The sequence below is a fragment of the Vanellus vanellus genome (genome assembly GCF_965231255.1).
Source record: "Vanellus vanellus genome assembly, chromosome: 2".
NCBI classification, from domain to species: Eukaryota; Metazoa; Chordata; class Aves; order Charadriiformes; family Charadriidae; genus Vanellus; species Vanellus vanellus.
Window position 1 is genome coordinate 154387432 of NC_138906.1, and position 138119 is coordinate 154525550.

The 138119-nt window shown below is 40.2% G+C and overlaps 2 protein-coding genes across 2 annotated transcripts; one reads left to right on the forward strand and one right to left on the reverse strand.

Moving 5' to 3' along the window:
• Positions 1–5206: 5206 nt before the first annotated feature.
• Positions 5207–95898, reverse strand: EIF3H (eukaryotic translation initiation factor 3 subunit H). The gene is made up of 8 exons (XM_082499602.1): positions 95771–95898; positions 72835–72991; positions 21923–22090; positions 20316–20415; positions 18760–18909; positions 10393–10513; positions 7786–7918; positions 5207–5459 (listed from the first exon to the last, which is right to left on the reverse strand). The coding sequence occupies exons 1-8, from the start codon at positions 95888–95890 to the stop codon at positions 5362–5364; spliced, it is 1047 nt and encodes a 348-aa protein (XP_082355728.1). The 5' UTR covers positions 95891–95898; the 3' UTR covers positions 5207–5361.
• A 12023-nt stretch (positions 95899–107921) lies between these two features.
• Positions 107922–112145, forward strand: UTP23 (UTP23 small subunit processome component). Its single transcript, XM_082479372.1, has 3 exons — positions 107922–108177; positions 110565–110739; positions 111646–112145. Exons 1-3 carry the CDS (start codon positions 107990–107992, stop codon positions 112030–112032), a joined length of 750 nt encoding a protein of 249 aa, XP_082335498.1. The 5' UTR covers positions 107922–107989; the 3' UTR covers positions 112033–112145.
• The last annotated feature ends 25974 nt before the right edge of the window (positions 112146–138119 follow it).

A 138119-nucleotide genomic window follows, 5' to 3' on the forward strand; every position in this document is an offset into this window, starting at 1 on the left:
GCAGAAACTGCCCAAATGTTACAACCTTTTGTGAGACAGACTAGCCTTGATCATCATATTGTTTACTACTTCTCCTAAAATAAATAAATTGGTCATTATTAGACTTCACTTCCAGGCATATTTATTACCACAGCTTAAAGGAAGCAAGCCTGCTGCCACTGGTGCATTCCACTTGTATGTTTTCCTGCCTTAGACACAATCTGCAAGCTAATAATTAAATTGCTACTGTTAAAGAAGCCAAGTGAAAGATTTGGGACCAAAAATATTAAACAATTCTGTGACTGACAAAGCGTACTTTAAATCCTTCAGTAATTTGTTTTCGAATGTCAGGATAGGCAAGCAAGGGAACATTGCACGTGGGATGAGACCCCTGAACCTTTTAATCAGCTTTCAGCTTTCTAACCTGTTGAATATGATCCTTCATCAATTTTACTGAGACATAAAAGATTAAATCACACACTGAATGATGAAAACAGGACACTTTTGCATATAAGACTAAATTTGTATTGCTCAAAACCAGCAGAAGAAAAAAAAAGATCCAAAGTTTGATGTGTTGTATGATATTTAAGGAACACCACCCTCAATAATGGTGACAGATTAATAAATTGATCATTTAAACCAGAATGGAAATCCTCGTTGCACACATTCTCTTCATCTTATAAAGCTTTTGAAGTCTTTAGCTGTGTTTCTGCTGGATAAATACATTGATATCCTTCCTTGTTTATTTTACTGACACCCTAACGCCTTTTAATATCATTGTAAAATGGATCTGGCCATCTTTCCCCCCATATAAATGTTTGCTTTAATTGAAATAAGACATTAACTTTTCTCTCACTACGGAGCCTTTTGCCAAAGCTGTTGTTTTTAAAGACATCCTCTACAGCTCTGCGCCACTCGCTACCGCTCAGCATACCACGAGCTGTGTCAACAGCGATCTGGTCTGTCAATTGAAAGATCAAAAAATAAAACACAGGCCCAACTTTGTGTAAACATCTTTCCAGCTGTAAAGTTGGTACGAAGAGCTTCTGAATCACTCCCCCTGGACCAGCCCCGAGGAGCAGCACTGCCGTCCCCCAAGCGGTGCCCATGCCTTCTGTCCCCCGCAGCTGAAGACCCGGGCCATGAGAAAGTCAAACTCGGGGCCATACCTGACACCTGAGCAACCGAAACTGCCACCATGAGGGTGATGTTCAGCTCGTAAAATTTAAAGCATCTTTCCAACTGCAGATAAAGCTTTCCAGAAGAATTCATGGAAAAGTGAAGCACAAAATGACAGAAGGCAGATTTAGAGCAGCATGCTCCTTTTGCTTAAAAATCAACAAGCTGTGGGCAAAATCTGAAGAAAATTAAAAAGAAGTATAAAATCCAGGGTAAGAAAATGCACAGGCATGGAAAATCGTGAGGGACATATCTTTCACCCCAGGGCTGGCAAACTGGATGAGAAGCAGTTCTACAGAGAGCAATTCGATTCCTCTTACTGCACACATTGCACATATTTCGGCTGGCGATATTATTTGCATCACCAGCTCCTAACGACTTCTTAACAGAGCACCAGGAGTCCTTTGACTACCAAGTGAGAACCATTAAATAGCGCTTGCTTCTTAAAGATGTCTCAGATTGTCACCAGTGCTTTGTCATACCAGAGATTTATCCAAAGGCAAAAAATCAGGCAAGACCGACCAACACGAAGAGCGATGAATGACTGTGCTCAGGAATTTGCAAAGCACGAAGAGCACAAATGCAAAGACGTCAGATGCTCTTCACAAGTGTTATTGGTTGCCATGGCCAATCCCATCCAACGTCTTTGTTAGCACCAAAAAGGACATCTGCAACCTCACCCAGACCTTCTGTACTCTGTGCAGCTGTTTACATCTGCACAAACACTACCCTTTCCTACCTGGCAGTACCAGGTTCAGCTCTGCACAGAAATCCAAGCACTGGCAGGACACAGAGGAATAGAAATTCAGGTTCTAAAAGGTTTAAGTATTTGGGGGAATAGCACATGGAGCTGAGAAGAAAAAGAACATATCAACCTTATGTAGAATAACTAGGGAAAGCACCCCAGGTTTCCTCCATGTGGGCAGTCAGCAGCAGCATGCTGACTGTTCAGAGGGAGCTTGGCCCAACTTTGAAAACTCCAAAAGGTGAAAGGAATACCGGTATGCATCTTGATGTCAAGATAAGGGCCTCTCAAGTATTTTTGGATTACAGAAAGGCTCTCCCCTATTTGGTCTGATTTGCCTTAAATATTAATACAAAGGATTAGTTTCTGATAAAGACTGTAGCAGTTAATCATATCTGAGGAAGTACACATTTTCTTGAATAACCAAGCAGAGTGTCCAAAATTTAGCAGCCTTTCCTATTTCCCGTCCTGAAGATAACTTCAGGGCTGTCAGTCTAACCAGGCACATTTCAGACTGTTAGAAAGACTCAGAGATGAAACTACTCCACTTTGCGATGGGACCGAGTAGGATCACACACCATCCATTACTGTGACTCCTCAGTGACAGTGTTACCTCCAACTACAGCAGCACAAACTTTCTAACTATTTATGCAAGTTGCATCCACCCCACCTCACACCAGCAAAGCCCTTATGTTTTGTCTGCACATGAAAAGGGAGTTGGGACAGAGGACCCACCGCCCCATAAGTAGGCAGCCAGGGTAGTATGACCAAGCTAGAGCTAAGATTAAGGGAGACAGCACATCACACCCCACATAGGCTCAAATTATCAGTACAATTAGAGCATTTTACAAGTAGCAGTGGAACAGAGGCAGTAAATGTCACAGCAAAACTGGGGCCGTAATGCTGAAGATCCTGAGTATCAACCAAGTAGAAGAAATACTGGTTTTCTTCAGCATCAAAACTAAAATAATCCTCCCCTTTTTTCTCCTTTCAGACCTCACTTTTGAAAGACTTGCCCAACATCTAGTGTAGAAGACTTGCCTGTAAGACTCGTGGCCATTAGATCTGGATTCCAAAGTAACATTTTCTTTTACAAGGGTTATAGTTCTGCACAAATAAAAAACAGTTGCAACACAGTTATTTCAACACAAACCTGCATGGTTAGGAGCGTGACAGGAGAGACGATGGCTGGATGTGGACTACGTGTATAACTAAAGACTGCAGGGAAGGTTTTCCCTTACTTGCACATTCCGTCTCCTGTGTGCAGATGTGTTACCCAGGGACACATGATGCAGGTGGAACCACAGGGCAGACGCCTTGTTTGCCTCCACAATGACAACAGGCTTGCTCACCGAAAAGAAGTTCTAACTTCTTTAGAGGTGATTTTTAACGACTCTCATGTCATTAAATTTTTTTTTTTTGTATACAGAAAAGCCTTTCACAGCCAAGGAAGGAGAAAAAATAGGTAGTGCTATGATAATTATAAATGTAAAGGACACGTCTTACGGTGAACGAGCTGCCAGCTCACTCACATTAGGAAGAGAACATGTAAAAGTGAAGTTCAAGGAATATAGAGATAGTAAGGAAAGCTCACGCTGGATCCAGAACAGAAACACAGCCCCATCCCTGTTAATTCCTAATCTCCACAGCTGTTGATTCTCATTTATAGACAAACAGCTTCAACTTACTCCAACTCCCTCATCCAGCGAGGCTTCCTCTAATGATATTTGCCATGACAGAAGATGTGTGATTCAGAACAGAATAGTCAAAATCATTGCCAAAGTCTACTTACACCTCACCTACTTTTATATCTCATTTCCCTGTCTGACTCAAACCACAAATCTTTACTGAAGTCTTCCATATTTCTTCATAGGCTTTAACTGACATTTACCACATTTGATTTAGCTACGTAAAATTCACTGATCTTGTTAAACTCCAGCACAGTAGAATATTACTGCCCTCTCTCACATTTACATCCTCAATCTTAAAGAACTAATTCAAAACACACAGCTTGTTTTTAACCTATTCCAAGTATTTATTTTTGCTAACACCTCCTCTGCAGACCTTCTAGTATGTATAATGTTACTGCTGTTTCCTTCTACACACAGTCACTACAGAGCCAGTCTTCTGTTCCCAGTCATCCAGATGATCGTTTTTTCTATCTCAAATGTCTCATCTTAGCCTTATCTGCTCCCACTTCTGTTCCCTAGTGGTTATTTTGGTGCTTCAGAAAACTAGAAGATTAACACAGTTTGAATATTATTTGTATAGGAAGTGAAACTCAATCATGTGACACTGTAGCAGGATACTTAACTAATCTTTGATTTCAGAGTTCACTGTATGAAAGCTAACACAAAGGTTCCCAAAGTTTCCAAGGCAAAAGAGCAGACTGGCAATTTGCCAGATATGTGAGGGCTGAACAAAATCTGCATCCATATTTACATAAATCCTGCAATCACTATAGTTCAGAGTGGAACTAACCCTCAGTTTTCACACACTTTCCAAAACATTCACCTTGGAGGTTGAAACATTCCATGCTATGTCCATACTTAGAGGATGTTTTTTTATTTTAAAAGACCAAACCACACTCCTTCAGCCATTTTAGGCTCTCAGAACTCATCACACAATGACATGCAAGGAAGAACTCAAGAAAAAAAAAAAAAAAAATCAATGACAGTAACATGTGTGAGTTGCCACATATTAAATCTTTAAATTAACATTCTTGATAAAAAGATAAGTAGCCTGAGTTCAGGAATAAAGGCACATCCAGATGGTAAAGTTAATGCAGAGTAGGAATGGTGTCCATTTACACCACACTAGCTGCTCCAGGTCAGCCACCTTCTACAGTTTCTGTCATAAGATTGGATTTCAATCCAGTTAATGGTGGCAACAGAACATGGGGCGACAGCTTAGCGTGATATGGTGGGGATCCATCTCCACATAACACTACTTCTGTATGTTCCAAATGTGAAGCCTATGAAATATTTGTGATATGGAACATCCATCGCACCAGTCTGTTCAAACACATTAAAATAGAAATGAGCAACTGCTCCAACTGACTAGTACACTCTGGTTGTAGGTTCTCAACCAAAACTGGGAAATCTTACATTTCTTCTGTGCAGTCAGCTATACTGAACATTTGTCATAATTTGTTTTTATTCCCGATTCCAAGTTCAATAAAACCTGTATTATTTGCTATGACTAAACATGAATAACTGCCAAACATTTAGAAAACCTGAGTGACCACAGAAAATTCCAGTCTAATACAGCCAACAAATAAGGAAATACTGAAATATTGTTAAAATTTGCCTTTATTTTTCTTACAGGAGAATTCTACACAAACCAACGTGACTCTGTTTTACACAACTCTTTTCCCGATATAATAAATTTTCAAGAGGATCATGAACAGTATAAAACTGTAAATAACTTCTCCTGTTGAGGGCTACAGCAAAGTTGCTTCAGTTGTTGTAATCTTGGAGAGCCTGAGCCATGAAAAGCTTGCCCAGGTTCTGTGCATTGAACTCCTTAATATTCTGGCAGTAGGTATTAATTTGACCTGTCAATAGGAAAGAAGAGTAACCCATCATCAGTTTTGAAATTCAGAAAGACATCCTAAAACATCATTTTCAAAAAGCCAAATGTGCATGAATCATTCAGGATTTACACAGAGAAGCAATCAAAACAGTTCAACCACTCTACACTTAGGAATTTTACATTTTCAGTATTCCCAAATAGGTTTCAGAAGAAGAAGAAGAAGAAACTGAATTAGCAGAATAGGTAAACTGGTATGCTCAAAAAAACCTTAATTTTCCCACAATTCTATTACGTACTATTTCTGAAAAGACAAGACAATAAAAAGAATAAACAATTCTTGTTGCTGTATTGGAAGCTTAATCACATTGAATGTTCAATTTAGTTGCTCTAAAAATACTACAAGACTGAATTTCAGTTCTGTTCTTATGCATCTGCTGTCTCTATTAAAACATTTGTAACATACTTTTCAGTAGCAGATTGAAAATTGTGGTACGCCTGTTTGACATTTTGCTAGCCTTTTTTTCTACCTAATATTTCACTTTATTAGCTATTTCAAAAATCACCAGGGTATGAAGACTTGTCAGTGCTTTACAAATCAAACATGCCCATCAAAACACTTTTATGCATGTACTTCTCAAGTTATTTCCCTTGTTAGCTAGGAATAGCAAAACATGAAGCCAGTTTAATCAAAATTAAGACTGTTTAGAAGGCCAATAAACTCTCAATTTAATGCTCTATTTGAAAAGTTTTTAAATGCCTCAGAGACAAAAGAGCTAAGTTTTATTCTTTATCCACAAACTTTATTTCATCTAAGTTAAAGTGGATGCTTTCAATTCTTCCCCTGCCTATGGTAAAAGAACAAATGAAGAGAGTGCTTTGGCTAAAAACAGTTTTTTCCTTGAAGTATAATAGTTTTCAATTCTTCCTCTTATACGAGATGATTCATCCTAAGCGATCACTTTCATAAAAACACACGTGTACATACAGACACACTTTTTAGCTATGCTAAAGCTGAATGTTCAAATACATTAATGCTGCTAGGATTCATTAACTGGTAAAAACTCTCAAAACAACTTTTGTTTTTTTAAAGACTCTAGAAGGAATAATAAATAAGGAACACTACTTCTTCTAAAAGGAGCGCTTATTAGCAGTGTGAAACAGTACTGATATTAAAATAATAATCTCTTGGTCACTTCAAAATTTAAGAGTGGTAGTTCAAATTCCCTTTTTTTTTTTTTTTTTTTTAAATGTCAAAGCACTCTTTTCTGTACACTAAATTACCAGGACTTTGGTTTAATTTTCAAACAAGGCGATAGCTAACTGATCCCAAATGCCTACTACAGTAAGGAATTTCTCATGACATTTTCCAAATCCAGATTACTTAACAGGGCATCTAGGTTTTCTGCTCTGTGTTGTCGTTGTGAGGTCCCAGATATTTTCACCCTTCCAGAATGCACAGGACAGGCACTGACTTTTGTACCGAACTGTGGCTACATATTGCAGCATTCTTCAGTAAACTGAAGAAATTGGGGGATGGGACCCCATAGTTCAACACCTAGGGATGTTATCAGTAACTCTGGGCAGCAGACAACTGCTCTGAATCAGAAGTTCCAGCCCAAACAGCTTATTCCTGCCTCCTGTCTGCACAGCCCCCTGACTTGTGGAGTTGAGGGAAGAGCTGGGGCATGAGTGCAGGGAGCAGCTTATGGACTGCAGTAGTCGCTACACCCATTTGTGGAGAGAGAGGGCCTGCTCTGTGGGGTATTTCTCCAGCTCTCCTTTAAAATCCCATTTCACCCTCTCAGCCTCAGGAAGAGGCTCTGGCTGCTGCTCCTGCCCTTTCCCATCAGCCCCAGAGGCACAGATGGTCAAGCAGGAAGTAGGTACCATGGCAAAATAAGAAATAAAGGGATAAAGTCTCCATACGTCAAGTCTAAAACTTTATGCGGCCATGCTGGTTAAACACAGTGGTTTTCTTTCAAAAAATTATGTACGTTCATATCTGCATGAGTAACACGCCTCTGCTACTTACCTACACAGTTTAAACTTCTATCTGTGAAAGCGTAATTTCTAACAGAGACACGGACTGCCTACTAGCAATAAGGTTGTTTTTCTTAGCTACTTTATTTTTCAATACTTCAGACACTAGGGCTGTAGATCACAGGCTGAAACCACTGAGTTTGACCAAATGAAGGACAGTATTTGGAATACTATCAATGCCAAGACATCACCTCATAATGCCAAAGGTAATGAAAAATTAAGATGCTTTCTAAGGTAACAACTGCACTTTTTCCCAAGCTAACATTCATATGTGAAAAGATGAGTTGAAGAGGCTGCTAGAATGTTACCTGCAATAAGGAGTGAATCCATTCTTGCAGGCGGCTGCAGCGGCTTAAAAAGTTTATTGATGTCCTCCTCAGGAAGAGGGGCTTCTCCTCGGCTTTGACGCTGTATATTTTCTTGCTGACGTCTCTGCTGGTACTGAAAATAAAGCAACAGAAACAGAATGTAACAGGACTTCCAAAGCAGTTGAAAGTTTTTCTTTTCAGATGCTCTTTACCGAACTAGCAAGTATGTTTTAAAAATTATAGTTATTCAATGAAATTCAGCTTATTTCAAACAATGCAAATGCAATTCATAGTTTCTTTCAATTCACTGTTAACAAGCATTTCCCCCTCCCAAGTTGGCACCTTAAATAAGTGAGGCACTGGAAAAGTATGTGCTACTGAGGTGGTGAGGTTAATTTTAATTTTTTTTCATAAATACTCTATCTGATGGAAAGAATACAGCATTTCCCCACGCAAAAAAGGAAAACAAGGTTGGAAAAGTAAGTATGAGAAGCTGTTACCTCAAATAGTTATACAAACTAGAAATAACTTTATGCAAGTTAAAGGTGAAATGGGAAGAGAACTTGATTAAAGAAGGTATTTTAAGCCAAAAAATACTAACTCTAAACTGGGAACAAAGTGGTGGCTGGAACAAAACATAATGGTTCATATTTCCATTCCAGTTATTTAGATATTCTGCCACTTTGATGCTCTTTCTTTGTGGGTACCAGAGGACATACTAGAGTAGCAGCTTGTAGAAATTATTCTGCTATAGAAAAAGAAAAAAATCAGATTTGTCTTCAGGGCTTCCCTTTGCCGTGTAGATTACTGAAACTTCATTAAAAAAAAAGCCAGACCACTTCTTCAGCTATTGGATAAATGTTTGTTCTTGGAGAAGTACATACATTCAAAATCACGTACGTGTCATACATACTGTATGTCACAGCCAGGAATTAGTTGTAAGGTTTGTCTATCGAAGCCCTCATATTCAACATAAAAATCTTCAATATAAATAGGCCAAAGAGTACAGGGTGTTTTCTCTCCCTCACTTAAATATATCTGTGCATAAGAAGTCTGAAAACAGTTCATACTTGGTGGCATACTCAAATGAAGTAATTTTTTTTCCAGTAGTAGTGACAAATACATGTTTTTGGACAATGTTAAAAATAAAATCTTAAATGCCCATATTTGTATGTGAATTGCATGTAGTTTCTTCTTTCTTTGCATTACCCCATTCACTTCTCAGCAGTCTGCCTATTATTCTCTATTGAAACGGCTTGCTCTTAATCACAATTGCTCCATTTTAAAAATGAAGCTAAGACCACTAACTATGCTGCAATGAGCCACTACTAAAGCAGCTATAGTTAGTAAAGAAATGAAGTGAGACACCATGGAACCTACTTTGCTCTGCTTTTCAAAATAAATAGATCTCCTTGTTATTAACAAAAACCTTTGAAGTGGATGCCATCTTTCTATTCAAATTAGGCAGCAAAGGAAAATAAATTTTCTGAAGATAACATGCATGAAGCTTCTATGTCCTCAGGAATTACAAAGCCAGGAGAGACCACTGATCATGTGCTGCTTCCCTACAGTATTCCCTGTTCAAGCGACACTTTGCTTAAATGAAAAAAGCCAATTTTGATTTTAAAATAGTCAGTGATGAAGCATTTCACATGAACCACAGGTGCTCTTTTTAATAATTAGTTACTTTGTGAAGCCACACCTGTAATATTTTATCTTTAAAGTGGCCTGGCGCATTTTCAGTTGGCCAATATTGAATCTGGTCATATCTCTGCTAGATTAAAGAGTTCAAATGTATTTTTCATGCAGGTACTTCTTGAGTAAGGAAGTCAATCGTTAACTTAATTTATCACAAGTGAATTGCATTCACCAAGATCTGCTTTGCAGGCTTTTAAATCATTCTCATAGTGCTTTTTTCCAATTTACCAGCATTATTCTATAATTAGACACAGTATTGCGTTATCAAATGCAGCAACAGCAAATAAAGTAATACCATCTCCAAGTCACAGAACAGTTGAGGTTGGAAGTGACCTCTGGAGGACACCTTATCCAACCCCTCTGCTCAAGCAGGGCCACTTAGAGCAAAGAGTCCCTTTGGCATCAGGAATTAAAAGTCAGCACTACCTGATCAGTATGACTATCTACTGATACAAGACATGACTAAAGTGTCATTTCCGATCAGAGAACAACCGCTGTCTTTTCAATATGGACTAGGTTTCTTTATTTCTAGATGCATGACTACATGTGATGGTATTAAAACACAGTTTGTTTTGGAACAATTCACTTTTAGTTTCAGCTTTCATTTCACTTCTTAAACATCTAATTCCTGTGTCCACAGCGTATTTATCAATGATTTTGGTTTATCATAAATCGCTAACAAACATGTAAAATAGCAAATAAAGACCAATCCACACTACACGTCAGCAGAAGTGAATCCATTGAATAGTTCCCCACTGACTAGTACATTTCATAAATCTCCTTAATGGATGTGTTTCTGCAAGAATTTTATCTTGCTTAGATCCAGATTCATCTGTCTTAGATAACACCACCCCAACCTTATTTTGTGGAAAAAAAGATATTCTCATTCAGATTTTCCATGTTACTGACCTGATGCTTCTGCTGCTGCTGTTTGCTTACGTTCCTCAGGTAGGTATTGTATTTAACAATGTCTTGGCTCATCTCATCCACTCTGTCCATCAGCAGCTGCAGACTCTTCCCTAGGTGATTACTGAAATAGAAGGAACACCCATGAAAGATTCAATTTATTTTAAAAAATAAAAAAATAAAAAAAATTTAAAATTCATTCCAAGTCAGTTGACCAGCATTTCTGCACTAATGGCACAGTTTGTAAATTTTTAAGGTCCTGGTTATCTTTGTTCATATATTTATTTGATGATACTTTACACAGCATCTTCTACTCTAGCATCTTTGCCACATTGCAAATACCATACTTAAGTGTTTTGGTCTTTGCAGGGAACCCCATAGTTATGAAAAAACAATGCCTTGAGTGAATTTACTGCCATTGCAGATGCAGGTCAAACATTTAAAAGAAGAAGTCTGATACTTTCGTGACACGCAAACGATGTTCCAAAGAGATGTGTTCAAAGAGTTTGGTTTCAAGTTACTGCTAGCTTTTTCACAAATATTTAACTATCCCTCTGCAGGGATAGTTACATATTCTTCAGAACTCCATCTGATTAACTAGTCTATCAAACAACGCCTGGAAGTCCAGCAGACATCGCTTGATCTTAGCTGTTGAGAGGGAGTGTGGCGTCCAGTCCAGCCAGCTCCACATTCCATACCATAGGCAACATGGAAGCAGCTAGGCTGGGCGCGTCCAGTTCCAGTTATGCGATCTACTGCCTTGGCCAGACAAATGCAGTCTGTTAAACAACTTTTATTGTAACCATTTTTAGCAATGGATTTAGTATTTTGCAGGAATGTTCAACTTAAGGTATAGCTTCCAAGTTAAAGTTTTGGAAGTTTTCAGGTTGGTGCCCATGGAGACAGTATTCATCCTAAATTGTGTTTACAGGGTAGTGCAGTAAAAGGATACTTACTGCTCTCTATTGATCCCTTTGATCAGAAGCTAGTTTGTTGGCTCTGATCTAAGCCTCACCCAGTCCTACTTGGCTGAAGACCAGTGACTCAAAAAGGTAAACTCCATCCTTCTCCTCCTCAACTGAAATCCACTACTATTCACAAGAGTTTCTTTCAAATAAAAATCATATGCTTCAGTCACGGCTTCTCAATGTTATCTGAGATTCTTTCTACCTTTTACAATGCATTCCCACCACCCTACAGCCTATGGACTGGGGAAAATCTAACTGGAAGAGGAAGGCATAAAGTGAAAAGGGAATCGCATATGTAATACTATGTGCATCCCTTTTTAAGTGTAAATTATTCCCCAAATCCATAGAACTCAGCTGGAGACAGAAGCTGGTAACATACCAAGGCACTAGAGGATACCTGCTGAGAACGTGGCTAAAGACACCCTTATCTCCGAGACTAGGACAGCTATTTCACTAGCTGAGCTGCCTGCTCACTGAACAAAAGGCTGTATCAGTAACTTCAGACCACAATTTATTTACAAGCCAGAGTTTTAAATCCCAGTTGTGTACAGAGGCAGATGATGAGGAGGACCTCAGCTACAGAGCAGCAAGAAAGGCGCCACTATAATAATTATTTTTAAACTTCTTGAGAGTTTTTGGTTGAACATTTCAAGTACATGATGTTTAGAACCGTGGAATATTGCCATGGCTAGGGGTGTGCATATTTTCATTTTTTTATAGAGTTTATATTATACAGAGTTACTGTTAGAACTGGATATTATCAGAAATGCCTATGTGGGTACACACTAATAGCCTTGTAGGGTATGTGGACATCAGGAATACATAATTATTTTACAGATAGTGTCCATATGAAATATAGCTGGTTACAAAGAATGATTTTATGTGAATCTCTTTGGGACCAGCTTAGTACAGCAGAATACAGAAACAGAGAGTTATTGTTAGAAGTTGCAGTAATATAGTGTTTGCTCTCATTGCCAGGGAAACAAAAAGCTAAAATCAGATAACTTAAACAGATGTGAACTGAGACATGAAGTGATAAGTATGCTGCAAATAAAGGACCAGCTTTTTTGTCAGTTCTCATGTTGTTGATACCTTTTTTTGCTCCATCTCTTAAAAAAAAATAGAAAAACCAATAGGAAGTCATCTGTAAAAATGTATAAATACAAAGTTTAAGCAAGTTTTATTCAGATGAAGTTTATTCTGGTGAGATTTAGGAAGTCAAATCGCATTGCTCCAGCCCATAAGACTCATCACACGCCTACTTAGCCCAAAGGCTCTTTTAGGCACCAACTTACCTTGTGCAGATCTCAAAGATCACACTGCTAGGAACCCAAACACCCGCTACGTATCAATGCAACTAAAAAAATTCAAAACAAAAATATTTTTTTTAAAAAAAAAAGGGGGTGCCAGTAAATGCTGCTCACAACCCCATCAAGACTCACTTTCCTACAAGGCTCTGTGATAGTCAAATGTAGACAGTGTGGAGCTCAGCACTTGCATTTGTTGCTGTTCTAAGGACACCAGTAATAAAGAAACGCATTTTCAATGGATGCATTTCTGTCAGCTGATTCAGCAAATGAGTCAACTAAATTGAGTTTACATTTAGATTAGCGAGTAGCATAGACCAACAGGAACAGATCTATAAAGCAAAATAGCCGGTGCTAAGATATCAATGGCCACACTACATGTGTTTCAGGGGGGTTTCTTATCACTAATTCTGACATGGTCCAGTGACCTGAAAGCCCATGAGTGGCTGAAGTACAGTAGGTATCCCCCTAAGGTCTATTTTCAGTTTAGTTTCATCTGAAGCAAGTCATGTCTGAGATCACCCATCAGTGATGATCTGAGCTTGAGTTGAGCTAAAAGATATAGCACCAGGAGACCACCACACCTCGGCTATCAGCTGCGGAATTGCTATCATACTAAGCATCAGCAAGTCCACACGCGGGGACCGTGTTCTTTTTGAGGGAGAAATATAGATAATAAAAAGGGAAAAAACAGAATGGAGCTTCTCCTGCAGTTAGGACAGTCAAAAAATATCTGTCATGTAGATTCTTACACATCTAATGAAGAAATAATGTAATGTGAGATCACTCCTTCACCAAAATTGTTATTAGTGAGTGACCTGTAAAACTTTCAGAAATTTATCACTTATCTGCGTAGCTTGGATGACACAATCAAAAATGCCAAAAAAGGACAAACATACAAACTGTCATAGGGAAACTGTTAAAGTCTGTTTAGAAAAAAAAAAAAAAAAACCAGACTAGAAGGTATAGCCTGCAAAGCAATTTCTCGTGCTGTGCATTTTTGCTGTAACAGCCTTACACTTGATGGGGTATAATCCTTCACCCAAAAGGGCAGATATGAAATCAAGTCCTTGACACATGGATTAATTCTGATTCCTTGTTTAACAATTATCAAATATAAAGGTCAAATAATTCTCAGGGTGAGAAGCAGAAACCTGTGAACAGAGTAGCCTAATCTGCAGATAACGGACAGGGTCCTTTCTGTCTTGTTCTTCTCGCTGGTGAGCCTTGCATTTGCAGTGTTATGGTCTAGCACCCACAGAAGAAGAAAGCAACAACTATACATTAACCAAACTCATGGATCACTCACTACATGGGGGCATCCTGTTAGGATAAGGCTAAGAGACCTGAATGCAAGGCTCCCTCTTCCTGAGGGAATGCTCGTACCACCAGAGCCTCCCTGTGCAGATACACTTTCAGGAGAGCAAAGATGCAGTTTGCTGTTGCCAGCAAAGCCCGTTTAAGAGGTTCCAGCATCAGCATCTTCCTGCCTCTCCCCCCTCCTTTGCCCAAGGATCACAGCACTCTCAGCTGTATGGATTCAGCTGTTTGCGTGGGCACACTTCAAACTCTTTCAGTGAAATAGTCTACTGTAAATGCAAAAACACTCTCTGTTGGGGTTTTTTTTTTTTTTAAGAAGGCTGAGGGAAAGGCTGGAAGGGAAGAGTGGGAGCCTGACTTTTTCCACCAGACTATTCCACAAAGCTATTTGTACTGCCATATTCTGAAACAGATGAGGGAATAAAAATCTTTGAGGGTGGGAGGGGTGAAGAGATGAAATGGGGGTAGTGGGGAGGAATGATGCAAGCAGCTGGGGCTGGAACCTCAAACTGGCTCCGCTTCTGTAGGATTCATAATGGGGAACTACACATGAAGCCCACATTTACTTCAGCATCTTTAATCAGGAAAGGACTCCAGACACACACTCGCCAAAGGTCTGAAATACCCAAAATGCAGCCTCAAGTCAGACTCCAAAGCTTCACGGCGAGGCAGTAATTCACATCATTCTCAGCTTCCCATGTCCTGCTCATTAGTTTTAACTGTCTCTACCCACAGCTCGTGGGCATCAGCTTGCACTTTTGGAGAAGCCAACCTACCTCTGCTTGCCCAGGAGGGAGGCAGAGGCACCCAGCCTCTGAGATCTGAATCCCTGTGCTGTATTTAGGCACCAAATTTTGGGGGGTAACAATTCTGAAGCTGGAAGTGTCCAAAAAAGATGGTCCCCTAAACTTGCCTACCATCACCATAAATGGATCCCCTCATTTACTTCATTTCTATCAGCTCTACTGAGGCCCCTCTCAGAGTCACTGTGTTTTGGGAAAGGTGCCACCCTGTGCAACATTTCTCCTCCTGGTGGGAACAGCTTTGGGTGGATTAGAGAGGTACTGCTGGGCAAAGCACATCTTTTTGATTAAATATTTCTAAGGAACGTTCCCACCGCTTAGCAGAACTTGTTTACATCTCAGCATTTCAGCCTGAGTTCAACCTGTGCTCTTTTTAAGAGGATTTTGTTTGAATGAGATATGTAAGTCAGGAGTCTTGAGCTCCATTCCCTTTTCTACTCCGACTTTGATGTGTGCCTTTGGGCAACACATTTACCCTCTCTGTGTCAGCTTCCCCCATCTGCAAATTAGAGATTTTCATAATTGTCTTAATAATCCGTTAAGCACATTGAGATTTCTGAATAAGCAGTACAATGTATAAAGGTTAATATTGTTTTCAAAAGCCAAAGTAACTCTCCTCGTGTCACTTTTGCAAAAATACTGCATCTGATGTTTGAAAAATATATCTGCCAAGTAGATGTTACTGCAGTAAATGTTCAGCACATGTTTGCTTCTACTGACGCACACTATTAGAAAAATTGCTTGAGACAAATTGAGATATTATAGAACAACCCTATTATGAAGCTAGACCACAAAAAAGCTTTTTTTAATTTAAACTAGATCATCAATAGAATAGGGAAGAGATGGATGAGAATGGGAAAGTTGGTTGTAATTATTTCTCTGAAGATCTGGAACATTATCTGACAGGATTTTAATTCTTGAGTCTCTATCAAGAGACTGGCAGTACTCCAAGGTCTTCAAGACATTTTGGTCCTTGAGGGTAGCAGGATAACAGTTTGAGTAAAAGGCCTTTACTTGCTATTACTTGCTAGCCTTGTGCTATTCTGCCTTCAACTTCTTTCCCTAGAATATTCCAGTCAATTCAGATTTCACAAGAGAAACATAAATTTATGCCCCCAAAAGTAAACTACTCTATACAATTATCAAAAATGTACTTCAAAAGGAGGAAGATATTAAGGCGCAGACAAAGTATCTCAAATAGGTACAGCTTCAAACTCAGACAAGGTGGGTGGCTGAACATGTAAGAATCTGGATGAAACAAACTCTCCAGAGGAGAATTATGGGTAAATAATTTCATTGCCAAACCTTTGCTTCAGAAGATTAAAAAAGGTTCAGAGGTGCTCCCAAAGGACCCAAATAAAACCCCCAAAAGCCAAACCAATGCCCCCCCCCCCAAAGTAGCCTTAAAGTTACTCCCAACTAATTCTACAACAAAGTTAAGTGAGGAGGACACACAATAAAATTAAAAGCTGATATCTGAAATGTTTTACCCACAACTATTCATAGACAAAAATAAGGAAATGCAAAGTGAAAATAAAATTCCAGAATAGCGGGGGTTTGAACTCCTCTACTTCAGGCAATATATTCCCTGACAGAGAAATCTTCGTAGTTGCATTCAAGTAAAAACTAGTTAAATACTTCAGCAGGCAGTATAAGTCACCCTACCTTGAATAAATGAGCATTAAAACGTTTTAATTTGCTAGCTGAGTTATACCAATGTAAGATATCACTGAATGTAACCTACCCGGTAACTAAAAGCAGCTATCAAATATTAAAAGATGACACATACAAAAACCTCCAGAATAAACCTAATCGGGGTAATTTCCAAAACTTTACTCTCCCTTCAAAGCAAACTAAGCACCTTCAGTTTCTCAAACAGACTGGGTGAGCCAGAAGAATGCTGCCAGAAAAGTCACATCAAGAGACATAATTCAGAAATACCTCTGAAAACTGATGAATCCGTTGAATTAATTCCCCATTAGTGGGAAATTTAACACTTCAATAAGCTCAAGAAATTTCTGCCAGTATATAGGATAGTAACTGTGTAAGGTCAAAGAAACACACTTAATTGAAAAGGCACTTGTAATCAGGTTTATCAAGAATCCAGTTCCACCTGTGTCATGATCAAGAACAGCACCACACTGCTTCAAGAAAACACCCGTTGAAAAGAACCCTTGATTCTCTAAGAAAAAAGTCCTCCCTTTTTTCTTGTTGTGAAGGATTCCTAAACACAAATGACGGAGTTTCCTTTTTCGTTTACTGATGCGAGAACCAACACAAAACCCTGTCCTGCACCAGGCTATTAACACCATCATTCCAGAAAGGAAATTAATTTGTACAGTTCTTATCTTTTATCTTGAGTCAGGGCAATGGTACGGAACAGTCACTATGTAAGACATAAAGCTGATGAAAAACTTCAACTGTGGTTTGCGACCTGTTCAAATTAATTTCGATTTGCAGAATGGTACTGCGTGACTAGCAGCAGCCCGTGCTAGCATCCAGGGTGCTGGGTAATCCCAACCCTTTTTACAGGAGCAAACCCATAGAAACAACCAACGGCAGCACTGTCAGTTCACCTGAAAACCTGCTGTATACTCAGCGTGGTCCTCCTTTTCACAGTGAAGCGGAAGAGCTCATGAGGAAACACTGTCATCTCCCACATTCAGTGCCCACTCTCTCCTCAGATGGTAAAAGCTTTGTGATCTTTGACCAAGGAAAGAGCCTGACAGAAAGCCTGCAAAGTCAATCAGACTGAACATCTCGGCAAAAAATTCTTCACTTCATTAATTCCAAGGTGCAAAGTCATAACTTTACTGGACAAAATTATTGACTAAGTATCCCTTGCGACATTTGTAAATCCCCTGGCAGAGTTCAATCCTTACCTGTTCTTCTCTTGACCAATTTCTCTAAAAACTATCAGATCCCTCAATACATCCACATAAGCTCAAGTAAAAAAAAAATAGCGTGGAAAATTTCTGCTAACTCAGGCAACATATGGACCACTAGCAATACGGATCCACTAACAGCAGCCTTACATGATGGGGGGGACAGGGGTATTGGGGGGGGTGTGAAGAAAAGAGGCAACTAGTATTCAGCTAACTTGGTTGTCAGAGTCAGAAGGGATGAAAATCTTGGCAGACAATACCTTGAAGTTCAAACAAAGTGTTCCACCCCAAAAAACTATTAACGAATATGTCCCAGTTTCTCCATGCAACCAGATACTGCATGATTTTGTGCATCTGGTTATTTTGGTCAGCCCAATAATAATTCAATTACTGTACTGTGTTGTGTAAGATTTAAGCACCACCAAATTTTCTGATCATACTGCTAGAGGTCATGCCTACTTTATTATCACAAATATATTTTCAGGGCAAAATGCTACAAGAACAAAAAGTTATTCTTAGATAAAGTTATGAGAATATCATTCTAGAAACCCTTAAACAATTTCTGGCATCATGAATGCTGGCTGTCATGGCAATCAGTCTGAGCACTTTTGCCAGTTTCTCAGATAGAGGCTTTATTATTTTATTTTAATTTTATTTTATTTTATCCTCAAATGCATTCTGCTACCAAAGTACAACAAACATGATTTACTTTTTATTAAAATAATCTATAGAATTACTTAAGGAATATTTAACAAAACCAATTTTTATTTCCAGATCTATTTGTCTGAATGTACTGAATGCCAGTACTTTCTTGAAGAAATATACACTACTGAAAAGATTATACAGTTCAAACAGTACAGGTATATATGCGGATTACAGACTGAATTTAGTCCTTGAATCTAATGCTATAGTTTTACCATGCAGTTTTTCCTTCAGCAAAAGAACACGAAGGGTAAAGTCTTAACCCCATTAAAAGTCAAGGCAAAGCTTCCATGGGCTGTAATGAGACTGGGATTTCACCCAAGGTGTTAAACTGTGGTTTGGGAAAGCGAATAAAAATACATCCATTATTGTAACAAGTACTTACCTGCTAGCCAGACTGAGCAATTCATGTCTATCGGCTACTGCAGATTTCTTTTCCAGTTCCCACAACATCACATTGATCAGGTATGAATTCTTAATTACAATGGGCACTTCTTCAAACATGTTTTCATAAGCAATATTTGCTTTTTTCAAGCTGTGAAAAAAAATTTTAAAAAATATTTATTAATATAACCAGTAACTCTCGTTCATTTTGTTGAACTGTTGCTCCAACAATTGCCAATTTTGTAAAAACTCTCGATTTTCATAGTTCTACAATCAAATAAGAGTCAAGTTTTGGTAAGAGACCATTTGCATGGCAAAACCTCACGTTTACAAAGACCAGGAAAAGCTGCTCTAGGAAAAACTCTCAGAAGTCAAGCAGCCGCTTTGCTTGCTAATACATTACTTACATGAAAAAGCCTCCAGCAAAAGACTGTACTGACAGGATTAACTCTGCCCCTTCCAAAATATTTCACTGATTTCCCTGCCATCAGGGTTTCTTAAATAGAAGTGAACAGTTAGTTACCACACGACACTGAAATACCCTTAAAATCTTAACTATTACAATGAAAAACAATCTCCCCAATAGCTGAATAATTAAGATTTTACTGACCAAAAATTAGATTCACAAAACAGTGTGTTTTGGAATAATTAAATTCCATGGTGGATATTAAAATATAGATTTCCAGTGTATTTTTTTTTTTTACAATATACCTATAAAAACTATTGTTATTTCTTTATTATAAAAGTAGACAGTAATACCTTTCATAAAATCTGGAAATAAAGGCATGACCTGTAAGTTTCTAAGGAAATATATCCTTAACTTCTTTGTATACATATTGGATTTTGGAAGAAAAACTTTTGCTTTTTTGCCTTCTGCCCCCTACCCCTTCCTTTTTTTTTTTTTTTTTTTTTGACTAAGCACAGATTCATTTGTTCATCGTGGAAAAGTTATGTTTAGACACCAAGCAATGAAATGATTCCATTTTTCCTCAATGAAGAAAGTTTAACAAGTGCTTGTGCTGTTGCCATTGAACACCGAGCTGTTAAGAGGAAAAAGATGACAGTGAAGGTCTACACCTATTACAAGTGGCTAATCTTTTGAAACAGAGTAATTATCCTACTTTACTCCAGAAGATTATGTGGAATCAATACATAAAAACAGCTATTCCAGAATACCTGTTCAATTTTCCTTCTGGAAAAAAAGAGCTTAAAGACAGACCAGCTATTTCCCCTTCTCCGTTTCTTTTTATATGTTTTTGACTCTGTTCCTGGATACAGCTATCTTCCCAACGGTTCTTACAGGCAGCCCCCTGACCACCTCCAAAATCAGTTCAAGTTCCACCACTTCAGCCCTTATTTAGATGCCCAAAGACAGACTTTCATGCCTTCTCAGCCCACTGTATCAGTGCATGTCTATCGCTAACCATATATATCCAGTTTCCCCAGCACACACTGTTACATGAAATTTTAAAATAGTCATTCATCATCCCGTGTACCCTTCTGCCTCCCAAATAATCCAGAAAAACCTATATGAAAACATTCTTTTAAGTTACTTACGCTTCTGGAGAGAAGTCTTTTTCTTTGCAAACTTCCATCAGTTTGGGAGTCAGCCTATATGCCTTTAGTGATAAAGACCCTTGGGCAGTTTTAATGGGATCTATAATTAAAAATGGAGGAAGTGTATTCTTACTAAGTCCACTTTGCCGCCTTTTTTTTTTTTTTTTAAATATCTGAATGACATAAACAGGAGTAAAATAAGCAGCCCTATTAAAAAAAGTTAAGACAACCAACACAGAAAAGACACTATAGTGGAAGTAAACCTATTATACTGAAATGTAAAATACATCCAACTAGATACAGTGAAACTAATTAATAAAATTAACTTGGAGAACATGGGGGGACCTAGACCCATTCTACTCACACCATTATTTCCCCATTACAGGTCTAATTCACATTTTTATTTTCTTTCATATGAATTATCCACAGAACTTATGTAAGAGCTACCTCATTTAAATAAAGATTTTTCCCTCCAGTCATTATGCAGTAAATTAAAATATTCATTAAACTACATTTTATACAAAAAACCTGTAATTTTAGAGTAGCAATAAGCTAATTCAGATCAAGTTGCCCTGCTGCTTCGTGCATAACAATGTAACTGGTATATAAAAAGATTAGCTTTGCCTTGACATACTCTACCGAATTTAGGGGGAAATTTTCTAAACAAACTGTTACATTCCTAGGACAAAGAAGCTTAACACTTGCAGCATGATAACGGCTGAAGCATGCCAACATGAGAATAAAAGCTGTGTTAACATTCATGTTGTCTGAAACTTAACACAGTAAAACTTTTAGCAATCGGTGATAAAATGAAAACCAAAATAGACTGAAACAAGTGGAAAATTCATCAAGGTCTGATGATGCAATGTTTCCAGCCAATATAAGTATACTTTAACAACTTGTTCTTTACTGTAATCCAATTGTTAACATACTGAAACAATTTTGGGGCAGCTCATAAGATTGATCGTATTCATTAGTATTTTTTCTGACAGATACTCAGGACGTTACATTTACTTCTCAGCTGGAAACTATATGCGAGTCTGCCAGATATGGCAAACTGTGAGTGTTTGGGGAGGGGGAGGCTATAAAGCTGTTAAATTGCCTACGGTTCTGATACAGCACAGAACATCTGGTCTGGAGAGCTTGAGGAAACACCATTAAATAGGCAGAAAAGAAAAAAATCTTTGTGCTAAGAAACAGTCCAGGTTTTGTATGCTTCTGTCAGAGGTATAAAAAACCCTTGGCAATTCGTGCGATGATTGGTCAGTCACGTACAGAGCCAGACACGCCAGCAAGCGGGGTTTGTTAGACATCTGGTCGGGTTCCACCAGCCCCTTCCACGAGGGAGGGGAGATGAAGGAATAAAAATGAAGCAGCTACTCCAGCATTCCAAAACGTACACATCAGGGCTCTGATAGCAAGAAAAATAAACAGAAAGAAGGAAACCCTGTCTAGACTTAGCTGCTGCTGAGGCTGCCGTAGACACAGGGTTGGTATTTACTCGAAAAGGCCTGCCAGGCTACTCTTACAGGCAAAAGACAGAATACAAAAATAGTAGTAATAATATTAAGAGGGGAAAAGAATAATAAAGGAAACCTCATACTAACCGTAAATGAGAACTACAGACTCCTCAATTGCGTGCTGGTAACTGAACTGGGAGTCCAGGAGGGCACGAGTGACAAAAGAGCCATAGTATGTGGACTGGTACCAGCCAACGTGAAGATGATCAATGTTTACGTGGCGCAGGCTTCGCATCATTTCCATCTGGTACTGAACTAGATTAAATAAAAAGCATGTTTAAAAAGCAAACTTACACAATCTGTACTATTTCGAGAGAGAGCTTGGTATTAAATGAATAAATTGTCTTTTATTTTATGTTCATTTTTGCAACTGCGCAGAAGTTTGTTTATTCACTGCTGGACTGTCTTCATTAAAATCCAGTTTCCTCAGAGAATGAGAGTAAGACTAGCCTGAGTAAGCAGACTTTTTCAGTTAATTACTAAAATGATCGACAAACTGTTACACGTCATTTACAGTGTGTATTACCTTGCTCATTCATAAAAAAAATAATTCGGTTACTGGGTCTCATTAAGCAGTAACATTTCACCATTTAGTTACAAAAAAATAGTGCAATTTAAGTTGTAATACTGCCCAGAATTAGATAACTTTTGGAATCAAAAGGAGAATTATTTAATGAGTGTATGAAACAGAAGATAAACTATTTATGCCTTTTTCACAACATACAACTACATTTTAGGTATTAGAGTTTGGGGAACCAGCTATAGGTGTCAGATAGTTTTGATTGCATTTATCTGCAATTTTTCAACACTGTTTCTTCTCTTCAGATGTATATAATGCCTAAGTATGCAGGTATGTATAATAATATACATAATACGCACACATATTTATATACAGTAAGTTACCTTAGACAGTAGAGAACATTTTTTGTCAGTCTCTTTACACCAACAGCTGTAATGTTTCATTGTACCAACACATAAATTCTGCTTCTACTAAATGCTTCATTCAAACAGATTGCCTTGATGGAACAGAATTCTATTCAGGAATGTTTACCATAATCCCATCGAGCAGATCAACACACTTTATCACTTATCAGACTTTTTAAACAGACAGACACTGTGCCTGCTGATTAAATTTAAGGAAACAGATTTCAGTGTGATTATCAGATGAACCAACACTCACAGCCAACTGATAGGAAATCAAATGCAACAATACTACACAACCCTTAAGTTTTGTTTGCAGCTGAAAAATTTACAAAGATGAAAAATAACCCTCTCATATACATTCATTCTTGGTATTTTTTTTCAAGGCTTCTCTTTGTGCACATGAAAATATGATATTCATTATAAAAGAAAGCAACACAAATTAATTAAGAAGACAGAACACGCTATGTTTTCAGATCCCACTTCATATGCTTCCAAGAGGAAAAAGAAAAAGTAACTATATTCTTTAAAGATACGAGGAGACATTTTTCAAGATTGGACAAATATTTTTCCAGCTTATCACCCTTACAGCACAAACTACATTCTGCAGTCTGCTGGCCCTTTTCATTAAATTGCCCTATCTTACTGACTGTATTTTTAAAGGAATCTACTTTAACCTACAAGGGATTATATAAACCCTTGCAGACTTTTTCCATCCGCATGTGTTGGTGCTTGCATTCTATTTCATAATATCTTAATAGAAATGACTTGCCACTGGTGTTTCACCCAGGACACCATGATCATACAGCATCCCAAAACGAACACAGCAAACCCACCCAGGCTAGACTCTGACACACACACATACACCCCCCCCACACACACACCCCCCACCAGCAGCGCAGGCGAAGACAGGGCTGGCACCACCTGGCTGTCTCTAAACCAAGGCAAACCTAAAGATGCCACTACGCTCTTCAGGACAGCCAGCCAGTAGAACTGATCAAACAGCTACCTGGAACTCAGTATGAAAACCTTCCCCCTTACCAGATCGAAAAAAAATTTTAATCCTGCTTTCATTGCACAACTTCCAGAAATAGTGGCCAGTTTCAAGCATACCCCTTCCACAGCAGCCCCCGCGCTGTAGCAGGTAGCATCTCCACCTTCTCACAAAAGCAAAGCTAAGACCTACCTTGTCAAAGCAGCTCAGTCCTTAAACTTACAAGGTTTTGTTGGGTTTTTTTGGGGGGGAAGATGTTAAGTTTCTAAATTTTACAACACAGACTTCCCCTGGAACAAACTAAAAGATTCCTGCTGTGACCACGACTTTGAATTGAAAAAGCATATGATCCGTTTATTAAATGTAGCTAGAATAAACTATTTTGCTTAAAAGAAGCTTTTCAAAGATATATCTGTGTGGAAAGCAAGACTTGCTTTTGACATGACGAGCTACAACATGCTAAAACATGAAATTACAGTTAGATCCTTCCTAGCCAAATGAAGTCACGAAAAGGAAAAACTAGAAAGGGATTTACAAAAGCAGCTGAAAGAGATAAAACATTTTTTGAGAATGAAGTTAAATGTGGATTTTTAGATAGCTGAGCCAGACTGCTCCTTGCAGTGGCAACTCTCTTGTAATTGAGTACACTGTCAAAGTAGAGGTGGTCATGTAATGACTGGAAAAAGATACTTATATATAGTATCCTATGAAATCATATTGTTGACCCATTCAGATAATTTCTCCTTTAAGAGGTGTAATGATAAAGAGAGGGAATACCCTAAGAAAACATCCAGATCTTTTACAAACTTGAACAGAGCTTTATCATGCCCTTAAAAGTGTTCATCTGAGACGTTAACTGTTAACCAAGTTCCAGGACAACTTATTTTCTTAAACACAGTATAACCAACAATATGTAACTGAACATGTGTGTAAGCGATATCATCTAGAAGAAAAAGGACTTGCTGAAAACCATCCAGATTTCAAGTCAGCAATTCCTCCTCTCATGACTGTTAGCAGTTAGATGATAATGAAGGCAATAATGGAAAAATCTCAAAGAACCAATAAAGCATCAATAGCTAACATCTCTGCCTTGGGAAAACAACTGCAGAAATTAAAACATGATGCCGTCCCCACCAGGGAGAAATGGAAACTCTTTTAACCAAACATATATATTTTATAACGTGTATTAGTAGCTAGATAGCTCCAACAAGCTGCCAACTTGCGCAAATGGGTAACAGCCCCCAAGTTGCTTTTGTTGATATCATTACCACTGTTTCTTTACATCTTTTGCCCAATTTACAGAACATCATCTTTTTACCTGGAAGTTTAGCACAGACTAGGCAAGAGCTCTCCCTCCTTCTACCCAGTCCTCAATCTGCTAGGACTCGGGACGGTCACACACATCTTCTAACGAGGAGTTCACTGTTTCAAGTCACAGTCCTTCCCAAGCCATGCCACAAAGGTGCCACTAAAACGTGCCACTAAGTCTGAGAGCGCCCAGAACTGAGGTGAGCAAGGAAAAGGGCAAGGGAACAGCCAGAGCAGGATGCTTCCCCCGCTCTGCCCCACACTTAAACAGTGTACCTATATTTTTAAGCAAATTACAATTCTACATTGTCCTTATGATGAGGAAAGCCAGCAGTCAGGTTTGCACTTCTCAGTGTGCTTCCTGCATTGAGAACACACAGCGTCTGTCTCCTGAGCCATCACGTATCTCCTCAGCACCTCTCTGGGAAGGATTTTTTTCTTTTCCTTTTTCTTTTTTTTTTTTTTTTTTTTAAGAAGATTCTCTCTTTTGCTATTATTAAAATAAACCTCCTTCCTCTAAAAGGGCAATTTTTTAGCTAGTTTGCAAACAAATGAGGTGGGGGGATTACTGCAGCTAGAAAGTGTTACTATGACTTGTCTAAATCAGAAAAAGTGCAAAACTCTACAGTATGGGTGTTTTGCTTGAATATGACTGACTCACATGAATTTGTACTAACAAAATCCCTTGACTAAAACCAGTAAACCCTATTACAGTACTTTGGTGCGTATTTTTTCCCCCTGAATTATAAGATGTTTTAACAAACTTGTTGTAAAATATTTAATACTAAAATAACGTAAACACTTTCTCCTTTTCTGAAAAGTACCGGCAACATTAGAAACTTTATCTGGGCTATATAGGAGGTATATACCCTACCTTACCAATAAGAAAATAACATACATAAAATTATATAATAAATCAGAGACAAGGCCAAGAACTGAACACTAATGTGATGACCCATTCAACACCGGGACAACTCAGCCACATTCTCTAAATACCTTAAAATATCCTCATTCAATAACTCCAATATTTGAAACACTAATTTAAGAAAAGGTCAAATCAACTCAGGCACTGAAAAAAGGAAAAAAAAGGTCCACGTGATGATTTTAAAATGCAAACAAATCTAAGACACCAGAGTTTACAAACAACTGGCAAGTTCACATCCATCTTGAAATAACAGCTTATTTCTAAAACGCTTCCGAAACAAGTGTTCTTGCCACAACCTGATACATAATGCAAGTTTATTTATCACTAAAACTGTATTATTTTTATTTCTTTATAAACCACTTACTAAAATCCAACTCTTAGGAGGTCATATATCAATATACACGTTTCCGAAATGTAGTCCTTAAATAGTTATCGCTACCATCAGATGAGATACATTTCAGCCTGGCCACATTCAGACCGCTGGTAAATATTACAACATGTGAAGCCCTGCTGAAAGATGGGCTGGAGGCAATACATTTGATGGCACTTCAGATGCTCAAGGCCTTAATTTCCAAAACATATTTTAAATTGATATGCCTTAAGAAATCTGGTTTTAAGAGAAGCAACCAACACATCTGCTAAAAAGCCAAGCCCCACCAAAGTGGAAGAACTTCGTACCCAGTATCACACGCCGTAGACTGGTTTTAGGTTGCTGCTCACCCAGCCGGCTGCAGCATCCATCCGCTGGACGCGGGCAGCACTACCAAAGAGGTAACAACCAACGCTGTGCTACAAACCACTAACATCTGCGTAGCCTTCAGTCTGGATTTCACAATTAAGTGTTCATCTTGACTCCCGTTTCACAAATATGTTTTAAACTATGAACTCAAACAGCAGAAGTTACACGTCTTCATGAGGGCAGGTCACTGATTCGTGGACAAGGTAGACCTTTACCGCTCCCTCACCCACAACAGCCTCCTCAAAAAGACTCTCTGGAGTATCTCGGGTTGAATATTGTTTCGTCACAGAATCTTGGGCACCCAGAAGACAGATGAACTAAATCTTAGGGTTGTCACTAACTAAAATTTACTCAAGACTGGGCATACTTTCCATGGGACACAGAAGTCCATCAGAAGAAATTAGCCTCTGCGCTAACACTTCCCTGGATTTAACTGGCAACACGAACATGACAAATTTCAGTTATTCTGGTCAAACTATATTGAAAAACAGATAAAATATTCCTTTTATAGCACCGCTACTAATGTGGGTAGTATTTTTAAGGCAATAAGTTGTCTCTTTTGAAGTGCTACCATGTGGTAGCATGCATACTGAACAAGTGCTATACACTACATGGTACTCTTTAGCAGCACAAAAAATTCTGTTTTTTCTATACATATTAAGCTTTGCCAAACCACATGTATGCTTCAGACAGTATCTTCAATGACTAAAACAAGTTAGCAGATGCTAGTTCAAGGAACCAGCGTATGCATCTGAAAAGAAGGAAAATTGATTTATTTAATTTAATTAAGCACAGAGAATTATGGAGGCAACAGATTAATTCGTTTCCATCCACACACACAATCTCAATTAATTGCCTAAAAAACTATGAATCATAATGACTGCATCTATTGATAACAATTCCAATTGTGAAGATAGAAATATAATTAGTACCACAACCAACTTATTCTGGTTAAAAAATACAAATAAAAAAGATGAGCAAAGAGAAATACGAATTCACAGTTAATTCCGGCAAAGGCAATGTTTTATCTGAAAAAGCCTTTACATACTGCTGAAATATATTTCTTAAGCTTAAGTGTGCAACACATATGCATGTACATATTTGCAGATTTTTATCTATGTTCAACCCACACACACTTCTCCCAAGACAAATGCACAAGCCGAGTAACTCAACAATTCTCCTATTCAGGGAGGAAAAAAATAAAAGTAAATATTGCCTTCCTCAATAATATTCATTTCCTCCTCTGAAATATCAAGTCAGGGTTACAAAACAGTACTCTATTTTATGCACTTTTGCTATACTGGGCTGAAAGCACCTGATCTCCTCTAAACTTGGAAGCTAAGCAGACCAGCGCCTGTGAGTAGCTGGATGGGAAAAAAAATCACCTGAAAACAGGCAAAAGTCCAAGAGTCATAGTCAATCATAAGACCACAAAAACAAAAGTGAGTCAAAAGACTTAATTCAACTCCATTTTAATTGCTAAATTCAAGGATGAAAAAAAAAGGGCAGAACATATTTGTCTGAAGTGGATTAAGTTTTTCTTAAGGAATTCTTATATTTTAATGAGTTAGAAACTGTGGTAGAAAAACTGCACACCATCTGAAAAGCACTCTTTACAAATCTGCATGTTCTTTAAGGACTATGGCATAAATTGAAAGCAAATCTGTAGAAGCCACCTCCATTTATGCCACTGATCCTACTGCTCTAGTAAGAGCAAGCCAAACCATCTTCCGTGAGTAGATGCTCGTTTATAGCAACTGAGGCTTTGCTAGTGTCTTAATGCTTTCTAAAGCAAAAAGTCCTTCATTTTATGAGAAAGAAGGGGAGAAAGAGAAGAGGAAAAACTCTAAAGTAACTAGTCATTGTGTACGCTCAGTGAACTTATTCATTTTTAACCTGGATCACAACTCAATGTTAGTTTTACTACAGCACTCTGTGGTGTTATTGAACTCTACAAAAAAACCATGGGACACCCAGAGGAGGTATCACAATCAGTAGGTGAACAGTGAAAAGTAACAGGAACATAATAAAAATAAAACAACACGTTTGGAGTGCTTCTGTCTGGAGATACTTACCCATGATGTAAGCTTGTCTCTCCAGACTGTTATTTATTACCAGTTTAGACAGCAGTTGCCCATGCATGGTCTCTACCAGAGCTGATGACTAGAGTATGGCAGTGTGGAGTGTCCTGGAGTTTGGGACACCCCACCAATGCAGGCAGTAACTGCCCATCGCTACCTTCTGGCTTTACAGAGGTGGCTCCAAGACATGGGCCAGCCCAAGGACGTGCCTCTTACCAAAGCAGGGCAAGGTAGGAAAGGGTAGCTCTGTCGCTTGTGGGAATAAAGAAGGATGAGGACAAGTTTTCAGAGAATAGGAGTAAAACAAGGGAATGGGGAGCATGGGGACGTGCGTGACGGGACAACGGGAAAGCAGCAAATGGAAGCACGCCACTTCTGCACATGTGCTGGCGCTCGCCCAGTGTTTTCTGACAGCAAGCTTCGGGCTCTGGTCTAAGCACAAAACTACTGAATTAGGAAGCAATCAAACCAATCAAGCTATCACATCATTTTATTAACACGAGTAAACATTCAGATGAGCCTTTGGACAAACTAAATCAATCTCACTGACCACACAATTCCCTATGCAACTCAAGATAATGGAAAGTTGTACTGTTTTTCAGTAAACACACAGGAGCCTCAAGAAGAGTCTAAAGAAGATAGGCAGGACTGTCAAGGTAACTTGCAAAATTGTCTTCCAAGGTATGCAACATCATTCCAAAGGATAAAAGCACTACAACGCTATCTTCCAGAACCATTAAAACGCTTGAGCCTTCTAAAAGCATTTTTTAATTCAGAAATTAATTTTAAACTAGCTTCTTGAAATTAAAGTTGAAATCAAGCAATATTATTTCACTATTTTGTTGATGATGATCTTTAAGAATCAACTGCCAGAAGAAACTGCAACATATTTTGAAGGTTTTCTGCCATATATTTGGAGTACTTTTCTTGGCCTTTATACAGAAAACTCCATCTTCACAGGATCTTACAAACACTCACCACTTAATCCTCAATCTCCTCCTATTCGGCAGGTAGACATTATCCGTACCTAAGCATTCATTTGGCTTACTACACTGCTATTTTTATGTTTATTGAAAATGGATTTGATACAAGATTAAAATCATTAATGTCATACAGTATGCATCACAAGAAAGTCAGTCTCATTTTGTTAATAATTTTTCAATAAGTTAGGAAAAACAATAATGACTTCATATAAGGGGCTTGGGGGCTTTTAAATCCCCCACCTCCTCTTGAAAAGCAGAAAAAGATTTTTCTTTTTTGTAAAGCTTCAAAGTTTGGGTATTTTGTATCACTCAGTGTTTGCATAGCAAAAATTCAAAGGGCAGGTGGAAGAGGAGGGACATACTTCAAGGGTTTACTTAAAGCTAAAATGCCCATCTTCTTGTACCAGACACAATGAAGCAAGTAGTTTTCCGATGCCTTGGTACGAAATATTCACACATCTGTTTTGAAGAACCTCTCACACTGTTCTTAAGTTTCAAACTCACAAAATGTGGTCTGAACACTGAAGCAGACACAGCCCCCCATACAACAATCTTCCTGAGTTGTCCTTATAGTAAATCAGGATTCATTAAATGAAAAATCGCTGTTTCTTCAGTTGAAAGTTACACAAGCTATTTGTTTCCTGTGACCTCCATCAGCCCATCATGTAGGGATAACACTGTTAAACATTTGGCAGGGAGAACGAGTGAGTCTAGAAAAGTTCTAGTTTTTGGCAAAGCAGAAGAACATGGTAGCTAGCCCCATAAATACATGTCTTTTGAATCAAATTTACACAAGTATCTAGCTTCCAAATCTGTTAAGTGCACTTGGGAAAAAAAGACCAGCGTGTTTTCAGCTGCAGGTTTACAGCTTCTTCCATTGGGGGCCTATTTGTGCAGACCAAGATCTCCCCATGCTCCACAAAGGCTTGAAGCAGTTAACATCTACTGCTACTTTAAGGAAGAAAGGAGGATCCCACACAACTCCCCAAATTCACTTTAGTTTTACAAAATCTACCAGTTTTATCTAGCCCAGGTGCTGTAAAATGCTGTATTAACTTCTTTCTTTTCAGTGAGAATAGCACTTAACTCTCACCCCTCATTTAAAGCAATAACTAGGAGGTTTGTATAATACCTAGATGAACACAGTATCTCAAGGACATTTCAGTATACCTCTTACAATACTCTTAAGACACCATCTGACATCTCTGTAACACATCCCACTGAGTAGTCATTTAACTGTCCATGACACCAAGAAAGAGCGAGACATCCCACCTGACCAGCTTAGAGAGCAATGACTAAACACTATGAAAGCTCCAACCAAGAGTAGTTTCATTTGGATCTCTGCTGAACTACCATATACATGCACTCCTCATCGCTGTCAGCCACGTCCTCAAGCCATAAGCAATGTAACTTTAATTCACACAAGGTACGAGTAAGTCAAAATCCAGTAGATTTTGATAGTAGGATAGTAGACCTATCCTACCCAGTAGACAGGTGAGAAATCATCTCTCCACTACGAGATCTGGGGTCAGCCATTCCCTTTGCCAAGCATTGACTTTCAGATCAAATGAATCAAGTCCTCTTGCTTGGAATCCCTGCCATAATAAAAATCTTAACCTCTCTTTAGCTGCAGACAGAAAGATCTGAGAGTGACAGGTTCCCTGCTGGCATAGTTCTCGAGCTCCAGATCCAACCACTACACAGGAGACAGACATATTCAACATCACTTATTATCACTGGAGGGCTCTTTAAAGAGGGAAAAATCAACTTTTACTATCTTAGTGCTAACACAAAAAATTCTTACCATGTAGGTTTCTGAGCGTGTGACTAAGCAACCCCTCCACCTAAACATTTCTATAGATGAAGTGGAAGGCTTGCGTTGCACATGTGGAGGCTGTGGATCCATACTTGGCTGATGCCTAATGAGAGCCAGAACTGAGTATCTAAAATAATTGTCTTTTTTTTTTAATATATTAAAATATTTATAAGGGATACACGTTACACTAGTATTTTATTGTAGCACGTTGGTTACCAAGAGCTGTTCTCAATTTTCCCTGAGGATAGTTTAGAGTTTGCAAAATAATATGAAGGAAACCGATTGTAGGTGGGCTCAAGAATAGAAGATCCTGATTGACATTTTCTAGGGAGCTTGAAGAAAAATATTAAATTTTGGAAGAAGAGTAGGACTAGTAGTTCAAACCTTGTGAAAGAATTTGCCCGAAAGACTCAAATTATTGCAATTAGATGACAAGACATTTTTATTAAGTCCTTCCTGCCAATAGTGTGGCATAATAATTTTGGAAGCTGCTGGCTGCACCAAGAAACAACAGGTTAAATCAAATTTTGATAGAGGCAGTCCTTTCCTGCACGTGAAAACCAGCCTCCTTCAATTCCTTAATATTATGTAAATGTCAACATGACAGGCGATCGCATTAGCAGGGTACTGGAGATGCAAAAAGTTATTTAGTGGCCATAATTGCTAGCAGGCAGCAAGAGCTTACAGTGATGAGAGACATGACATTCTGACCAGAAAATCATCATCCAGAACTGATGGCATCCAAATTTTCAACACATCTCATCCCATACAACTAAGCACTGACGTTAAAAGAAAACCAATGTGTTAAGAATTTTGGAGCTAATCAACTGAGGAAGTATGTTATGGTTCATTAGGTGAAACCTTGTTTTTATGGCAGTTCCAACACAAAGATGTTGAAGAACATCACTACTACATGGTTGTACTGTTTCCTTACACGACCGCTGCCACAACAGCTATCGACTAAGTAGCACGTGCAATATTTAATTACTGGAAGAGTATTAAGGTACTTAACATTTCAAAAGTGTACAGTTTCAGGCATAACAGCACAGATTTCTAAATAACTCCAATACGATGGAGGTGCCATGGAAAGCCAGCAGGTAGAGTTTTGAAAGGCTCACTGGCAGTAACTACACCATTTCGACACAAAACCCACAAAAGTCATTTTTTCCAGTTCTCACTACTTTTCTACCAGAATGCTCACTCCTTAATCTGGGGAAGAAAAATACAATTTAGCATGCCACACATGGGGGTGGAGATTGGGGGGGGGGAGCAGGATGGGACATGCCAGTCCTTGTATTAACACGCAAGAATCTACTTAAGTATTTAAACAAGCATTGTTTAGTCTTCAGAGGCTTTCCACATGGATATGAAGAAAGTGAAACCTGGTACAACAAAATGACATATCAACTGGCCAAGACAGATCCAACCCAACTGTGCCAATGCATTAACATTGTCTAAATCCCAAAACTATTTCTAGAATCATAGAATCACTGAGGTTGGAAGGGACCTTTAAGATCATCAAGTCCAACCATTAACCCACCCTGACAAAAAACACTTCTAAACCATGGCCCTAAGTACCACATATACCCTTTTTTTAAACATCTCCAGGGATGGTGAATCCACCACCTCCCTGGGCAGCCTATTCCAATGTTTAATAACTCTTTCAGTGAAAAAACATTTCCTAATATCCAATCTAAACCTCCCCTGACATAACTTGAACCCATTTCATCTCATCCTATCACTTGTCAGCAGGGAGAAGAGGTCAGCCCCCACCTCTCTACAATCTCCTTTCAGGTAGTTGTAGAGAGTGATAAGGTCTCCCCTCAGCCTCCTCTTCTCCAGGCTAAACAACCCCAGTTCCCTCAGTTGTTCCTCATAAGATTTATCCTCCAGACCCCTCACCAGCTTTGTACCCCTTCTCTGGACACGCTCCAACACTTCAATGTCCTTCTTGTAGTGAGGGGCCCAAAACTGGACACAGTACTTGAGGTGGGGTCTCACCAGTGCCAAGTACAGGGGGATGATCACTTCCCTAGTCCTGCTCACCACACTCTTCCTGATACAGGCCAGGATGCCATTGGCCTTCTTGGCCACCTGGGCACACTGCTGGCTCACGTTCAGCCGGCCGTCCACCAACACCCCGGGTCCTTTTCTGCCGGGCAGCTTTTGAGCCACTCGACCCCAATCCTGTAGCGCTGCATGGGATTGTTGTGACCCAAGTGCGGGACACAGCACTTGGCCTTGCTGAACCTCATACCATTGGCCTCGGCCCATCGGTCCAGCCTGTCCAGATCCCTCTGCAGAGCCATCCTACCCTCAAGCAGATCAACACTCCTGCCCAACTTGGTGGCGTCTGCAAACTTACTGAGGGTGCACTCCATCCCCTTGTCCAGGTCATTGATAAGATATTAAAGAGAACCGGCCCCAGCACCGAGCCCCGGGAGACACGGGGCTACATCAGACTTCCAACCTTGTCTTGAACAACCTGAATAGTTAGCTACTACAGGTCCCATTTGCTTCCCAAGGAAAGCAGATTTCTCTGCATCACTTACTGCTTCCTTTTTTTCACTTGTGTGTGTATGTATATGTGCACATACACACACAATTACAGCAGGGCAGGGGGAGGAAGAGGGAGAGAGAAAATATATACAACCCCCCCTGGATTTAAATATGCATTTAACCAAGAATCAAGGTGGATACCATGGTAAATGTTAACGCACATGGCCATACTTTTATATACATGGAAAACGGGTGTTGTAAAGCAAGTTCAACAATAAGTAATGGAAAGGTAGCTTCTCAGCAACAAAGAAGACACAGAAGCCTGACAGCATGTTTCTTCACACTGTTCCAAGGTTCATCTCTACATCCTATCATCTGTCTGTGTTGTCATCCCCCCTTCCTCCCCGCCCCCCCAAAAAAAATCCAGCTTATGATTTCACATCACTGCCCAGATAATAACCTGATAGCTAGGGAATTCAGACCAAGGTAACTCAAAACAGAAATCCCCATTTCATTACGTGTTAGCGCTGCAGTCAGCAGCTATAACACTGCAAGGTATCTATGGCATGGCATCACCAGTGTATTGCTCAGTCGAGTCTCTAAAGCCCAGGCTAACACTAGCAAGCCTGTTGTTAGCATAACTTCTTCAATGTGTCTTCAAAGACACAATGAATTCAGGCCAGCTTCAAAAAGTCTTTTCCATAGCACAGCAAGAGGAACAATAAAAACAGGAGTGGCTAGATATTTGAGGTGAAAGACAGCCATGCCTTCTCAGAAGCAGCCTCTGGCATCTAACAACTTGAGATCATGCACTATGTTCAAATGCAAAAGATGGCAAGTAATTTAAACAAAACTAAACCCCTCAACTGTTTAATAATATTAAATTTAGAAAATAAAGCTTGTGGCTTTTAGATCAAGCTACACAAGACAGAGTTAGGGTGAATTTCTCCCCTTTTGAGGGCTTGTAACATCATATGGCAGGATTCTGCAAGCCAAAGCTAATATTTCAGCAACACAGCACTTGCAACTTTTGTATCTAAGTGTGGCTTGTTCTTTTAAAGTAGCCAAGAACTAAACTCACACCCTGTTTAAACAGGCAGAAAAAGTGCTCTGTGCCAAGGAGGAAGTTATAAACTTCAACTAGGTTTTGTACATGGGAAACAAGCTGGGAAGCAGGGGGACAGATCCACCGCAATCGATTCTCTAACGAGGAAGAGAATGCGCACAGTGCCATGCGCAGTACATGGGAGCTGGAGCCAGGGGGCTGCGGTTCCACTGCTCGCTCAGCTGAAGGACCCCCTGATGTGGGCTGGACAAGTCAATTCTTTCCGTTCCTGCTTCTTCTCTGAAGATTATAAACCCTTGGGACAGCATTCCCTATTCACTCTCAACACAGCCCCAAAGCAAAACAGCCCCGTTTGAGGAAAAGATGAATCACTGAATCACTTGGTGGTACCTATATTTCACTGACTGCCAAAACGCCTTCATAACTAGATTATATTTACAAACCTAAATTATAGCTGGAGAAAAAAAAAAAAAAAAAAGAGCTCATCAAGATTAATACTACCCAAACAGACTTAAGTGTCACAGTGGTGATGAGGCATACAGGATCAGCAGCACAAAGTCCATCCGCCAGTCAGTGTGTAGTGGTGTGCCCCAGGGGTCAATACTGGGTCCAATACTCTTCTGTCATTTTCATTAATGACCTGGATGGTGGGACAGAGTGCACCCGCAGCAAGTTTGCAATGATACAAAACCAGGAGGAGTGGCTGATACACCAGAGATTTGTGCTGACATCCAGAGGGACTCCAACCAGCTGGAGAAATGGGCTGACAGGAATCTCAAAGTTCAGCAAAGGGAAATGCAAAGTCCTGCCCCTGGGGAGGAATAACCCCAGGCACCAGCACATGCTGGGGCTGACTGGCTGGAAAGAAACTCTGCAGAAAAGACCCTGGGGGTCCTGGTGGACATCAAGTAGAACGTGAGCCGGCATGTACCCTTGCAGCAAAGAAGGTCAACAGCCTCCTGGGCTGCATTAGACAGAGCGTTACCAGCAGGTTGAGATGCGCTGGTGGGACACATCTGAGGTGCTGTGTAGAGTGGCACGCTCCCCAGTACAAGAGAGATATGGACTTACTGGAGAGAGAGGATTCAGGGACAGGCCACAAAGATGACTGGGGACTGGAGGCAGAGAGAGCTGGGGCTCTTCAGACAGAGAAGAGAAAGCTCAGGGGGATCTTATCCACATGCATGAATACTTACGCAGGGAAGGGCAGGGATACCAAGAAGGAAGAGAACTTGATTCTTCTCGTTGGTGCCCAATGGCAGGATTAGAGGTAACGGGCACAGGAAATTCAACTTAAACATAAGGCAAAATACCTTTTTGGTTTTTGGGGGGGTTGGTGTTCGTTGTAAAAGCTGTGAGGATGGACAAACTCTTGATCAAGCTGTCCAGAGAAGCTGTGGAGCCTCCACGCGTGCAGATGATCAAAACCCAAATGTACAAAGCCCTAAGCAACTTGTTCTGGTTGACCTTGCTTTGAGCAGGGGGATTGGACCACAGACCTCTAGACATCCCTTCCAACCTCAGCTATTCAGTGATTCTATGACTGGAAAAGATGGCTTCACAAGTTAGAACATGGTAAAGGAAAAAAAAAAAAAAAAAAAACCAACCAAAAAAAAAACAACCAAACCTTAATTTGAGTAACACAAAATATTATTGTTTGATTTTTTTTTTTATATTTTTTTTTAAAGGGGCCAAGATCCAAAAAGTTCTGCTACATACTAAAGAAAAATTATGGTGATCCAAGTAATGCAAGTTTGGTTTGAATGAAATAGAGGCTTTTAGAAACAAACAACCATAGTGTGAAATTTCATCAAAGGAGACTTTTTGTGTTTCAAAAGCAGTTATTTTCATTCTGCATTCATCTTTTTGTTAGTTATTGAAAACGTTAAAAGCAATTATGCAGAACACTATATAATTCTCAAAGGATTCAGCCTAAATACTTTTTCAAATGCAAACAAGACACTAGTCACAATAGGTAGAAAATCTTTGGTTAACAGCCACAGACTATATTTATTTTAGCCACTCTCATTGAATGTCAAAAATGCAACAAAATGGTTTCAAAACATTAACATGGGTAAGCCAGTCTGAAAATATTTTGTTTCACAAACTGTGCTTAGATTTGCGACTGCAGTTCAATATGCTAAGCAAACACGAAAATACAGAACTGTCAAAGGACAGAAAGGAAACAAAGCCAAGGACTGAATAACACTGAACTGCAATGTCAAGAGGACTTGAAAAGAGAGGCCTAGACAATTCATTTTGTTCAACAGATGGGGAAACATGGCAGAAAGAAATATAAATTCAAAAGCATCTTAGTACACTGCCCATGATCTCCTCTGTTTAAAATTGCATTTATGTCAGGAATATTGAGGACTACTGTTGCAGCCATCAACGGCAAAGTCAGTAAATTCTCTTGAAGAATAATAATAATATAACCAGAATAAAACCTAGATGAGCTGCTGAAGACCCTTCCTCTGCAAGATATTGCAAAGAATGCTATTTTCTGAAGTATTTCACTGAAAAACAAAAATTTACATGTGCCAGAGATATATATATATACACACATATCAGAAAATAGTTCAGAATAATAAAAGTTTAATGAGCTGAACAGTGGCAACTTTGAGGGATCTGGAAAGGTGATGATCCACTAGAAGTAAGCTCAATTTCTGTTTACTTAAAATAATAACTTTAAACTTCCAATTAACTTTATTAACATGTATCACAATCATAGTATCAGGTCCCAGCAGGAAATACTGCAAACTCTGTCAAAAGTTTTCTCTGCCTCAGAAGAAAGATGTTTATACTGTTTGCAGAGTCTCCACAAAACTACTTAAAAACTGCAATTTGTGTTTCCAACACCTCCTCTGTATCGTAAGAATATACTCAAGGGGACTGAAAAGAAAAATTTAAAAATCCTTCTTTCTGTAGGAAGACTGTGAGCCACAGCGCTGCCTATTAGAGAGCATTAATGTATCCACATAGACGCAGAGCTTGTGGTGTTCGTGCGCAGAGTCCTAAGCCATGAAACACCAACGAGATGATGGTGGTTGGTCGGTAGCATAAAAAAAAAGATTTTTTTTCTGCATGGTAAATCATTTCAGTTACTGTTCAGCTTAAGAGTCTAACACACTTTTTCTACAAATAACCTTTCTTGATTTTTTTATACTTAGAGTTGAGGGGTCTCGGAAACCATGTCCCACTCCTTCGTTGGGAAGATTCTCCATGAAAAATGGCCTCATCAGAGTCCTGTGAGCTAGAAACACTTGACAAACTGACAATTGCACTACCAAAACCTCAGTGTGGGAGAGCTGAATCCGCAATGATTTCACAAAGCCAGACTTCCACTAGGGAGGGACTCAGCGTAACCCAGTCCACAGTAAACTATACCATTTCTGCAACAGAAAACCCTTCAGTGAGATTTTTAGGCAACTGGCTGAATTAGCTATATGATCACTCCAACACAATTGCAACTTTGCCCATTCCGCTGTTGTCTTTTAAAGGAGAAGCGGAGCCCAGGCTGTTCTCTCTTCTCTACTCCTCTATCCTCACAAGGCCACCTGGCAATGAAAGCCAATCCTCAAGGCCTCCTTTCTTAGGCATTACTTTGGAAGCACGAGGAGGAACAGAAATACTACCCCAGACTACAAGATATGCCAATTAGCTTTTAAAATAGACTTCCAAATTCTGTTTTGGAGAGCAATTGCTGATCACATCACGCTGGCTCTGGTAACCAGCTGTTGTTTTAAAAGATAGCTATAAATATATGAAATACTCTCCCGATATTACTTTTCTATGTAAGCAATTGTAGCTGTTAGAAGGAGGCTATGTAATTAAGTCCCAAAGGGGAGAGACGTTTACACAGCCACAAAAGAGAGATCCACAAACAGAAAAGTATGTACGCAGAATAGTCTTTGTTAAGACCTGCTCCATGTTACAAAAGAGTTCACAAACTTTTGATCCAAAGTGTTTTTAAAATGACTATCTCTTCAACTCCTCCTTTCAAGGACAAGAGCAAAAACAAGGAAAACTTGTTTTCCAGTGCTGCATTTCAAGTGCAAGAATTGTATTCGATCTTTGCTTGAATTTGCAAAGTCTGAGAATTTTTCTCTAGAACTCAAGTGTAATATTCAGATCTACAAAACCGAGTTAGATTTAAGTGTTCACTTGGTTCCTACTTACCTTCTAGCTGATGTCAACTAACAATTCACTCTGGTTTTTTGGAAAGTTTCTTTTTCATGGAGCCAATACAGTGATAAAAGAAAAGACAGAAGGCAGAGACAGTGCCTGATGAGCAACACCCTTAAATGTGCTTGATGAACAAAAATCACTAAACAGACTTCATAGACATTTCGCTTGCTGTCCCCTACAATTTTCATTGGCAAAACTTTCCAAAATGTGGTTTTGTTATACTCCTGAACCGCGAGTCACAAGTATTAAAATTTTCATTAACAGAAAGCAGACACACGTGAGCTTTAGGACAATCTTGTAACTCAAGCATGGCAAGGACAGCGCATGGTTTTAAGCACGTGAGCGGGTGCAGGAACACAGAAGCTGAATTTCTGACCTCCTATGCTGCACAGAGGCAACGGCGGCTGTGCAAAGACAAAGACAGCGAGCCACAGAAGTGTCCCAAAGATCAACTCCAACTGAATCACCCTCTCTGAGGGATGTCTTCTTAAGATTCACAATTATTACTGAAAATGCTGAGGCTTCTTCAACCAAAAGATTATTTTAAGCTGTAAACAAAGATATTAAATCGCATGAACTATTAATAAAGAAATAACAAAGACAATGAGCTTACATAAACAAACAAAACCTGCTCAGTTTAGGGTTAGATTATCTTTACAAGCAAGCTTACTGTAAATTAAGTTGGATCAATACATGAAATAAGGTATCTTCTTGAAATATAGTTTAAAATAAAAATACATCTAATATGAGGCATTACAATGCTTCTTCAGGTTATAAAAGGGTTCCTTTATCTCCAAATACCCGCAACACATTTAAAATACATTCTGAATTTTGATTTCTCACAGTGTTTGATATAAAAAACAAACCAGAAGGTTGCCCTAAAGATAAATGAAACATCTGGTGAAACATGTAATAAGCTTCAGGCTCACATCTGCTACTGAAGTTAGTATTCCCGCACCATAGCTACAAGCTCCATGCAAAGCTCTATAAGAATAACTGAGAACAGGGAGGATTATAGGGAACACATTCCTCAATCTAAATTGATATTTCCTCTTCCATCTGAATCAACATTGTGCTTCCATATGTATGCATTAACGTCCAGCGCTAAGCCTCAGTGGAAAAGAATTTCTAAAAGCAAAGTTATCTCATTTAAAACCTATCCTATTATTTTATATCATAGGGGGGGGTTAGGCAGCTTTATGCATATGCAACCATTTACCTAGGCATATTTATAGACACATATATATGTATGTATATCTAGATAAAACTAAATATACATACATATATATTTATATGTAGTTTTCACTAGTCGTAGATCACAAGCAAACTTACAATTCATCCATACGTCATTACATTTGACAAAACTTATTTGTAAAAAAAACAAGAGGAGACAGTAAAAGACACAGTTACTGTAATTATATAAAAGTAAAGCCTCAAGTATTTTCAATCAGTAACTGATAAAACTGAATTTAAGATATTTCCTAAGGAATAAACTATGTAACTCACATTCCTGTTTCTATAAGGTTGCTCAATATTTATCTTTTTTTACCCATTCACTCCTACACTTCCAATTTCTTCCATAAACAATGACAGCAAAATGTTTACATTTAATGCCAACATAAATTGCTTTGTATTTGTGACATTTTAAAAAGGCCCTTTTGTGCCACGGAGAGTTTAGAAAAAGGCAGATATCTGTACAGCAGGGAAAAAACCCACTTACATTTTGCAACAGCTGTGAAAGATCAGTCCTCCAGAGTAACCGAAATCAACGGCAAACTGAGAAGTGTTTAGGAAATAAAATGTTTCCATCACCTCATACTATCATTCACTTCCATTAGTACTGATGAAAGAGAGACTGGATTTTACACAGTGTTATAAATGGTAGGAACATTACTGACAGTGGAAACAGAGCTTGGTCACTAAACAAATCTAACATCAAACCTGGGACAAGAATCAGAAGAATAAATACCCTAGTGGGCATTTGGTTAGTCAAACTTAGAAGATGAAGAAGTGATATCCAGACCCAAACTTATTTTTCCTGGATAAAAATTTCATAGTAGAACTGAAAGCGATTAAAATGTTTAATGCCATCACAGGAACACTGAAACTTTTCCACTGAATAGACCACACGTTAACACAAACTGCATTGCAAAGAACTTTCTCAGTACAGGGCCTTTTTCTCCCATTTACCTTTACATAATAGCCTTTATAAGCAAAAAGGTTTTACGTGTGCTTAATGCAAGACATGAGACAAAAACAGGGAACAGATGAATGTAATGTGGTCAACTAGGGAAAACGGAGATTAAGAACTGGCCATGGAAAACGTGGTTAAGCGAGTAGTGTCACGATATAAATCATGCACGATACCAAGAATCTATCACGCAGAAACAGAATTGCGATACCAAGCATACCAAATTATTAGGTGTTGATATTAGGCTTGCGTCCTGTTCTTGGACACCCTGCAGAAAAGTGATGAAAGGTTTCAGGAGAAGAACGGGTAAGGAAAGGGACCACCTCTGACACAATGAAAACCAGCACTTGTGTTTGTTCGGTTTTAAAAGCACACAAGTTTCAACTTCTGTTCCAAATAACCGTTGCCAATAGTCCACCTTGCAATGTAACTTTGAAATACTTTGAAGACAAGTGTGATGCAAAAGCTTTTCATAACTCAAATCAGCTGGGAGAAAAGGGGGGATGGAACAGTCCAAAAAAACCCCAAACTAACAAACAAAAAGCCAAAGAGCAAAAAAACCCCAAACCAGTACAAATGACCAAAATGTTATTCTGACATGGATGGCCCTAGGAAATTTGCATGTTAGGGTCTACAAATCATTACCTGTTTACAACAGCTCATCCACGTACAGCAGTTTGGAGGAAGCTCAAGCAAAGTATCATTTAAAGATAAATAGACAGCAAACCTGCCTTTGTGAGCTCATATGCAGTTCTTCCCTTAATGACAAACACAACAGTTGCTCAGCTTTTCTACATGATTTGACAAATAAGTCTACAGCTGTGATACTGATAATATTTTGCTCAGGCTTACTTCAGAATTACTGTAGCTGACACGTTATCGTGATATTCAGCTGAGTAAAACAAGTAACCCAAATAATGTTTACAGCTCTTGATCGTTTTATGATAAACTCTCCACTGTGTTAACAGACAATAAAGTAAGAAAGATAGGAACAAGAATGATACTGTTTCTTGTTGCATTCAATCCTTTGGCCTGAATTACTGCTGAAATGGGTGGTCCCTACTCATTCCTCCTCTTCCTCCAGCTACATGTGCTGCATCAACTTGTTGGATTCACTCTCCAACGGATCAACAAACTAATCTGACTCACTCTGCGGTCATGCAATCGCTAGATCCTACGCAAGGGAGGAGGCAGGAACACGTAGCCAAGCGCACCGCGGAGCAGTCGGGACCCCTCCCATCCCTTGGCTGTGAGATTAGATTACGTGTATTATGAAAGTTCACCTGCAGACAACAAATCACTCAGAATGAACAGTATCATAACTAGAAACACCCAATCATTTTTTTGTTGTTGTTATACATCATTCAAAAAACCTGTCCTACTAAAATAAAAGGGGTAAATTACATGTTACGGTTAATTTCCCGTTCTTGAAACCATCCAACTTAATCAATACAGTGCTGCTTCCAGGCCACAATATAAATGGTTCTGTTACCTATGATTTGCTTTGCCAGGGAGTGAGCTCTGAATGACAGATGCTTGAATTACAAAATTTAACAGCCAAGAGACTGCTGTAAGAACATATTTAAATTAAACACTGCCTACAAAGGTCTCCCTGTAACAATGATCATTTGCTTCAGAACTGGCAGCGCAGTGAAATGGTCTACTCCTAGTAATGCACGTCCTAACAAGAGCTGTAACTGATTAGGAGAATCATAAGAAACTTAAATAGCATTATAACGATGTAAAGTCACCCAAAACTTACAGAATTTATCACATAATATATATGTACAGCCTTACTTTGCTTTTCACATATGATAAACCAAAAAAAAAAAATAATTGAAAACGCAAAGCAAGAGCCCTGTGACATTAACTTGAAACTAATTCACTAAAGTTTAGAATGTGAAGGAGGACAAATCCATACTCAGAGTGCCCTATACGGGATTTACGCAGCAAATTATTAAAATGGAGTGTCAGAATTCCAAATAATAAATCTTCTCTTAAAAAAGAAAAAAAAAGTCTTATGTGTAGAAAGCAGTGTAAAGGTTAGGCGTTTGCTTTGTCAACTAAAACAGATATTTTGGGGATAGAGTGTATCAATAAAGTTCTCTAATGATAAAGGAAAGCTCCAAAACAGTTTGAAATAGAAAGACATGCAATAGAAGGCTGTGTTAATACTCAAGGTCTCCTGGCTGCTTGCAGTTAGAATAACTGATTTGAGTACTTTTATATAAAATTAAATTATTAAGAAAGAGTTCCTCTGAAAAATTATACAGCCAAGTAGAGTTACAGGGCTTGGAAATGTTGACATATCTTGCTTTAAGTCATTCTGCATTCTTCTCCCCATCCCACAGTGCATGCAAACCACCCACCCCCCCATACACAGCTTTGTGGTGCTGTCGGCAGGTCGAGTAGGATCAAATTATGCAGAGGAAATAATGGTACACGTTGTATTTCACTCTATGACCAATTAACATCTACATGAAATAAGTCAAGACCAGAATCATCAAAGCAAATGTCTTCCCCTCTGCAGAACTCTATATGGACAAGATGAATCATGCAGAATATTATTGAAACTCCAACTATGAATTGCATTTCTGGTGAGAAAGAGAGAGAATAGATATTTCCATTCTTAGGAGACTGGTAAAATAGCAGAACAATTAAAAGGACTGAAGCATACCTTTAATTTTGCAGCAAATGCAGGATCAAGTCCCCAAATTGAGTTTGATCCTTAGATTAGATCACAACAGCATGAGTTTTCCCGTAGCAGCAGCTAACACCTCCATGACCTTTTTAAAGAAGTGACATCTTTGAGCATCTTCGGTACTTCACCAGCTCAGGTTTTATACCATCAGTCTGAATCACCTTTTCCCCATTTCTCAAAACCTCTCAATTTCCTCTCTAAATAGGACAGTTGATGAAAACTAGCCAGGATATTTTCTTCATCTCAGTTGGCCTTCCTCCTTAGTTTGACATTCCCTATGGCTCATTTTCTTGTCAATCCAAGCAAGCTTTACCTTCCATGAAAAATCTCACCTTTGAACACATCTGCTTTTATTGATACATAAAGCTCACTAAATCTACTGCTTACAGTCCGTATGTGGGGATCCTCTCAAGTTTTATCCTAGGCACGTCCTTTAGAGAAGTCATTCACAACTTAAAACACCACCATTCCTATGGACAGGAACACCAATTGGACAATGAAATGATCCAGTCTCTTGATATTTTCTTGATTATAAATCTGACATTTGCTTTCATTTGGCTTTGACTAGTATACTGATACAGTATACGACTGGGGTGGAAGAGGTGTTATAATTACAAAAATGTAAGCTGATCTCTCCACTTTTAAGACCTTTGTCTGCCTTTCCATCTTCTGCATGTAAATTCTCACTCGTGACCGACAGAAAGCCTCGTTTCCTTTTTACTATTCCCACACCCCCTACACCCATCCTTATTACCTTTTTGTGGTATTTCAACTAAACTTAGGAAGAAAAGCTTATGAAGAGTTGTCCAAAACTAGCTACAAATCCTTCTCGTTATTCTTTGAGAAACCACTCCTCTGTCAGGATGCTTAAGAAAGCTCGATAAAAGTCTATTAATTTATCAGGTCTATTTTTGCACCCATGCTCAAGTTGCCAACACTTCCAAACAGGCAACCAAAGCAGTCGGGGCATCGCACAAAAGCAACTTGACCACATTTTGGTTTGACAAGTATCTTAACACAAATAAACAAACCCATAGCAACCCCTTTGAGCTCACCTTTCCAATACAGGTTTTATCTGCTACACCACTGAACAGACCTTGCAGGGAGGAGGAGGACACTTTCCTATACATTTAGGAACTGAAGGACCCATTTACAAATTCTGAGTCACTTCAATGCAATTTACAGGCAAAAAAGACCGCATTCCATGAAAAATTAGTGAGCAGTTTATGAATGACTCTCAAAATCATCTGGGACACCCAGCTTTTAGACACGTAAGAAACAGCAGAGAAAACATTCTTGTGTTTGAACAAAGACAGTTCATTAAACTGGATACTAGGAAGGCTGAGGTACCATAATAGTAGAATATTTTTTAAAAACTGCTTCAGTGTATAATTTAAAAAAAATAAAAAAACACAAACCCCACAGATAAAGTACCCTCCATCTCACCAGAACATTAAGTGTGATTACAGTTTAAAACATGCTTGAACAAATAACTCATGAGGGGGTTTGCAAAAACTCAAAATGTATCAGCTAAAGCACAGGAAAAACTTGATTCAAGGCTATTACCTTATTTTAAAACAAATGGTGTTACACTGAAAGTTTGTTATACCAAGAAAAATAATTCCTGTCTTTAGTAAAATACAAGATATCTCACCTTATCTTCTCTTCACTTGCATGTTTCTGTGAGGGTGTAACATAGTACTACCTTATAAAGTTGGTATGAAAAATTACCATCTCCTTCAGTAAATACTTTCAACATTTAGCAGGTTAGTTATGCACTGCTTTAAATACTTATTTTTACCCTTTGTTGCTTAATGCCATTCAGTGATATGCCTTTATTATGGCCAGATCACAGAAACCTCCTTATTCTGGGGTGAAACATCAGTCAAGATTTTCCCTGCCACCAAATTAGCCACTCTCTTTGAGCTTCTCCCTCTCATAAATGAAAGCAAGCCTTGGGAGATCTGTCTCGATAGAATACATTTAGCCTCTGAGATACTGTCGAGGGACATTCACAAGCTACTACCCCATCCTTTCTCCACTTTTGTAAACTGCTCCCTTCGTCTGCAATAGCCCACCGCTTCCACAGCAGCTACAGCTACCGAGACACCCAAAAGACCAGAAAAACCTACATGTAACTTTAACGCCATTTTTAAAAGTCAAAAAAGGAGATCAAAACCCAGCAGTATTTCTTCTGTCCACAGAGTTAAGTGTTGAGTGCGACTACAGTAGGGTCAACTCAATTTGTCAGTGCCCTTTACCTCAATTACCTGAGAACAGTGAAATTTTCAGAACTAAGTAGGTAGCGGTCTTATCCTAAAGAAATGCTTTAAAATCCTGCTTCAATCTGTCCACTGCAAGGAACAGTGCAGTTACCAGACTGCGTTCATCATCTTTTGTGGAATTTTATATAAAATAACTGAAAATCTGTTCTATTTTAATTTTTTTTCCATTAGTCATAATTGACGTATACAAATTACATAGAAAAAAATACCCTTAGAGACATTAATTAATTACACTTAGAAAAACAGCATGTTAAAATATTTCTAAAGATTTTATTCCCCTCCCCCTACCCCTTCAGTATCACAGTAAGAACCACAAGCTTTATTTATTTTGGAATGACTTACAACCCATTTTCCTCTAGCTGGTTATAATATCATCCACTGTCTTTTAGTAACTGTGAAGTACCCTTTTTTCAGTAACAAATTATACAATCTATTAGCAGGTCAGCTGTTTTTCTTTCTTTTTCAACTTCCATGAAGGCCATCCAGCTATAGTAACTTACTGCAATTTATTTTCTTCTTACTTGTAAAGAAAATAAAATATTCCTACAAAAAACAGTGGACAGAGCAAACTTCAAATACTGTGACTCTCCTATCTGTTCAGGCCTTGTTCTCCAGTTGGTTTTACAGCAACATAGTTAAACATCTCGGACAAAATTTTCAAAAAGCGTGTTTCTGTTGCAGGGGAGGGAGAGCACTATTTACATGCCCAGTTTTCAGATAAATTATGTTTAAAATAAAATCTGGCCTGAAACATCAGAATACTAGTAAGCGTGGCGTGCCAAAAACGCATACCACCATCTGATGGCACCTCAAACAGATTCATCTAGTCATTAACTTCATATGTATCCTGAAGTGACAATATTTTGTATAAACAGCTCTCTTGCTTAGAAAATAATCTGGTTTTGTTGAATAGAAGCAAACATCTTTCCTGTATGTTGACAGATTACCTTCCGTAACATCTATACAGTACACTGAGTTTTTGCAATCTGTACCTTATATGTGCTTATCATGAAATACAGTCTACCACGATGGAGTACACAATGATAACGTATTTTTAGTAATTTTTAAGAAGCGTACAAAGCATGTTCCTCTGAAAAAAAGGGAGGGAGGTGGTATACTTTAGCTCTTCACATGAACAACTACTTAATGCTCAAGAAATTAGATATTTCCTTCATTTTTAGACAAGGAAAGCCATGGTTTAATATGAAGGGAGAGGATTAGTCCATAAAAGCCTGAGGAAAAAAAAATTTAAAATCTTTTTTAACAGAAGACACAAACTGAAATTACTATTACAAAAGATATCACCTAATGTTCTAGAACAGATGCCCACATTTTTATTTTGTGGTGTTTATGTAACTGAAAACTTGAAAATCAGATTAGGTGACACAACGCTAAAGATTATGATCTTCTCATCCAAAGCACAGACTATTACCAATTTATGGTGAAAAACATTCATTGCTGTCAGATGTTCAGCAATTGTGTTACTGGGAGCCACAGAAAAGCCTACATGAAACACCATGTTTGCATTTCTGGCATGACTAAGTGAACACACATATTAGGTTTTCATACGAAAGTTCTCTCTTTACTTAGTTTAGCAGCAGGAGTTGTTTTAAAGAATTACACATTTCCCTCTGTGTCAAAAACCTGCAGTTCCTCGGGGTCTCTCGTGGAGGTAAAATAATCACTTAGCACACAGTTCATCAAATTTCTCAAATGCTGTTTTTATGCATTGATTCAAATCCTTCAATTTTTACAATGCAGGAAATAAAACTTACCCATTTTACCTTATCTTTACAAAAAGAGAGACTGCTCAAAAAGAAACACCAATACTTTGCCTTGTAACTTCTACTTCCCATCGCCACTTCACTCCCAGTAACACCAAATTACAACTCACATCCCAGTAAATACATTATTTCAAGTATAAATTCTCCTCTTCTCTCTCTCTCCACTTCTTACTGCTGTGATCTCTCTCTCGGCCAATTTAATGCCCACATTTCTTCCCACTGTCCCTGCTGCTTCAGTTTTGCCTGTTTACTTATGCAATTCTCACTGACCAAACACTAAAGTAGTAAATTATCATCTTGTAAACATAAAAGTAGTAAGCTATCATCTTCTGCATTCTCTTAAGCATTACTCTTCGGTATGTTTCGCCTTTCTATTTACCACTGGGGATGGGGGCTAATCCATCTACAATTTTCTCCAAAAAACTATTAAATACATTCTTTTTCCCAGTATAAATTGTAGGTAAACATTACCTAGCAGCCCATTTACTACTTAAAATCAATAACCTACTTGGCCTGTTCAAGTCCCAGTATGAAACTGTTTGGCATTCTCTACTCCTCAGCAGAATGGACTTGTAATACTGTTTGACTGCTATGATACCAATTAATTACCACATAAAGTCTTCATGATATAGAATCGTATATAGTCCGTTGTTATAAAAAAAGCTATTTATTATCAATAAAAATAAGAACATCTAACAGCAATGTTTCTTAAATAATGAAAATGTACTTATTTTTAAAGTATAAGTTAATAAAATGTAATCTTCAAATCAATATTGAGCCGCAGTGAGACTACTACAGTCTTACTCTGCTTGGGAGTAAAATCTAATTAACTTGTGCTAAAACTAGCCAGTTCAGTTAAAAAATAAAAATAAAACCCTCTCCTTCAGGGCTGAATCATTAAATACTAAAAACTTCATTTCCACCCACTGTGAAGGGGAACAGCAAATATGTGTTTAAATAGGTCAGCTGGATTATTTTCTGTAAAGACAATAAAACTACCTGTAAAGAGGTACGTTTTCTGGGGCATTATTTTGTGAACTCTTCTGTAGAAGAGACAAAGAAAACAAATCTGTCCTTCAAAAGAGCCTTTAAAAGAAGTCTCTTCATATTTCTGGGGTTTTCTGCAGCTTTTAAAAATAATTGTGTAAAGCATTTGGGAGGCCCTACTACTTAGCATGATACCAATATAAAAGAAGGAAACAACACATTCTTTTGCCAGATTCCAAATCAAGTTGATGTCCAGGCCAGGAACAAAGAACCACCATGCTCTCAGATAACAATTTCATAAAATTTGTGGCATCTGAAGTAGCAATCTTTACCTCAGCATGATACTCACAGGCATCAAATTTAATAAAATGACCCCAATAAAAGTTAATCAGAAGTGTTTAAATGTATTGGCAATAAAACAAATTTTATGGCCAGCAGAGTCAGTTATCTTCTGTGTGACAAATTAACTGAGCACTGAAAATGGGCGATGCATCAGTACCATTTCAACAACGAAAAACGCATGCCAGTCAGTCAGGAGAGAAACACCACACAGAAGGAGCACAGAAATGAATAAAAACCCCACACCACCATAACATTTTGTACTACACAGAAGAGAAAAACAACCAAAGTTGTTTGTTTTTCTTCAGGACAACCATAACTTCACTGAGGCTACAGCAACAGGTACACCAGTAATGCCTATTTTTTCATTACATCCCAAATGCAGAACAAGTACCACTAAACACTAGAAGAACACAGCCATCCCTGATGAGAAGGTGTGCAGACATACTTACAAGACAAGGGACTAATTCTGCCTAGCTATCTACCATGCACGTTTGAACACTTACCAGTATGAACCTCTGAAATGTCTAACATACCTAATGTGACCCTAATTAACTTCCTTGGAGTTAGGATGGTAAACTAGAATGAGCTGGTTAATATCACACGTACTCAACGCATTACAGGAGTAAAAGCATCATTTTTAAAAACAGCATCAGCAGATGCACCTAGCTGAAAACCACTCAACTTTTTGGGTTTCTTTGAACTTAAAGCTGTTTTCTCCCTGGAAACAATCCATTACCTTTCCCATCACAACAGTCATCCTTGTGCCATCTAAAAAGTTTCTAAAATTGTCTCCTGTAACAAAGACAAGCTTTGTACATCTGTTTCAAAAGACCTCTCTTTAAGAAACTAGTTAAATTATGTTCAGCTCTAGTTGCTCTTATTTTAAGGAAGAAGTATTGTGTGCCTTTGCTAAAGGAGATGCAGATCAGAAGAGTAGAACAATTAAACAGTACATTTGGGTTAAAAAAAAAACATGTCAAGAACAAAAATTTTGTCTATCTTGAATACTTGACCTTATGATTTTGCCTTGCAGCATGCGATGCATTATTGCATATGAAGAAGCAGAAGAAAAAATACATTATCTAGAGAGGCAACAGCAGCTGAAATGAAAGATTAGAATCAATTCTCAGTCTTGTCAAGTCTGCAGTATCTTAAGGGAAAGTCCTGTTTACTTTTTTCTTTTTCTTCTCCAAAGCCGAGGTCAAAAAATGTGTTTTGCTTATTGAACACATGGCTAATACCAGCCTTCTTTCACCACCTCTCACTGTCCAGTGTCTTAAAACTATTAGAAAGTCACTACAAATAAGAACTGGTACACGTAATACAGAAATCACGTTTCACGAAATTGGGGGTACGGGCAGCGTCTAGGCAGTGCCCAGTTTTATCTATGTGTACTTCAAACCAGCATATAAATTGTCAGAGTTCCAAAAATATTTGAAGTACTTTTCTATCTTAAGAATTACTACTCTCAGTCGCCTTTCTAAAAATAGCTTTTTATATATACTGCTATGAAAGATGCAGCCTGTAGCACTGTTTCCCTAAAAGAGAAATTTAATTTTCATATTCCAACACCTTTTCAACCAAATACCTGATGTATCCTTTCCCAGCATATAGACAAACCCATATAGACAAACAGGACTTTCATACAATAATTAAATTGGTTAAAACAATTAAAGAGATAACTGTGATTATTTTATTCCTAACGTTAAAAAGGCCAATTAGGAATTGTGTGAAAACTGTGAAAGTTTTCCTTGGGCCACAGAGAGGTGCGTTCATACACTAAAACAGAAATACAATTTTATTTGATGCTTGTAAATTCTAACAGAGACAAAGCCGTACCTTAACCTGAGCATCACTAGTTAGCAATGTCTAGCTCCTCTAGCATTGCTAGACCGTCACAGGCAATACACGCATTTAGCAAACAAGGGTAACACACGTTTAGGTAACTCAGGCACCACCGGATTACTGGTTTATGATTTCTCTAAGTGACAAGAAAAATAGGGAACATAGGCAGAAGCTTTAAGAGAGCTGTAGGTTGAAGAGAATGGGAAGAAAATCAAAAGACTTCAATTCTTTTCATGGTGAAACTCTGCTCTTAGCATCTAAAAAAGACAGACAAGTTGCAGTGCTTATAACTCACAGTTGAAAGAGCACTTCGTTTCCCTTTCCAACAGTTCCCTACAGCTGCCACCTGTAAGACCACTGTTCAAAGGACCACAGGGGAAAAAAAAAAACACAGAAAAGGAACCCAGACAGCTGAAGAGCTGGAGGAGCAAGAAAGAGCGGGAATCAGTTATTGCCTTTTGTTTAGGGAAATTAAGTGATGTGATGTTAGACATTCCAAAATTAGCACGAGACAAACTTCACAGGTTTCTCCCACAACTACCCAGGCATCCCAAAGAAGTTACTTAAATTCTTCTATGCATCAGTTTCTTTAACTGTAAACTAGTGATAGTTTACCTCACAGAGAGGTTATGAGGCAATTAACTGATCATAAAGCGCGCCAAGATCCTCAAATGAAAGGTGCTATGCAAGTGCAGGGTATTAATCTCACACTCCAGGTACAAATCATTCTCTTATCCCACCTTCTACCTAGTGTTGGCAGCTTTACAACCATTTAAACTCTCTACTACACACGCTGGCTAGGTTCCCTGCAGCAGACATCTCAGACACAGTGCACTTTTGTGGTTCAGCTACCTACACTTTCCTGCATAAAACAGGGCATTTGGTTCAAGACATCTGCAGCTTCAGGTAGACTGCCCAAATACACAGCCTGCGAGCTGCATACAGACCTCGCGATTTTGGCCGCAGCACGACCAGAGCCACGAAACTCCTGTCAGCTGCATGTAACAGATACGTTGCCAGATACCATCTAACTCGCATAAAAGCCGTAGCGTAGGAGGAGCAAAAGGATCACTGGCCATCTTTGTAAGTTTAACTTTTAATTGCATACTTTTCAAAACGTGCATTGGGTCTATAACAGTTTTAACGCTCACACTTCATTCATCGTAATGTTATTTAAATAATATATTAGATGAAGATTTCCCTCTAAATTAATAAAACAATCTTAACTTTGGAACGGGCAGTAACACAAACACTGGAAAATCTGCAGTCGTGATTCATCGGTGATACGGACCCAGCAGAAAGGAGGGAGCAGACCGGACAGCGTGGCAAAGAGATGGCGCTTTATCAGCCTGGTCTGAGGGTCAGAGGATCAAGTAGAGGAAAGGCTTCAAAGCAGAAGTGCGGGGGAAAGAGCAGCGGTGCAAGCAAGGGCAGGTCTGCTCTGTGTTAACAGGACGAGCTGGGGGAAGGCAAGAGAAAGATCAAGGAGAGAGATGAAAACAGCTGTAAATCAACTGTTACCCTAATGCCATAATCCGGATGGGAGATGGGAGAGACTTCAGAAAAGAGGTGACTAAAAATTAATTCACCATAAAGTGATATTCCATACGAAAGATGAAGGGGAAGTGGGGGGATGGAGGGGTGGAAAAACCCTTTAGAAAGTTAAAGAAAATACAGCATTTGCAAGGTTCCAGATAGGATGGAAGAACAGCAGTTTCGGAGTCTGCACGTGTGGATGACATGACGACAACAAAGCGGATCCAAAGGCAGCCTGGTGGGACACTACGGGGGAAATGCAAAAAAACCCATAATGATGATCAAAGTTACACAACACTGGCTATACCCACTGCAGTTCTGCATTCACTATAGCTCCCAGTTATGATTTACTAGTATAAACAAAGCCTTTTCTTTTTTTTTTTTTCTCTTCCAGCAGCTCAGAAGTGCTTTGCAGTTCCCCAGGCCTGAAACCGAGGTCCCTTTCCATTCTTTTCTTCCAAGTCTCTTTTGAATATTTTTCCCTTTCCACAGAGCCAACAGCAATAGTGTTTTATAGATGTTCAGTGCGCTATACACCTTTCTGCTACACAGAGACAAAACGAAGCGTGCATATACATTTACAGAAGTCCTGACTGGAGAAGAAAAGTATTCTGGGAAGAAAAACACCAACGGCACTTCTAAATATTTAATACTTTCTAAATTAAAAGACTGCTGAAGTGTTTAAAAACACCTGATCAATTACGTTGCTCATGTCACGATATATTAATTCTCTTCCTACATAACAAAAACGGGGCTTTTTGTTAACTTGTAAGAGTTTGAATGGATTTACAGAAAAAATGCAGTTAGTATTAGTAAGTAACTTTAGTGAAAGCTTTAGTTATTCAACCACTACTACAATTCTCTTGACGCTTTTAGCCATTTCTTGATAAAACCAGAACAGTGACCTCATTTTTATCAAGATACAACATGGATCTCTCACAAGAGTGGAAGTTGTTTTACTTTATTCCCGTAACAGTTTCCTGTAATTTTCAAAAAATGGGGATGGGCTTTATCTGAGCCAAAGATCTGCAAGACCTTACCAGGGAACAAAACCAAAAAAGTCTACCTGAGCTGAAGGCGCAGAATTCAGCGGTAGGCTTCCCAACAACAGCTTATACAAAAGTGCTCTGTGACTACCACAATTTTTATACAAATTTACAATAAACAAACCATTTGATCAACTACTTTCCATACTTAAACACACACATTTGGCAGAAAGACTTAAGAGTATCGTGGAATTGTTTCACTGTTTCAGCTAACTTTAAAAAACGAGTTAGTGGGGATTGGGAGTGCATGTTAATATTATGCTTTGACATTTGAATATAAAAATTGACCGCTATCGTTTGCTTTATTTGGCCAATATCCTTTTAATATTAAGCACAGTACCATGTTTGAGAACTGATTCAGATAGAAACAGACTCATTGTGTAAGATATTTGGAAGTCTCTTAAACACATGGGCTAGGTCCAGATAACCACAGGCGGTCACAGATCTATCCCCATTTATATGGCACTTTCCAGTTCACGCCTTGCAGAAACAAAGGGCTCGGCTCCAGATCTCGCTGGAACAACAGCTCACGCCAACCGTGGGAGCAGGACCCCTGCCCGCTCGGGCCCACACAGCAGCACCAGCTCCAAACCAGCCACAGCCCTTGCTAATGACTGAAGCACAACTGGCAGGAGTTACGGGACTTAGGTCCAGACGAGACAGCCCAGCATCTCCTGCGGACTCACGTTTGAAGAGGTTTGCTTAAGCTTTGAAGCCAGTTGTAAGGCAGTGACACAATGGTGAGAACTTCTGAAGGATGGAGATGCGAAATAAGCAAGGAGGGTACACATACACTGTATGCGTATGACCTGAAAATACAGACCTGTTGCTAGTTTAACTAATTTCACATGGAAATTCCTAAAAAAAAAAAAAAAAAAAAAAATCAATGAAAAAATAGATTTTACAGAAAAAAAAATATATCACAAGGCTTTAACTTTTGAATGTAATTTGGAAACAATCAAAAAAAAAATAAGAAGGGGGGAGCATTTGCCCTATTTCCCACCCACTCCCCATCCTCCCCAAATGAGGTGTTATCATTTTATCACATACCAGATTTCAATGACATTGGACATTACACTGTGCTTAACATGTTCATATCAACTACCTGCCGCTGTGACAACAGCGTAAAAACTGCAAAACATACAACTGAGCAAAACACCAAATAATGAAAAGTGAAACATTATTTCTCCTTTATACTATTCTGATACTTGAACTACAGCTTTTGAGAGGTTTTCATACAAAGTCCAGTCTTCCATTTCATAACTCCAAATATTTTCAGTGAAATCAAACCACCTTCACATCAATCCCTTCACAAATGAAAACTTCCACATATGGGGGGTGGGGGGGGTGTGCATGGAAAAATATTACCACACAAGTTGATCACGTTACAGATGTTGAAATGCATAGATTTCGGTAATTTAGAAGTCTCTTTTGAATTCAGGATAAATAGGATAACAAAATCATAGGGACAGAGCTAGAAGTCATTTGATAGCTGTTTCCGCCCGTTACATACTGTTTGTAGCGAGTGTTTGGCTAACGCATCCTTTGAGACCTCCCCAGACTTCCCCTGGACCTGCCATAGCCTACCACCACCCTTACAGTGTTTCTCCTTGTGACTCACCTAACTCTCCCTTGACAAAAATTAAACCCACTGCTGATTCTTGCAGCCATCTTAGACCATGAAGAAAAAAAAAAAAAAAAAAAGTGGTGGTGTTCTTTTGCAGAAACCTTTTACTTAAAGGAGACTTAATCAAATGCCCCTTTGCACTGTCTACCTGAAGAACTCCAAAACACACAAGAGAAACAAAAAAAAGAAAACCCCAAATGAGAACTATTGTCATCCCTATTAGTGAACATTAGCTGTTTTCTTGTTATATGCTAAAAAAAAAAAAATAGCAGCAGTGCTGAGTACCTGATAAATTCAGCAAGAAAAGTAGTACCCTTAGAGGCTGAAAAATATGCTTAAGTATCCACGACAAAACCAAATGCACAGACACTATCAAACACGCGGTTCTCTTAGCTCTGCCAATCAGAAAAGCCTGAAAAAGTTACAACCTAGGCATTTTGCATACAGTAGTGGTTTTATTTCAGAGGGAGCTGCACAGGCTCGAGAAGTGGGCCCATGTAAACCTCATGAGGTTCAACAAGGCAGAGTGCAAGGTCCTGCACCTGGGTCAGGGTAACCCCCAGTATCAGTACCAGCTGGGGGATAAAGGGATTGAGAGCAGCACTGCCGAGAAGGATTTGGGGATACTGGTGGATGAAAAGCTGGATATAAACCAGGAAATGTGCGCTCACGGCCCAGAAAGCCAACCACATCCTGGGCTGCATCAAAAGAAGCGTGGCCAGCAGGTCAAGGGAGGTGATTCTGCCCCTCTACTCTGCTCTTGTGAGACACCACCCATTTTTGTTCCACAGAAGAACACCTCTCCTATGAGAAGAGGCTGAGAGAGTTAGGGCTGTTCAGCCTGGAGAAGAGAAGGCTCCAGGGAGACCTTATTGTGGCCTTTCAGTACTTAAAGGAGGCCTACAGGAAAGATGGGGACAAACATTTTAGCAGGGCCTGTTGTGATACGACAAGGAGCAATGGTTTTAAACTAAGAGAGGGGAGATTCAGACTAGATATAAAGAAGAATTTTACCATGAGGGTGATGAGACACTGGCACAGGTTGCCCACAGAGGTGGTAGATGCCCCATCCCTGGAAACATTCAAGGTCAGGTTGGACAGGGCTCTGAGCAACTAGGAAGACGTCCCTGCTTGTTGCAGGGTGTTGGACTAGATGACCTTTAAAGGTCCCTTCCAACCCAAACTGTTCTATGATTCTATGATTTCATCTCTGCAAAACTGCATCATAGAATCTTTTAGGTTGGAAAAGATTTAAGATCATCAAGTCCAACCATCAACCTAACACTGCCAAATCCACCACAAAATCATGTCCCCAAGTCTACATCTACATGTCTTAAATACCTCCAGGGATGGTGACTCAACCACTTCCCCAGGCAGCCTGTTCTAATGCTTGACAAACCTTTCAATGAAGAATTTTTTCCTAATATCCAATCTAAACCTCCCCTGGCACAACTTGAGGCCATTTCTTCTCATCCTACCACTTGTTACTTGGGAGAAGAGACCAACACCAACCTTACTACAACCTCCTTTCAGGTAGTTGTAGAAGGCGATCAGGTCTCCCCTCAGTCTCCTCTTCTCCCAGCTAAACAACCCCAGTTCCCTCAGTCACTCCTCATAAGACTTGTGCTCTAGGCTCTTCGACGGCTTCGCTGCTCTTCTTTGACACATCAAAATTTTATTAAGAATAAAGACAGATACTTCCCACATTCACGTTATGAAGATGGATCAGATTTTATTAATTAGCAAGAATGAGTAAGATCAGAGGACGGACCTAAGTGTTCCTTCTTTTGAGGTGTTGGAGCATGTCCAGAGAAGGGCTACAAAGCTGGTGAGGGGTCTGGAGGATAAATCTTATGAGGAACGACTGAGGAAACTAGGGTTGTTTAGCCTGAAGAAGAGGAGGCTGAGGGGGAGATCTTATCACCCTCTACAACTACCTGAAAGGAGGTTTTAGAGAGATGGGAGCTGACCTCTTCTCCCTGGTGACAAGTGATAGGATGAGATGAAATGGGTTCAAGTTATGTCAGGGGAGGTTTAGATTGGATATTAGGAAACGTTTTTTCACTGAAAGAGTTATTAAACATTGGAATAGGCTGCCCGGGGAGGTGGATTCGCCACCCCTGGAGGTCTTTAAAAAAGGGGTAGATGTGGTACTTGGGGACATGGTTTAGAAGTGTTTTTTTGTCAAGGTAGGTTAATGATTGGACTTGATGATCTTAAAGGTCCCTTCCAACCTCAGCAATTCTGTGATTCTATTCTAGGATTCTTTCATGTTAAGGTACAACTTAAATGTGTGAAGAAAAAGGAAAGGAAAACCATAAGGAGCATGTCTGCATCGTACAGAAGGCAGCGCTGGGAACCCGAAGCTGGACCAGAAGCTATTTCACAGTGCAACGCAGAGCCGTGCACATGGCACTGCAATCATGCTTACTCGTGACACCAGCTCCTAAGGGACACGGCTGCAACATGCCAACATACACACATCTTTACCGATGGCCATCCTGATCCCTCCACCCAAGAGGGCAGCGCACGGCTCCACGTGAACTCCTCTGTCTGCTCCCAGCAAACCCGAGTTATTACCATTGCTCCCCATGGCATGGATGCAGATGTGTCCCACCTCAGCTGAAAATCATCTACTGGTCTTGTTTTAGATTATAGGTCTTGTTTAACAGGTGCTTTTGTTCCAAGGTTGACAAGTTGAACTAGCATCTCTCCCACACCCATTTCTGATTTGAGTACTGCCTTGGTTTTTGCAATCCCTGTTCATATTGTGTCAGATTAAAATCTAAATCACAGCGATGACAAGGAACATTGACACTATAAACAGACAACTCTTTAAATAAAGTTGTGATCAAAGCATCAAGTAGCCTAATAAAACCCAGGTGGCTCTAGCTTATCATATGCCATACTCATTAGTTCAAGTGGCCCATTTAATAGATTTCCAGGTAACAACAAAAGAAGGTTTGTTGCCAGTTGTTCACTTCTGGCTCTGCTTATGTATATGTGGTGCCTTTTGATAAGAAGGTCTAATTTATAAAAAAAAAAGTTAAAAAATATTTATTTTAAGTCAGGCTTTTTGCCACAGTTGGCAAAACCACAGAAACCAACATGGCTTTGTATTATTCACTATCTACATAAAGCCTAGCTAATTACAAAGGAGATATCAAATGACTCATGTTTGCCATAGTTTTCTGTGGGGCAATGTGTTTGTCCTGGAAAGTCCAAAAAATTTAATGTCAACTTTAACAGACTTAACCTGCAAGTTTCAATTAAAAATACAGTCAATATTTTTAACTACTTCTGAAAGTCTTTACCTTTAAAGGGAGTATAAGCTCTGACAGCAAGCAGACAAAAAAAAAATGATTTAACATTTATTCTTCATTTTAACTTTGTGCTTTATGCAACCAAATACATCAATTAATTTTTCATTTGAAACATCACTACAAGAAAAGCGGCTTGGAAGATTCAGTCAAACGCCACAGAATGGAGCACTGTGAATAACAGGAACCCGTTTTCAAATGTCATTTTAAAAAGTAAAACCAAGAGCTCAAATTTCTACATTTGAGGATGGAAGGACTTTTTGTTTTTAATTCTGCACCATTGCATCAAATTAGAATTTTACAAGGAACTCTGTCATCCCTCACCCTGCCATTCATTATTTCAAGTAGTGTCTTGCTTCCACCCCCCCCCCAGCACATTTTAATTTCTGACCCACTATTTCAATTCCTTTTCAAACAAAAGAGCGGATAAAATTTTTGCATGGAAATCAGGCTTAGAAGTCTAACATTTTAAAAATTCTATGGCATTTAGCCTTCCAAACCTCCATTTGCCTTTCAGTTATAAGTGAAATTTCGGTTTCCAAATTAGCCAGGTAGAGATGCCAATATTCCACTGAAAGCCATTAAGACCTGGACACCTAAATTCCTGTGCCGTTTCTAAAATGTTTGAGCAAGTATGTGTTTGTACAATGTTTAGGACACCCAGAGCCAGCTGACACCTCCGGGCATAAGCACAGTAAAGCATAAATCACATTACGCTTCCTAGTTTGAGAGCTACACAGCTTTCAGGATGGGAGCACTAACCTTGTTCCAATTTACAGCTGAACACTTCTGACTCCCACTCCTCACTCCGTCTCCTCGGCATTCTTCTTATCTTCAGCACTTGGTGCCTATTGGAAACCATCACTATACGCCTCCAATTCTAGTTTCTGTAAATTGGTCAATCCCAAACCATTTCTCAACTGTCTTTTCATCTAGTCTTCCATCAGTAACACCACTCAATGATTTTTGACACTGTACTATACTAACAAGAACACGACCAAAAGACACGCGCACAAAAAAACCCAAAACAAAACAACAACAAAAAAAACACCACTAAAAACTTCCAAGGAGACATTTCATTCTTTTCTTTTTGTTTTATTTGTTTGGAAATTATTCTTCCTATTCCTCAGGAGAACTGCCATGTTTGGTCTAGTTCCTGAATACCTGGTGCTGCGACCTTGTCTTTCTTGTACATGATGAGAGCTATGTAACTAGAGAGCAACACATCAAGTCTAGAAAATCGTCCTCAGTAGAATAATTAAAAAAAATAATCCTGCCCTTGTAGCCTTAGTTACTCCTTGTACCACTCAGGAATATATTTTTCAACTAGAAGAGCCACTTGGCTCAGGGGACAGAGACCTTCAGAATTTCCCGAGTAACAAAGACCTCCATTTTTAAGAGTGCTTGTTGTTCCACTGCGTGAGAAAGGCTTTCCAGCCTCAGTGTGTACCAGGAGTGGCACCCAGTGTCCAAACTGCATCCTTACAACAGCGTCTTCAATTCCCTTCTCAAACGGTCTTCCCTCAGTCCTTTCTCCCAGGCTGCAGCCACAGAAAATCAGCAGCTCTGCTCTTACGCTGTACATTTCATAACATATACTTTAAGTAAAGCAGTTTACATAAAGCTTTTGCCAAACTGTTTTAATCAACAGTGCATAGATGAATCAAATTTTCAACCATTTAATGTGGAGAACAACTATGAAGTCTGATCAAATTCTTCAATTAAGCCATACACAGCTACAGATTTAAACTCTGAATGAAATCAACATTTGCACAGACTATGGTCTTTCAACTGTACTCAAGAGCTGACTTAATAGCCACAAGCTGATTTATTCCTGACCAGTGGTATTGCTTTAATAGCCCAAGCCAATTCTCCTAAACACGCTTTGTTAGAGCAGAACTAAAAATCACTTAAAGAATTAGGGGGGAAAAAAAAAAAAAGTATTTTCATGTTTTGCAGCTACACGGGATTTTAAAGATCATCTGTTATGCTTGGCTAAAACAACTGAGTAAAAATGAGAGTAACAAACCTAGCAAATAAATTCCTTTTGTTTCCTCCCAAAACGGATCAGAAGGATATGACTTCAGTTTAAATAAGATGCAACACCTGGAGTAAGCTATAAAGAAAGCTTCCCCCAACCTGCCAGAAAAGCTACAATTTCTACTTGTTTTTCTTTCACTATCACAAACAGTTCAAAGTTGCACAAACTGGATTACGGTAAAACAATGATTAGAACAGTTATCTGAAAGCATTAAACAGCTATTACTCTATTTGTAGGCAAGAACACAGTATGGAGCAATACAAACTGAAAAAAACAAACAAACACACACAAACATAAACACACCAAAAAAAATGAACATGCTAGGAAAAAAAAAAAGCACACCACACCAAACAGCCATATCATCTCCATGTGGACGTCAAATTGCAAATACCCCTTTCAGTAGTTTTGCAGACTTCAGCTGGTCAGTTTTCCTGTTTCACTAATATCAAAACCTAAACCCCACCACAACCTCTCTCGCCTCAAACAGTGAAGCCTGGTGTTGCCCAGCCTACTCTCTGCCTCGCACGTGCTAGTCCGAGGAACCTTACATCCACCTCCTCAGGAGTCGAACGCCTGACAGCTAAGTGACATTCTGAGTTCATGAGAACATAAAAAGATTAGATCTCAGTTATACTGCAAATATCTCTGAGCCAGCTTTTCTTTCCAAACCAAAGGCACAAAACTGGCACGATGTAACAGTTTATCAAGAACTCTGAAATCCTGATGTTCAGTGTCTGTAGTGCCTCCCTAACTTACCCCTCTAGTTTCTCTGCTGCATAAATGCACACTATAAAAGCTCCAAGACCTATCACACATATTAGCATTTGAGATATGTACATAAATATATATACACATGTATAAATATTTTTTTAAAATATATATTCAAACACACATATCGAATAGCATGTTCAAAGCTTGTTGAATTATTTCCCCGTTAAGATTTATTTTGGTTCAACGAGACTTCCACTTGCAAAAACATGCGCGTATTGCACAGCAAATACATCTCTGTTAGGTGCCTAATATGGCCAGGGAAACCATTTTGATTATTCTGTGCCTGCTTATGCATTGTCCTACAAAACAATAAGATAGAACAGCAAGAAACTAGCAATTAAGAGAGTTTGAATGCACATCGGGAATCACTAAAATCCACACTAGCCAAGTCAGGAACAATATGACTGATGAATAGGCTATATTATATTAGGATTGTTAGCAAGTGTTAAAAAATTATCCTTAGCAGATGTCCCTTATGACCTAAATATATCGCACAAAGAACATGCCCGTCTTGTTTTCTAAAAAAGTTTTAAGAAATCTTTCCATTTCTATTATTGACTAAAACTCCACACTGCTGCATGTTGGCTATAAATATGTGCATCAAGGATTTATCCCACTAAACCTACAAAAACATACGAGTATTTTACTGAAGAGTAAACAATCTATTTTAATGTGTACTTTTCTACTGCATGAATTTACGCTGAACTGAAGCATGTAATCCAATAAAAGAAATCAAACTGTGTATTCAGCAAACAGTGAAACAAAAGACAAGCTGCATACTACAGCAACTTCTCGACCAACACACCACAAACCAAAATATAGTAAATGTCTTGAAGTTAGATAGGACAGAACAACCTTATCTGCAATAAATACATTTTGCAGATATAGTCGATAAGGAATTACATAAATTTAACCTACTATACACTATTACATGTGCAGCTGTGCACACCCAGTAGAGCTTTAAAGAAGTTTTTATTTCCTTAAATTTTGCTGTTATTAAGATTCTATACTCTGGCTCACCACACTACAGCAAAATGTAAGATTTGCTCAGTTTGAGTTTTTTCAGTTTCTCCATGCAATTTTGACTGCATCACTGGATTTAACAACATATATTAATTATAAATAAAAAATGCCACAATACAGATCTAATCTTAAACTCTACTAAGGTTTTTTCTCTTTTCTATCACAGACTAGTATTTCTCTAGAAAGTCTTTTAAGTTTAGTAATCTTTGCAAATCAATTTCTTATCCCTTCTTATCCTCCACTGCTGCAGTAGGTTTCCTGTTAGCAAAACGGATTTCAAGTCTGTTCCTCAAATATTCAATTCAATATTCTGTACTGAACCTTGGGCCAGTACCACATCTCTGTCTTTCTATCAATATAATAAATATAAACACTTCAAAGAAAAAAAGGTGCAACTTAGGTTTAATGTGTTCTATACCTCAAGTACATGTAATTTTCTTCTAAAGAGAACAACGCTACATAATTTTTCCAGATTATGCAGTCAAGAAATCTGTAAGACATTATGGAGCTAGAAATAAGAACCAAAGAGATTTTTCGTAATTTACGACTACTTCTAATTTCACTCAGTCCCTATTATTTTTCACCCGGATGTATTGATTTGAATTCTTGTTCAATCGAATTATAGACATTTCCTTCATTTTGGCACTCGGAATAAAATATTAGGACGTGGATTTTGTTCATTTTGCCATGCTTTTCTTCAGCTCCCTCAAGTTTATTGCAGCATTCTTCAGGGAAGGAAATGGCTACATACTTGCATGAGCAAAAAAGGAAAGGAGGAGGAATGGAAAGAGGTAATAAGAAGGTGTTAAAAGAGCACTCTTTTCCTCTTGGTCCAGTCACAATCGGAGAAGTGTTACCAAAAGAACAAACGAGCTTAGAGTCTAAATATCTGGCCAAAGCTACGGGGGAACACAGGGACCACAAGCAACCAGTCTCTTAAGAAAGGACATGTTACGGACCAAAACAAAACACGCAAAAAAGCACAGAGATAGTGATCCAGGCAGCCCAACGGAAGCATCCATGCCTGTAGCATGTTGTCTAAGCCTGAAGAGCCATCATCAAGAATGAAGAAGCAGAAAGTTTTTACCAGAATTGACAACACCATCTTTACACAGTCTGGGTTTCCTTCTGGATGAAGGTTCAGTTCCTCCAAACCGAGGTAGACTAAAGCTTCTACTTTTCTAACTTTTAGACACCCAAAACGACACCTACCTCAGTTGGGTAAGATGAATACAGGATCTACCAGGACGTTTGTTACATGTTCTATCAATTGCCTGATAAAAACCTCTGTTTCCTTAAAATACAAATGGTTATATCCAGACTTTTTTCCTGAACTGCAGTACAGCAAAATTCAAATGCTTAGTAAATGATGGAGTACATTGGGGAAAAAAAGCCAGCAAGTTTCACCTTTGCCATATGTTCACAGCAATATCATTTCATAAACTCATCTGTAGTAGCACAGCTAAAAGAATTACTTGGAGTCTCTGCTTTTAATAGGAACTAGCACATTATATATTGTTTACCACAATATTTCCGCAAGTAATGATAAATATAAACACAAGGTCATTTGCATGCGTGTGATTTAAAGTGTGGAGGAATATAAAAGATTTTCATATTTCAGAGTTCTTGCATATTCCCAAAACTGAACAAATAATACATTAAATGCATTTGTCAAAGTCAAACAACCTTCAGATTCTTTGTGACTCATCAAAAATTATTTTAATAACTTTTGAGCATTCCAGGTAAATAACCTGTACATCATCTCTCCTCTAAAAACAGTAAGCATAAGGCTTAATGTTTTCAAATCACTATCACAACCTATAAGCATAAAATTCAGAGACTGATATCTGAAATCAAAGAACAGATATTAAACATTCGAATATACATTTATTATTTAGTTATCCTCTGTGCACTTTAATGTCTTTAGTCAGAGTTGAGCTGATTACATTAGCAAGAAAAATCAAATTCTGAACAGCTAATTTGTAATATTTTACCTAAATTGCAGAAAATATAAAAAGAAATCAGACTTTCATATTGCTGATTACATAAAAATTAATGAGTTTCTTTAAGTGTTACAAAACTATATGAAATATCCATATAGCAAACTAAATGATCATAGATCATGATTATAAGTAAAGAACACATTTAAGATGGAACACAAACTATGAAGTAAAAATCTCCTAGCTTCAAGTTCAAAACTTGCAGATAGTGAAATGGCTGAATGCAAAACTGAGCTGCATATAATCTTCCAGCTCGTTCTAACACTGCTACAAAATAGTTATATACAGCAAACTACTTATCACTTAAAATAGATGCTTCTCTAACTTTGTTTTTAGGATTACTAAATGATTATTATTAAGCATAATTTTCAATGAAGTTCAGCATGAAAGTTTATTAGATATGTTAGTATCCATTGCAATCATGGATTATTAAAAGAAAAAAATCAAACAAACTATGATTGAATTTTTCAGAATTTAGGCAACCACGAGGTTTTTATGTTTAAAATCATTCAAGGAAAAAGGTCATGACTAAGTGTCCTTAAAAAAAAGAAAAGATAAAAGACAGTACAGCATTTTTGTGTTTAAAAGCAAATTACACTAACTTCTTTTGCAGCAAAATCTTAAAGGAACTGGATTTAAATAAGACTTTAATATGCCTGGTGCTTTAAAGAGCAAAATGATTTCTCTTTTTTGATTCAAAATTAGATGTTGAACAAAAGGATTTAACTACCACTTTAAAGCATTGCCTCTACAGTAAAAATCAAACTTGAAAACCCAGAAATGCAATAAACAAAGCATTTCAGGCATTTCATGCAATACTATCAGAAAAGGAATAGTTTATATGCAGTTTTTAAGTCTAGCAGTATAAACCTGCTGAAATAAGCTGCCTAAGAAGATTATCACACGAGCTATCTCCTCTTTCTTAGTTACGTGTGGTAGAATTGGGAAGCGAAGAAAAAAACCTGCAAAACAAGAAAGCTCCTGTTCTGCTTTTAGGATACATACACACACAAAGTCTCCAAATTAAATTCTACCAATCCATATATTTCCTTCGAACACGCAGCACATTTCGGCTGATTTAAGAAGCACAAAAAAAAAAAAAAAAAAAAAAAGAAAAAACCCACAACATTGAGTCGGGAGAGCTGTATTTAATTCAACGCACTTCGTAACATATTCTCGGAATACGTCTGCATCAAAGCCTATATGAACCTTATCAGCTGAAAATCGCGCTTATCCCCCCTCTGCCTGCAGGCCCCGGGTTGGCGCTGGCGGGAGCCGCTGCGCTGGGCAGCACTGCCCTCTAACGGGGGCTCCGCCGAGACCGCCGGCGGCTCCCGCCCGCTGGCCGCAGCCTCACGGAAAGGGCCTTGAAAATTGAGATGAGGATACCTACACGCCTACTCTCCACGTTCCTCTGTTGTAGTTAAAATAATTAAAAGCGCTTTTTCTTCGGACTTCACATTACGAAAATGTACTTTGTGGTGCGTTGCTGTATGTGATACAGACGTACCCGCCCATACGGGGCACTTCAGACTGCGCCGTGAAAAGTAGCCTTTTATCTGAATTCCTACTTCTTTACCCAACAAAGACAAAAACCTCCAGTAGAGATAAGTCTGCACAGTATGAAAACTTACGCAAAACGTTTAACCTGCTGCATTCCTGCTACTCCAATGAACTATTACAATTATGCGAACAGCGTCAATATTGGTTTCCTTTTAGGAAACAGATCAAGAACTCACACCCGTGACAGGTAAAGTACAAAATAACTCCAGTGTGATTAGCGGCTTTATTAAAGAACCTTGATTATGTGATACATCTTATTACATGACAACTAAGCACAGCTAATAACCAACCTCTCTGTCAATCAGTATATTCCAGTATCAGTTCTGGCAACCCACAAAAAAAAACCCAAAACATGTAAGACCAGATAAGACTGTTTTGCTTATTTAACAAGTGACCATCCACCCTTTAATTTATAAAAGAAATTCAGGTGATTTTGGTAATGCTTACCAAGTCTATGGACTATTTTATGAATTTTTTACAACCAAATGATAAAGAAAAAAAAAAAAATCCAACTTACAATTCAATATTCTTTTTACATAAAGCACAAAGTGAAACTTCATAAATGCATGCACAAACCTGATGGGCTTTTGCCAGCATTTAGTAATTGAAAAGTCAACATTTACATAGTATAGCTTTCTTCCTAAATTACTATAGGAACTCATGGAAAACATGGTTGAGGAATTCAGATAAATGGACTATAACTGGAGCCAGAATCAAGGCTGCAATTTAGGAGCTTTTAGGTCATCTGTCCTCACCCTTAGTGAAATAAAACTTAAATCTCATATAACTGGATTTCTGCATTTCATAAACATTCCATTTTCTTACAATAGAAGACAATACACATGACCTTCTCTATTTTTCCCAACCTTTATACCTAAAGAGAATAAACATAAACAAAAAAAAAAAACACAGAAAAAAAAATTGTCAGCTAAAATTGCGTCTGCCTATTCAGAACCCAGTTACAGCATGCTCAAGTTCTGTCCTGCAACAATACAAGATTAATAAAAGATACACCCACAATGACAACCCTTTGACCTACAATACCAGCAGATCTAAAATGGGAATGACTGGAAGTTGTTTTCACAAGAAAAACTGACAAAGTTTAGCCTTGACAGAAGTCTTTGCAGAAAGGAGATGAATCAACACAGCTCGGGGGCTGTGATGTAATGACATCAGGACTTCTACAGCACTACTAGCAAAAGAAATCAATAGTCACATAGTCCATTTGGCCCATATAAGTATATATGTACTGTCTGGGAGATTCTGGTTTGAGTATACAGAGTTTTCAGGCACCTTAGGGGTTCATACTACCTCTCCAGTTGTACTCACAAGGCTGTTTGTGAAGCTACGCTATTAGCTTAATAAAATAAAAAAAAAAAAAAAAACATAACTCCAGAAGACAGTAGCCTTTTTTATTAAGACGCTTTTTAAAACGCCAAAACGATCCACTGAACACCACCACACCAATGCACAGAGACACCTTATGCTGGAAAGAGTAAGAACTCATGTGACTTTGGTCTTGAAGCCCCGATAATGTCAAAGCAGTGCAGCAGACCGCGGGCTTCACTTCAAGAAACACACCCTCAAGAACGAGTCCTCCAACCAAACAGGAAGGGCCTTAACACAGCCAACACTCACTTCATTCTCACTGCAGCAGGCAACGGTTCCAAAATCACACACTCCGTTCATTGCCTTATCTTAAGTTAACTTTTCTAAGCATGTTCTTTCTAGCTACCTGAAGCCTCTGCTTCTGCAAGGATGACATATTGCAGGTCACTGGAGTGGCGACATTGGAGATCAGGCTCAGCAGTATGAACTGCTGCCACCTCTGGACGATTAAAACCCAGAAAAAGTACTACATAGGAGCTATGACATGTTTGTACATATGCAAGTGCATTCATTCAAGGCTAAATCAAAGCCACAAACAAAGAAAATGGTGCTTTTGTGGAAATGTTGCACTATATCATTTCTAGTTGTTACCGAGTGATGATACAACTAAATAACAAGCTACAGCACAGAAAAATACAGGTATTAGAATCTTTAATCATCTAGATACTTCTAACCTGAAAATTGAAAAACAAAAATTAACCTTCTCAGGTGAGAAAGTAAAAATCATGTTGGGGAGCGGGGGGCCTGGGAAGGAGAAGGCGGCATCACCTTTTCATCGAAGCATTTCAGAGGGAATCTAATGAAAACTCTGCACAGTTGTAAAAGAAGAAAAAGTTATGACCTTCTAGAACTTATTTTGATGTATAATTATATAACTGTCTCGAAATTTCTATTGGCATAATTACCACAGCACTTAATTTATTATCTCACCTTTGTAAGTAAGGCACTAAAATATATCAGATTGAAATAATATGTTTCGAAATACCTTATCAAAATAATGTCTCACAAGACCTATACTATATTTTTAACTGTTGCGTTCCATGAAAGGAATATAAATTTCCTTTAAACAGGGAGAAGAGCTACTCAATGAATAGCATTAAAGATAAAAACAATGAAGTGCAAAGGCCTGAACTTAAAGTGTCGCTTAGAGACACTATTTATAGTCAAGAATAATACATTTACTTCTTAGGAAGAAAATACACTTCATGCATTACACCTTTCTTGTAAACTTTAACGGAAAGAAAGCAAAACCATGCTCAGATAAAAGCTTGGAAGTGCCCTAAAGTGAAAGGAATTCTCAGAAAACTACCCTCTCAAAGACAAGTTGGGGTACTGCACCATTTCACAGAACTGCCTAAGCCAAAAATCCTTACAGCAAAAATCTGATTTTCCCTAAACAAGAGCTGAATCCATTGGGTGGAAGATGGGAGGGGCGGGGGCACAGGAATAGTGGTTCTACTATGGTTCAGTTAGCTGAAAGTATCTTCTTTAATTTTAAGATCTGTGTTTTGAGAAATAAAATTCAATACCTCTGGGGATTTAAGTGCACTAGTAACAAGGAAAACAGTTATCTGAAAAGCAAAATGCCTGCCCAGAAGTCCAGAGAGTAGCCCCAAAACATCAAACATTCGTGTTGAAGCATCTTTTGCTAAAGACTCAACAACACGCCCGTGTTCTGCAATTTTCCTCCATTAGCTCACACATCATCAACTAAACATCATCTACAGATTTCTAACACAACCCTCCCACCCCCTCCAAAAATCTTGCACTGCAGCAGGCCAACCTAGGTGTTTAAGACTTCCCTGACAGGAAAGTCTTAGCAAAAAATTACACTTTGTCAAAAAAAAAAAAGCATAGGAAGACGACACTGCAGGAGAAACTTTCCAAGATGAAAAACACCTGTGGATTTGTAAATGGTAGACAGTCCTCCCAGATTTATAATAAGAATTACTTGAAGCTAAAAAAACCTCTCATGTTTTCTGTAGTTTCTAGAAATAATCTAATTCAAACTGCACTAAAAAAATGTTCCTGCACTAAAAGATCAAGTTTGGGTATGTTTTTTTCAAAATCAAAAATTTCATTTTTGAAAGAATTCTGCTCCAGCAAATAGTCAAAACCTACTATTATCTCAGGCATCAGCAGCAAGAGACAAAATGGCACCATAACAAAAGCGTATCTGAAGAAATGGTTGCTGCTAACAAGTCAGAAATACATCTTTATCAAACCAATCCTTAAATGTTATGCATACCTATTTCGAGTTCAAATTAAGGATATTTTCTTAGCACCCTCAAAAACGTGTTTTATGTTAGATTTGCTCAGTTTAAAAAAGGAAAACATCAGCTTAAATGTCTTTTGCCAATTATCCAACAGTTTTTTTGTTCAAATATCACGCTCCTGTACATAAGCTCGATTCTCTTAACGATCACCTCAAGACCACAAGGCAAATGAGTATTTTTCAAATGACCTGTTCCTCGAGCTCCGGCAAAATGATACAGAAGAAATTATTTTTTGGGGGTGCATTCATTCAATTCTCAGCACAGCAGATTAGGAGTTTGCCAACAGATAACTGCACCACGGTTGGTCCCCGTTTCGTCCCCTCAGGAGAAGGGTACCTGGGATAGTGTGGCCCTTCAGCCAGTGCAACAGTCCCTGCAGTAACATAAGGTCAAGTATGATCAAAGTCCGCGAAGACATGCTTTCTGCAGGCCCAGAAACTTGGAATCTCAGTAGGATTGTTCCTATGCCAGAATCTTAGACAAGGAGGGGGAAAACAATTATATATACACACGCACACACTAAGCAAGAAGAAGAGACAATACAATGTTATTCTGACCAAAGAGAACACCCATTCTGGGTGATGGAGGCACTGAAGTGCCATGACCCTTATTCTTTTCTTCCATATCTCTGGGCCTGAATTTGTGCAAATACATAAAGCCACCTGTGATACTAATGTAACATACAACTCTTAAGGGGAGGGAGGTGCCTTGTTTGGCTTGGGTTTTAGCACCCTGAATTTTAAGGTTCTGGCATATAACAAGAGATTTTTCTGCTGGAGTATCTGTATCTTAAAGAAAGAAGAATCATCTGAAAATCTGGCCAGATGCTTGCACAGGCGGGGGGGGGCGTCAGTCTCTTCTCCCAAGTAACAAGCGATAGGACAAAAGGAGACCGCCTCAGGTTGCACCTGGGGAGGTTTAGATTGGATATTAGGAAAAATTTCTTCATTGAAAGGGTTGTCAAGCACTGGTACAGGCTGCCTAGGGAAATGGTGGAGTCACCATCCCTGGAGATGTGTATATGTGGCTCTGAGGGACACAGTTTAGGGGTGGACTTGGCAGTGTTAGGTTTACAGTTGGACTCGATCATCTTAAAAGTCTTTTCCAACCTAAATGATTCTATGATTCAGCACAGGCAAACTCCAAATTCCCTGTCACTGCTAGAGGCATGCGCTAGTGTCACTGTGATAGGTTCACTTTCCACTCTGGCTAGAGTTTGTTCTTTCTGTGCCTGGAGCACATGAACAGAAGGTCAACAAGCCGAGGGAAGATCCACAAGCACTACCTTTTGCACCTTACTTAATGCCAGGATTATTGCCTACTTGCTAAAAAGGGAAAAAGAAAGACTGGTAACAAGAGTCACTTTCTTGGAATAAAGTTTCTTCCAAGCAGAAACAGTTTAACCTTGCATACAAGATCACAGGCTTACAGCTTCAGCATGGTAGTCATCTACAGTGAGATGAATCCATCTCGGAAACTATGACACTCATTTGACTCTTTGCTTGCCTATCAGCTACACGGAAACAATTTGACTATTTTCTACAGGAAAAGAAAATGAAGTATGAGCTCCAATTAAAAATTTGATTACTCCAATCCTTTGAAGAGCTCCAGAAGAGAAGGAACCTTTAAAACATCTTTTAGGCTTTAATAAAATATAGTCCTGACTCAAGCATCATATTAAAACAGGACAATTAAGATTCCCTTGTGTTTTGCACTTCTGTTTTTCCATATAGCAAATTGTATAATCCCACAACAGAAGTAATAAACAGCCAAGAACCTTACCAGCTTGCAAAGAATTCTTAAAATGACCTCTGTTTCAAAGGCAGAGTCAAGGATTCTCTTATAATAAGATAAAATATTAATTTAATAGTAACTAACCTCATTATAAGCAAGAAAAAGCAGTTTATACTTTAAGTAATCTTGCTTATACTGAATTATCAAAATTTGATAGACTCAAGCTTCCAAACACAACTACTTTGACTACATTGCACCTTTAGTTACTCTTGAAGTTAAACTGTCTCTCTTTAAGCCCTAACAAAGAAGCGTTTCTACTAGTATCATTAAACACACACACATATATATCACCAGGATTAGAATTCTAAGCCTTTCGGGTTGACTGTATAAGTTTTATACCATTCTATATCAAGCCAATTATACTGACTTACAGTGGCAATAACAAAACATTACTAGGACCAGCAAGGAAACGCCAAGACAGATAGAAACCACTGATGCTACTTCTAGCTCACTTGGAGAAGCAAAAATATCACCCAGATTTCAAGTTAACCAGTGCCTCTTAACGTTACAAAGCTCTGCTCGCCAGGCTTTCATTGAGTACTTAACACATACAAATAAATCTACAGAGAGGCAATCTATATGCCTGACTACATGTATGTATATATACATGCACATATGTATAATACACATTTAGCCATCTTCATAACAAGCTTTAAAGTCTGTATGAATTACAGACTGGAAACTTATGTAAATTCCTGTGTGGACAGTCTTACTCTAAAATAAGTCTGTCCATATAATACAGTATTTATCCCTATAACTTTCCTTACATAGACAAGATTTCAGTTAGATATGCAGAATGGCATTGTGAGGAACCCATCAACAACCTCAAGTCAAATAAAAAGACTCTCTGATCACATACAAGCTTCTGGTCACTGTGGAAAAATAAATAAAAATCCTTTTTTGTGCACATGTTTGTTTTGTTTTTAACCCTAAAGTTTTACAAAACTGTAACCATTACCTTCATCGAAGTCTGCATCATCTTCTGTATGCTGAGGGAAAGGGAAGCAGTTTGTGATTTCAAGTCTGTCATCCACCACAAGACCCAGCAGCACTCCTTGGACCACTTCATTCCCCTGTCCTTCTTCTTGGTAATGTTTAATGATCTTTAACACAACCTAGAACACAAAGACAAGAAAATCATATTATGCAATGGGGTTTTTTTTGTCCTCAAACTATATATTTGGAATTTTTCAATTGTTGAAGTGTTGCACAAATTAGACCTGCAAACCAAGTGAGCTACTGGCTTATACACCAGCAATCTTAATACAGGTTGAAGAACTGGAAGCCATCCTAGTATTACAGAAGAATTAAAAAAGATCATTAAATTAACAGTCAAAATGCAGTTCTAAACCAATTTTCTGCAACATCCTTCTAAAATGAAATATTGATCTTTTTTACTTTACCTTGTTGCTGTAACTGTTAAAAGCTATCTTGTAGGGGCAAGAAGCTCCCTCCTGAGGGAAACATTGCACAAGAAACTATCAAAACACCTTGAAAGTAACTATGCAGAAACTGGTAGGAAACCTTTAAAAGCCACAAAATGCATCAAATTAACCTTCAAAATTACATCTCATTGCAGTTTTATTTGAGATGATAATGTAATTTATATTTTGTAAACTATGTGTCACAGGATATTTAAGAATAATGAATGACAGAAGAAAGAAAAAAAGGAGCACAAATTACTCAGCATATTTTTAATAATGGAATTCTCACTTCCTTCCCTAAATCTGAACTCCACAATGAATAATTCCCAGGAGACAATACTGTAAATTGGAACAGTATGAACAAAACCACTCAAAATATCCAACCATTTGCCAGAAACACTTTACACTTAAGTAAAATTTTATGCTTAACAACAAGAACCAGAACAAGATAAGACACTAACCACAATCACAGACTTGAAAGAACTTATACTTTGTCCAGCACAAGCGGGTTTTATTTCACTAAATCCTAATCCATCCAAGCAAAATGCACCAGAAAATGTCTGATGAATATGTTGTCATTAAAGCAATAGTACTTTAATGTCTGCTGGCAAACAGACTCATGTAATGGATTTCAGCTCAACCACCCCGAGAATGGATTTTGTACAAATACTGGTATTTAGTGAACATTCTACAGGGGGAAAAAAAAACAAGAAGTTAAGCCCATATTTACACATCAAGAACATCTATTTGTCCCTAGCTTTTCCCTTGGCTGTTTAGCAGAACTTTATGTCACAGTTTTAAAAATACCACTAAACAAATTAAAGTGCCACAATATAGGTTAAATGGAAGAAAAATGTGACTAGAAAATAAATTCTTTATAAACACATTGGCTACTTGGGGTAAAATGGGAAAACAAGAGCTTCATATATAGCCTGCTCGTGAGGTGGAAGGCCAATGGAAAATAAATACCTTTTTCCAACTAAGTTGGATACAAGTATGGAACAGGACTAACACACACTGATTCTTTGTTTATGCACAATACCATTTCTGCTTTCTCTTGCATCCAGGTACACTCGCACTGAAGCCTCTCAAGTCACTGTTTCACCCCAATACACATTCACATGTCCCTCGAGTCCCTTGAGGCCATACCTTTTTATCCAATTTGTTAAAAAGAAGCCTACAGAGCAGAGAGGCAATGAGATACTTTGGCTATATAAAACTCATTTCACAGGAAAACAGTAAGGAAATTATGATTAGAGGGCAGTGAAGTAGAATTTAACAACGCTGAAAGCAGTACAGCAAACACCAGTTCGAGATCACCTAGACGTAGAGGATGGATGCCAGCCAGCATATAAATAATATTCAGCTTGCATCTAGTGTGAAGTTAAGTTTTATCAAGCATTTGCCATAAGCACTGTTTTCTACAATCAAAGAATCCATAACTAACTGGACAGATTACAGCACAGCACGCTCCCTGCTTATTGAGCAACTATTCTCAACATCTTCACTGTCTTGTAAGCTTCACCTTTTTCCAGTATTTTTCTCCTCATTTGCTCTTAAGTTTTCTATACACATTGACTGTCCCTGTTACTGTGAATCCTGGTTGCCTATTGACTCTGTTCCAGGAGCATTTGAGATACGATGCCAATTTTAATCGCAGCATTTCTGACGACAACTGCTCACAGAAAACAGCCACAAATGAGAAGAGCATGGGCTGTCATTGAGTACCAATGATTTTTCAGGGAGATAAAACTAGGGAGTTCAAAACTCTTAAATGCTAACCAAACACCCAATGAAGTAATAACATACATTAGTTAAGCCTGCAGTTTTCAATCTCCATCCTGAAGACCACAGCAGATATTATCCTGGGAGGCAGAGAGCCCAGTTTAGGCCTACCTGCAGTCTTGTTTTCTAACGGAGCCTGAGAAAGGTAGCAGAGAAGGTCATGAACTCACTACTCTCAGTTTCACACCCGTTAGCAAGCTGCAGAACTTCAGGTTTATGACTGCACTGGAAAATACATTAGCTACTGAATCATTTGTAAAACATAAATGAACAAGTCTGAGAAATGCATCCAATGACACATGATTCTTGTTTTCCTTTTGTTCTTTGTTCTGGAGAGTTTTACTTACTGCATAAGACATAAGTCTTTAGTATAGCAGGATCCTAAACTTGGATTGAAAAACTTGCCATCAAAATACTCCCATATGACCAAGAGGAAAACATGCACTGGACCTTGTGTTTCAGTACTAAAAACAGACCTTCAAGTGTAAAGTAGAACTACTTTTCTAGAGATAACAAGACCAGTTTCAAACATTTAAAATATCGTTTCCATCTGTTTGCTAGTCTACATACAGCAGGAAGAGCTGATCACTACACAAACAACAATGCCATGACATTTTCTGATTTGACTGAATAAAACAATACTTTGTATTGAATAATACCCACACACTCCCCCAAAAATTGAACACTAACTTGTATCTAGACATTTCCCAAAAAAGATGTTATGTTTATGAAGCATCAGAACAGAATCAGAATAGTTTTATTGGTCTGAAAATAAACATAAGTAGTGTTAACATAAATAATGCAAGTAACAGCACATTAAGAAATACAAATCATTTTTTCCAAATGACACAGGAAAAAAAAATCCCGGCGAAATCTAAATGAACACCTGAATATCCCATCTTTCATCCAATGCTGATTCACTTTCCAAACACTAATTGTCAATCCCCATCTACCTATTAATCTAATAAGAGATACTGCCTCTTTGTACAAACTGTCATTGTTTTTAAATACCCTTAGACCCTTCACTGCTACATCATTCCTACGTGAAATTAACAGTAACGAAACCACACTTCAACTGTTATTGTTATTTAAGTAATGCAGCTGGCCAACCAGGAGAGTCTATGTACTCAAGTAGAAAACCCATCAAGTAATTTGACTTGCTGTTAAAAAAAAAAAAAAAAAACACCACACCAAAACACACACACAGATTTCTAAATTCTAATACCTCTGAACACACAAGTCAACGATCATATACAGCTTGATTTAGTATGTAAGAAATATTTAGGTACCCAAAGACTCTTTATAAAAGGATAACTACTAAATAAAACTCAAGAGTCCCTCGGCCTTCCAAATTTAGTGTTCAAAATACCAAAGCAATTTAATCACTTGGAGTAGCCATTTGTCAGACTTTAATGGCCATTAATCCTCAATTAACAAAAAACAAGACAAAAATAAAGCTTGCAGTTCAGCAGCGTTTCTAATCTTTAAGTCTTCAAAGCACTGCTCAAACATTAAGAATGAAGTCATACTACAAAAAAGAACCATTCTGAAACTATTAAAAACTTCAAAGATACAGAATTTAGTTGTAGGAGTATAAAGCCAAATTTTAATTTTGGCTACATCCTGACAACACAGCTGTTAATTTCAGAAGTTTGTATCTCATTACAGACATACCTATAACACGTACCATCAGCTGAAGTATCGTAAGCCTTTGGGGGGTCCTGGGAATATTCCACTGTAAGGACACAAATATGCCAAGATGCACATTTCTGTATTTCTCTAGAGTGACAACAGCAAATCAAAGCACTGAAGACTCACTTATGAACATGTTCCAGAGAGCTGAAAGCCACCACACTGAAACCAGATTTCCAGTACCTGTGCTGTGTCTTACGGACGCAGTATCAAACAAGAGAGAGCTTCTGTTGGTCCACTGGATACATGATGTCACAAGCTGATTTACAGTCTTAAATCAAGTATTTAAATCTTTTTGAATGCTTAACATTTTTTCCCCACCAAAGAAAGCTTTGTCGGCACAACCACTAGCACCAGTTGCCAGCATCTGGGGAGAGGATGGGGAGAGAGTGTAAATAACACTGTGTTATGTAGCTGTTTTCAAACCAACCATAACCGACATGGGCATCAAATGCGGAAGATGCCACGACACCACATCCTCTCGATCTTTAACACGAGTGAAACTGATCGGTATTAGGCTTGGCGAGAGTCTTGAAAGCTATTACTGCTAATAGTGTCTGATATATTTTGAATATATCCGTGTCACATATGGAGCCTTCTCCATATGAATTCTTAAAACTCAAACCATGAACTTTTTCATTTAAGCATTACAGCATGAGCAATTTTACTTAAACTCCTAGCACAGACAAAGTTCAAGAGAGAACTGTTAATGTAGTTTTACAAATGGATAGATCTCAACCACGATTGCTAACTACTCATGCAATTGAGTTTGAATTATGCTAAATTCAAGGATGCCTAGAATCAAGACATCTACCTGATATACATAAAATGTATATATGGCACCTCTGGAATAAAGGAGAGTTAGTTAATTTATTTAATACTATCCAAAAAGAAAAACATACCAAACTTTACACATCAAATTTTATACTAATTTAGTGCCCTGCCTGCTTCCCCAGGTCACACTACACGAAAAGCTAATCTAAAAGCTGCATTGTGATGAAACATAACCAGTTATCTACACAAAAATGGAATTTAATTAAACTGTTCGGCAATCCTCAGGTAAGCATGGAATGGTTTTGTTTTTAAACAAAGACTTGGAAAAAAAAAAAAACAGAGAAAACTAGAGCAAGATACAGTGAAACATGGGCAATGTTAACATTTTTTTAATAGTTCCAGATGAGGTGGGGTGAGGATTGAGGGGGGGCCTAGGGATTTTTGGGTTTTTGTTGGTGTGGGGGATTTTTTGGTGGGGTTCGGCATGGGGGTTTTTTTGGGGGGGTGCTTCTTTCTGTTTAGGTTTTGGGGATTGGGGTTTTTATTTTGGGTTTGTTTGTTTTGATTTTGGTTTTGGTTTTTTTTGTTATACATACACTGCAAATAAATGCTTATCCTACACTTACAAAAGACAAGTTCTGGAAGCTGACCAAGCAAAAAGTTGCCTTAAGCTGATTTGTCTCCTGGCCATAGCACTACTTGATAAGACAGTAACAGTGTCTCTCAACTTTCCTGCCAGGAGAAAAGGAACTCTGAAGTAAATTAAAGATACCACTGCAACGGTTAAGAGTAAGAAAACATATGTCTAATACACATAACGCTCTCTTCTGGATGATTAAGGAGACAGATGTTTACATACTCACATAAATTCCAACTTAATCAGTATAGTCCACAGAAACGTTCTAGAAAGCACTGACAGATACCGCATTGAAAGCGAAAATCAACTGGTTGATACCCTTGTCTTTTAGGTGTCGGATATGAAGCTTCATGACACAAGACTGCCACCACATAAAGTCATGCCATGAGGTGAACTGAAGATTAGAGGTGAAACTGACTTTTCCATGTTATACTAATCTTGAGAAATATGACAATCTCTACTGACAATCAAACCCTGAATTCACTTAAATGCATATTCTAGATCATCTGCAGAGATTTTTTTATTTTTTTCTAGATTCTCTTACTCAACAGTGCTGATTTTTTGACCATTCCTGACATGATTGAAGTCTAAACATTTATTCTTTTCTACCTCACGCTTAACTTTGGAATAAAAGCTCTTAGAACTTAGACCAATTTTATCTTAGGAGAAGTAAAAAAAAATTACTGTTTTCCATTAAGACCTTCAACATGTTAAAGTAATTGTTTTGACAGGTATCTTCAATCCTAACTATGATTGGTGGCCAAAAAAAAAAAAAAAAAAGGTATTTTAATTCCCTCACAGGTGATCAGTAAAATACTTAATCTGAACATACTGTACAAAATCTAAGGCCAAAAGGACAAGACTGAGTAGACCTAAAAACCAAGAGAACTTTAAAAAATGTTGTTTCTGAACAGCAAGTTCAGAAATAACGAGTCTTAGCCCTCACTATTCTGTCTAGCAAGTATAATACTCATCCTTTGGACAGAAGGCCTCAAACGCCCCACAATGTTTTACCTTTAACTTGACTGGCTAGAGCCCTAACACCAACATTTACAAAGCCTTTGAAAAAACACTTCTTGGAATAGTAAGCTTACATTTTATGTCACTCATCAGCTAATAAACACCAGATGTTAAAATCTTATTTCTGAACTTGGCCAGAAATTTGGGGCTTAAAAGCAATAATTATATAGGAGGCATAAGAGAATGATGCAGGCCATTTCATACCATCTCAATCAGGTGCAAATATCAAAATCTCTTTTTGACATGAGAGTGGAAGTTTCCTGGAGCTGAGCCTAAACTCAAGTATTACGAACAACGCATACTGATCCGAGGTGGGCCTCAAGCAGGGGATACTACGTATATTTTCACACAGAAATTATAAGTCACAGGATTCTGTTGGTTTTGTCTCATGTACCAAATAATTTTTGAAATCCACATTAAACTGAATGGAAAATATTCCATCTTGAACTGTAGGGCTTTTTCTTTGGAGGGGGGAAGAGATGTTACATGGTCCTGTATTATTTGAATACTTTTGAGTATGAGGAAGCATATGAAAAGCATTCAAAGCTTTTTGTTCCCTGTGTGACTTATTACATCAGTTGGTACCATATCACTTGCTTAGTTTGCAAACCTCAAGATTTCAGATCATTTAAGTACAAAAGGGAATATCAGTAACCTCCAAAAAGGAGTGCAGCTCCACAATACGTATGTTAGGGTGAAGAAAACTACTCAAATCATAACAGATTATTGACTTAACATCAATATTTTCAGTCACTTTTACTTGGTTTAGGAACCCCATCACCCTGTAATTACAGGAATCTTGATGGTTTTCTGTATTACCTCCTGCCTCATAAAGTGCTTATAGCCATCTAACACTACACTTCCCTGGGCGTTTTGTTTTGTTTTTTTTTTTCCAACGGGACAAAGAAGGTGATAATATCCACACATAGCATTACACTAGATGGAATATACCTTGTCACTTTACCTCAGTAAGCGGCTGACTCAAAGCACAACTCAGTCAGTGACAGGTCAAGCAGCATTTTATCACTCCTTCCTGAACACTAACCAGTTATATGCAGTCTTTGGGACACTGCTGGAAAAGCTGGACATTGCTCACCCTGAAGCTCAGTCTAGAAAATGTAGACATGCAGCTCCTTTTTCATTTTCTGGAACTGCTACACAGATTATGTGTATCTCAGCAACACGTTCAACGCAAACTGAATACAAAGCTTTAACCACCACCAGGTAATGCCCCATATAAAATAAGTATACACTCTTCCAGTTGGTTTGTTATTTCTCTATTAGAGAAGAGCTACTTCCAAACCGCTGCGATTCAAGAGCTCTAGAATTTCCCTTCAAGAGGGAAACCCAGTCTGACAAGAACAGGGCCTTCCTCTATGGCGATGCAGCCTGCCTGCGCCTTCCAGCCAAGCTGGTCGTGCACGCAGGGCAAGCCCAGGCTCCCTATGGACGCTTCCAAGGGACTGACACATATGCTGTATTTACTGGAAGCACACCCAGATGCTGTACATATGGCTTAGCTTCTCGTTCTACTACTGGGACACTTCAAATGCTGTAGAGATTTAAAAAAAAAACAAAGCCTATTAAAAAAAAAAAAAATCACTGATTTTATATAAAACCAGACAGAACCTGCAACAAACCATTGGTAAATATCTCATCTAAAATATAAAATGAAAAAGATTTTGCTACTGACATAAGTAGGTAGGTGGAATTCAGCTTGAAGAATGGAAACAGTACAGACACTAAGCCTGTTTCTATACAAATACAACATTAGAAAGGGAGATTACTGGGTTTTGGTTAGAGGTCTGTTGGTTTTTCACAGGCTGTGGTTTTCCTCAACTCTTATCAGGAATTTACGTTAATCAGCTAATGGCTTGCAGGTACCATGAAACATCTGTTTAAGTCATTTATTTACTGAGGTCCAAGCAAGCTGCTTATTCTTGCAAAGGGAAGAAGTTAAACACAAACCGCAGTGCGCCAAAGGAAACAGTCATTAAACAGTGGAGAAAAGCAAAGTTTATTAAAACATAGAAAAATATCGAATGTTACTCAAGGTGTGTTTTACCTAACAGACTGATTTCTTCCTGATTTTTGTCCTGCCGTATTTTCATTTGCTTTTTTTCCAGACTGCACAACAGTTCAGGGTAACCAGCATCTCCACGGTTGTTCGCAAACCATTAGCACACTTTAAATATTGCCCCAACGCATGTAAAAATGCACCACTACATTTGTGTATTTAAATTCTCCATTGCCCTGTTCACACACTGGTATAATGTATTTCTCCGCAATACAAAGTTTCATAACACATTTCACAGTACATGGATTCATGCTCATTCCCATGGAAACCATCAGGGCCACAGGCGCTGCAGAATCCCTTCCTTGTAGAAACATTTCTGTAAGGCAGCCCCAGGATTTCAATCGTGCGAGCAGCAGGGCATTAGATGTTATTAGCACACTGTTAGGAGGCAGTGATAGGGCTGTAATAAGATTAACATCCAAAATTCTCTTAGTTACAAGTGGGACAGAACATTTCCCCAGGACTACTTAGTGTATTATTTTTCCTATTTCACAAATCTCACCGAATTCCAATCTTTTGAAAACATTCAGTACTTTAGGCAATTTTTGTAAATTGCCAATACAATTTATATTTATTATTTTTAATGAATTCAGTACCTAACCATCATTTCAAGAATGAAAGCTGATGACTATACTTCTGTGGAACACAACATATGGAAATTATGTAGAAGTAGGAAAGGCAGGCACAGTTTCAACATTTTCCGCTTGATACACCAGAACCTTACACTTATACTTCAACATACAGTCAATACATACTTCCGCGTCTTTGTGAATAATCATCGTTCAAATACTCACAGTGCTTACTGAGCTAGTAGTGTATTTGCGAGTAAAAGTTTTCTCTTCGGCATCAACTTCTAGCAGCTTCCCATAAAAAGATTTAAAGACAGCCAAAGGCAGCAGTAGCAAATTTTATTTAACAGCCTATTTTTTAAATCAGATTGTACCAAACTTATCATTTTGAAGCTGCAGAAAAACTGCCAGACAGGCGCCCTTATCTATTTGACCTTCAAAAATTAGTAAAATAAGACAGAGCTAGATGCGGAGGAGGGAGTGGGGGCTGACCAGAGACTACAGATCTTTTTCAAAGGCCATACCCTACACAACAGAACTGGAATACATACACTGTTTAAGGGTGTGTCTTAAAATCGTGACTCCCATATGCATTCAACAGATGCTTCCAAGTAACCAGTAAAATCCCTACTGGACATGACTTTAATGTCATTTTAATAATTTATAACCTTTTGTCCAACAATTTTTTTCCGCATTCAAGCACTCATCCTTTCTGGATTGGTTACGTGCTAAGGGGCTGCAATGGAGCCAGACCCTCCTAGTAACAGGTAGTGCAATCCAGAGAACAGAGACTGCACTGAATCTCAGTTTTCCTGCTGACTTAAAATATAAAATTGAGGAAAAAAAACACGAAAGTCAGTTATTGCTGGTAAGCTTTGGCTTCCCCATCTTTCAAACCAAGATAAGGCTTGCCTTTGTATCACCATCTATCTGAAAACCACCTCCAGAAGAGCTCCATTTCTAATAATAGCTACTGTGACAGCGAGATGAAAAACAACCATTCTGATTTTATCACCGAGAACAACTCTGTATAAGGCAATATGGCTTTCAGATTGTTCCCCAAAAGTGATAGGACAGCTGCAGTAAATACCCTAATATGTCATCTAAAGTTTAAAAAGCTTTAAAACAGTTTTTTTTTTTGCATTGATAATAATGCAAAAGTAAATAACAACAATAACTGAGTCTTAAGTGCTCAAAACTCAACCCTATGTTAATGAAGAATTTTGTCAATGAAATGGCTTATTTTCCTCAGATATCCATTAAAAAAACATTTTACAAGAAGAGACTTACACCTCCAACTAAGATCGTTAACACCAAATGGGCACGACACTTGCTGAACGGGAACAGGTAGGGATATTGCATATTGCACAGCCAGGGGGCTCCACGGAAGGGGAACGATGTGCAGCAAACAGACTGCAAAGCAGGATACATGTTTAACAGAACAAAGCAGAGACTGACAAGCCTTACATGCTCATAGCAACATCCTAACCCTTCTTTTCCAGTAAAAGACCAAATATTTATAAAAGAGAATTAGCCTGTTATTGTATGCACACAGCAAAATTCGGGTGCATCTTCAAACTCCAGTGAGTAAAGAAACCTATTAACTTTATAATTAGATTAAGCCAAAAAAACAGTGAATAACATGCTTATCTTAAATATACATCCACATACAAGTCATTCAAGAATATTTCCATGCTTATTCCTAAATAACCTTGTGTATGCATGTTACAAAAGACATTATCAAAAGTTAAACCAGTTACATTGTCTTTGTTTTGCATTCTCAATTTTAGACTATTGGATAACCCTACAAAATACTAACAAGGATTCTTACTATACAGGCATGAAATTTTCCAATTACATTAACAATGTATTTACTTTCCATTAAGATGATACCATTTAACATGCAGCAACATAATGTAACTGCTAAGCATTGCTGTTAAAGCACGTATCACATCTCTACAATCTTAACGCTGCCTGAAGATCAAAAAAAAATATGAAAGAGCAGCATGCTCAAAACTGTACCATCATTGAGAATGTACTTTGAGCATACGTGTAAATATGGAAAAATAACACACTAAGTAATCGTACGCAAAAAATATCTCTGGCAAAGAAAGAGTAATAAAAAAAACACAACACAAAAAAGACTACAGCAACAGTAAGTTGAAAATACATTATCTTCTTTCAAAGACTAGAAAAAAACAAAAGACTTGTTCCTCTTACAAGGCCGCTCACAAGGTCTGTAAGATTTATTTGCAAGGTAGAAGAAAAAGTCCTAAAACATAATAGGCCATAAAAGATGTTCATTTTATACATACCACAAAGGGCCTTTCAGTACCTGTACCTGCTGTTTTTCTGCCTGTAGCCTGCTGAATCTTGTATGCCTCCCTCAACCATACCATGCTGCATGTCAGCTGCAAAGGCCTAATTTTGTTATGATAAACTGCAAACCAAAAGAGAATATTTAGCAATGTTTCAGTGTGCGAGATGACATAATGCCTTGTCTCAGCAACAAAGCCAGCCATTGTCACCTCCCCACTCATAGACACCCAAGTCAAATTTAACACCTAAATCAGACACAAAGGTACTGCTTATTCTCTCATTTGTTTCCGAGGTAACATTTTAATCCTTAAAATGTAGTAAATTAATGAAAGATATTTGGTGGAAATACTCTTTTCCTTAGCGTTAACACAGCCAAATAGGTATCACAAGAGCACAATTTACCATTTTCAACAGCTATGCATACATAATTACAAGGCAGGAGACCAGTTTGATATGCACATAATAGGAACAAAAAATAATAAGAAGTTTAACTGTTAGTGACAGTAGTGTAAAGGGCAAAACATTATTTCTCCTTGCTCACAGAAAAAAAAAAAAGGCTGTTTTGAAATAATATTTTCCCCTTCAAGTCCTGAAGTGTAACACTGCTCAACACATTTAAACCACCTCCACACTTAAATTAACTCCTTTTGTCAGCACACTAGTTTCACGGTATGAAGTGATACCAGATGTTCTAGTTTTAAATGCCTCACTAGAGTACACTTACCATGACACTTATTAGATGCTGAGTGCACCAATGCACTCTTACAAATCATTTAAAGTTTGTGCTCTGTTAGCAAGTATACCTGCTATCCATTCACAAGACACACTGATATTTTAATCCTCAGACCACCATGTCGTGGGTACTTTACCTGTTTTAAGAATTAAATCAACAGCAAGAACAAGAGTTTACAATTAAAAAAAAAAAAAAAAAAAAAAAGCCAAAACCACAAACATCTCTTCCTTGCTAGAAGAAACCACTCAGATCCAGAACTGAAGGAACCCTAGGTTAGCAAAACAACAACAACAAAAAAGAAAAATCAACAGATCTTTTTTATTTTGTTTTACATAGAAATGTGTCAACGTAAGAAGAGGCATAAAGAACACAGAAAATAGATAATATTATTGGCACACTTCATTCAACTCTACCACTTTGATTTGTACCACTGTTACTCTGGCAACAGACAAAGCTAACCCATAAAATCCAGCAGGTCAGACACCGTGGGGCATTTTCGATAGAGTGCTATTAACTGTCCTGCTGAAGTGTTCCAAAGAGAGGTAGCCAGCTGAGGGAAGAAGGGGTGAGAAAGCCAACGCAGTGTGATGCATCAGAACTTCACTAAGGCTGAAAAATGGGCGGTGTTGTATTCCAAGGAGGTTCAACTTGTTAATACACATCAATGCTTTCTCTTCAGAATGCAAGCACAGATTATATGTCAGAAGTTCCCCTCTGGATTATATTCATCCAACTCATTGTACCTGAAGATTAATAGAAAGTATAAACATATCACCCAACTAATACAAAACACTCCTGTCTTCGTGGTTCTAGGTATCCACGAACACATCAAGGTAGTATTCAATTCACACACTAACTCTCAGGATCAGCTTAATCTGATCTAAATTTTTAGGGAAACGGGTCAAGGAAAAGTCAAAGGGATTAAACTTCAACTTAAAATTCCAGTCAAACTCCTCTGGAGGACACATAAACCACAATACAGCCTGAAGTACGTTATATCCTAAAATACCATTCTACAGCTCTGCAATGTCAAGAAACTGTCAGAACACACAGCCTGGGCATTTTCGCCAAGTCTTCAAAAAGGATAAAGGAGAGGGGAAGAAACCACGAGAAAAGCTAGAAAAAGCACAGTTTTCACAACCTGAGAAAATGTCAGACTTTTTAGCCAGTTCAATGTAGGCTTCACTGCTATTACCAACTTTAAATAAGAGGTATTCAAATAGTACAAAAAAGGATGGTTTTCCTCACAAGAGGGTCAAAATATATAATTTAAAAAAAAAAAAAGTGCTTAAAAGAACATTTACAACATGAGTCTCAAAAACTGATTTTCAGTAAACACAATATTGTTTTGTTACTATGACCAGACAAATCATCCTCAAGAGCTTCTCAGACAAGAAGCTAACTAGGCCTTCCTTATCAACAGCTGGGGGGTATTATATCGTATGCGCTTAGGACAAAAATGACTGGTAATAAGACAGCAAGGCACAAGCATCTTAAATACCACACATGTGAGTAGAGTAACTATTGAAAAACAGCTCAATAATGATAGACTTTGGGTTTTGTTGTTTTTGGGGCATTTTGTTGTGTTTTTTTAAAAAAGGCAGACTCATAAGGGTTTATCTATGTTAAAAAAAAAAATTAATAAAAACTCCTCTACATACCATAGATGAGAACGCAAACCATTAGGCGCACTATATTATCACCAAATCAAGGATGATGCAATGAAGCTTACAGTAACAATCTTTGACTAAATCAGTCATATTCTCAGAAGAGCAAAGTCTATGCTATAGCCACACTGGTGCAAATGCAAACGCAGACAATGCTTACAACTTCTAACCATTTTCTTGACATTTTTATGTTTTGGCCAATGTATGTTTATATTTCATTTAAGTTAATTGACAAGGATATCTTAAGGTTTAGCTTAAGTTCTACACAAACTTTAAAACACGCACCTAAATATATATTCAAAGACTCACAGAATTAAGTAGCTGGAAAAAATATTACCTGGCATTAGAAGATCATCTTGAGTGTTAACATGGCCGCTAACCCTCATCTGAGAGTTTGATGGCCTAAAGATTCAGGTATGCCTCACCAATTGCTATCCATAACGGCTTCTGTTGAAAGCTCTAGCAATATTCATTAACTACAGAATGGCAAATTGCTACTAGTATTAAGGCTTTTCACATTAGCAGCTATGAAGATAAAAGAATAGAAGCCTTTAGTTGTTTCAAGAAGCCTACATAACTTTTGCTACTTTCCAGAATATGCAAAATCTGTGTGCAATGGGCATACATGTAAAAAGAATTCATATACAGTGGTTTAATAAAAAAGGAAATATCATTCCCCTTAATGAAATAATAAGAGCAATGTGCATATTAATGCTTTAGCATGTTGTTAAGGCTCCAGATGTATTGTCATGCAAGAGCAATGTACAAGAAAACCTTATTCAGTTTGTCAACACTGTGCTTTTCAAAAGCTGTATCAGATATAGTTTTCTGAAAGCATACATAAATTCAAGAGGTTAGGATTTTTAAAAGAAAAAAAAAGTCATATATTGGTGCTTAAGAATTGAGTTAGATGAGGAATTATTTTCCTTTATTTTTACTCTCCTTCCTAGAATATCCTCATGCAAAGATTTGCAAAGAATGAAGCAGCTTCCCAGTAACAACATACTTCCTTGGGACTACTCTGAAGGCAAACTTGATTAATAAAAGCCACTTATTTGGCCTAGCAGCCAGCACACTTGCCTTGCTAAAAGATCCCCATCTCCCAACCCACAGTTGTTATTTTCCCAGAAGAAAGTTTCCATATACCCATCATCTAGATACTAGTGGTCAGACACAATCCACCACATGGTGTAACTCTGTTTTTGAATATTAGTTCAATTTCTATATTACATAAGCTTTCGTGCTTATCTGGTAAAGTGTTACCGATCCTATCTGATCTTACATCTCTGAGTGATACACGAGATCATCTCTGCTTTTACAGTTTTATACCTTGCCTGGTATCCCTACTAAAACTGTAAGAAGTGCAGAAATATGCTGAGGAGGCCTTTGGTAAGTGCAGTTTTAGACAGTTGAGTAGAGTTAGAAGTTTCACTACAAAAACGTTCTAGAAAAATCTCCAAGATTTGATGGAAATTGAGAATCTCGTTAGGACTACACTTTTCCTGGTACTTCCAACAGTAGACAATTTAAAAACTGGAGAATCTGCATGCTGCTCCCTTATACAAAATTAAGCTTTTGTGTATCCCAGGAATAAGCTTACCCAAGAGTACAAGTTTGCAAGATGAGGCCATACAGTAATGGGAAACCAGCCTGTAAATGAAGAAAAACAACTGAAGTCTCACAACACCCTACAGCCATCAACCTGCTACTTCCAAGTAAAGCAATGTAATACTGAGCCTAAATATTGTTACCACACACATGATTCTCTGTTCAAAAGTACGCCAATATTGCAAAAGCAAACGCTGAAGAGTTACTACAAACACAAAACAAGGTTACCCTGCGAACTTCCATCATAATGCAGCTCCACCTGCTCTCATGGTCACAGCAGGGCTACTTTAGTACGGGAGTCTCTCTGTCCGCTTTGCCTCATTTACTCACTTTGCTGTGCGAGAGAAAGGATGCAAAAGTACTACAGACCAAACAGTTGGCACTTATACAGTTAAAGGCTATAGCCTAGTGCATATGTAAAAAAGGTCCAATAAAAAATGTAACAGCAGAAGAGTAATTTTGAAAAAAAACTTACAATTTAAGAGATAATAAATATCAGGAAATGCAACTAATCAGGTTTGTTCATTACACTCCATTCTATTGTTATAATGGCTCTTGTTTAAAATTGCAGATGCAAGAAATCCAAGTATCTTTATCATTAATCCAATAAGCACAGAATTAACACAGTATTTCCTTTCCCTCCCCCCCTCATTTCAAATTTTCCACTAGAAGACAAGAAAATAACCTCATTTGAAAAAAAGAGCAATATTCCACAAGTGGATTTATATCTGAAACCCTGTACAGAGTAGTGCTTCGTGACACGGCCATAACACCAAAGAGAAACAAATATTTTTTTGTTACGTTATCTCCACAGTGTAATGCAGACCCCAAATAAGTACAGGAAAAAGGAATAAAAAAAAGGAAAGATGATTTTTGTTAGCTTTAAGGAAACAAACACCATGACATAAAAAAACTGAAGCAGTTGTTCAGAAGATTCCATGAAAAAGGTTATTTTCAATATAGCTATCTGTATAAATCAACAACACAGCACCACCAACCAAATTCCCAGAAAATATACAATTTTTAGAGACAGCTACAAAAGTGTTAGGTATGCAATTAAAGTTTGAACTTCAGACTTAAGACCAGTTTTGTAGAAACAAGGGAAATTAATATTTATACCCAACTTTACAAATTCAGACTACTCACATTAATAAATGTAAGCAGAAGAGTCTTGTAAAAGTTTCAGCAAATTTATGGATCTTATTCTGCATTTTGACATCACTAAATACAATCATTTGGTAACCCAGTCTTCTTCCTTGCTTTCTTGCAAGAAACAGCAAGGCACAGGCATCTTTTCTTTACATAAATTAACACAGAAGGTCACTTGACTGCACACGTAGGTCCCCGTAAATGAAAACCAGCTAACCCGAAAATGTCTTTCCATTCCAAGGAGTAACTGCTGCTAATGTTCTAAAATCTATCAGCTTTCAGTTTGAAATTTATTGCACCTTACCTACTGAAGGGAAAGAATATAAGGTCAGTAAACCAAACCTGATTAATTTCAGCAGCTGAATTCCAAGAAGTTCACCCCCAACTTAAGAATTTCTAGAAATACAACAAAATAAAAGTCCACTAACATCTCTTGCAAAAAAAAAAAAAAAAACAAACAAAAAAAAGAGAAAGGTAAGCAAATTACAGCACTGCTTTACATTTATTTCAGACAGTGTGTAATAATTATTACCCCTTTGGGGGAAGATCCCGAGAGTGGCTTTACGAGTTCTCTGCTATGAAGGGTCACAACTGTGAAACTGAAAATCTAGCAAGCTTATAAGCATTGATGAAACAGCTCACAAAGTCATGCACAACCTAGTCTAAACTACACCCATGAATTTTGTCAGAAACAGGTAAGTGTTCAAGGTATAATATGGTTCTGTTACATACCTGGACTCAACTATCTACACAAAAAACATCAGAAGGGCCTCCAGCCAGTGTAGTGAAAGCAACACACTGCAACCCTTGTTGTACCTGTTGCTACATCCCCATTCAGCAGGAAAAAGGGATTGTGTTGCACACCAGCAACCAGGAAGAAAGCCTATATTGTTTCTTTCCATGCATCCCTCGCACACACACACCGCAGCCATGCCACCCTTCCTCCTCCATATGTGAAGATTAGAAGAGGCACGTTATATATCCTTTCCTTCAGTTAAAAGATAGACAATGTAATTTTGTCTCTGTTCACAATGGACAAGAAATCCTAGATGTTTGGTCACAACCACACCTCTTCCAATCTCTAAGTGACACCACTGCAATCAAATACAGTTGCAATCAGCTGTGAATGCAGCTGGTAAATCTGGAAATAGCTGCCCTGATCTACCACCAGGCAGGTGAGAGCAGAAGTCCCAGAACCAATAATAAACCAAAGCAATTCTTAGTCATCATATGACTGAGTTCTGTCACATTCTCAAATGGCAAAAGATGATCGTAAGGTGATCTTAATCCTGCATTCCTTTTAAAATACAACTACAAAACAGCTTGAAGTGACCACATCAGATACGCATGTCCCAATGGCACAAGACATTGAGCCAGCAGAATTATTAGTCTAGTTCCCTATAGAATGAAAACTTACATGATGTCCATGCTCATACAGAAGTTCTTCCACCTATACTTCCAAAGTTGCTGGTGACTTTACTAAACTTAGGAAAGACAGTTCTCTTGAAGAAATAATTTCTTAGGGACTCCATACAAGTAGATAGCTGAGCACAGTAAACTGACTATTTGAAGAATAAGCTCACTCACCTTCTAAAAATGTCTTTATAAAGCAATCTGCACAAGGTAAAAAAGCTTACAGTACTCCAGAAGGAGAAACAGCTTTAAGAAGGTGTGACCTCTAATTACGTCCAAAAGCCTACTGCAAACCAAGCTGCAGAAATGCAGAAATGTTTTTTTTCCAGTACTTACATTAAAAGCATCATTTGTTCTTCTATGATTATTGCAAATGGACACACACAACAACATTTACAATTATTGTTTCTAAGAACTCCAGAAGGTATTTAAGATTCTTCAAACACTTCTTTGTAATCATAATCATCATAAGTTTGAGTGATCAGGTAAATGCTAGTCTCTCAAAAAAAACCCTGGAAATATAAAAAGGTTGCGTAACTACAGCCATATAGAAGGCAAAACACACACACACACACACACACACACACAAAAAAAGGACAGAAATATCCTATGCACATGACCACTACTGCTGTGAGCACAAGTTTTCTTTGGGCTACTTGAGTGGAGAGAACACGATGGAATCTCTATCCAAATTACACTGTTGAAATTTCCACAATAGGAAGAGAAGACAACAGAATGTAATGTATTGCACTCATCTTCCCATCTTTTTCCTAAGATACATGAAATCTTACAAAAGTCTGTATCTCATCTGAAAGAAAAAGATGTAAACAATGTAAATCTGAGTTTGTGGTGGCATTTTTTTACCCTGTGATTTCTAACATTTCTTGCAAAGAACAAGAGTAGAACACCTACTTTGGAAACTGTTTTCACTATACATTTATTCATTGAGCATTTTTCTGACACACTTATATCAACAAAAGAAGCTCAATGTAAAAACTCAAACACATGGAATACTTTGTTTGCTGAACCAATACAAGCTGAATCAGCACAAGTCCTTTATGATAGCATAAATCAGTGACATATTAGGACTTTCCATAACACGCAGCTAAACCCATGTTATCCCTTACAGTTGTACAAATTCTTATATAGGCTGCATATCCTACTCGCCAGGGATGAGTTAAACACAGTGATCTGTAGAACAAGCATAGGCTGCCACTACTAACTTTTATTACTAAATAACCTCAAAGCAAATCATAATATTGTCTTAAAATAACAGAAGTCTCATATTTCTATTCATCACATAGTCTAAATTGCAATACCCATTGAATTCAATAACTCAGAAGATGACCAGATCCAAGATGAGAGCACTTCAAAGGTGCCTTGTTTAACAAACCTCCTCAACATCAGTGGCTTAGAATCCACACACAATCAGTGTCTTTTTCTGTGTTGTAAAAGCAACTAGATGGAGTCAATTTTCTTTGATGCTGCAGTCGTTCCTTGCATTCCTGAGCTGGATGAAAAATACCATCCACTTTTGCTTATCACACTTTACAAAAGACGTTCCTAATTCGAAACTGCCAATACATCTGTCTGCATAGATGACTTCTGTCTACTACACATCTCTCGAAAATGAACTGGAAAACCAATCAACGTTCAAGCTATCAAAACCTGAATAAAGTACTTGGAATCTTATTATCATTCTGATACAGTAGCTAGCCATATGTATCACTTGATGACTGAGACCTTAACTATCTAGCGGAACAGCGGATAGAAAACTTGTGTTTCTCCTGTCCTTTCTGTGGAACTGTGAAGATTGGAAATCTACATTCACATTTAATTTCAGAAGCATTTTATAAACAAGCATTCAGGTACTTTAATCAAGTTATTGAGTGTCTACAGTCTGAAACTGTTCTCCCTCAATCTTCCTAAATTTTGGTGCTATTATTTTTGTGGAGTCCTGTAACAGTACTAACATTTTAAGAAGTTATGCGGATTTTGTCTATCTTATTAGTCAGAGTTTCATTGATAGCTTTTACTTCTGCCGTGGCAGTGCTTTTTAATTTACTATTGTGTTACCTGAAACAAAATTCCACTTGATCTAAATCCAAATTACACCACCACATAATAAAATAAGAAACTAATCAGATTAAAATAAGAAAGAAGACAACTATAGGATGCTCTACTTGTACCAAATTTAAAAGGAGGCCAGAAAAGTAGGTATTGCTGCATCATTATGTATTATTTTTTAAGGTCACTTACTGACATTTAGAACTTCTTCTCTTCATTAGTAGTATTATTTTCTTTTACTTTACTGTTCCTCTGAAAGGAACAGGCTTTCTAAAAGTACTTTCACATTCTCACATATACAGAAGACTGATATATCTTTTATTTTGCATACACAGACCCAAAAGCCACCTACATAGTGTGTCTTGGCGTTCAAAGCAGTCCCATTTGAAAGGATTACTTACACCACTGCCAAGAGATGAGGCACAAGAGGAGGGAAAGAGATCACTACCTTCCCCGATGCCCACCAAAATCTGTCCCCAGTTTTGGCACGCAATCATGCTGGTCATCAAGATCACTGACAAAGCCTCATTACTTTTTCAGACCACAGATATTTAAATTAGTAAGCTATTAGAAGTATTTTAGCAGAATTTCAGTAAGACATTTTAAGGACATGCAATGGGAGCCACTTTGTTTACAATGCAAGCAAACTTATGCAAACACTTGTCTTCACCACAGGTGTCATGGAAGTTTGTGAGCCACACTGTTAGTGTCCTGAGAATCATAGAATGGTTTAGGTTGGAAAGGACCTTGAAGATCATAGAGTTCCAACCCCCCTGCCATAGGCAGGGACACCTCCCACTAGACCAGGTTGCCCAAGGCCACGTCCAGCCTGGACCTGAACACCTCCAGGGATGGGGCCTCAACAACCTCTCTGGGCAACCTGTTCCAGTGCCTTACCACCCTCAAAGTGAAAAACTTCTTCCTAATGTTTAATCTGAACCTGCCCTCTTTCAGTTTAAAGCCATTCCCCCTTGTCCTATCGCTACACGCCCTAGTAAAAAGTCCTTCCCCAGCTCTCCTGTAGGCCCCCTTTAGGTACCGGAAGGCCGCAAAAAGATCTCTTCTCCAGGCTGAACAGCCCCAACTCTTTCAGCCTCTTCTCATAGGAGAGGTGCTCCAGCCCTCAGATCATCCTCGTGGCTCTCCTCTGGACACACTCCAGCAGGTCCATGTCCTTCTTATGATGGGGACTCCAGGATGCCACTTTCCGCTATATACACTCCATGCAAGAGACACCACCATGCTGTACCAGAATACACAAGGACACAAAAAAAGCAAAAGCATAAAGCAAAAAGTATTCATTGGTATTTGCTGGGGCTGTCAGAAGTAGACCATTAGGTCCACTCACAGTTGACTTGAATGAAGAGTAACACACAAAGTAGATTACACATCTGATACAGATCAGTTTTGAAACATCTGTTCTCCTTATTTCATTAAAGCAGGAATAAAAGCAATCAAATTTAAGAGTTGTTATTAAGTCTAAAGCTGATAAAACAGCTTTTACACCGCCAGAAATGAAACTAAAGGTGCCAAACTGTATCCTGCGCTTAACTATTCCCTTTTTCAGTGCTCCCTCAAATTTGTTAATAAAATTCAACACACACACACCACTGTCCATCTGGCACTAGCCTGCTTGCAACTGCAGCAGTCTGCTGACAGCTGCTATATTTTTAGGGCTATGTTTCACAACTAGTCAGTTTTCACTACTCCTTGAAAATGTTGTGTGCACCAAAGCCACAGATACACAGACAGTTTAACAGAATACTGCAGAAATACTCTTTAATTCATTCAAATTTTCTCTTTATAAGAGCCACTATACACAAATTAGTTATTATTCCTCTTCCCAAACACTCACTATACTCCATAACTCCAGGATAATGACTGGGGACTATCACTAACAAATGCCAAGTAAGCTTCAAAGCTTGCCCCAAAATTATGATATTCCTTCTCACTACTGGCATAATGATTCTCCTTCACACTTCAGAAAGATAATGAACAAGTAACAAACGATGCTTCCACCCTTAAGAAGTTTAAGCAACTATTTTTTCTCCGCTTTATGTCACTGTGAGTTACATCAATTGTATGAGACATAGAATCATAGAACAGTTTGGGTTGGAAGGGACCATAAAGATCATCTATTTCCAACTCCCCTGCCATGGGCAGGGACATCTCCCACTAGACCAGGTTGTTCAAAGCCCCATCCAACCTAGCCTGGAACGTTTCCAGGGATGGGGCATCCACAAGTTCTCTGGGCAACCTGTTCCAGTGTCTCACCACCCTCAGAGTGAAGAATTTCTTCCCAATATCTAATATAAATCTACTCTCTTCAACCTGACATGACCTGAAACAAACACATTCAGCAGCAAAGCCAAGAACCAACTTCAGTAGACATTCTTCTACTTACGGTCTTTGCGGATCACTTCTATCAGGATAGCTTCATTCTCCACTAAACCCTTTCAACCCCTCGTTTCATTTTATTTCTTACTAATAAAACACAGTAGGAGTCAGCAGTCCTAACGGAGAAGGCATAAAGCCCAACGGATGAGGGAAAAACCCACCGTGCTCACCTCCTCTTACACCTGTGGAATTTTCAACAGTCTGCGCTATGACAGGTGGGAACCAAAAACCCGGGTACCAAAGGATAAGGAAGAAAGGAAATGTTTAAAAGCAACTAATTCCTGCCCTGTCCCGACCTTCTCTTCCACAAGGGAGGGAGTCGCTCCCCTCCCTGGGACGAGCGCGGGGGAAGCCTGGCCCAGGGTCAGGAAGCTCTGGAGGACTATGGAACCGCTCCTGACCCTCGGGGCACCGCGGCGACCCCGGCCCCGGGACTGTCCCCCGGCAGCGGCACCGCCCCAGGGACGAGGCCAGCCTCGTCGGCGGCTCCACGAGGCCGCGGCCGCCACCGGCCCCCCACGCCGGCTCCCCACGCCAGCCCCAGCCCCGGCCCCTCCACTCACCAGCCCATCGATCTGCACTTGCTTCACGGCCGAGTCGCCCGTGGCGGCGGCCTTGCCTTTGCCTTTGGAGGCGCCGAAGCCGCTGCCGGCAGCGCCGGAGCTTTCCTTGCGCGACGCCATCTTTCCCCTCGCACCGGCCGGAAAGAGAAAAACGAAACACCGGAAGCGGCGGTGGCGGCGCTCGGGGAACTGGCTCCGGGCGGAAACACGACGGAAGGATGGAGCGTGCGCATGCGCAATGCTCTCACCCTCTCACTACCCCCAGCGGCGTGATGGCGGCGGTCCCTCATGGCCCCCGGCCCTCTCCGGGCGGGGCGGGCCGGCCCTTCCTCGGCCTCGCCAGCCGGCACGGGCGCCCCAGGCGCAGCTGGGGGAGGAGGAACCCTGTGTCTTGCGCAAGGCGGCGCTGGCCATCGCGACTCAGCCGAGACGGGAGAGGGGCCGAGGGGCCTCGCCTCTCCACCTGCCTCTCCACATGGCGGCCGGCGACGGATAAACCATTTCTGGCAACCTGGGAACCTCAGGCGGTGCATTTCCATGGCTTCCGTGGGTGATTCCGATGCTAACAGCCATGTAAAGTCGCAGCTGTGTCTCTGGGCCAGATGTGGCCCAGCCAGCGGGCTGCAGTGAGGGTCCCCAGCGGGACTGACGGGACTCTGCTTACGGGGAGCTTTACACCTAATAAACCAGCTTGATAGTGAGGGAGAAGCACTTCCAAAGGATAATACATTTGAAAATTTGGATTTTAGCTTTAAAACAGCAGACTGCTGTGGAGTTAGTTGACCGTCTGTCTTGAGCATGAATAATGAGCCATCAGTGCGCCGAAAGTGGATACAAAATCTTAGCATTAGATGCAAAACTCTGAAGTATCAATTACTTATGTTGTTCCCAGGAAAGGTTTTAAGTGTTGTATTAAAAGTTAACTTGGTTTTTCTTTGCAGCTCTTCTTTGTTTTTTAAGAATTTCAGACCCTACGCATCCTTCTGAAAAATGAAACGGGCTGTGACAGGTAGACATACTAAACACCTCAAAGCTGTCCAGTCACTATGCCAAATTCGTGACCTCATAAAAATTCACCGTGAACCTTTTCAACAATGTCAGTGACACTGATTTCTGCGTGGGGGAAGAGAACATATTTGCCAATGCCAAGATGCGTCTGTATTTTCCAGCAGACGCAGACCCAGCTGGTCCTGCCTGTTCCTATAAAATAGCCTTAGCATCACAAGAATATTCCCAAACAGCTGCCTGCATCGGGGCTGGAACAAATTCAAGCAAAGAATCTAGTATAGTAATCCTCCCCACCAGGCAAGCCTAAACGCCACCAGTATCACTGACCAGATCTGCGTTGACTAACAAGACTGAGATACCCAGGTTAGCTAACAATGCTTCCTGATAGATGTTTACAGTTAGGTGTGATGAATCCCACCTAAAATTCTGTTAAATGGAAACTAAGTGAAGTTTGGAATTGCAGCATCGCTGAGGTCAAATGTGCCTTGTGCCCCAAAGAGACTGAAGTGTGCATGTGCAGTGGGATTAGGGTGTTGTTCTAAACAATAGGTTTGTAGAGAGGCTGATGCAATAACAACCCAGAGTTTCAAGGCTGTGTGCTGTGGCCAATGAGCTCAACCATCACGTAGGCGTTGCAAATTTGAGTCCTACCCTTAGCAGGTTTCCATGGCTGAATGTTGCACTCCCACTGGCATTGCCTTTTGAAGTTTAGAGAGCAGAGTTGCTTGATTCAATGTTAATATTTCACTTTGCTGTTACATACACATGCGTATCCAGGTTTAATTTACAAACATGATCAAATAGCTTTAATTAAAGAAAACTAAGATTAGGAAACAGTATTATGGTAATATAGTGGGTTTCAACTCCAGTTCGTGGACTGCTGCAGATCTGTGGGCTACTTCAAAGGTATTGGTGAAAGGTATTTCAATAGACAAAACATGCCTTCAGTCAGGAAAAGCACAGTGCTTTACCACTGGCAAATTCTTAGGGATCTAAAGAGGAATGAAAACCCCTGTGATAAGACAAATGTGATACGTTATTCCTGCCTATCAGTTTTTGAACAGAAACTCTAATGGAAAAGAAAAAAAAACAAACCAGCAAGTCACTACAGCACAGAAGATCAGCATGTTCAAAGAGGTTGCTGTGGGCACCCAAAATAGCCCTATTCGAGGGACTGGCATACAGCTCACACTACTTAAAGTGCTGCCAGAATAATTCAGTCAACTTGGTTAATTATGATTAACATGAAAAATGAAACACAAATATCAACTTTCTACTTTGTAGAACTCACCGGATCCAGGCAAGAGGCCATAGAAAATTTCACCGTTGATAACAGTGAATTCTTGAAAAGGAGGACATAAAGAGGATGTCAGACTGAGAAATTTTATTAACATTGCCTAAGCTACTCAGGAAAACCACAAAACAGATGACTTCCATCACAAAATAGTTTAGAAAATTCAAGTAGTGCACAAATTCCATTAATCATTTTCAAATGATACTCCAAGTCAAAAGACAGCTGGAACCAAACAAAACCCTTTTAGTCCTCAGTCCTGCTTACGTGAAAACCTTGGTATAATTCAGATGCGCCATTTATCTCGACAGTGCTGCTGCACCGTATCAGTGCTATGAGCAGAACTGGTGTTGCTGAATGGAAATTATCTGGTTATGGGTTCAAAGATGTAATCCCTTCCAAATTGTCAGACTGACTTTACCTTAAGGGCTAAACCAACTTGAACTACGTTTGTGTATGCTGCAGGCTAAGGCTGTGCACAGGAAGAGTTACCGGAGATCGGCTAACCTGCAATGACTTGTTACCGCTCGGTAAATGGGTCGTGTCTGAATTCTGTGTTTTTCCTCCCTACCCTCTCAGCAATTCCAAATATTTCTAAGCATAATGAACACCTTAATTTCATTATCACAAAGTGTAGAGGAATAGGGAAGAATCACTCAGGATACACATTTAGCAGTCTGTACTTGCACTGAGACACAACAGCAACCCAAACAGCAAGTTGCACTAATAACTACAATTGCCTAAAACAACATCAATTATGTACAAAAATAAGTTCTTTCCAGTAAAATAATCTCCAAAAGTCGGTGGCAAAAGATTCTCCTAACACACTTAAAATTGCCTTGTAATACCTTGCACCCTTACAGAAGTCTGAAGTTAGAAAAGCTCCGTTTTCTCAAAGAAATGAGGTATTCAGGCTTAAACTTTCAAACATCACAAAACACAGGCACGTGGCACATGTCTGTATGAATGTATCGCCGACCTTTTCCAATGTGCCATTATAGGTAACGTACCTCCTCCGCCTTAGCAGGCGGCTGTATTGCTTAAAAATGAAGTATCTGACATCTTTTCTGTGTAAAGTAAGGCTTGTATTTGGGAGAACTGTAGTGAATATAAGGCTGTGCTTAATCCCTACCTTCAAGTAAAAAGCTTATTCTACATAATTCTACACACGGCATGGTCTCTTTGCTCCTTTCTTAGTCACAGGATGCCTTTTGATAGTAGCCTCACACTTACATACCACCTAAATGTCCCACAGGGAGAGTGAAAATCCTTATGACGGGAAGGTCCCTCTGTGTCAGTGGTATCTGGGGGGGACTGAATCCAGCGAACAGCCAAACACCCACCCAGCCTCTCACCCCCTCCCCTCTCCCACGGGATGGGAAGAAAACAGGAGGAAGGCAAGAAGACTTTTGAATCGAGTTTCAGAATCATAGAATCATAGAATCATAGAATTAGTGAGGTTGGAAGGGACCTTTAAGATCATCAAGTCCAACCATTAACCTACCCTGATAAAAACACCACCACTTCTAAACCATGTCCCTAAGCACCTCATCTACCCTTTTCTTAAACACCTCCAGGGATGGTGAATCCACCACCTCTCTGGGCAGCCTATTCCAATGTTTAATAACCCTTTCAGTGAAAAAATGCTTCCTAATATCCAATCTAAACCTGCCCTGACATAACTTGAACCCATTTCCTCTTGTCCTGTTCCTTCTCTTAAATACTCTTTCTTTTCTTTGTTTGAAAAAAAAAAAAATGCGGTTGGGAGAAGATGTGTTGGGGACCCAGGTCTCCCCAGTAGATGCAGTTTTGCCAAGTGGAGGCATTACTCCTCTGTTAACTCCAATTCTATCCAGTAGTGCTGCATGCCACGTGCAGGCAATTCCAAATACCGACTACAGCCTCAGTCGGCAGCGGTGTGTATAAACCCTGTGTAATTCAGGGGTTTCAGCCATTCGTGTTCTGCCAACTGCAGCATTTTAAGGCTAAAGGAAATGGAATATTCCCTGGCGTACCAACCCATGTTAACAAAGGTTCTCCCTGATAGATAAGGTAGCACTCTACGCCCACTTTGTTCAGATATCGCCGATCGCTTCACCAGATGCAAGTCACTGAAGTCAGGCCCTTTGCATACTTATTTCTACAGCATCTACAACCTTCTGTTTCACTGATAAATAAAAATGTCCTGACAGGTCAGATATTCATCCACTGCTTACTGCTTTCCACAGAGGAGCTCAATATGAAAATTTAAGATCAGCCTCCGTAACTGCATGGGCATTTTGTGCCAAAGAATTTTTAAGTACTAGTATTTGTCATGAGGCCAATTGTGATTTTAGAAGTTCTTGGTGCCAATATGGAAGTTCATTCCACATTTTTTCCTCATTTTCTTCAAGAGAATCGAAGTGAAGAAATTTGGTTTATTGGATTTTTTTTTTAATTTGAAATAGGAAATGGAAAGCAAAAAGGTGCAGAAGTGATAGAAAAACGGCAAAGGTGGGAGCTGCAACAGCATAGAAACCCCCCGGGACAGACATCAAATGTAATAAAGGAACTACAGGACTAGAATGTGAGCTTTGAAAATTCAATTTCTTTTCTGTAAGAATGGAGGTTTCAGAGGCCGTGTGTGGTTTCAGCCATGCTCTTAGACAGGCGACCTTTTAGCATTTGCTTGACTAAATGTAAAAGCATTACCATGAAAAAAAAAATGGAGCAGCTATCATGGACACTAGCATAGTAAGGTATTTCTGCACATTAAGGAAACATTAAAAAAATATACGCTCTTCTCTTGGGAAAGTCGTTTTTTTCACTGCTCAACTTTTTCTCTGCTTTTTTTCAATAAATGTTTTCACTTACCTTCTATTCGTATCTACTCTTTTCACATTCCAGGTGTTCATAGCTATTTTTTATTATTAATGGGTCATTTACTATAGCACCTCAAAATGTTTAGCATACAACTTAAGAGGAACAAAAAAATTACATAGGAATTAACAACAAAATTGCCTGATGGAACATGTGTTCAATAAAAAAGACTGAGACATTTTAAGTGCTAATTTTGGCCTGTCAAACAAAGAGAAGTTATTTGCACAAAAAATTGTATGTTCCTAAGGAGAGCCAGACTCTTGCTCTAGTATCAAGTTAGAAAATTATGTAAGCATAGAGAGTATGTATCGTTTATCACCACAATGTAAAGATTCCACTTCTCTGTTCCCAGTTAACTGATTTCTCCCTGAAATCAATGAAAGGGTGAAAAGACACATGTAGTATCTCAGGCAACAGAACTGAATTCTCTTGCACAAATCAGAATTTTGGCCATAAAGTTGATTTCTTGTCTGAGATGGGCTTCCCACGTAATTTCTCCTTTGATGTTAATTTGTCCTGCCTTATTTTTGTAATCAACTAATGGACCTTCTGATTCTTGATGACACACAGGCTATCACATGCTGAAGATAACCTTCTCTAAGGAGAACAAGAAATGCGGAAACAAAGGGAAGTAAGCATACCAAAAATCCAGAATGTCTTCCAGCTTCCTGTAATCTCCAAAGTAAATCCATGTAGTTGTTTAAAAGAACTAAAATGGACCTGATAGATTTACTTTCTATGACTAATACTAAAAGGGGGAAAGGGCTGTTCTGATCGAAATGAAGCAAGGGATATTTTCATAGGCACAACAGGAGACAAGATGTAAAGCATCACTCTATTCTTCTGTATCTACCTAACACATCAGCTATCACATAATCAGCGCTCAGCAAGATGTCTTCCTGTCTCCTGCTTTCTTCCTGCTCCCCAAATTGAAGTTACAATTCCAGTCTGGGTACTCCATGAAGACTTCCCATTTTTCTAGATTATGGCTCTTTCACATCGCTCTTAAGTGCTTGTACAAGCCCCGTGAGTACGGCGGGAGCAGAATGGCAACTAACTAGTGCAGATCTAGACGAACAGTGCGGGGAGGAAAGGCTGCTCTCAGAGGATGCCCATGTGTCCTTACAGCAGCACGAAACCAGTCATTTAACATGTACATCTTAAGGAGCTGCATCAACCAAAAAGGCTGCATAAACTAAATGATGTGTACCAGTCATGTGAATCTATTCAGAAAGACAAAAGATTTAGTTAAATTAGATAAGATCTGATTTTGTTCACCATTCATGTGAATTTAGCTCAAGGTCAAAAAAGAGAGAAAAGCTGGTATGACATTTGAGAAGCTGTCAGGAATCCCACTGATTATTTTCATCCCTATAATTTCCTTCAGCTCCAGTAAGAAAGCTAAAGTTGCCCATGAAACTTTTTCCTCCGCAGCATTCTCAAAGTATTTGCTACTATAAGCAGTCACTTAAAAGCTTGTAGATATATCCGCTGTATTCTGTTTCTTACCCACGGAAGCCACCAGCATGTAGTGAAAATAAATATCCTAACCTCTGCATTAAATGTGTACATACTGTGATATACAATTTACAAGATAGTTATGTGGGACATACTGTGATGGGCAGTTACGGTATTTAAACCAGAAGTAATTTTCTAACAAAGGATTATGGCAACAGTAGAGCCAGAAAGGTTCAGAAAGCTTTACCATGTACAAAATTCTCATCTGCTGAGTTCAAACCAATCCACAAAGGAAAAACAGGGCTTGTCACAGACATGTTTATTATGAATCCAGATGCTTCTCTCCCATGAGATAATAGAAAAATAGGTACTGTAAAAGATGAATGTACATGATGAAGGCTAAAACTCAAAAGCTCAAAACCACCCCCAAGGCGATGAAAGGAGGAGCCAGCCATGAATAATAAACATCCTGACAAATATAATTTAGCATATTAAATGCTAATCTTCTGTGGCCTAGACATACCTCAAAAAAAATTCAAAAATGCACTTAGGAAAATATTTTCAGACACACTTCAACAATCACTTACTGTCCTGTGTTTATTTATTATGGTTTTGTTTCCAAATGTTCTAATTGAAACCCCTACCCTTTCCTTTTTGTGTAAATCAGTTAATTTTTCGTATTTAAGCATGTCTGGTGCTAAGACTTATTGCACATAACCACAGAGCACAACATTTGCCCAAAAGCAACACATTCAGATTACAAAGGTCTGACACAGGACAAGTTTGGGAGAATCAGGAGCTGAGATATTTTTCTCGCCAAGCTACAAACGTTTGCCAAGTGCCAGCTATTAAGGGAAATCTCTGTTATTAGGCCAACATCAAAGCTCTTTTGATAAAGAACAGCTTTCGCTTCAAGTAATCCACATGTCACAGCAATTTTATGTTATTTAATTCTACTGTGGCATTACCTAGCATCTGAAAACCAGAGCTGAACTCATTTACGCCAAGAGATGCTCTTCTCCGCAAAGAGCTAATACTCTGCTAAAGGAAGTTTTGTGTGCGGGTGCACAGGGTGAAGGCGGGTTTCTTGTGACGCCTATCATCACTCAGATTTGGTAAGTTCAGTATGAACTTCCTTTGGATATACAGATCTCCTTCAGTGTGGTACCTTATTTCCATAAAGACTGTATCTTTACCCACAAGGTATTAATATTATTGTTAAAGTCACAGGAACTGTTTTGTTAGAGCAGAACTGTACCCTAGACCAGTATCCTGTCCAGCAGCAATCAGGAACTTGTGTTTCAGCAGAAGAAGTGCCTTATTTCAAATTCTGGTTCCTGTCTTTGGAAAAACAAGTCACATTAACAAAGGTAGTGCTTCAACACCTTCCACTCGCCTCCTCAGGTTCACCTCCACAATGAGGCAGTCTGACGATACTGCAAGTGGTTTGTTAGTTCTTCCTTAAAGTGGTCACTTAAAAAAAAAAAAAAAAACAAAACTCAAAGTCTTTTAGCGGTGCAGCCAGATAACTCATGAAACTTCTCAATTAAAAATAATTGTAATTCAAAGTAATTTCAAAATGTATCTTCCTCTGAACTTTATGACAAGCTTTGCCGTGCTACAGTTTCTGCATGGGTATGTGGAATGTGAGAGCATTTGGTTCATTAAGTCATCTGGTTAATGATTATTCAGTATAAAAGAATAAGAAGGAAAGTAATATATTAAACACACAGAGACACACAAAAATTGCCAAATGAGCAGGTGGTAACAAAGACAACAGTGAAGAGCAGAACTCTTCAGGCCATTAATGGAGCTACCGAGGAAGCTGGGGGAAACATGATTGTCATGAGTTTTACAACATATTTGAGGGGGTATATGGCACTATGCAAAACTTTTTATGAGATATCAGCAGGGGCTTGTGGGATTATGCAAAACTTACTATGGGATGTTCACAGAATTGGCCAAAGGCAGGGAAAGGAAGGATTGGGGTGGATCTAGGGGTACATGTAGGAAAATGGGGAGGAGGGGGGCTCACATCTGAGCAGGCAGTATTCCGCTTCACTGTCTGTGCATACATTATATATGTCCTCTGTGTGTGCACATGCATACGCTTGTTCAGGACACGTGTGAGCCTAAGACCCCCCCCAGGTCCAAAGAGTGTACATGGATGGGCTTTAGCAGGCAGGAGCAGCAACCCCCCAGTCCCGGAGATCACTGGATTCAGCAGCTCTCATGAGATCCTTAGGCTTATTTTTAAAAAATTCACTCTACAGATTGCTCATGAAAACAGTAAAATAACTGAACTTAAAAGGAAAAGGATGAATTTTATTATATGTAAAATACTGTCAAAACATGAAAGAAAATATTGAAAAAAATATGCTGCTCTGCACTGCTATAGTATTCTTACAGACATTACTTTTAAAATTTAGAATTTATTAAAAAGAAACTTTAAAAAAATTGCATAGAGGTGAAATACAATTTACAGAATGGTACTGTGAGTAGTTTATCATACAATTAATGCTGTCTTCTGCACAATGAAGAAGGAGAAGTCTGTGCTGTTGTTTTGCCCGCCAGCCAGCCTTCTGAACATATTTTACCATACCAATCGCATTACAACTTGTCTGTGATGGTACTATCTACCAAACGAAACGGTGAAGGAGTACTTCATCACAATGGTATTTAACACCCTACTCTGGATTATATCTTACTTTGCATTTAGTTCGAAATGATGACTAGTTCAAGCTCTCATTTACTTGTTTTTCCTTTTTATCTCCATTCTGTAATAGCAGCTGTTACCATTGCAGATTGCACATTCGAGCTGACAGTTCTGCTGTGAGATGTGCTGGCAAAGTGTTCTTAATATGCCAAATTAACTTCCTGTCTATGGGCAGTTAATTTGGAAAAAAAAAAAAAAAGAAAAAGACCATGTAATAAGGTTTTACTTTGGAATCTTGCTGAGTGTTTTTGTCTAATTTTTTAAGTAATGAAACTATGAGGTTAGATAGAGGAACTGAGACATCACGCCAGTATGGGAATACATCAGCCACAGAACTCAAGTTCAATGATTTCAATTTATCACTTAGCTCATAGAATAAGATGTGTACCCTTGTATGTCCATGATACTCATGAGTGCATGTAACTGTGCTCTGAACGCAGCTGGAAAGAAGGATTTAATGACAGAATGTGGGAATTTGGTAGATAAGAGGTTAACAGTGCTGATGGCCACTTATCTCCTGGTCAAACCCTTTGGGGGGGGAGAGCTGACAGGCTGAAGGAGGGAGTCTTGTGAGGGCAGAACGGTCCTGTTTTGGCTCAAAGGCACAGGAGCAAAGGAATAAACAGATAAACGGCTTCAGCACAGAATCTTGAAGGCCACGGTGCCCGGAGTGAGACCTTTTGCTTAATTATCCACAAAATGAATATTAAAGTTGACACCCCTAAGTATGATAATGAGCAAAAATAACATACTAAACATATATGACTATAGCACGCAACTCTCCACCCAAATCATGCTAAAACATCACCCCAGGGAGGGGATCAGATAAGGTTATGTTGTAAGGGGCAATACAGAGGGTACCTGGATATAGGTACTTGCACCTACACACCTATACACATACACACGATTGAGAGATGTCTCAGAGGAAGAAGGAACTTGAGACCTAGAAGGGACAGTCGATGGGCTGTGCTCCTCTTCCTCTACCAAGACAGGGATGCCTTCTTGGTGAGCATTGCACCTCCACCGCTTGGTAAAAGAACTCCCAGAATAGCATTTATTCATTTACTCATTTATTTTTCTAGCATTATTGTAGTATATTAGTGCTATTGCAGCTAGTGCATTTATCAACTGCAATCCCGAATCTATGATAGCTGTTGCTTCAATAATCATTTTATCTTTTCAACTTTGCTAATTGTCTCAGTGAAAGTCCTTTGCAGGGCTCTGAAACGGGCAAACATTGAGCTGTTTCAGCAAAGGCCTTTAGCAAGGCTCTGAAACACAGAATCATTTATATTTAGAGCTTTGTGACGCTGTCCCAGTGAAGTCCGTGGGCAGGACCTGAAACAGGCAAACGCTGAACTGTCTTAGAGCCCACAGTTCTGAACCCGACACAAAACTAACACCCTTTTAACGCGATACAAAAATGCCAACAGCACAGTCATATCTCATGGAAAATACTCTCAATCACCTGTTCTTCACTTTAAAGTATCTTCCCATTTAAACATTTCAATTTCTGGAATAGTAATTAAATGCACTATTCAGTTTCTCTTAACACTAACTAGCCTGCTTGGAAGCAGATGTTTCCTATTCCTATTTGGTAGCAAAAAGACCAATATGACAGGTGGGTATTTGTTTAAATGACCTTAGAGCCGTCTGACTGATTACAGCGAGCTAACTGGCAGGTAGCTGCAAATTTCACTTGCAGTAGAGTTGTTCCTGGCGGAACGATGTCTGACATTGTACCTGCACAACGAGACAGATGTCTCTAATTATCATTTTGATGTTGTTAAGATATCACATCCCTTTGCCTGCCCAAAATACAGGCATTAAGTTCAGTTTCTTCACTGCCAGATGTCTGGTGTGCTCATGTATTCTGTTGGACAGGGAGGAGTTTGTGCAATCTAGCTCTCTGAATGACAGCCATTTCCCCAGGCTTCAGTGAAATTAAATTTTCTATTTGTCATAGAAAAAAAGTAGTATTAAAAATGTAGAATATATGCTTTTCAACTTCAATTTTGTGCAGACAGAGCTTACATTGATGTAGCAAATACAGGCAAACACAAGCAGGCACTGAAAAAGCCTTCCTAAGGAAGGTATGACGATGCATGATTAAACTACAGTCTCTGGGACAGTAATTGTAATTTAATCATTACAGTGAATTAGAAAAAGAAAATTGTGCGTCTTTCTGATCTTAGCAAATGGCAGGAGCTAGCACAGCACTGCAAAACACAGGGTAATCACAGAATCAGCTAGGTTGGAAGGGACCTTTAAGATCATCGAGTCCAACCATTAACCTAACACTGCCAAGTCCACCACTAAACCATGTCCCCAAGTGTCACATCTACACGGCTTTTGAATATCTCCAGGGATGGTGACTCCACCACTTCCCTGGGCAGCCTCTTCCAATGCTTGACAACCCTTTTGGCGAAGAAGTGTTACCTAATATCCAACCTAAACCTCCCCTGGCGCAACCTGAGGCCGTTTCTCCCCCGTCCTATGGCCCGTTACCTGGCGCAACAGACCGACCCCGGCCCGTCCTTCAGCTGACCGGCGCAGAGCGCGGTCCGGGGGAGCGGGACCCCTGCCAGGCCTCAGGCACGGCGGGCGGCCAGCGCGGCCTCCTCCCGCACCGCGGGAGGCCCCGCACGCCGCGGCGCACCCGGCCCGGCCCTGCCCGACGCGGGACAACGTTCCTCCGGGTGACCGTAACGACGGACCTCCCCCACCTCCCCCCGCTCCCTCCGGCCCCAGCTCCCTCAGGCCTCGGGGGGGCGGGAGGCCGCGCAGGCCTCGCCCCGCCCCGCCGCCGCGGCGGCGGCGGCCGGGCCCGGCGCAGCTTCCGGGGGAACGGCGGCCGTTGCGAGGCGGAGGAGAGGGGTGGGCCGCCATGAAGCTGACGCGCCAGAAGCACGCCAAGAAGAACATGGGCTTCTACAGGCACAACTTTCACTTCCGCGAGCCCTTCCAGGTGCTGCTGGACGGCACCTTCTGCCAGGCCGCGCTCCGCAACAAGATCCAGATCCGCGAGCAGCTGCCCGGGTACCTGGGCGGCTCCACGCAGCTCTGCACCACCCGGTACGGCGGGGGAGGGGGGCGCCGGGCAGCCCCGGAGCGCAGGCCCGAGGCGGGGGGAACGGGGACCACGGCGAGGGTGGGCAGTGCGCATGCGCGCGGGAGGCGGCGGCGTGTGGTGGGCCCTGGGCCGCGGGGTCGCCTCAGCCCGCCCTGGGTGGGGGAAGCGGCGGGGCTCGGGGGGCGCCTGAGGGCGGTAGGTGCGGTGGGGAGGTATCGTTGTGGGCTGTAGTTAAATTGCAGAGAGGGAGGAGCTTCCCTCGGTACCAGCGGCCTTACCGAAGGTGGCGGGAACAGTTGAGGGGTGGGGTGGGGCGAGGGGCAGCGCCGGTGCGTGAGGAGCGCCCGGGTGGGCCCCGGTTCCCGCTGCCAGCCTCTTCTGGGCGAAGCGAGGACAAGGGAGGCACCCTCGGATCTCTCGGGCAGGGAGGGAATTACTGCTTGCCTAGAGTCTCAGCCTGCCAGGAAGGGGTCGTTTCCAAAGTAGCTGTTCTCAAGGGAAAGCGAGGATGTGCTAGGCAGGGGCGTGGAGGTAAAGCATGCACGCTACATACCTAAGTTGCCTATGTTTTTACTTGACTTTGTGTATTGTGTATGACAAAATCATAGAATGGTTAGAGTTGGAAGGGACCTTAAAGGTAGAATCATAGAATGGTTTGGGTTGGAAGGGACCTTGAATATCACTTAGTTCCAACCCCCCTGCCATAGGCAGGGACACCTCCCACTAGACCAGGTTGCTCAAAGCCCCATCCAACCTGGCCTTGAACACCTCCAGGGATGGGGCATCCACAGCTTCTCTGGGCAACTTGTTCCAGTGCCTCACCACCCTCACAGTAAAGATTTTCTGCCTAATATCTAATCTAAATCTACCTTATTTCAGTTTAAAACCATCTTGTCACTACACTCCCAGATAAAGAGTCCCTCTCCAGCTTTCCTGTAGGCCCCCTTTATGTACTGGAAGGGGCTGTAAGATTTCCCCAGACCCCTTCTCTACTCCAGGCCGTACAACCCCAACTCTCTCAGCCTGTCCTCATAGGACAAGTGCTTCAGCCCTCTGATCATCTTCGTGGACCTCCTCTGGACTGGCTCTAACAGGTCCATGTTCTTATGCTGGGGGCTCCAGAGCTGGATGCAGGACTCCAGGTGGGTTCTCACAAAAGCAGAGTAGGGGGCAGAATCATCTCCCTCTCCCCTCACATGGATTTCTGCAATGACAGAATAGCAAACTGCCCATCATGGAGGCAAGTACTGAAAATATCAGGAACGTGTGTACCCTAGGCTACAAAAATAAAACTGAGCCGTCTTACAAAGCATACAGACCTGGCCCATACTTCTAAACAGTAGAAAGTATCAAGTCATGACCTCAGCTGTGAAAGGTTCGGGAATGACTTTAATCCAAACTGTATTCCAGTCATGTCTAAATGTCACTTCTTGCTTCATTCATTCAGTAATATCTGTTGGTCTTTTTGACCTGTTTTCACTTAGGGCAGCTGAATGGACTCGTTTTCTCTGCTGTGAGAATGCTAAGTTGGTTATGCAGCACCTCAATGGCACGACCAGAGCTTCCCTGAGGAAATGAGCTGGCTCACTGTGAAAGGCTTTGCAAAAAGAACATGCTCAAGTCTCCACAAAGACTGACCTCAAAGGCTAAACTTTCTTCTCTGGGTAGAAGAGTAGTTGCTATCATATCCTTGAAGTTGTGTTTTAAGGCCATACTGCCACTGTCGCATTTAATAGTAAGACTCAGTGGCTGGAGTAAGTTAGGTTTCATCTCCTGTTCATTTCTGAGTATCCAGGTTAGCATCCGTGTAGACTGCTACACTGTCCTGTGTGAACGTCTGTGCCGAGTGCCACTAAGAGGAGGATTTTAGGTTTGCATTTTATTGTCTAGTTCGAATGTTGTGGAGCCAATAACTTCCAGATTTTTAAACATATGGACAGTCTTTTTTCTTCTGCTGCTTGAATCGGTTGGATTCTAATAGCAAGTTTGAAGCAAGGTGATGGACACTAATACAGAGTTTAACTTGCATGCCGTCGTTAATCGGTTTTTGCTAATTCAAGTAATTTTATTTGTTAAGTAGTAGTTCGTATGGTAGGTGATAGCCCAACATAAATGTAAGGACTTAGCATTGTCACTGATATGAAATATTTTTACATCATTTAATATAACTTAATATTGTTACTGGTTAATCTTGTTTGGGACTGAGGAAATCTTGCTGTCGATTTCAGATGAGCTACTGCTTTCAGGTTATTGGGTGCCGTTTACAAATCGTAGAACTTGAACAACTGGGCATTGCTCTTTCCTAATTAATTCATGTCAACCTCTTGCTGTTGTAAAAAATTTGTTGTTATTTTCTCATTTAGAAATCACTGTTGGTTTTGTTTTTCAGATGTGTTCTAAAAGAACTGGAATCACTGGGGAAGGCACTGTACGGGGCAAAATTAATTGCCCAAAGATTTCAAGTTCGAAACTGTTCTCACCACAAGGATCCTGTGAGTGGTTCGGTCTGTTTACTTTCCATGATTGAAGAAGGCAACCCTCATCACTTCTTTATCGCTACACAGGTAAATGCTCATGGGAGACGTAACTCCATTTCACTTGGAAGTGATCCTTTGATACCTAAGGATAAGGAAACCTACAGAAGCCTTGATTATTAGATTTCTAAATATCTTGTGGGGATTAATCCTGTAAAGCCTTACTCGTTCTTAAATGTATTTGGTAATTATGAATTAGGGAATCTTTTGTCTTACTTGAACAACTAGATTTTTTTACCCTAGAAGGACATTGCTTAGTTCAGCAGAAAGTGTCTAAAACATACTGACTACCTATTGACGTGTAATAAAACAACTGGTGAATGTTAATTTACCTGTTGCTTGTGTGAGCATCTCCTGCCCCAAACTGTTTTGCACAGTAGTCTGAAAAGTGAAATTAAGTGTTGAATGACCATATAACTTCAATTTTAAGAAATTTTTGAGGTTTTAACTAAAGAATAAAGGTAAAACTTGTCTAGAAATAAGAAAGGCAGGTGTTTTTCTTAGGTCTGTTATTGGGACTGTATGTATAAATTATATACTATATATATAAAATGGTTTACAATAGAATTGTGTATACTTATGTAAGATAGAAAGAGTTTAAAATGACTCGTAGAAGAAATTATGTTACATCTTGTGAAGTGGTGGACTGCATACCAATGAACTGGTACTGTTTCCTCAAAAAATACATGTATGCTTATGCACACATGGAAAAAGGAAATGTTAATAAATTTTCCATCAGAAGTACAGCTAATCAGAAGGAGAGAAATTGAAATTTAAATTGCTCTGAAAGGCACTGCCACGTATATCTGCTAGATTAAGTTTCTTATCTTTTTCATAATGTAATTTATCTTCATAGTTTTGTATTAAAAGTAGGTGCATTTGAATTGCAAATATCATTTAATCCCAAAATATTGACTAAAGTATTTAATTTTACAGGACCAGGATTTAGCAAACAAAGTGAAAAAGAAGGCTGGCATTCCTCTCCTCTTTATTATTCAGAACACTATGGTGCTAGACAAACCTTCTCCTAAATCCTTGGCATTTGTTCAAAAGTTGCAGATGAATCAGCTTGTTCCAGAGCACCAAAAACAAAGTATTGTGCAGCTTAAAGAAAAAGAAGGACTAGCAAAGCAAGAAGGTGCAAAGAGAAGAAAACGTAAAAGGGCAGGTGGCCCCAATCCTCTCAGCTGTCTGAAGAAGAAAAAGAAGAAAACGCAGGAGGGTCAGGAGCCTGCTGCTGAAAAGAAGAAAAGAAGAACAAGAAAGCGAAATAGGGTTAAAGCAGAAGCCATGCAGTCAGTGCAGAAGAATGAAGAAGAATAAACCCATCTTTGTAAACAATGCAGGACTTGAACATTGTTTGAACTTTGCAAAAAGGAAGATTAATATGGAATCATGTGAAATTAAGTTGTTAATATTAAAACTTATTTTTATGAGGTGGTAGTGCTTGTTACTGCATCTCCGCATTTGCAGGTTTTTGTCCTAATAATTTATTCTGTTGGTTAGTAATTGGGTTTGTGACAAAATATTTGGGAACCCTCATGTTTCATTATTCATTCCAGCATCTTGATTCCTCCCAGAGAGTTCACGTGATCGGTAGCAATTTTGTAGAAATGCTTCTTGGGTTTCGTATGGGTTTTGGTGGGATACTAGACTTCTTTCTAAATATAGGTTGCTAGTCTTACTAAAACTAATTTTGACAGTTGTTCTGTTACAGAATGTGGAATTGACCTAAAAAAGCATAGTATCTTATTTATCTGTATTATTTGAACACAAGAATTAACTCTTTGCATTGCAAAGTGACCAGGTGCCCTCAAGAAGTCCCTTCCAGCCTAAATTACTCTGTAAACTCCATGGGAAGTGATATGTCTGTTGTTCATGATCATTATTTATTAAGAAGATCCCAAAGGGCATGCGATGGTGTTGATATTTCTGACATTATAATGGCACCTCTAGTGTGTCTAGTTTATTCTTCCTTTTTGAACAGGAAGAATGCAACTTGAAAACACTGCATCAAAGCACTGCCTAACGCCCAGTGCCATCACAGTATAGCACAGCTGTGGAGCAGTCCTGAAACGGAGGCATCTGGGGGTGGTGGGACTCAGCCCTGTTGTGTGTTCATAACCTTAAAGAACAGTGAAACAGAATAGAACTGGCTTGGAGGAGGGAGCTGCCAAAATGGTTTCAAGTACCTGATTTTCTTTAGTAGCTCTTTCCTGTACCTTGCATGTTTGGTGGCATTAGGAGGCAGAGGTGCATGACTGAGATGACATAGTAGAGAGGGATGCAGTATAGTGTGCGCTGTGGCACTGATGTGCTGCAACAGTGTTCCCAGTCATCTCTTACCAGATTTTTAACTTTTCTCGGTGCATTTCTACTTAACCAAGATGTAACTTTTAAAAGGAAAGCTTTTTGTTTCTTCATCTACATGAGGTTAAGCCATGTTTTTTTAGACAATCCTTCAACCTATGTGTCATATGTTTGCAAAGCAGTTCTTATATGTGCATTATCTGCACAGGCTCTTGAATGTCTGGAGTAAGTATGCAGCTATAATGCATGCTGCTTTCTGTTGGCTTTTCAAATTATAAGGACAGTTGTTCCATGGAGTTTGAGAAAACAGCTTGAGAGATGAGAGTTGCCCAGTCTTAGGGAAAACCACAAGATCATTCCCTAGAACTCACAGCAATTCCCTTCAGCCAGCGCAGGGGAGGTACCTCGGAGTGCTCTGTGCTGGAGTCAGGGTGCGCTGCTGCTGTAGCCCCGGGTCGAAGCCATTCGTCAAGACACAGCTGGCGGGAGCAGGCTGTGCCTTTATTGTTCCGCACAAGAGACCGCATGCGCCTTGAACTAACCGGGAGAGACTGAAGCAGCATGAAAAGGTGCTATACTCGAGGTGAAAGCTATAATTAAAAAAGTCACGCTCATCGTGGTATTGTTCCTACATTGATTGCTAATAGTGAGTCCTGAGGAGAAATTTAAAAACTCCTAGGAATTCCTTAATGCATCATATTTGTTTAATGCATATCACCTTTCTCAAGCTGTCATATTCCCTTCTCCTTCACTTATTTGGTCACAGTGCCATGTTAATGTAGTTTTGCTTCCCCTTCCCCCTTAAATATAGCTTGTGTTCTTTCCCCCTCCCCAAGCCCACCTGCAGAAGTCACTGCTGTAAGTAAAGCTTGGAGCAGACAACAGAGATGGCTCAGCTTCAAACTCTCATTCTGAGTCAAAAGTATATTAAAACCCAGTAACTTTCCTAAAAATACTGTTTTTTAAAATTGAGCAGAAAACACACCCTAATTACTTAAAATAGTCCTTTTCAGTGCCATTGAAACACAAAGCTTTTTCTGAAAACTGCAGACAGACAAAAACATCATTACTGCAAAAAAGAATGTTTTAACAGTCCTCTAATGACTCCCACCTTAGGGAATTTAAAACAATATTTATCTGTGTTTCCTTAGCGTTGTGTTAACACAAACTGAGTCACGGTGTTGCCATTGGGAAGAACTGGAATGAACAGGGAGCGAATCCTTCAGAGAAAAAGCTGTAAAATTTGTCTTCAGCGTAGCTGCAGCTTTCCTCCAGCTGGGTGAGTAACTTGCCTTTCAGTCTGGGAAGAGAGCTCCTGCCCAGGCAACGCGCAGGGGCGACCAGACTGTGTGTTGTCACCATTTGGAAATTTGAAAAGAAAACCCACCCTAGTTTCCAAGTAAAACGACTCCGCCAGGCCGAAGCTGGCAGGCGGTGTTTGCGCTGGTAAACGTGTAACGCCCGGAGCAGCCAGTAGCACCCTGCCCCGCTGGCAGGGACCGGCTCTCTCCAGGCTGGGCTCTCGGTGTGCCCACCGGCACGGCTGCCTGCGAGATGACCCGGCCGGGTGCTCTCTGGCTCTGCTGCCTCTGCCTGTGGAGGTTTAGCTCGCACAGGCTGGAAACCGCGCCGAGGTCCCTCTAATTCAGCCTGTCACTGGGAGCATCCCAAGGCGTTGTGTGGAACACCACCGGTAGAGCTGACTGCTGTTGTGGGTGTTCAGCTCCATGTTCTGCCCAAAGCCGTGGTGGCCAGTCCCACTCCCTTATTTATCAATAAATGGTCCAGAGGTCCAGTATAGACAGGGTGCCCAATGTGACCTCTTGTAAAGTTTAGGATCATTTTGCTGTAGCGTGTTGTAGGGGCTTGTTTTGAAACTGCAGAGAGTAAATTAAAAGGAGCTTGAGCAAAAACTTCTTTAGGGCTATTGATTTCTGTTTTTCTTAGACAGGATAAAGATTTACCCTGAATTCTATGCGGTAACTCACTAAATCATTTTTAAAAAAGAAGGAAATAGCCGCTGTTGCACAGTACAATGTATGCTACATCTATAGAGTAATAGAAGAAGCAAACAGTGCTGCTTCAGCCGCAGTCTGCGGGGCACTCATGCTGCATGCAGGACAGACTCTCATCTACCGGCAGCAGCAGATATTTGCCCAGAGTGCCTGCCAATTCAATTGGCTGGATTTATACATTGGTGTGATCCAGTATCATGCAATAAATCACTCCCTGAGCATCTGTTAACAACACTAAATAGATGAGTTAATTAGAAGCTTCTGGAACCTGGGATGTTTATGAATCATTAAAGTAAATATGAAAATGGAATGACTTGAGGAATAAATACATTCTGGTGCTGAAAGGAAAATAGGATGTCCAGAGCAGTCCTGCTCATTTGTTTTCAGCTACACTGGTACGGCGTGAATGACTTCTCCATCAGCTTTAGAGTGTTCCTGGAGTTTCTTGAACATGTTCTGTCAGATACAAGATGAAGAACATCAGAACAATACCGTTATTTATACTCATTGCATCCTTCATATAGAAGTTTCACATGCAGCAACTGTACATTTCGTACCTCTGTGTGGGCGTAATATCTCACACAGGGAGCAGCCTGAGATATGGGAAATGAACAAATAAGAGCCCCAGCAGGTGTGATCATTTACAGTTTCAGGGAGAAAGATCGCAGTGTACCAAGAGAGAATGACAGAAAGAAAAAGTTTTCATACCCAGAGAGTCAGGAGCGAGAGAGAGACTGCACCTTGTGATTTAGGAATGGCCTAACTAATGCCAGGAGAGGAGGTTGTGATGTATTTCTGGTAATTATTACGTCTGTGCACTCTGAGCCCCAAATTTGTCTCGGAGAGCTCAGCTGTCTGCCCACGGAAGCAGTCATTTTGTCAAAGTTGCTTTGGCTTGTTACAGAAGAGGCAGGCTGGGCTCTCTCAGGGGGGGCTTCATTTTCTGGGTTCTTCTCCTGCGGTTGAGAGGGAGAACGTGCAGCTGTGCTCAGTGTACGGATACAGGGAAACAGCGAAGCTGTTAACAAGGGTCCAATCAAGAACAACCCAGAGCTGAGAGCTGGGAGGAGGAAAAGAGGCAGCATGTTAGTCACCGGGATTTAAAAGAAACCAAGGAAGAGAGAAAAATATATATGAGGGTTTCTGGGTGTTAACTGGAGGAAAGAATTGGTCAGGAGTGAAACATGAACCAGAAATGGCGTAGCAGTCAAGGAGAGTAGGGAACATAATAATAAACCATAAACAAATAATAATAAAAAATACCTTTGTAATTCCCTTAAGAAAACTTCGTTGCCCTTTCTGACTCAGTTTCTGCCTTTTCAAAACAGGGAGCTGGACTGACTCACCCGCTCACAGACCCTGCGTTGGTAGCCCGAGACTTCCCACAGAACGGAGGTCTCCTGATGCCAAACACTCCTTGTCGTTGCGGTTTTTCAGCATTACGCACTTTGCAGCACTGGCAGGTTTGCAGCCAAACCCTTCCTTAGAGCTCGCCTGACACTGCGCGTGGCTTGCTGCCCGGCACGCAGATATTACCTCCAGGAGCAACCTTTCTCATGCCATTATTGATAGGGTGAATCCATGTAGTTAACTGCTCCCGAGGGTACTTGCAGCAATAGCCTGGGATAGATTGAGGCTCTTCTGGCTGTGGAAATCATGGCCCAAAATCACGGTATGTTTTTTTTTAAGTCTACTCTCCTTCCAGGAACTCAGTAGGGGACTTCAAAGTTTCTTGTTGCTGTCTTGACTTCTCGTTGATCCAGAATGATCTTCTTGCCATGTTCATTCCTCTGGGGCCAAAGATGCTACTGATTTGATTCTTTGGGGCAGTTATTCTTTCAGACTGTCTTGGAGAAACACTGAGGAAATTTTTCACTTTGTGAATTGGCACCCGTTTCGACAGGCAGGTTTTCAGAAAGAAAGAAGAGAGCAGTCTTCTAGAATTCCTGGCTCCCTCTTTCCTCCCCTGACCTCTCTGTCAGCTTCCAAGAATACAAGCAGGGCTGCTCCGGGATGGTCCAAAAATCTGTCTAGCCCAGCATCGCGCCTCCAATAGTGGCTGAAAGCTGTTCCTCAGGAATAGGATGAAAATAGATAAAACATTTTTTTGGTACTTCCACAGCTGACTTTCCAGCTTTCTGACAATTTGTTAGGGAGTTCCTGACCCAGGAAAAATATTTTGTTTTTAACAGCACACAATGGCTTTCTGTTTCAGTAATTTGTCCAGTCTCTCCTTGAGACCGTGTAAAATTTAAGCCTGTAATTTTCTGTGGTAAGGAGTTACACAACTTGAACACATCTTATGAAAAATACTTTCACGTGTCTGTTTTGAATGTACTACCTCCCAGCTAGCCCTGGTGATGGATGAAACATTAAGCAGTAATTCCTCGGTCACCCTTTCCACGCCACTCATGGCTGCATACACCTCTGTGGTATTTCCCCTCATTCATTTCTTTTCCGGGTTGAAGTGTCTTCTGCCTCACAAACAACATCACCTAACAGAAAAGAGATTTCAGCTTATTCAAGCCCACTTGAGAAGACCAGTGTGTCTCTGCTTTCTGCTGGATGTTCTTCAAGGAAGACCGTGTCCAAGAAGACTCTTGTGAGAAAAGGCACAGGACAGGAACTTTGCATTCAGCTCTTGGTTTGCCACCCACTCCCTGGGTGCCGAGCTGAATGCCGTTGCCCTTGGACGTGTCTTAGCTTGTCTCCTGTGGAATGGTTGTGTAAATATTTCCCTGAGGTCTCAGTCTCTTCAGAGGTTGGTCAATCTCTTCAGAGGTTGGGATCACTAGCATGCACAAGTCAACTGGCTACTGTCCTGAAGAGCCCAGTCTTCGCCCAATACACAATAAATCCTAAATAAAACTCAGTCGTACACAAGAATTACAGTTGTAAACCTGTACCCTACAATTAAGATGGAAATGATAATTTGAATCATAGAACAGCCCAGGTTGGAAGAGACCTCAAAAGATCATCTGGTCCAACCTCTCATGGGAAAGCGAGACTAGATGAGATTATCTATCACCCTGTCCAATCTCATCTTGAAAACCTCCAGTGATGGGGACTCCACCATGTCCCTGGGGCGGTTGTTCCTGTGTTCTTACTGTAAAAAGTTTCTTTCTTATGTCGATACGAAGCCTCTGCCAGTGCAACTTGTACCTGTTGCCCCTTATCTTCTTCATGTGGCTCCTTGTGAAGAGAGAACCCCTATCCTCTTTGTAGCTGCCCTTTAAGTACAGGAATACTGTGATGAGGTACCCCGTGAGCCGCCTTTTCTTCAGGGAGAAAAAGACTAATTCCTTCAGTCTTTTCTCACAGGGCGGGTTCTCCAGCCCTTTGGTCATTTTGGTGGTCCTTCCTTGAACTCTCTCCAGTCTGTTCATGCCTTTCTTGAATTGTGGGGACAAGAACTGGACACAATACTCCAGGTGTGGCCTGACAAGCACTGAGCAGAGTGGGATGATCATGTCTCTCTCTCTCTGCTTGTTATGCCCCTGTGGATGCAGCCCAGGATCTGATTAGCCTTCGTTGCTGCACGGGTGCACTGCTGACTCATGGTCAGCTTGTTGTCCACCAGGACCCTCAGGTCCCTGTCAGGGATAATGCTCCCCAGCCACACAGATCCTAGCCAGTAATGAGCGTTTTGGTTATGTTGTCCCAGGTATAGGACCCTTGCACTTATCTTTGTTAAATTTCATATAGTTCTTGCTAGCCTGCTCTTCCAGGCTGGCCAGGCCTCTCTGTGAGATGGCTCTTCTGACATGTTCACCTCAACACATAGTTTGGTTCATCATCAGACTTGATGATGTTCCTTTCAGTCCAATCATCCAAATCTTTTATGAAGCTGGTGAACAGTGTGGGACCCAGTATCAGTCCCTGGGGGACCCCATTTGTGACATGCTGCCAGCCTGAGTAAGAACCATTGATCGCCACCCTGAGAGTGCAGCCTGTTAGCCAATTCCCTACCCACCTCACAGGCCACCCATCCAAGCTGTACCTTGCCAGTTTGTCCAGGAGAAGGGTCTGACAACATTTTGCTTAAGTCTAGGTGAACAATATCCACTGCTTTCCCATGTTGAGAGAAGTTATTTGGTTGTAGAAGGTGATCAGGCTTGTGTGCCATCATTTGCCATTGGTAAATCTGTGTTACCTTTTCCCAATCGCTTGCTTCATTTGATGAGCAATACTTTCTAGGAGCACTTGTTCCATTACTTTCCTGGAAACCAAAGTAAGACTAATGGGCCTGTAGTTGCCTGGGTCTTCTTTTGGGCCTTTCTTGTAGATGGGTATGACATTTGCCCTCTTCCAGTCATCAGGGACATCCCCTGATCTCCACAACTTTCCAGATATTATAGATGGTGGCCTTTCACTGAGAAGAATGTGGTTTCTCTGCCCTGTTTAGTGATGGTCCTATGTCTTTCTTGTGCTCCTGCTTACTGCTCATGTATCTGAAGAACCCTTTCTTGTTGTTCTTGACATCTTTGGCCAATTTCAGTTCTAGCCGAGCCTCCACCCTCCTGACTGCACCTCTGCATGCCCTAGCAAGATTCTTGTAGCCCTTGATGGCTATTTGGCTGCCTTTCCATAGCCAGAATCTTCTCCCAAGTCCTGTGACTGTATTTTTGTCCCACTTTCAGACCTCACCTCTCAGTAGCCACAATGCATTTTCAGAATGGGAGTTGCTTGTTTATATGAGATTTTTTTATTAATTAACATGGATATTAAATAATGATGAGATATCTGCATCATCAGTAGAAGGCTTGCAGAATTGCAATATTTCCTTTTGTATTGTACAGAAATTAAGTCACACTTATTGTTGACCTAAACAAGGGCAATACCGTTGGTGTCAAGTTTGAGTTAGAGAGAAAATAAAATCCAAGATCGGTGCTATCAAAACCCAGGCAGGCCTGCCAAACTTCTGAGCTGAAGATAGTAAAATTAAAATGGGGATATGGCATTCATACAAATCATGGTTCTGTGCCAGTCAGTGGACTTTGTTCCATCTACCCATCTTCTTGTGATGTCTGGGGGACTTGATCTCAAGTCTGTATTTGTTTCTTAATGCTAGTGAGAACAAGAACATTGTTATTACATGTGCTTGACCATATCAAAATGGCAGACAATTAGCTTCAGTTATATAGAATATCTGAGGGATGGTTAATTTATTAGTTTTTTAATTGGTCTCTGTGCATAATGGACTAGGAAAAAGTAAGAAATAAGGCTGTGTAATTAATCTGAAAAAAAAATCTTGTTTCCTCCCCTCATTCTTTCTTTTTCAACTATTGATTTTTTTTTTTTTAATAATATTTTTGGTTGTTATTTATAACTTATTTAATTATCTGCTTTGGAATAATTTTTGGTGGATACTTGCCAGTTTACTAATATTCACTGCCCACTACCTGATGGTGTCACAAACACACCATCTGTTCACTTGTGCCTTCCAATAGTCTCTGAAGTAGCGAGCTGACTCAAGCTGCAGGTGGTAGGATTGCTCAAAATACATAATCACCAAACTTCTAAATAACAAAACTTTTCTTTCATATATGTTGTTTTTTTAAACTATATTTGATTAAGGCTTTTTCAGCTACCTTCCTGTTACACACAAACTTACCTCCACCACAAACTAATCTGGTACCGCTATGCTGAAGAAAACCATTGCACTGCTTTCACATTTTTTATGTTTGGTTTTTCTTCCTGAACGATTTTACAGCATTTTTTTTTTCCATGATTGGGCCAAAACTGTGTGTCCCAGTCCTCAAACATGTTTGTTGTGATATCCTACTTACTTGCCTACTGGTAAGCACCACTTGTTTGGTACATTTGAGAGTGATGTGAACACCACTTGTCTTTGGTTGTACTCCTGCACCACATCTCTGCATCAAAGCCAGAACACGACAGCCTTTGCATCTCCTTTCCCCTCTTCTCTCACTCCTCCACCCCCTTCCAGGTTCTGTCCTCTATGAAAACCACAAAAAACCCCTGTGGCATTTAGGTACATCCATCTTCTGCCTGGGCATAGGAGGTGTATGGACAGTAAACAGCTGCTACTTACCAGATGGAGAACAAGAGTTTGGGGAAACCACTGGATGCATTTATATGTATAGGTAGTTTGGGCTCAGAAAAGAAAATCTAACCTAAAAAAGGAATTGGTAACACTAATAGTTACTAAGTTCAAGTAAGTATAAGTATACCTAAGTTACTAAGCTTACTTTAAGTAAAAGCTTAAGACTGCAAATTCTGTTCTTCACTTGGGAGCAGAAGGAATGGCTGAAAACTGTATAGCTTAGTCCTGAAAACATTTGCTGTTCACTAATGCCCTTCCTTTATGACTGTCCTCATCTGACTGTCTTGCTGGTAAGCTTCTGCAAGAATGGTGTATGATCAGCATCTCCTGGTAGAATCCCATGAGAGTTTCCCAGTTGTCCCTGGGATACGACTCATTGTGTTATCTAGGATGAGCTCCCCAGCGGTGTTAGGCAACTAACTCACACCGGCGCGCTTAGGCACATTAAATGACTTTGTAAAACTCAATCTCGGCTCATCCTTTTGCCCAGTTATGGCTGGGAGAGCGGATCTGAAGTCAGGGAGCACTGGCTCAGGCCCCTGCTCGTACAGGACAGTGCTTGCAGCTGGGCTGTTTTGTGGTGGCTGTGCCCTTCCCTTCGGTTACTAATGAATTAATCCCTGTTAAAACATTTTCAAATAAGAAATCTCAGTAGGTTACCATAATAATAATATAATTCTTTTAAAAGGGAAAATAAAACAATATTTTTGGTGGGATAGTGGATATCTCTATAGGCTTTTACTTAAACTCAGTGAAACAGCCAGTGTTATTTCTGCGACTGAAGATTAATTTCTGTGCCTTTATCAAATGTAACCCATGAGGAATTAATTGCATTTGTATCCCATATCGAAGTCCTATTTATATAATCAAGCAATCTGGAACAGATAAGCCCCTTCTTGGGAAACCTCTGCTGCTCGACAATATTTGACTTTGCCTCAGACAGGTTATGGCCCCCTGGGAACTGGGGAGCTCACTAAAACACCATTTGTAACGCAACGTGACAAATCCCAGAGCCAGGGCGATAATCTCTGCAAACTCTGTACAAACAGCCCCTCTGTCTCAGCAAAAGTGATTAATGGGCCCCGCAGAAGCAGCATACGGCCTTCCGTATTAATTACTTCAGATGGCCACTAAATGGAAACCCCAAAGCCCGCAAAGGCTGCGGGGGAAGGCTGGGGGATTTGCGAGGCCAGGCTGGATGTGGCACCCCATCCTCTGGCTGCGAAGTGGAAGGGTGTGAGGCAGCCTGAGCTCCCCCGGGAGCCCCGGGGATGGCTGCAGAGGTGGTGTGGGGTCCCCAGGGCGCCACTGCCGAGGAGCCATAACTCTGCCTGTGCTCAGCGCGGCGAGCGGGACCATACGGGCTTCTCCAGGCCGGCACATGGGCGCTGAGGTGCTTCGGGCTGCGGCTCTGCTACTTCAGGTGCTTCTTGTCCCCAGGTCAGAAACGGGGTGCTGGTGGTTGCGAAAACCTCTGCCAAGCCTGGCTTCAAAGTGGAGATGGGGAGAGCAGCCAGGTGGGGACCAGGAGCTGGAGGGGATGTGGTCAATGCAGAAGGGACCGTGGTTTGCAGTGTTCCCTCTGTCTCTGCCATAACTGACGTGATTTAAAATGCATAGGCCTTTCGTAAATTATTGCAGCTCTACTGCAACGAGTGAAACTGTGCCAATTTATCTCCAGGGAAGATCTAAACCTAAATGTTTTACAGAGAAAGAAAGAAGATGAGGAGAGAAGTGTGCATTTATCTTTCCAGTACGTTCTCTGGGCCTCATCCAAGGGGAAAATGTCTACATCTTGTCTCAGGACCTTTAAATCCCAGCTGTGGGACTCTGGTTAGAGACCCCCATGGAAAAGTCTTAATGAATTTACCATGGATTTTTTCTAATTCATTAAAAATATGTAAAATCCAGTAAAGCATGCTAGTCCGCCTGTGTATTTTTCACTTGTCCCGTAGAAGACTATGGCAGGGATATCGTTACCTACCCAGCCCTCTAGAGTTACTCAGTGATGCCACAACCCCGACTGCTCGTCCAGATGTGATGTATTTATGCCCCGCAGGCTGAACTCCCTGTCCTCACATCACAGAAGTGATTTCAGCTGGAAGAAATAATTTGGCCTTTCTGACTGTTCGGCGTGATCCAGTGACCACACAGAACTTCCCTGCACCAGGACAGGAATTTTATTGATTATTGATGGTCACATCAGGTGTGGGGCCACCTTAACTAAGGGAGATATGATCTCCTCTCTCGTGTAACAGCCTGTGCCTGTGATGATGGTCCCCAGCAAAGAAGAAGGACAATTCCCTACTCTATATTATACACAAAGAAACAAAGGCAGAAATTTTCCAGTTTACATATAAGGGGTAAAAAATTACAGCATTTTGGCTTCCTTGTCTTGTGCTATCATAACGTCCTAATCAGTTCTTAAAGAGCGTGTTCATGTGATGGTCACCCACTTAACCAAAGCAATACACCAGAATGGATAAACATAGGAACAGGTACCTACCAGGACACTTTGCACAGCAGGGTGCTTCGTACCAGGGCAGGTATTTTTAAGCACAGGCAAAAGAATAGGACATTTTTTCACTTGCTTGAAGCAACCGCTCATTAGGCGTTGCACCTGGTTTCTAAAGGCACTGATCTGAGTGAGAGTTAGTAACTCAACAGCTTACAAATCAGCTGTAAAGATAGTACTAAAAATCCTGCAAGTTGTCTGTCAGGACCTTCAAGCATCTTTAAAAATGTGGCGCTCTAAAATTCATCAGTGAAACCTGAACTAAATCTCCGCAGGTCACTGTTTTCCTTGCACTACTCTGTCTTGAGAAGAAAAAGCATGAAATGTTGGAAAATAGCATAGCATTTAGCTTTAAAGAGTATGTTCCCCTGAAATTGCCCGGATAAAGGAAGGGCAGCAAGAAAGCCACAGCCACAGCAAGGAGGCTGAGGACTCTCTTCTGAGAAATAAGACAGCTTGGATTTTAAAGGGAATTTAAATAAAACAAGAAATAAAATAAAATAATGATTCCAAACTGTTCTGAAGTCTTGCCACTTCTCTGGCTGATTAGTGAGCAGGGTGGGAAGCACGTGGAGGGGCACTTAGTCCAGAAGGTCTGGAGGGAGGATGCCCTGTGACATCCATATGAGGGACTTTCTGTGTGCCACAAAAAAATTGATGACAGTTTTCTACTGGGATAACAAATTCAGAGATGTGGATATATTAAAAAGAAGAGTGTGTTGTGGAATAGTGGAATAGCCTTTCCCCAAGGCAGGCAGGTCAGAAGAGCAGCGCCTGGCAGTTTGCTGGTGGGAATGAGTTCTTGGGGAGGGGAAAGAGCGATTGGTCTGGGGGCAGCAGGCTCCTCTTTGTACCACTCCTTTTGTACCTCATGGAAGGAGTCTTTATTCTTCTCTGGGAAGTTTCTAGCTTTTGTGGTATTCGGAGAGAACAGTTAACCCATAACCGCTGGCAGCAACCGACCGCGAAGAGGCTGTGTTAAAGAGGAACCGCTGAGAACTCTCTAAATTGCATTTCCTCAAAATGAAACAGGATGGGATTACAACATCTCCTTGGCATGGGCCTAAAACCAAAATGATCCTTCACTGACTAAATAATTTCATGCGCTGGTTAGGCTACAGCCTGCAGCCTGAGATGGAAAGGAAGCTGGCTTTTCCTGAAATTCTGTCCCTTGCTCTCACGAGAGCTTGAAACAGGGCTAACACAAAGCAATGTCTTCCACTGCCACCCTCGGACTCCAGTTTGATTACTCGCTGTGTTAGTTTAGCGATTCCGTGATTTGAACCCATTGGTTTATTGATTTAGTCTTAACTGGAACCCAGATGCAATCACTGTATTGTTCCATATTTAATTAACTTAGCAAAATTGTAGCAGATTAACCCTTGCTGCCTGAAGAGTAAACTCCCTTGCTCCATTTCAATAAAATCCGTCACACCAGTTTACTCTGTCAGACTGCTCCCTGGGTCAGAAGCCCAAGTGCACATGTAATTTAGAATAAGGTATTTCCAGGCTACTTGATTCTTCCTTCAGATGAGTATGAATCCCTCCTGTAATACTCGGAGAGTGAGAGCAGCACAGAGGGGAGCACGGAAAACAAAGCTGAACAGGGGAAAAAGACCTGTTTTCTCATGCTACTTATTTTTCCAGGAACACGGTATTGAATCGCGTAATTATTTCTAATGTAACTACTGACAGGTAGAAAAGGTTCACAAATATGATTTAGGCATGGACAAAAGAACTGTGCTTAGTGGTAGATGGATTTCCAGGTGTCAGACTATTCACTGTGGTGGCTTTAAATAACGGTCATAGTTCATATTTGTACGGTACCTTACAGTCAGCTCTGCCTTCTGTCACGTCTGATAACGAAATAGTCCACTTACTGTATTGAAATTTCAACTGCGAGCCTCTGCAGAGAGTAATCATACATTTTTCGGGCATTTTCCATTCTGGCTATCTGTTATTGCACTTTTCAACTAATCACCCGTGCTTTTTGCAGCGTGATCGTACCTTTTATTTCTTTCCCAGCACGCTTTCTCTTCGCTGTTGCTCACAGAGATCTCCAATACCGGGTGCCCAGGTACAAAGTAAGGCTGCACAGTCCGGACCCGTGGGCCTCTTTTCTTACTGTCCCCACACGTTAAACAGGGAGCTCCTGCGCTGTGCGCATCCTTCTGGCACTGTCCGAAAGGGGCTGGTTTTCTCCTTCAGTTCCCCCGGCCCTGCGAGTATCATGTTTACATCTGGTACTCTCGTTTGTATGAACCAGAGCCAAACCGACTCACCATAGGCTGAGTACATGCGTTTGTAGGTGAAAAGCTCTATGAGCTCGTTCTCAAATTTGATTTCTGAATCAAACAATGCATAGAAAGGAGGAGGATAATGGGTGTATTGTTTGCCTAGAAAAAATAGGATGCCTATAAATGAAAAGATGGGTAAGGAACAACCAGAAATTACCAGGATGCCGATGCAGCTCAATTTCAGTCTCCAAAACTACAAGCAAGAAAATGAACTACATCTCAATGACTTTTAAAAGAAACTGGGGCATTGACTACAATGAGCTTGAAGCTGCTTTAATGAAATCATTCCATCAGATGTGTTCAAACAGCTGGAAGAAGAAAACTGCTGGTGAAAATACCCTGGGATGAATTGTTCTCCGAAGCAACAGAAACTGCAGAAAAGTGCCAAATCCTTTCAAGTTTCAAGGAGAAAAGACAGCTGCTGACCACACTGGTGCAAAAGAAAAGGTGGCTGCCAAAAAAAAATCAAAGGTTATGAGCCATGAAACGTCCACAGCATCAACAGAAGAGATCCTCTCTTCTCAGCAGCTCTCACCAGGACTTTTGCCGCTTCTGGGAGCTCATGGAATGGAGGAGAACCAGTGGCTGGAGGCTTCACCAAGCTGATCCTACACGTTCATGCAGAAGGGAGCCTCCAGTGATGACAAGGCTGCTCCAAGCAAGCCCCTGCTGGTCCTGTTGTTGCAACTGGGATGCACTGGGGACTCCTGTGACCTGCCAGGACAGCAGATGATGGAGTAGGCCCATGGCAGGGTTTGCCAGAAGCCGGCGTGGCAGCCCCAAGGCTTTTGTTTTCCCGTATTCGGTGTGTTATTGTAATGCTGTCAATATTTGAGCTAATTTTTGATGCAGAAGGAGTCCATCTGCTCTCTGCTAATGGAAATATTTCATTTATTGTCATGCTTTTTCCAGTTTTCAAACTTAGGCTGCTGAGAGAGCTCAAAGGTAATCCCATGCATCTTGTGAGTGGGATAGAGAAAACAGAAAGGCCACAGCACTGCTAGCTCACCCACTCATCCCTTCACAAATCCCTGCTTTCCTGATAAAGTGCTTTACAAACTAACATTATATACCAAAAAGATTAAGCTTTGGAAATGAAGGAAGCAGCTGGGTCACAGCTTGGTGTGCAGTGGGGGAACGGTGACCGGAAAAAATCCTGCTGAATATCAAATACAATGGGAACTTTATGGCATATTGTAGGAGACACTTGGTTATTTTAAATCTTGTACAATGGACCACCCTCACTCTATTCACACACACCCACACACAAGTAAATTAGACAATACTTAATTTTCTCCCATGGAAGAGTAAGAGGCTGGGTCAACTCAGCCAGAAGAGATGTGATTCCAGAGAGTCCCCACAGTTTCAGTTCAAAGCTCAGATCAATCAGGTATTCCTGTGCCTTAGAATAAAGACTTGTAAATATGTACTTGCCACCTGATTCTCTTTGTAATATATCCAGGGGGTATGTCTCAACAAGTGATAATTGGAAAACAACCACATGTGAGAAATCACCTTCCTTCAGAAAGGAGACAGCCAAAAATAGAGCTGAGCAGATCACAGCCCGGGGCGCTCCAGGATCTTTCCACATGAATGAGAGCGAGTGGAAGTGAAATGGCAAAATCAGAGCTGATGACAGCCTGCCTGCCTGCTAGATGTGACCTGCAAATGGATTTTAAAACATTTCCAACCACTATCACAATTCAGGCTGCAGATCCTTGTTACCTGCACGAAGAGGGACATTTTAGAGGGAAACGGGTGGCTTTTTTTTCTGACTGTACCTCTTGGTAGGTATGAGGTATGCCCGAAGTCCTTGGTTTGGTCTGTAGTACCTGCTGTGCATCTTTCTGTGCCAAGCACTCCCACTTTGAGTTCAGCAAATCATTTTAGGAATCATGAAACTGCCGTTTCCATCAGACGTGAATGCCGTGCCAGCCCTGGCTCCAGGCGAGGAAGCAGCACCCGGCATGGGTAGTGGGTCAGACAAGGAGACCCCTGCTCCCTTGCCAGTTAAAGCAAGAAGACAGCACATAGGTTAACTGACCCAATTGGCTAATGGCTTCATAATGTTTGAATGTTAATGATGTTTGAATGTTAATTGTGTTGTCTCAGCATAAGGAATATTCACCGTTTCCCTTAATCCCGATAAATCAGCTTTTCAGTTTCTGACAGTGTCATTTATTAGTCTTGTGTTAAACCATCAGGTTTAAAAATAGGCCTTGAAGGGGGAGTGTTGGATCCTGCCTGGGAATGGTGACAGGGAGAGATTATTAAACCTCCGCTGGCACAAGGAGGAATAAGGAGAGAGTGAGCGGGTGGCTGCCGCCGGCCCAGTGCAGTCCCCAGGGGTGAGGCCAGCACTTGGTTGCAGAGGGTCACATCTGCCATCATCCTCTTCCTATGGGGTGGTGAAGACCATCGTTCCACAACACCGTTTCTGTTCGTTACAGCACCTGCTGACAAGGCAGAAAGAGCAGTGACACACCACTGGCTCCTGGGGGACGTGATCACCAAGACCGTGGGATGTCCCCTGGACATCCCACCTCCACAGTCCCAAACTCCAGGACCAAAACTCTGACTTCACTGAAATCCATTGGGAAATTTCCACTCACTTCAACAGCACTGGCATTGCAGCCCATTTTTGCTCCATGTGACAAGATGCCACACTTCCCTGGAGTGACTGTTTTCGTCCATGTAGCAAAATTTCTGTTAGTGTTGGACAGACTTTTACCTGCCTTTGGCCTAGAGCAGGTGAGATCTCCATAGCTGGATAAAGAGAATGAAACATTTATCCTGTAGTTTGAATTTAATAAAGGAGAAGAAAAAGAAGAAAAAGGAGAAGAAAAAGAAGAAAAAGGAGAAGAAAAAGAAATAGAGGAAGACAGAGACACATCTGAGGAGGCTAGGACACTTGACATGAGAAAGTCCCAAGGAGATGGAGTATTAGAAAGAAAACAGGTCAAAGCTGCACAATGGGTTTATCGCCAGGCTCTGTTAATTTTGACAGTTGTGTCAGGGATGTTTTCTCTAAGTGAGTGAAGTATAGAGTAAGCTGCCCGTACAGTTACATGCACATACAAGAGTAAAATACCTTGTCATATTTTTTGCCAGAAATTCCCAAGTATGCTAAGAACACAAGGAGATTTTTTTTTCTGATTCCATTTACTGTAGGAACATTCTTTTCCCCCTGTTTTATGATAACCCTCCTCTGAGTGTGGGACATCAGTTGGATTCATTGTACTTCATTTATCAAGTTTTCAAAGATACACAGAAGACATTCCTCAAGGGATAAGAAGTTCTGATACTTAGAGAAATAAAATTTAATATCTACTTTGCTGGTGTAATGGAAAATTTTATTACTTTCAGAAATATATTTCAAGTTGGGAGACAAAGGTTGTAGGCAGATCATTCTGAGAAAATTGTGTTTTATTTAAAATGGATATAAAAGTAGATTAAGTCTCTTCCCATACATTAATGCAACATACTTTAGTCTGCTTCAAAAAGTCTGACCAGCTTGTGAAAAATGTGAGCTTGTATAACCAATAGTCAAGTTCATCAGGGGACAACCTACAGGTAAGCCCAGTGTTTGCATGAGAGCATCCTGAGCACTGGGAAGCGTCTGCAAAACCAGACAAAAGAAAACAAAACTAGACAATTAGAAAATCCATGGTAACTGCAAAAATACATAAGGCAAACACTAGGGCAAAAATCTCACAAGCTGTAAAATAATGTAGCAGCAGTAACTTCAGCAGACAAACTGGAACTGGTGTTTTGGAGAGCGCAGTTTTGTCACCAGCTCTTCTGGCAGTGCCTACATGATCAGCTAAGATTTGATACCATTGCCTGAAATTTAGTCAATATCTCAGAGTAAACCGCTGTCCTCTGGTGTTAACACTCTTACTTGCCAGTGGACTTGCAAAGCAGAGAAGGTAGGACATGACCTGTGAACTTCAGCTGTGGTGAGTCTCTTACTTAGATGGGACTCTGATCACCAGAAGAGCCCAAGATATCAATCTCAGTGCCACAAAGGGGTGCAAAGGTAGGTCCAGCACATCCCTGTGATGGGCTGTAGTTGGCACCGCTGCTAAGGAGGCTGGCTGTCACGGGTGCTGCTCTGGGACGGCGACAAAGCGCATCAGAGCTGCCTGAGCCTCCAGGAACAAACAGGTTGAGAAACAGCTTCCAGAAAATAGTCTCTTTCTGAAGGATATCAGGGAGTGATGCTGTTGTTAAACTGGTGCCATCAAAAAAAAATAGTCCTTGACTACAGGAAAACCATTGCTCCCCCCCTCAATTCTTCTGAGCAAATCTGTTCTGCCACACAGAATGCTGTGAGAATTCCCAATGCTCACCAATACAAACTCCTCTGAACCACCCCCCAGTCCCAGTGTACGTCAAGGCCACTGTCTTTGTCTCCATCCTTCAAGACAATCAACATCTTTCCATACTGCATACATGGACAGTGCATGAATGGCTCCCTGCCCAGGAGGTTTCCCAACACAGCGGTACTGGAGCGAGCCACGTTCCTTCCTGAAGTTTCTTTTAGGACCAAAAGCACCAGGTTCTTCCATGTGCCCCTGTGTTGCCACCAACCAGCAGCGTTTTGTACCAAGGAACAGGCCGTGCATGGACCTAGATCAGCAAACAACACTCACGTACACTTTCAACTTGATTGACAATCTAAAAAACTGGAATGTCATTTGAACACTGCTTCCATTGCATCTACAAGAGAAAACTAGAAACAAAGTGATTCATATGGGGAGAATGCAGGAGGGAACACTTTTGAGCTACTGGAGCTGGATTTGTGATGCTTCGCCAAACTAAGTGTCGCTGTCGATGGCAGATCTGTGCCAGAAGTACCCTGGAATGGGAATTTATGGGAGTGAAGAGACAGCGATTGCCAGAAAGGGTGGGAATAATAGTCCTCCAAGGACCTTCTTGTAAAGAACGTTCCCTGCTGAGCCGTTTCCTAACTGGATAATTTAAAACGAGATTTTATATTCTCTGTCCAGGATATTTAGCTCCTATGGGTTGTTTTTATTAGTTGAGTAGTTTGGGTAATTCCCTTTGCTACCTGTGATTATCTCCAGGGTGGCTGGCTTGTCCTTTTCTTGGGAGGTTTGTGCTCCGTTGCTGATGTTATAGAATCATCAGAGTGGTTTGGGTTGGAAGGGACCTTAAAGATCATCTAGTTCCAACCCCAGGGGCACTTCCCACTAGGTCAGGTTGCTCAAAGCCCCATCCAGCCTGGCCCTGAACACCTCCAGGGAGGGAAGTGCTAGTTCTAGCTACCTTGAGTCTCCTAAAACCTTCTGGAACCTGTCCTTGCTCAGGAGCAGTCCTTCACCGTCTTGCCTGGCTGTAAACGCCACCCTGAGAAGCACAGCTCCTCGAATAGGAAGCTGGTGGCTCTTATCACCTGTAGTTGCCACCACTTTCTGAGTGTGTGGATGACCTTGGCCTCTGGGATTTCAAATGAAGGCTCCAGAAAAAGCTAGTTAACCTAAATATGAATTAAGAAGGAAGTGGACAATTCTTTTCAAAGTTTTGCCATGCATCTAAATTACGTGGGAGCATTGTTAAGATGTGCTCTGGTTCTAACTAGTAGGGTGAAGTGACCGAAGAAGCCTCTTTGGCCTAGAAGACCTTTTAAATTTGAGGATAGAAGAGGAAGGGAATAGAAAAAGTCTCAAAATCTGTTTTCTATACAACTAAACTTCTCCATGGCAAAGAAAGCATATGGTATGAATGCAGAAACTCATTAGCGCAGACCTTTGGGAGACACCACGATTAAGCAAAACAGAGCCAGATGAACATTTGAGAGAAACAACAAATTGCCAATGCTGGAGAAAAATAACTGAGAGCCAAACGACTACAGTTGCAGATTCATGAAAAGAATATTCAGGAATGTGATTTCTGAGAAAGAAATTTTCTGAGAAAGGTTTCTGTCTCTGTGAGACCAATCCAGGCACGGAGGGAACAGGTTAGCTCAGTCCTCAGTGGTGGTACGGACAGATATTTAGGTTGATAGGAGATAGCTGATAACATTTTTATGTGGACCGTTTCCGCCACATAGTACGTTAAGTTTTTCAAGGATTTAAGATCCTTCCCTGGACTGCTTAGGTTCTTGGTCCTTCTTTTACAGCGTGGTCCTCTAAAATTAAAATATCAGTGCAGAAACGCCGTGAATACAAGTTTTCTTCCCCTTCCAGAAGGAAATAAGGAGTCACAATGGAAGATAAATAAATGTGACCTCACACACATCCTTCAGTCAGCAGGAAATTAACTCCTTTAAATCTTCTTTTCTTGGCCTTTCGCCCACTGTTCCGTGGCTTTCATCAAGAACTGATACCTACCAGACTTTATTGTGCTTCTAAACCCTACGCCTGAAAAGGGAGATCTAATTTAGCTGATTGGAGGAAAAAAATATGGACAAACTACAGTTTATAAGGGATTATTTTAAATGCTAGCTACTTCTACTACATTTAACTGGGATCTAGAAGCTGGTTATAGGAGGATGTGTTTTAAACACGTGCAGACTATGCATTGTAGTGATGATTTGTCAAACTGTGAGCCAATTAGTTCTGCAATCAAACTTCACAAATGTAGCGCCTCATTGCTACCTGTACCTTTTGGTTAAGCTGGATTTCTCTGTCCTGAGTTTGGAACAGAATTATTTTGGACAGCATTAATTAGAAGCTGAAATTTTCAAATTGTATACAGTTTTTGTAGCAGACTAGTCCAATGACCTTGAGACATTACTTTTTTGCTTTAAATGTCTGTCCCAAATTTACTTTAACATTTTAAGTTATCTTTTTGGATTTAAAACCTGGTGCTAACTTGGAACCTCTCCACTGAAGTAGGTGGGAGAGTCATGGACGAGCATTCATTGCTCACATCTGTGTAACGTATGGATGAAACAGGCTTGATTTCTGCTTAAAAGTTGTATTGTTTTCACATTCCTACTATAAAGCATAAAGACATCATTTTTTGTCCCTCGCCATGGGCCTTGTCCTGGCATTCTAGTCTAAGTCTTACCCAAGTGAGGAAGACCTGACCGTGCATCAGTGAGTTGGGTGTAAAGACTCTCCTAACAGTGAGGCTCCTGGTGAGACATGCTGTCTCCTCCTGACTCCTCGGCTCTGCCTCTGGCAGGTCGTGCTGTGACAGGGAACAGAGTTTTGGCTTTCCACTGCAGCTGCACCATGCTCGAGGTGACGAGACATAGAAGTGAAATGGCAGGGCACACATCTTACTCATCTTTATGGGGTTCTCTCACATGGGCTTCACCCACCCTGGTTGGCCATGATCGGGCTTTCTTAGTGGGACAGGCTGGGAAATTGCTCTGCTGGAGAGGAAGGATAGTGGCACTTCGTAGTCCAGGTGACTGGCGAAGTGCTGTTCATGGAGGAGTGTTTACACACATGTCCACACACAGTAGATCCCTTGTCAGCTCCAATAGAGCTGGTAAACCCTGAATCCAAGGCTGTCAGGCAACTCTCGGCAGCTCACACTTGAGTACCAGACCTGGGGCCTCTGTGTAAGAACATCCATTTTCTCTTTGGGTAGAAGAACACTCAGGCCAAGGTTTTTACCTGTGTGCTCAGAAATGATGAGTGAGCCAGGTGCAACACTGGAGGAATCCAACAGCTGTGGTATCTGTCTTGTACAGCACTCTCTCCCTCAACCAGACACAAACGTTGATACCATGTGCCCATTTTCTTCACAGATGACAAGTTATGAACCACATGCAGTGCATTGCCATGTATCCAGGCATTCTGCAACCCAGCTCCTCTTACCGTAAGGAAGAAAATGTTAGGTTCAAAAAATTGCTGTTGTTGTTACCTAAAACCACACACATTAATACAAAATCAAAGTGCCACACTTAGGAGGTAGGAGCATGTAACCACCAAAATCCAAAGAATGAGTACTCATCTTTCCTTCCAGTATGGTAAGCATGTTTTGGTTGTGTTTTTCCACTGAGGATGCCCGATTTGCATGTGAGGTGAAGGTGTGCTTTGCTTTCCGATACAGAATGAGCACACATAGCCTTGGTTCCAGAGGCCAGTCAGTCTCACCTTTGTGCCTGGCAAGATCATGGAGCAGATCCTCCTGGAAACTCTGCTAAGCCACGTGGAAAATAAGGTGATTGGTGGCAGCCAACATGGATTCACTAATGGCAAATCATGCCTGAGAAATTTGGTGGCCTTCTACAACAGCATTATAGTGTTGGTGGATAAGGGGAAAGCAACTGACATCATCTACTCAGACTTGTGCAAAGCATTTGACACTGTGCCACACAACATCCTGGTCTCTAAATTGGAGAGACATGGATTTGACCAATGGGCCACGTGGTGGATGAGGAACTGGCTGGACAGTCACACTCAAAGAGTTGCATTTAATGGCTCCATGTCCAGATGGTGAGCAGTGACAAGCGGTGTTCTTCAGGGGCTGGTACTGGGACCGGAACTATTTAACATCTTCGTTGGCAACATGGATGTTGGGATGGAGTGCACCCTCAGCAAGCTTCCCAACGACACCAAGCTGTATGGAGCGATCGACACGCTGGAGGGGAGGGATGCCATCCAGAGGGACCTGGACAGGCTGGAGAGGTGGGCCTGTGCGAACCTCATGAAGTTCAGCAAAGCCAAGTGCAAGGTCCTGCATGTGGGCCAGGGCAATCCCATGCACAAATGCAGGCTGGGCAGAGAACTGATTGAGAAAAGCACTGAGGAGAAAGACTTGGGGGTGTTGGTTGATGAAAAGCTCAATGACCTGGCAATGTGCACTTGCAGCCCAAAAAGCCAACTGTGTCCTGGGCTGCATCAAATGAAGCGCGGCCAGCAAGTCAAGGGAGGTGATTCTGCCCCTCTACTCCACTCTCGTGAGACTCCACCTGGAATATTGCGTCCAGTGGTGGAGCCCTCAGCATAGAAAAGACATGGACCTGTTTGAGCAGGTCACGAGGAGGCCACGAAGATGACAGAGGGCTGGAGCACCTCTCCTATGAAGAAAAGCTGAGAGAGTTTGAATTGTTCAGCCTGGAGAAGAGAAGGCTCCAGGGAGACCTATAGCAGCTTTCCAGTATCTGAAGGGGGACTACAAGAAAGCTGGAGAAGGACTTTTTAGAAGGGCATGTAGTGATAGGATGAGGTGTAATGGCTTCAAACTGGAAGAGGGTAGATTTAGGTTAGATATTAGGAAGAAATTTTTCACTCCGAGGGTGGCGAGACACTGGAACAGGTTGCCCAGAGAAGCTGTGGATGCCCCATCCCTGGAGGTGTTCAAGGCCAGGCTGGATGGGGCTTTGAGCAACCTGGTCTAGCAGGAGGTGTCCCTGCCTCCCTGCCCATGGCAGGGGGGTTCGGACTAGATGATCTTTAGGTTCCTTTCCAACCTAAACCATTCTATGATACTATGATTCTACGAAATCTGGTCCTTTGACAGAAAAAGTCTTGGCCCTAAAATTAAGTGGAAAAGTCTCTGTTACAGCTGAAAAGCTGGGCCTCAGGGACCATGGAAATGGAGAAGGGTTTCGAAGAAAGACCACAGAGACAGCCTGTTCATGTTTGCACCCATGGATCTTTTGAGCAGGCAGGTAACTGTCATATCCTTGTCCCAGCAGCCGAACTGCAGGCCCTGGCTCTCATCCTGCTGAATCCACCTCCACAGCTGGCAGACCTTATGCCTCCACCTTATGTGTGATGAAGACCCACAGTTCTCCTGCCTTTAGTCCAGCCTCAGGCCTTCAGGGCCCTATGGCCCCACTGTATGGATGCCCAGCACAGCTGGCTGGATGTGGTACCTGCCGTATTCCCCTCGGGGCGTGAATGATCTGCACATCCCACTGAGCCAGAAGGGCCCTTCCCTAACAGAAACGGCATTACCAAGTAGTAAGAGCAAAGTCTGCCATAAAAGCAAAATAATTTTAGGTAAGGTGTTATGTGTACTTATCTAGCCAGACGTAATGCTCAGCTCTGAGGCAGGCTCAGCCTCCTCCTGCCCCGGGCTCTGTGCATTGGGGGCAACCAGCATCTCCCCTCCAGGGAACTGGGAGCTCCCAGATGAGGACGGGGAGTCCGAGCTGTGTGGAAAACCTCCTCGGCAGCTGTGTGCACCAGGGGCTGAGCCGCTGGCTCAGTTGTGCCTCATCACAAGCAGCTTGCTGGTAACCAGTGAAACCTATCCAACATCTGCAGCGCTGCAGTGGTCGTGTCACCCCTGCCAAGGGAACAGCACAAGGGAGACAGGGGAACGACGGTGGCTTTGCAGCTGACGTGAGTGATGGTTTAAGCATTCCTGATATGTTCCTCTCACATGCAGCAGATCTGCTCTCCCTGGGCTCAGTTTTAAACCTTTTTTAGCGTTTGGACTATCTGCTCAGCTCCGAAGAGAGCCTCCTTGTAACTCCACAGGCTTGATAGTGAAGGCTACAGACATCCCAGCCCCAACTGACACCATGGGGAGCAGCCTACCACAATTAACGAACTGGAACTACTTCTGACACAAGTGAAGATGAAACTTAGCACTGGAAGCACCCGGTGTCTTCTGCACTTATTTCAGTCTTGAGAAACGATCAAGGAAAACCTGCAGCGTGTGTTGCTAAGTGGCTGCCACCATAACAAACCTTTTCATGCCTTTTCTGGCTCATTGCTGCCTCCCTCAGCATCATCGAGACTAGCTACAAGTTTGCATTCATGTAATTACAAAACGCAAAACGCTACGTCCAGTTTATTTTCAGGGCCTCTCATCAGCTATTTGACCAATCAGAGAAACATTCCTAAGTTAAGCATCAGATTTGGTTTTTGAATCCAAATGCTAAGCTGCTTCTCCTATTTTTTCTCACAACATTGACTGTGGTTTGTTATTCCTTAAACATCAGCATTTCTTTTGTTTTGGAGATTAGTCCCGTAGTCAAGGAATATGAGAAGCAGTTTAATTTGTACAAAAACAAATTCAGGCCGAGCTTTTCTGCAAAAATGCTCAGCTGTGGAACGGTTTATGGTATCCCGATCCCTTTGTTTCAGAGTTAAAATCCACTGCGATGTGTGGCACACGCTGCCTGCGAAGGGCATGTTGACGCCAGTTCTGGCTGACTCTCAAGTAACGCGAGGACGGGATATATTAACTTTCACAAAACGAACAGAAAACTAGTGCAGACACATCCGCTGGCACAGGCTGGACATGAGCTCTGTCGTAGAAATACCTCATTTGAAGGAGAACATTCAACTTCTGCCTCGGAAAAGCAGAATATTAACACTGATGCACAAGTTGAGGATAAACATGCCGATCCACCAGTTTTAGGCAGTGCCGGGACTCCTGAGTTCAAACAGCATTATTGTGAATAATTTTCTTAAGATTGATTTAACACACATGCATGTTTGGCGCAGCCATCCAAAAAAGCAATCCTCACCCCTTCCCTTCTCTCTTCTCCTGCCTGGTGCTTCTTGTGTTATGCTGGCACAAGTTTCTGTACAGTTGCCCAGTGCGCAGGAATACAGGAACTGATCCAGCTGGAGGGAAAAAAAAAACCCAAACCCATGTTTCTTTTGGTGGGTTTTACCCTGAATCAGTTCCCGCCGTCCCCAAACCTAGAGAACGAAATTGGACAAATAATTGCCAGCACTACCTGGGCACTGCAAGGCAGGGAAGGGGAAGGTAGTTTAATTTAGAAAGGAGTCCTTCCACAGAGAATGCTGCTGGCTTTCAACCCTCGTCTGCTCTAGAAGGATGCTGAGTGTCGGGAGCAAATCTGTGTTTCTCATCACACATATTCTTGATCAACGTCCAACATTTATGAACATCCATGATTAAAGGTCAACCACACGGTCCTCAATTATTTAGTGTTAGTTTCAGGCTATGGTATAATGTTTAATGTTTTTATTGAAAACAAAAGCTGGACAAACAAGAAAAAAAGCTGGGGGGGTCGGGGGGGAGAAATCTGGGGACAGGAGAACACATAGAGACCTTGCTCGTGACAGCCAGACTCCTGCTTGTATCCTTCCTGGCTGCTAGGGAATAGCCAGGGCCAAATGAAATTGGAGGGTGTGTTCTCCCAGAAAGTTTCTGGCACTTTATTCTACTTATAACACAACATTAACATTAGTGTTTGGCTAATACAAATATTTTCTCCTAGTTGAGTTTTGGAATTTTTTTTTTGGACTCCATATGAAAATGTTTTGGAATAAAACAAATGTAAAAACCGC

Excerpts from the sequence above, each read along its gene's own strand:
- EIF3H (XM_082499602.1), bottom strand. The coding sequence starts at position 95,890 with ATGGCGTCGCGCAAGGAAAGCTCCGGCGCTGCCGGCAGCGGCTTCGGC. Across the intron at positions 22,091-72,834 it reads TGATGCAGACTTCGATGAAG|TTCAGTACCAGATGGAAATG; the intron begins GTAATGGTTACA and ends TATTTAATCTAG. Across the intron at positions 20,416-21,922 it reads GTCTGTAGTTCTCATTTACG|ATCCCATTAAAACTGCCCAA; the intron begins GTTAGTATGAGG and ends TTTTAATTATAG.
- UTP23 (XM_082479372.1), top strand. The coding sequence starts at position 107,990 with ATGAAGCTGACGCGCCAGAAGCACGCCAAGAAGAACATGGGCTTCTAC. Across the intron at positions 108,178-110,564 it reads ACGCAGCTCTGCACCACCCG|ATGTGTTCTAAAAGAACTGG; the intron begins GTACGGCGGGGG and ends TTTGTTTTTCAG. Across the intron at positions 110,740-111,645 it reads ACTTCTTTATCGCTACACAG|GACCAGGATTTAGCAAACAA; the intron begins GTAAATGCTCAT and ends TTAATTTTACAG.